This window comes from Sciurus vulgaris (assembly GCF_902686455.1).
Source record: "Sciurus vulgaris genome assembly, chromosome: 4".
Lineage (NCBI taxonomy): Eukaryota > Metazoa > Chordata > Mammalia > Rodentia > Sciuridae > Sciurus > Sciurus vulgaris.
Genome location: NC_136464.1, coordinates 27,356,086 through 27,491,486, shown reverse-complemented (window position 1 = coordinate 27,491,486; position 135,401 = coordinate 27,356,086). Strand labels below are relative to the sequence as shown.

General features: G+C 45.6%; 3 protein-coding genes across 9 annotated transcripts; 1 reads left to right on the top strand and 2 right to left on the bottom strand.

The window, feature by feature from the left end:
- Nucleotides 1-17,179: 17,179 nt before the first annotated feature.
- On the bottom strand, nucleotides 17,180-25,833 carry POLL (DNA polymerase lambda). Of its 3 annotated transcripts, XM_079137966.1 has the most exons (9): nucleotides 25,656-25,833; nucleotides 24,903-25,027; nucleotides 23,767-24,061; nucleotides 23,184-23,346; nucleotides 22,489-22,806; nucleotides 21,583-21,756; nucleotides 20,866-20,994; nucleotides 18,420-18,588; nucleotides 17,180-18,081 (listed from the first exon to the last, which is right to left on the bottom strand). In XM_079137966.1, the coding sequence occupies exons 2-9, from the start codon at nucleotides 25,015-25,017 to the stop codon at nucleotides 17,717-17,719; spliced, it is 1,728 nt and encodes a 575-aa protein (XP_078994092.1). In that variant the 5' UTR covers nucleotides 25,018-25,027; nucleotides 25,656-25,833; the 3' UTR covers nucleotides 17,180-17,716. The 3 variants fall into 3 exon arrangements, with proteins under 3 accessions (XP_078994092.1, XP_078994090.1, XP_078994091.1); XM_079137964.1 differs by having other exon boundaries at nucleotides 24,903-25,793; XM_079137965.1 differs by having other exon boundaries at nucleotides 17,730-17,954; nucleotides 24,903-25,793.
- Nucleotides 25,834-25,914: 81 nt separating this feature from the next.
- On the top strand, nucleotides 25,915-46,028 carry DPCD (deleted in primary ciliary dyskinesia homolog (mouse)). Of its 2 annotated transcripts, XM_079137972.1 has the most exons (6): nucleotides 25,915-26,053; nucleotides 30,709-30,789; nucleotides 38,467-38,591; nucleotides 38,694-38,827; nucleotides 45,257-45,359; nucleotides 45,739-46,028. In XM_079137972.1, the coding sequence occupies exons 1-6, from the start codon at nucleotides 25,990-25,992 to the stop codon at nucleotides 45,841-45,843; spliced, it is 612 nt and encodes a 203-aa protein (XP_078994098.1). In that variant the 5' UTR covers nucleotides 25,915-25,989; the 3' UTR covers nucleotides 45,844-46,028. The 2 variants fall into 2 exon arrangements, with proteins under 2 accessions (XP_078994098.1, XP_078994099.1); XM_079137973.1 differs by lacking the exon at nucleotides 30,709-30,789 and having other exon boundaries at nucleotides 25,947-26,053.
- Nucleotides 46,029-46,844: 816 nt separating this feature from the next.
- Nucleotides 46,845-129,029, bottom strand: FBXW4 (F-box and WD repeat domain containing 4). 4 transcript variants are annotated; one of them, XM_079137952.1, is made up of 9 exons: nucleotides 128,249-129,027; nucleotides 110,894-110,993; nucleotides 107,832-108,013; nucleotides 107,251-107,383; nucleotides 101,917-102,011; nucleotides 60,938-61,003; nucleotides 48,422-48,562; nucleotides 47,776-47,917; nucleotides 46,845-47,561 (listed from the first exon to the last, which is right to left on the bottom strand). In XM_079137952.1, the coding sequence occupies exons 1-9, from the start codon at nucleotides 129,022-129,024 to the stop codon at nucleotides 47,442-47,444; spliced, it is 1,755 nt and encodes a 584-aa protein (XP_078994078.1). In that variant the 5' UTR covers nucleotides 129,025-129,027; the 3' UTR covers nucleotides 46,845-47,441. The 4 variants fall into 4 exon arrangements, with proteins under 4 accessions (XP_078994078.1, XP_078994081.1, XP_078994080.1 ...); XM_079137955.1 differs by having other exon boundaries at nucleotides 128,680-128,771; XM_079137954.1 differs by lacking the exon at nucleotides 128,249-129,027 and adding an exon at nucleotides 115,519-115,609.
- Between the last annotated feature and the right edge of the window lie 6,372 nt (nucleotides 129,030-135,401).

Sequence of the window (135,401 nt, the reverse complement as noted above, 5' to 3'; positions counted from 1 at the left end):
TCCAGAAAGTGCCCTGGTCCCCTCTTCCTCTCTCCCAGTCCCTGACCCAAGGCCAGCTCAGTTCTCTTGTCTCTGCCTCTCTTGTCTTGACTGACTTGTCTTCAGCCTCCTCCTTGCCCTCAGTCACTTCTCTCTCCATCCCTACCTTCCCCAGGGCCTAACCATCTGTAATCTCTCCAGCTGCCCAGAGCAGATTGCAAGCCTCTTGAGGGCAGGGTCTTGTGATCTCTGGATCCTAAATGTGCAGGGCCCAGTGGTGCTTACTAACTGTTTATTATTTCCTGGGACCCTGCCTCCTTTCTCTCTCTCTCTTAGATCCTCTGGGTCTCTAAGCTCCTCCCTCCTCGCCCCTCGCCCCAGCCTTCTTGGCCCTGGCCTGGGGCTGGCTTTGGCCCAGCTTGGTCTGGGTCCCCTTTCCCTGTGGCCCCTCAGTTCTGGCCGGTCTTGGGCTGGGCCCATAATGAGATTGCAGTAAGTGGTATTGGGGGGAGCTGCTCACACTCACTCAGGCAGACTCATAGCTCTGTCAGGCTGATTGGTCCTGAGTGGAGGCACAAACGGCCCCCCACGGACACGCTGAGATTGGTTATAAAATTACAAGCATTTGTTCTGCTGTCAGTGTCCTTCCCTCCCTCCCCTCTGCCTGCCTGCCTGGCTCCCCACCATCCCCCACCCATATGGGTCAGTGCATATACCCTGAAGGACCTGGCTGGGGGCCACCACAGCAGATGGGGCCAAGAGGCTGAGGCCACTGAGCTCCCCATCAGGATAGGCCTTCCTTCCTTGCCCCTGGGATGGTCACAGCTCTGGCTGGCCTCACAGTGACCTGACCCTATGCTCAGGGTTTCCAATTCCTTGAGGGTAAGTGGGGCTGTGGGCCTCAGGAGAGAAAGCAGTGTCCCAAGATCCAGGCCTCTTTGGGACAACCCACATCAGATGGGGGCTGAAGGGAGGCATGGAGAAAAGGCGTGGCTGGGGCCTGGTCTGCTGTAAGAGGCTGGTCAGACACCCTCTCTCCTTCCTTCAGGTGGCCAGTACCTGCCTATACCCTGACTCCAGGTAAGGACAAATCAGCCCTCAGGAGATTCTTTCCCCACCAGCCCTGCCCTGGTCCCTGAAGTCTAGGCCACACCAAAGGCCCATGTGGCCACCAGAGCCTTGCTTTTCTCTTTGTGTATAGTTTGAGTCACCCAGCATGCCCCCCTGCACCCACACCCTAGGACCTTGGCCAGAGGCCCAGTTACCTCCAAGCAGGCGTGCCTGGAAAACCTGCTCCCAGCTCTGTTCTGCTTGCCAGAGAAGCCCACCCTTCCCCACCTGCCTCCTGCCTGAGACATAAGCAGCCCTCTTTCTCCCACGCTGGCCTTGAGGCCTCCTTCCTACCCTTGCTTCTCCACCCCACACCCCACCCAGTCCCTGGCCCTTGACCAGTCCCACCTCTGGTCTCCATCCCTTTCTATCTACCAGGGTGCACTGACACCAGCTTGGGGGAGTGGTGCCGAGGGAAGTGCTCCCCCATCCGGAGCAGGAGCTTCAGCAGAGTGGCGCCTCCTGGACGCTGGCTGCCAAGTGCCTTCCTGCCCTCGGCCATTCGTTTTCAGCCCAGAATGTATTTGCTGTAATTACATCTTTAATTAGGGTGGTGACGGCTCATTGTTCACCAACAATGATGGATCGGATCCTCCTGACTGCCATCCTCCCTCTGTCCAGCACCTTCCATGTCAGCTCTCCCCCAACTTTGGGGGTGGGAAGGGTACTCAAGAGCCAGCTCTCTTCTCACTGAGTTCCAGACACTGAGGCCTAGAGCGGCTGTGAGCTCTACCCTAAGTGTGATAGTGTCCTCTTGGACCCCTGGGGGTTCCCAAGGAACACCCTGACACCTCTCACCCAAAGCTTCCTACAGAAAGACTGCAGGTCTCCTACTGGCCACCAGATGTCTCCTTGGTCCAAGCTGGCCAGGCACTGCCTCTCCCAGATACCCTCCCCCTGCTCCCCAACACACCCTGTCCCTAACACGTGGGCCAGGTCATACACCATCAACCCCCCTTCCCTCCTGCAGAGCCCTATCTCCAAGCTCCTCTGTGAATTAATCAGGGGCTCTGAGCAGGGTGGAGCCTCCAAGGTCACACCCACAACCACCCAGGCCAGGTCCCCAGGCCCAAGGCTGCAGGCAGTGAGTATTCAGGGACAAGTGAGTGAATGGAACAGTAAGAAGAAATCGGCCCTCTTCATTGGAGGCCATGGGCTGGTGGGAGCCCATGCTGAGGAGGGGGACCCAGCCAAGAAAGGCAGCGAAGGCCCAGGAACCTCCAGGGGGCTCATGGGGGTAAGAACCCTGATCTGAGTTAAAACCCCAGCTTGATGCCTATTGGCTGTGAGACACTGAGTGAGTTCCCTGACCTCTGTTTCCTCACTAATAAAATGGGGATGGAAACAGCACCTAGTCACCCATGATGGCTATCTGGGTCAACCCATTGAGAGAAGAGCCCAGGCTGAGATGGTGGCCACTGCAAGGAGAAGTTGGGGGCAACCGCCCCTGGCTGTGGCTGGGCTAACAAGCATCAGGAACTGGGAGGTGGGCTCCTCTTTGGTGTGAGGAAGACCTTGCCAACTCCTGGCCCTGTTGGGCCCTGGACCGTGAGGTGACAGGGCTATGACAAGGGTGGCGTAGGATTTGGTTTGGTGTTGCAGAGAGGATATTGCTGAGAGGACCTGGCTGGTCTCCTTTCAGAAGCTGGCTTATCCCCAGTGGACACAGGATGTGGCCAGGGCGGGCCTGGCCTGATAGAGTGGGAAAGTGGAGGGGAGGGAGCACCCTGCATGCCTGGCAAGGGAGTTAAGCTGTCCCTTATCTCTAGGGGAGCCAGCCTCAAAGACAGCAGGGCTGGCAGCCCAAGGGACCTTCAGGAAGGGGAGGCTGGGAGGGAACAGGTGCCTGAGCCCTCTGCCCTTCTACTTCCAGCTCTGCAATTCTGTGATTCCCCCCTCCATGGGGCCTGTCACTTCCAACAAAGCCTCCTTGCTCCCAGGCGGCTCCTCTGCATTCCCTCTTCCCCAGTGACCCTCTGCAACCGGCAGGGGCCCCCTCTCCAGGGTGACTGGGAGGCCCCCGATGGAAGAGTGAGCCCTACCTAGCGGTAAGTATGCACAACATTACGTATGTATATTGGAGAGTAAATAACCCCAAAAAGCGCCTTGTAAATAGACTCCGAGTTTATCCTTTATTAATGAGGCACCGAGTGCCCCGCTGTTTTAGAGCAGCGAGACTTTCATAATATCAAAACCTAAATTACACTTGCATCTCTCGTCCCAGGGATGAGCATCTTTTGGCTCTGTTTGCAGAGTGAGTAAGCAGGAATCCCTCTCCGCCCACCTGGGACTTGTTGGCACCTTTCTGCTAGCTAAGGTAAGGGCAGGAGGCTGTGTGGGCACCTCCCACACAAACTCGCACGCACTCCCCAGTGCCAAAGAGCTCCGCATCTAAGCCTCGGGTGCACAGGGTGGGGACTGGGGAGATACTGGCCCTTGCAGGGTCAGGGGCCACCCTAGGCCCAGGTTTGAAAGCCCAGGATGGAGCGCTCTTTCAATCTAGGCCTGTTGGGCCCTTACAAACTCAGCGACCAAGTCATTCTCTGGCTCCCAGCTTGTTCCCCAGGGTACAGTACCGTGACCGGCTCCTCACAGGCTGCCACTGGTATGTGCATGGTGACAGAGATGGCGACAACCACAACTAATTCCTCTCTTTGGGACAGAACACCAGTGTCTTCTGTTCAATTCCTGGAAGGAACTGCATACGTGGCCCCTCCAGCCACCCAGGTCCAAACTGGGAGGCACTGCCAGGCCCATCTCACACCCAGCTCGTCCATGACCCCCGGCCCCAGCCCTGAGCACAGCTGGGGCAAGGAGCCTGGGCCCTCTTGCCCACCCCTACGCTCCCCAGGCCCAACACCCCTCTCAGGCCCCTTGGGGACTGTGTCTGCCCTGCCCTAGGCCTGGCCCAGGCCAGCTAGGCAGGCAGGTGGGCAGGAGGGTGCAATGTGAGAAGGATTTACAGCCTGGCCGGTTGGGCTCCTGGTGCTCCGGTGGGCGTCGTGTCGAATCTGTCCCATTATATGGACAGTTGAGTTTAATAGTCATTGTGTGCTTGCTCAGAGCCCAGCAAACATCGCGGGGCGACACCCCCTCCATGCAAGCCGCCCGCTCCCCAGCCACGCGGCCCATCCGTACAGTAAATTAAAAATATGAATCACTTCTCCCCACTGCCTCCCCAAACGCTCATCTTGTCAGCCTCTATGTTGCCTTCATTTGTATTACCTTAATTTAATGTTAATTATGGTCTTCATTTACAAGGAACAAGCGAGCCCTGCTCTGCCAGGGGACCTTCCCCCTCCCCTCCCCTCAGCCCAGGAGGGAGAGGCTGGGGGAGAGGGGGAATTTGGGGGGCTTCAGAAAGAAGGAGGAGGGGAGTCAGTCGGGGAGGGTATGAAACGAGATCTGGGGCATCAGTGGCTGGTGCCCATTCTGGGAGGGACTAAGAAGGGCCTCACCTCCCCCGCATACCTTGTCTTCAATCATTTATTCATTCAGTGGCTACTTAGTGAGCACCTATTATGTGCCAGACAACCAAGGACCAGAGATATGGGGAGGGGGGTCTGCCTAATAAGGACTAATGGGGTCCCCTCTGCCATCCTAAGGTGAATGTGCTATAGAGAACAACAGGAAGACATAGCCATAGCTGGCACCTAATTGGAGGAAATAAACAAGGGAACTTCTTTCCCCTCTTGGCTACCCAGTGACATCCTTGCTGGTTTGCTTTGCACCACTTCCAGGTGGGAGGTTCTTTCTGGAGTCTTTCCTTAGTACCTCTTGCTGCAAATCAGCCTAGGCTCAGAATCTGAGTGGGGCCAGGAATGACATAGGGACTCCCAGACTGCACTGTCTCTAGAGGGCTGGAAGGAAGGCACATTTGGGGACCACCACCCATCATCCTATCATCCACCACTCCACTACCCTGCTCAAAGGACTCTACCAAAGTCCTGTGTCTGAAAGTCTTTAGATGCCTGAATATGACCATTTGGTTGAATCTGTGCTGCCAGAGGGACAGAGTCACATATAGGCCTGTAAAGCCTGTGGGGCTCCATAAATGTTGGTGGTGGATGTCACACGTGTCCACACAGGGAGATGGCAGAGAGAGCCACCTGCACTCAGAGCTGCCATTAACCACTACCTCCCACCCACTGCTTCTCCGCTGGGGAAGGAAGAGAAGCTCCAGCCGGGAATATCTGCTTGACAGATGAGGCTGTTCTAACCAAGTCTGCATGTGTGTCCATCTCCAGCACAGGGACATGTGCCCCCCAGGACCAGTGTGTCCCCGCAGGTTCTGTGTGCACGTGTGTATATGCACGAGCGCGTGTCCAGCAGGCCTATGTGCTTGTGCACACACACACACACACACACACACCCTGCTGTCAGCGGCGCTGATGACATTGGCGCAGAGGAAAGTGATGACAAATGCCCGTTATCAGCGAACGAGGCCGATGACAAATGGGCGGGCGCCCGAGCAGCCCCATTACGCTGTAATAACAGAAGATGGATGGCCTGGCGCCCCCGCCCCCACCCTACCCACCCCGCGCCGGTAACGGGAGCCCGTCGGCTCCGCCCGCCCGGGAGGGAGCCAAGCCGCTGCTGGGCCGCCAATAGCGGCGGGGCCTGAGACGCCCAGGACAGGGAGTCTGGAGACCACGCGGCCCGCCCGCGGCAGAGGAACAAAGCGGCGAGCTCGGCGGGCGCAGGGGGCGCAAGGGGCGACCAGCCTGCCCGCGGCCAGGACACGCAGCTGTGCCCACACATGGCCTGCACACGCGCCAGCCAACTGTGTCCTTGCACGGTGCACCTGCAGCTCTTGTCCAGCCACAACCCCGAACTCACGGGACCTCAGTGCACATCCTTTTGTGCTACAAATAAGCATATATCTGCCACAGAGATCTGGGTACACCCGACATAAATCCATGTGCACACTGTCACGCTCCTCCCATTCAAGCACATATCTCCAGAAACCTACAGGAACAACCTACCCCCATGAGCATGCACAGGTATGGAAGTATGTGCAGACACAAGCAGAGATGCTTGTGCAAGAACACCAGCCCTGCATGTGGTTCTGTGCACACAATTCAGGGAGTCCAATCCACTCACATTCAGGGAGTCCAATCCACCTACGACCACATGCAAAAGATTCCACAGCTGCATCCACAAACATTAAGGGAGCCCTTACCATGCAGGGATCAGATGGGTGCTGGGGGTGTTACAATGATGAATAGGAAGACACTGACCCTATCTTCTAAAACGTTAGGTCCCCCAGAGAGGCCAGACAAATGCATAGGAGTGAAGGCAGAAGGTGATGTTTTGCTTTGACCCAGATACTTAGTTTGTGATATGGAAAATCAGGAGAGTCTTCCTGAAGGAAGCAGCCAAAGTAAGTGGATTTTCTTTTCTTTTCTTTTTTCCTTCTTTCTTTCCTTTCCATCCCCTCCCCCGCTACTGGAGACTGAACCCAGGGCCTTGCTTGCACATGCTAGGCAAGCGCTCCACCAATGAGCTCCCGCCTGGACCTTTTTAAGATAGGGTCTCAGTAAGTTTTAAGATAGGGTCTCAGTAAGTTGCCCACACTGGTCTTCTAGTCACTGGGATCACAGGAGTGCACCACCATGCCTGGCTAGGAAGAATGAATGAATTTTCTAGAGGAATTGAATTCTGAGCAAAATAGGCAAGTATATGGAGTATTTGGAGCCAAGGAGTCTAAGGGACCAGGAGTCCAGGTGAATGGTGTCAAAAGAGCAGAGGGAATGAGACTCACCAGACAGACAGTGACCAGGAGGCTGAAAGCTAGGAAGTGCAGAGGCAGGGCTGGGCTCAGGTGAGAAAGCCACAGAGATGGAGCTTACAGAGCAGGAAGTCACTGGAGGGAAAGAAAGCATGAGGGAGGTGGCAGGTAGGGCTGACTTCATTGGCATGTGACCTGTGCAGTCTCAAGGGGAACTGTATTCCCAAGAGCCCCATGCTTGTTTAATGCTCTGCTGTCTCTGTCTTGAAGCTATAATTTTTAATGAGAAGCCCTGTGTTTTTTCTTCTGCATTGGGCCCAGAAAGTTGTGTAGCCTGTCCTGGAGCCAGGATCTCTCAGGTTTCCAAGTTGAGCTAGTAAGACATAGAAGGAATAGATTTGAGGGTAAAGATGTTGAGTTTTGTTCAAGACAGGTGGAGAGGCTGGAAGTGGAGTGAGGGATTGAGGTGATGTAAAGATTTAGGGTCTCCACCCCCAAATTGCTGCCTTGCATATGCCTCCCATGCTCGTTTCTGCCCTGAAAAAGTTCACACTCTGCCGCACACCAATGGAAGTTTCCTTGTACACAGGAGGCACCTGTTCTACGTACTCCCCTTGCTAGAATACAAGCCCCCCAGTGTTGTCCTTATGTCACCAGTGCCTAGCACGTGGTAGCCACTTGCTGAATGAATCCATGAATGTATGCATGGATATGCACGTACAAGTCCAGAGGGCTTCCCGTGTCCCGTGACCATGCACACAGGTGAATATGTTCCCCTATCCCAGTGCCACTGGCCCATACTTCCCTCCAAGTATGTTCTGTCACCCTGTGTTTAATTTGGGATTGAATGCCCTAGCCTCAGTGGTCCTGTCACTGGTGTCTTTGCAGACAGAGCTGGACAAGAGTTAAGGATGAACCAATAGAACAGGGAGCACAGAACCCTGGGATGGAGGGGCAGGGAAGAGATGATTGGGAGCTGGAAGATCTGAAGGCTCAGCTCCTCCCTCTGCTGTCTTCCTCTCTGAGCTTCAGCTTCCTTACCTACAAAATGGGACCAGAAGATGGAAATGCGTTCTCCCTGGCACCTGGATGGTGACAGGATTACTAGGGGAGGTGTATGAATTCACTGAGGCATTGAGGGAGCTGCTTCACTCCTCCTAACCTGGAGTTCCTTGGGGTATTAAAAATAGACTGGGGGACCCAAGTGACTGCAAACATGTGAAAGAGAGCAGGCAGACCTGAGAATAGGAGGCTTTGGGCCACTGCTAACAGGAACCAGAGGACATAGCAGTTGAGATGCAACCACAGGCAAGACGGTCATGGGGCAAACAGGAGGTATCCCCCACCCAGACCAAAGTAAACACTCTGACCTCAGGTAGCTTGGGGTGAGGGGGCAGAGGACACCAGAGAGATGGGCCAGGAGATGGTGATAGGTGCAGGGGGGCAGAGGGGAGTGGAGGGCACCAGGATTCCTCCCTATTTCTCTCCAAGAGAGACCTGCCTTCTGCAGGCAAGGATTCCACTTATCAACTTTGGCTTCCCAGCAAGGAATTTCTCCCATCTATAGAATGGAAGTGTGGTGTCTTCATAGGACACCCCACATCTTCCTTACTCTCCAGTGACTCATTTGGGATCTGTCCAATATGTTCTGATCCCGGTGGGCACCCCCATCCCCTTCCGGCCTGCCATTTCAGACGTGTTAACCTCTCAGATCTGTCAAGAGGCCCTTGGGGAGCCCCCAGCAAGGGGAGAGCTGTGAAAGGCGCCAAGATAGAGGGAGATGCCTGGCCGAAAGGGATGGGCCGGCTAATGGGCCTCGTCCCTCCTCCCTCTACCAGTTCACTTTTTCTGTAGCGTTATTGACCCGTCATTAGTTATCCGTCCAAGGTCGCTGGGCCTGGCCCAGTCATAAATCACGGCGGCTGGAAGGCGGCCACAGGCTGAGCGATGGATCCCGGAATACGGCGAGAGCTCAGCCCTCAGCACAGCGCGGGAGGAGGCCCCGGAGGCTTTTCCCCAAGGCCGCACCCCTCTCGGTGGTGCCCACCCTCCTAGCCGCCCGGCCGGCCCTGGGTCTCCACTCCCGCTGACTTCCCCCGCTCTGCCTCTGCCTCCATCATTCACCCGTTTCTCTCTCCTATATCTGTCTTCTCCCTGGAGCTCTGCGGACCAGGTGGGCGACAGAAGGGGGCCGCAGGGGGAGGTTGTCGTTCCCCTCCTTTGGTCATCTCACCCACCCGCTCTCCTAGGTTAGAGCTTCCCAGGGGAAGTGGGACACAGAGTCCTAACCGGAGGTGAGTGTGGGCAAGGGGTCCCACTCGATTCAGCATCAAGATCACCAGTCTTGGATCCGCAGTCCCTGCTCCCCAGCCTGGTGATGGGGGAGGGTCTACCTGCCCTCCGAATGACGGGCCGGGAAAGTCCCCTTCCGGCGGCTTCCTCCAGAGAAGCCGGGGCCGCGCGGCGGCGGCGAGGTCCCGGCCCTTCCACCCCAGCCTCCAACTCCTAAGAGCGCGGCCCGCGGGCCTCCTCCCGGCGCTCAGCGCACCCTTGGCCGCACCCCACCTGGCCTTCCCGCGCGGCCGGGCCTCTTCGCCGTTCCTCGGGCGCCCTCTGCTGGCGTCTCCCGGGAAGCGCGCCCGTCGGCCTCACTGCCCGCCCCGCCCCCAGTCCGACACACCTGGTGGCTGCCGCCCAGCCGAACCAGGAAGCCCGGGTCCCCGGATGCCCCAGGGGACCCTGCCGCGTCCTACTATCCCCCTACTTCCATCCAGATCCGAGGCCTGTTCGTTCCTCGAGGATGGAGGAAGTGAGGTCCAGAAAGACGAAGTTGAAGCATGGAGCGAAGGGCTCAACCCCTTACAAGCAGAGCCAGGTTCTGGTGGCTGCCTACTGTCCAAATTTACTCTCTGCACCACAGCAGGGGCAGCTCCCTGGGCTCCTCTTCCTCAGTTAGCGGGTCGGCAGTTCCGTGGGCACTTGGGTGGGAAAAGCAAGGAGGCCCTCAAGTGGCTGGACCATCCTCAGAGGCTCTGGGGTAGGAGCTGCGGTCCTTGGCCCCGGAGGTGGGAAGTCAGGTCTGCCCAGCGCACCAGGACTGTTTCCAGGCACGGCCCTGATTGGCCCTAATTCTCTTCCCAGGGCTGAGTCTCCTTTAAGGCAGCTTGAGAAGAAGGGGAACAAGTTAGGAAACAGATAATGTTCCTTTTCCGATGTTATGTCTGGCCGGCTGGTGAGGCTGGCCGGTAGGGGGAGGCCCGCTACTTGAGCAAAGGTTCTGGTCAAATTGACCCTGAAGTATTCCCATACAGTGCTGAAGCCAAGGTTAAGAGGGTGAGAGAGGGTCCCTCAGAAGAAACCTAGAGATGGGTTAGGAAATGTCTTAGGCCGGGCCAGGCCCTCATCAGGTCCTGTTGGTAGAGTCCATGTGGGGATAGGGCAGGTGGGTGGCTCCTGTTAGGGAGGGGCCAGGTGTGCAGGGACACATATGAGGGGATGAGGGGAAAGGGACAGATTTGTGCAGACACATATGTGGGTCTAGGGGGCAGATAAGGTATATGTATGAATATGTGTGAGTTACAAAGCCAGGGTCCACCCCTACTGTGGGTTAGAATTTCCTAGGAATTGGTGCCACTCACACACTAACTCCCTAATGGAGGTGAAGAGATCAGAGGATCCCACCTCAGGGCAAGGGGGCCATTGCTGATTTAAAATCCCAGGTTTCAAGACCAGGGACAGTGATCTCCCACATTAGCATTGAGAAACCTCTACAAACTCAGAAGCTTAAAGCTCCTTGCTTTGGATCTGTGGAGGGAAAGGGAGAGGGGTTAGGACAGACAGCTTATTTAGATCTGGGCCCAAGTCTCTCCCAGAGTGGAGCAGGGGAATCAGCTGGACTACCTATCAGCTGGTCTACCTAACTCACAGAGATCTAAGTGAATTCCAGATCTGATTCTGACATGCTGTGTAACTTATAAGAAATCAGTGTACCTTTCTGGGTCTCAATTTCCTCATCTGCAAAATGGGGATATTTCAATTACCTGAGGTTACAGATTATAATCCACGTACAGGGCTGGGTTAAGCAAGGACTGGCCAGACTCAAAGGTCAATCAAGGAATGCCATTGAAGCTTTGCTGAAATAAACCAGACATATGGTGCAGCTAACTTGAATCTCCTCACTGGAGGTTTGTTCCAGAAATTGCAAAATGTTAACTGGTCGTCCCCAATTTTCAAAGAAGTTGGCGCCCTCCAGTGGAATCAAAAATATCCCTTACCTGCACTCTTCCCAAACCCCCTGGCTATTTTTGAAAACTCTGGTTTGGGAGGGGGAGGCAAACTCTGGTTTGAAAGGACACTGAGTTATCAGTCTGCTCTGCTTGGAAGGCTCAAATGCTGGAAGACTGTGCCTGAGCCAGTCCCACAGGAATTGCTCCTGGCTAGGACCCATTCCTGGGAAAGAAAAGCTCACTGCTCCTCATAATCCAAGATCTAGACTCCCACTGAAATGGTTACAAGCTTTGATCTTAGGTAAAATAATAGAGAGTAGTACAGACTTTGGAAAACAGGGAAGCAACTCCAGCCAATTGTTGCCTTGTGAGAACATAGGGTGAAGAGGAGTGGGATTAGGTTAGAGCCAGACCTCTCCCAACTCCATTCTTCCCCTTGATAGAAACTCCTAAGATGTCCTTCCCCTAGGCCTTGCATATCTGTTTTCTACAGCTGCATAACACATTTCCACAAATGCAGCCCCTTCAATCAACACCGGTTCATGTAGGGCAGGAGTCCAGGTAGGTTCAGTTGATCTCTTTGCTTAGGGTCCCACAGGCTGAAATCAAATCATTGGCTACTTTGGGCTCTTCTTTGGGACTCTGGGGAAGAATTGCTTCCATGCACATTCTTGTTGCTGGCAGAATTCAGTTCCTTTTGGTTGCAGGACTGAAGTTCCTACTTCCTTGCTGGCTGTCAGTCAGGGACTGCTTCCCAGGGACCCTTCCTGATCCTTATGCTTAGAATCTCTCTGACTCCTCTTTCTACCACCAACCAGAAGGGTTTAAAGGGTTTTCATGGTTAGACTAAATCCACTCAGATAATGTTCCTTTTGCCACATAATGTGCCATAACCAAAGGAGTCACACTTCATTTTAGTCAAATGTTCTATCCATACTCAAAAGGAAGAAGATAAGATAAGGATAAGGGTCACTGGGGTCATCTCTAGAATCCTACCCACCATGCTCAGCCTCCCAGGTCGGGTGGAAGCATCCCTTGCTCCTAGTTCCAGCCCTCCTGACCTCTATGAGACCTTCCCATCCCTGGCCCTCAGTTTCTTTATTTGTAAATGGGACAAGGTGCTATGTGAAATAGAAAAATCCCTTCCAGGTCTCTCACACAATTATGACGCAAGAGATGAGGTGTTCTGTGCGATGGGGGTCCCACCATCCAAGGTAAAGGATAGTAACTAACACTCCTGCCCAACCTCTAAAAAGGCCTTACTAATGACAGGCAGTAGCTGTGACAGTCATACAGCACAGCAAAGATGCTCAGCATAAGGGCTACAGCTGTCCAGCTGGCTGGGCTACCAGAAAGTAGAGAGCCACTTCAGTCAAAAGCCATGGGCACCTTGAGGTCTCAGCAACTGAGATGTCTTCGGAGGGCAAGGTGGCCTGCATGTAGCTGGGGATGGAATGGGACAAAGAGGAGGTCAACCAAGCCTTCATGTCACTTCTCAATTCCAGCTGCCCTTAGTCCTCCTTCTAAACCCACCCAAGTGCCCCAGTCTTGGCCTTTGCATCTCCAAAGGCTTTCTTAGGCACTTCTTGCCCCTCGCACTCAATACTGGCTGGGCAGGGGCAGTCATCTCAGCTTTCTGAATGCTCTAAGAGTCACAGTCCACCTCTGGGGCCCACTCCTCACAAAGGAACAGAGGCCCCCTCTCTCTCCCAGGCTTCCCTCCTGTCGTCCCCAGGGGCCACTTTCAGTTCTGCACACAAGCTCCACTTTGGGGGTCCCCACTCACCAGGCTCCCCGCCAAGGCCTAGCAGAGGGACTGGAAGGGGACCCTCCCCAACTCCATCCAAGTGCGGGAGCTGGGTAAGAGGCGGGGAAATGAATATTAATTTATCATGATTAGGCAAATCCGGCAGGGAGAGCCGATTCAGGCGGAGGAGGCTAAAAAGATGAATTTCAGCAATAAAATTAAATAAGGACGGACGGGCGGCCCCTCCTCCCTCCCGCTTTGCTGATCTCTCTCTTTCTTACAATTTATGAGGCCAATTATGAAGATGAGGTTGGAAGTTCCTGGAACTTCACTAAATGCAAACGGCGGTCCCTGCTGTTCCCATCAAATTAATTAACCGCGCGCTATTGATGGCCGCTCAAGGCTGACGCAGGCGGCCCGCCCTGCGGCCTCCTCCATGGACATGAGAACCCAGAGCCTGGGGCCCAGCCAGGCTCTGCCACCTTCCACAGTCCCTGCCCAGGACCACCAGGGACCCCTTTCCAGCCCACAGGCCTGCCTGAACCCTTCACCACACAGGGGGTCAAACCCCTGGGCACGTGAACTCAGAAACAAAACCATGAACATCCAGCACATAAGCACAGGGTCCGGGAACACACATTAGGCACACAGACAAGTGACCACGCGGTCAAACAAGGGCATGTACACAGAGGCGTCTACACACATACAGTGAAAGACTAGAAGCCTGTAGGTGAGGACAGTGGGGCTGGGGAGCAGGTGGATCCATGTCTGGTGCTATGGGCCTGTCAGTGAGGGCCAAGCCTGAGTCCCCAGGCAAAGGTGCACCATTACTGACCAAAAAGAGATTTCACAGTCACTTGAGCAGCAAGCAGAAGGCTTCCAGTTTTTGTGTGTCCTTCAGTGTCTTCTTCAAAGCACTCCCTGCAGCCTCTTAATCCCTGGAGCTTCATCTCTGGGCCCAGGGTCATCTTTAGAGATGGTCCCTTTAGGACTGTTGCTAGGCTCAGCTTCAGCATTGACCTTCATTTTGGGGATCTGGGCTTGCCCAGCCCACAGGTAGGAGGATGTGGATGAGACCTGTCCAGGTCAGTTTGGGGCTTCAGTCACAAGGATTCCCCAGTCCCAGAGCTAAGAAGCAGGATGCCCAGTGGCTCAGGGTTCTGGAAAACTAGCTGGTTGGTGCTTAGACTGAAAGACAGAGTAGACACAGGGCCAAAGGTCTTGGGAGCCCATCCTGGGCAGGAGCAATTCCAGTATGTATCTGCATTCTGGGTAGCACAGGTTGCCACACATGGTTTATTGATGCTTCATTGTTGTAATAAAAACTTCCCATAAACTTAGTGGCTTAAAACAACATGAAATTGTTATCTCACTGTTCTACTAGTTTGAAAACCAACAGAGGTGTCACTGGATTAAGAGCCAGGAACTGGCAGGACTGCTCCCTCCTGGAGGCTCTAGAGTAGAATCTGGTTCCCTGCCGTCTCCAAGTGGGCTGTATTCTGTATTGGTGAACCCCTCTCTCCACTGTGGCAGCTGGAAATGACACATCTCTAACCTTTCTTCTGCCAGTTCATCTCTCTTGGGCTGCAACAAGGGAAGTTTCTCAATTTTTTTTTTTTTTTTTTTTTTGGTACTAGGGATTGAACCCAGGGGCACTTAACCACTGAGCCACATCCCCAGCCATTTTAATATTTTATAAGAGACAGGTTCTTGCTGAGTTGCTTAAGGTCTCGCTAAGTTGCTGAGGCTGGCTTTGAACTCATGATCCTTCTGTTTCAGCCTCCCAAGTTGTTGGAATTATAGGCATGCACTACAGTGCCTGACAAAGCTCCCTACTTTTAAGCTCTCTTCTTTACACTGGGCCCATGGGATAATCCAAGAAAATCATTTCACCTCAAAATGCTTTAACCTTAATCATGTCTGTAGTCTTTTTAGTCAAGTAAAGTCATATACTCAGGTTCCAGGGACTAGGACCTAGGCCTCTTTGGGGGACCATTATTCTGCCCACCACATGTGTGGCTTAGGGACAGAGTGAGGGGGGACTGGGCTGGGGCAGGAGGCAGGCTTATGGGACCCTTCTCCTTGCTGGCACCAGGTGGTGACTGGGAAGTAAGTTAGTGGAGAGCTTCATTGCTGAACAGGACCCTAATTCCCACCTGGGCTCTGAAATTTGTTTTCCTGTTCTGGCAGGACAAGGACTGAGCTGACAGGAGCCACTCAGCTCTGCGGTGGCTGGAGAACCACCAACACTCACATTCCTTGCTTAATTTGGACTCTTAAGAGCAACCCCTTTCTCCAAAACTGGGCAGACTTTCTTGAGAAACAGTCCCTTTACCTCAATGGCTTTCCTGGGCTCCTGTGTCAGACAAAGCAACCAGAAGGATAGCACTCCAGGATGGTCCTTGGAGGCTGTGGGACTCTACCTCCCTAGCCCATGATTTCCTGTTGCCCTTGCTGAAAGATGGAAGCAGGAGTCTGTACTTTGAAGGCATAGCTCAAATTCTGAGTGTCCTAAGGCAAGGAGTTAAGGCAGATGGGAGAGATGCCAGATTAAGAAACCAACTCTATCCCTCTCTGTGGCCATGAGGACTTCCTGTGTGTAGGATGGGGTTAACCTAGCCAGGTTACCTGTGACCCACTGGCCCTCCCAGCTCAGGTCCCAAGGACCTTGTTTTTTGGTACTAGAGTTGCCTGGGGCACTAAAGTGGGAAGCAAAAGGGGACAAGCAACTCCCACATTTGGACTTAGATATCCCAGTCTTTGGGCTTTTGCTGATCCCAACTGTCAATGAAGACAGTGGCAGACTAGAATAGAAATAGCAGAGCTCATAAGGAGGGACCAAGGGCAGCCCTACCAGCTATGGTCTCAGAGAGTCCCCAGTTCTTCCTGTCTTCCTCAGGCTGCTGAGGATTCCCTATAAGTCTGCAGGGAGAGGTTCACTCTTCATGAGGACGTTGGTCCACCTCGTAAGTTGGCATTACTGTGGAATGGCCCTCTACGCCCCAGGGCTTCTAGCTTCTTCCTCAGCAGGACTCAGTTAGACAAGGTCCCACAGGTTAGGCATTAAAGATCTGGTGTGAGTTGGAGATTCACTCTTGGGCTTCTGAGGTCTCAGGATTGCTGATTTTTTTCCCTCCAAGACAGGGTTTGTTAAGCTGCCCAGGCTGGACTTGAACTTGTGATCCTCCCAAGTAGCTGGGATGATAGGTATATGCAACTACACCCATCTGGGTCTCAGGATTGCGACCAAGGAGGCAAAGGTTAGCTCTGGGACTCTGCAAGTTACAAAGAGGCAGGACTTCACCCAAGTACACACCCTGCATGCTGGAGGTTGGAGCCCACTGCCTCACCCGCCCCCATGCTCCGCCTCAGAACCTCCCAGGCTTCTCACTGCTCCTCCAAGACAACCTTCTCCTGCCTCTGGGCCCGCTACTCTTCACACCTCCTTCCAGGCCACCCCCTCCATCAGTTTTTCTTATTCTGCACCACCCAGCCTCAGAACCCCTGCTGAGTCCACCCACTGGACTTGCTCCCATCTGCTCTACCAAACTAAATCCTGTAGCTCCACTTTTCAGTCCTCTAACAGCCTGGCCTTCTCCTGACTCTTAGCATCCTCTCAAGTTGGTCCTTAATTGTCCCCAGAGCCTGCTGACCCCTCTCAAAAAGGCCACTTTCCTTGCCACTCTGCCCCCACCTCTTCCAAGGCAGCCTTCCCTGTATTTCAGAGATTGCATGTTGTCACTAATTGTTTCCCAAAAGCCTTGTCACCTTTGTTCATGTCCCATAATAGCCTGGTCTTGGGCATAGCCCACAAGGAGATGCTGACAGGTGGCTAGAGAGGAGATCCTAGTACCCGGTTTTTTCCCTTTGTGTCTTTTCTAGGGATGGAATCTAGGGCCTCTTGCATGTTAGGCAAGCATTCTACCACTGAGCCACATCCTTAGGTCTTTTGTTTTTTTTTTAAAGTTTAATATATATATATTTTTTAGTTGTAGGTGGACACAATACCTTTATTTTCATATGGTGCTGAGGATCGAACCCAGGGCCTCATGTGTGCTAAGCAAGCACTTCTATGACTGAGCCACAACCCTGGCCCTAAAAAAATTTTGAAGCAGGGTCTTGTAAGTTGCCGAGGCTGGCCTTGAACTTGTTATCTTCCTGCCACAGCCTTTCAGTAACTAGGATTACAGGTTTGTGCCAACACACTTGGCTGATTCCCCCTTTTCACATCCACCCCAGTCCCCATTCTAGATTCAAGAGCTGATTCAGTTAGGCCTAAGGCAGTTAATGAAGCTTTTCTGGGTTCTGCCACTCAGCTCCCATCTCTGTCCTGCCTGGTTAGAAGAAGACAGGGGCTACAGCAATTCACAGACACTAGAGAGGCTAAATGTCAAATGCATTTTACTGGGCCCCTGGGCCTTCAGATGCTGTCCTCATGGAGCCCAGGACAGCCCCTTTCCAGAAGTTCCAGCTGTACAGGAAGTGGGGTAGGTGGAGGGAATGCATGTGGATGGCTCACTCAGGGTCCGGGGAGATGCTGAGACCACAGCTGCTTCCCTCCCCCTCTGTAGCTTCCATCCTGCCCCCAGCAGCCAGATCTTTCTCGGGGTTAAAAGGGGGATGCCTGGGCCTTCAGCACAGGAAGCTGACTTCAAACCAGCTACCTGGTCCTGCTTAAAATGGGGCAAGAGGCTGTTGTAAAACTACCCTGGGTTGGTGGTAGGGTACAAGAGAGAGCAGCCTGATCCGGGATGGGAAAGCCTTGGGAGCCAGGCTCTTTCCCTCAGGCCCAGAGCCCCAGGTTTGGGCTCACAGAGGATAGCAGATGGCTAAGTGTAAAGTTCAGCCAGATGAAGCTGGAGGAGGTACTGGATGATCACGGGAGAAGCTGGTTCAGCTGGGCTGGTGTGCTGTGACCCTAAGTCACCAGTCTCGCTCTGCTGGTTGTCGGTAGGGTAGGCCCAAGAGTGTGAAGACGTCCTTCTCAGTGGGTGTGGGCAGCACTCGGCCAGGTGCCATCTTGACTCCTTGAGTGTTCCGGACCACAGCTGTGCTGAGGGCATGTTCTGACAGGCTCATGCCTTTGGTCTTGGCCAGAGCCCGCATGGACCGGTTGAAGTGGGCAGAGCCAGTGAAATAGAGCAGGGCACAGGCAAACTCACTGTAGGGAACGACAATAATGTCTAGTCGTCGGTGCCGCCGCCCTGGCCCTGGGAGCTGGCACACACCCAAGTACTTCTGTTGCTGGCCATTCTCCTCCTTGCTCACCAAGTCATCTGTGAGGAACCCTGGCACAACACAGGGTACGGCTGAGAGGGCCAGAAGCCAGGCCCCAGTCTTCCCACCTTCCCAGGTCTCTCCTAGTCCTCTGTGTTCTCTATTCCTACCTCACCTGATTCTGTGCAGAGGGACCCTTCCCACTCTGGGCCCATCTCTTGATTTGTGAAATGGGGTAGCAATTCTGCTCATCTCTCCAACAGTGTCACAGAGGGAACAGGTGAGACCTGAGCCTGCGGGTGCTGCTGGTTCCTGTTTTATCAAGGACTTGGCTACAGGTGAGGTGGGGTTCTTTCAAGACTCCTTCCCAGCCGCCCTGCCCTCTGCTCATCAGAGATGGAACTTATACCTTGCTGCCGAAGGCTGTCAAGGAGACGACTGAAGATGCCCTGGTGGGACCGGCCATCTGGGTGAGTGATGAGCACATCCACATCACCACAGGTCATCTTCCCCCGGCGGTAAGAGCCACATGCCACACACAGGAGCCCAGGGTTGAAGGCCTGGGCTGTCACCCGGACCTGGGCAAGAGCAGGGAGGGAGGAGGGTTGTCCTCAAGGCCTCTAGAATTCCTCCCCCAGGGCAGCAGAGGGTCTTCTGTGATTCTGTGGTCCATGCTATGCCCCAAGCTTGCTGCCAGGCTGAGGGAATTCCCCTGGAGCAATGCTGTTCTTCAGCTGGCACTGGGCTAGAGGAGAACCATCCCACGTGCAGGGTAAGTCCAAGGAGAACAGAAGACACTGGCTACACCTCTGTGGGAAGGCACCCATCATCCTCTGCAGCTCTTTAATAGCAGAGGAACACTCTCTCTCAACCCTAACCCAATCCACACCCACATGCCCTGGTCTATGAAACTCTACTTAGGACAGGGGGCCAGGTGCCTGGAAGCCAGGTGCCAGGTCTCGGCAGCCCCAATTGTCTGTGGATTTGGAGCTAAAGGCAGATTGTGTGAGTTGGGGTTTGAGGCCTGAGCAGGTGGCAGTAAGCCCCAGGCCCAGGACTGAAAGAAAATGGAACACAGAAATATAACTGCACCTGTGGGAAAGGAAAGCAAAGAAGGGGCCAATATGAGCCCATGACTACAGCCCCTCCTGGAGTAGGGAGTTGAGACAGAGGGGACTGTCAGTTGAAGGATCATCCCTCTAAGGAGAAACAAACCCATTAGCCTCTACCCAGAGACACTGAAGCCTTTCATATGCAGATGCCTTCCCACCTCCATTCCAGGACACAGATTTCTGGGGCCCTGGATACCTACAGTCAGGACACCTCAATTCCCCTGACAGGCTGGGCTCCACTAATCTCCTCAGGCCCTTTTTGACTTCCCAGGAGAATGGGAGGAGGAGACCCAGAGAGTAATCCCATCAAACCCCCTAAGCCTGGAGCCCTCAAGGGGGGAAAGGAGGTCAGGGGGGAAGTCTCTTCTGTTCCAACAGCTGAAGGACAGTGGCTGACTGGGGCATTCTCTGTGCCCAGACACCGTGGCTGAGTGACGGTGTCATTACTAGCACTAAGGCCTGGTGACAGGAGTACAAAGGGGCCTTTCCATACACTCCATAGCCTGGAGTGGAGCTGGAGGGTGATTTCAACCCAGCTAGGCCAGTTTCCCCAGAGTGCTACCCATCAGGATTCTTGACCAAAGTGAGAAAATCTTGCCCATAACCCCTAATCCTGATGCTGCCTGAAGAAATGACAGATCTATTCCTGTCTCTCTCTATTCTTGATTTTATATAAACCTAATATAAAACATAGTCTCTAATGCAGCTGTAAATCAAACCCTTATCTTAGTCAAACTTTATTTCTTGGACAATTAAAAATCTTAACCCTCCTCTTAATCAAGGCCTTTAACTCAATTGTTTTTTCTTTTTGTTGGTACTAGGGATTGAACCCAGGGGTGCTCTACCACTAATTTACATCCCCAGCCCTTTTCATTTTTTACTTTTAGACAGGCTTTCCTTAAATTGTTGAGGCTGTCCTCCAACTTGTGATCCACCTGCCTCAGTCTCCCAAATAGCTGGGATTATAGGAATGTGCCTGTTTAATTCAATCTTGTTGGATTTTCTCCTGATCCCACCCCTACTCTGACTAGCACTGTGCTCCTACACCAACCTCAACCCAAGGCTGACAAGGTTTGTGTGGACTTCAGAGGGTCCACACATAGAGAAAGATCTTTACACACTTAGGTATTTGGGAGGACACAGTCCAGTTTTCATCAGGTTCTCAAAAGAAGTCAGTGAATCAAAAAGCATTAAGAAGCTGGGCGCAGTGGTACACACCTGTAATCCCAGTGGCTTGGGAGGCTGAAACAGCAGGATCACAGGTTCAAAGCCAGCCTCAGCAACTTGGCGAGGCTATAAGCAACCTAACAAAACTCTGTCTCAAAATTTAAAAAAAAAGAAAAAGGGCTGGGGTGTGGCTCACTGGTTAAGCACCCTGGGTTCAATCCCTGGTACCAAAAAAAAAGCATTAAGAACCTCTGCCCTGACCCACTCTACCCTCGCTTTGTTCAAACTCCAACATCCTTGGGGACCCACAACAAGCCTCTACTCTAGCTCTAATGTTACCCAGTGCTCACACTGACACTGGGAGTCTCATTCAGAGGGTCAGTGCTGTCGCTCTCTCCCAAGCCCACCTCTGGACCTGCAGCTTTAGTCCCAACCTGCTCTTCCCCCAACCTCTGGTGATCCACAGCTTCCTTTGCTTGTTGGGCTCCCCAGCTGAGAGATCAAAGGTTCTTGACTTTGAGTCAGAACCTCATAGCAGAGCCTGGTTCTCTTCACTGCTCTGGGACACCTGCTTACTGTATGCTCAATCTCTGCAGCCTCCTCTCTGGGCATGCGTTCCAGGAAGTCATCATAATGTTTCAGGCCGATCATCTGCTGGGCAGTCAGGGAGGCCAGGCTGCGTATGTCTTCCAGGTTTCGGAAACCCTGGAAAAAAGCAACCAAAAGGAGAGCTATGAGGATCCAGGACCAATGAAGTGGTAGGAACAAGCAGACATAGGAGGTTTTCATTGCCCCAGACTCCATACAAGGCCTGAGGCAGAATCAACCCCAGGTGTGGGTGGGTCTCTACTCATGGGACCTGGGAAAGTCAGGGGCATGGAGGACATGCCATAATCCTGGCACCACTGGTCTGGGGATGGTCCTGGGCCTCTTCATTATAACTAACCTCCCCATGGCTAGATTTGGAACCTACTCCTCTGAACATTCCTCTGAATGTCCTGAGGATTCTTAGAAAGGCACTTGCTATCTGGGGGACAGAGAAATATACTTCTTGTTTCTGCCTACATCACAAGGATGCCAAGCCACAGGGCTGTTCTAGAAGCCAGGAGAGGGGCCTATATGAGCCCTGATGCCTTTGAGAAATTATCTCCCTATAGTCTAGGTTCATTCCCATCAGAATACAGGGTAGCAGAATGGTACCCTGCTCACCCCTGGTAACATTGCAAAGGGAGTTATAAGGTCAGAATTCTGAGACATGGCAATACTGAAATGGCAGGTGAGCCAGGGTGTGACCTGATGGTACCACATCTGGGCAGTCTTGGTCCCAGCTCCCCAGATGTTGGAGAAGAGCTCCAAGATAGGCACGCTCTCACTGATGTGGTCCAGTTTCCTCAGGTGCCCACTCTCCAGGATCTCCATGATTTTCTCAGCCATCCGCTTCCCAATCCCAGGGATGCTGCAGGCCTCCTAAAGGAGGATGGGGACAGAGGTACGGAAGTAGATTGAGAAAGTGGCTGGGGAGAGCCAGGGGTAGGTTAAAGTAGACTCCTTTAGTGATGTCTGCTGAAAAGTCAGCCTGGCAACTCTGTGGCTGTGGAAAACCTGGGCACAGTTGAAGATGAGAAGTTTGAATGGAATATGGGCTGGGTAACTTGTCTTGTAGTTTCCAGAGGAACAGAGACCAGTGATAAGAAGTGGGGATTAATGATGGTACTAGTCACCACCACCGCCATCGTCATTGTGGCAATGGCTGAGAGCCAACATTTACTGAGGGCTTACTGTACATCAGTTCTGTGCACCATGGACCATCTCACTTCTTCCTCATAAGAGCACTGTGAACAGGATGCTACTATTAATCCCTTTTTCTTGATGAGAACACAGGTGCTCCAGAGTTTAAGTAACTTGCCTATCATCACACAGTTAGTAATCCTGCTCTATTGGGTTCCAGAGTCTAAAATTTTGTTTTCAACTTTTTATTACATAGAAAACTTAAAAGCAGAGAGGACACTGTATTGAACCTACAATTATCAAGATTTTGCTAATCGGCTTTCACTTCCCATTTTGTTTCTTTTGTGAATGTCTCTCCAACATAAAATCTTAACCACTAAGCCTGATGCCCACTGGTAACTGGTTCTTCCACTAACCCCTCACTAGTAAAGAAAAGATGCCCCTGTTACCACCACCCTACCTCCAAGGTACCTGGTAGGAGCTAACAGGCTTGTGGAAGCTCTTGAGAGCATTGATGGCTTTCGCATAACCCAGGGCCCTCCACTTATCTCCCTGGACACTGTAGGCTTTGGCCAGCACTTCCAACTTCTCTGTGATGTGCAGGTTGTGGTTGGTCATCTTCTGGCTTGAGGGCTGTGCGCACACCCACTTATCCAGGGCCTCTGGGGCTGGGCCAGGCTCACCATCTTCCTCAGGTGGGGCGGGGTAATTGCCACTGATCAGAGCTTCCAGATCAGCTGTGCTAACCTGAGGCCCTTCTCCATCACTGGTTTCATCATCGGAGCTGGGCTTGAGGTAGGGAAGAAGAGTTAATAAATTCCTGCCTTCTATGAGGACACTTCAAAAGTGGGAGTTGTCTTTGCATATGTGGGTGTCTCCTACTCAGACCCAATATTGAGGCTGGGGCCTGCATCAAGCTTGGGTCTCCTTAGGTGTGAGGCCACGTTCTATGTAGCTACCCTTCCCCAGTGTCCAGTCCTGGGCTCCCCAGTGGTATCTGGTAGACATGGCCTAGGTGAATGCTGAAGTGATGAGAATCAGGAAAAGCTAAATGGCTTCATAATCAAGAGAGAATTCCTGTTTCAGGGGCCTGAGACTTTCTGAATTACCACCTGGTGATCCCCACTTTTGTGATCAGGTCCCCAGAGGGCTGGGAGGCTCCTGACCTGGACTTGGGAGCTTGATGCTTCTTCTGCCTTCGGGGGAGGAGATACAGCTCTGGTAGGAGGAGGCAGAGGAGAAAGGGCTGTCCTAGGCCCAACCCCATAAGGGCCAGGAGGAGCAGAAGAGTCTTGGTTCACTTTGCTTGGCTGTGGTTGATCCAAGTACCTGGGGGATGATGACAGGAGGTTAAGACACCAAAGGTCTCATTCTATTTTCATCCCTAATCCTTCTCTATTCTAAAACCTTAGTTTCCTAATGTGTCTAATTTTAAAAGTAGGGTTGGGGGTGTAACTCAGTGGTAGAGGGCTTGCATAGCATGTACAAGGCCCTGAGTTCCATCCCCAAAATCACAAAAACAAAAAATAATAGTCATTTGCAATAGCTAAAGAAGTGACTCAAGATGCTGCCAGAGGGCTGTGGTTGTCGCTCAGTGGTAGAGCATTTGTCTGGCATGTGTGACGCACTGGGTTCAATTCTCAGCACCAAATACAAATAAATAAAGGTTCATCGACACTTAAAAAAAAAAAAAAAAAAAAAAAAAGAGGCTGTCAGAAAACATTTGAGAAAAGACTGGAACCAGCCTACCTGTTGGGGATAAAGACGCTGAATCTAGCTGTGTCCACCAGACTTCTCTCCTGTAAGCAGGAGCTCAGCCAGGCTGACTTCACCAGTTGAGCCCCTGGGGGCAGCCGGGGCAGTCTGAGGAGGCGGAGGGCCCGCTCACAGTCTATGCCTTCATCCACCACAATGTGAGTGACCCCTGGGGCCTGGGCAGAGCATATCTGGCCACCATGCTGAACAATCTGCTTCTCAAAGAGTTCTGCCCGGGCTCGTCCAATGCCAGTGGGCACAACGTGAACCCGCAGGGAGCTCAGCCACTCTGGAAGGATATTCAGATGCCTATTACCTATTATCAAAACTTTTAGATATGACCAGAATGCCATGTTTGTAGTCCTCTTCCCCTACAGCAATCATTTTCCTTCCATCCACACAGTCTGCCTTCTGGGGATTTGACCTTATAAGCATACAGCAAATTTCCGGATGGCAATCACTGGAATGTACGGCGTGAGGATTTTTATTCATCCTGTTTTCTGGTGTAACCTAGAACAATGTCCGGCACACTGTATGAAGCCTATAAATATTTGTTGAATAAAAGAGTAAATAAATGCCTTATTCCTCCCTACTTTGAAGTTCAGAATCACTTTATCATTTATTCTTTCAACAAAACACATGTTTCTTCTATTGTTTCTTGCCCTCATTGTCTAGCAGATCTGATTCCCACTCCCACTCCCCACAAAGCCTTTGCCATCTTTCTCAAAACAACTTACAAGCCTGGGGCTAAGTTCCTCAGGGCCCTACTAAATTGCTGAGGATGGCCTCAAACTTGGGATCTTTATGCCTTAGCACTCAGGCATCAAGGGGGATTTCTGTGCCTTTGGGGCAGCCTCCTGGAGAGCAAAGAATTCTACTAGTCATTTCCTGAGGGATCAGGGAGAATTTTCTGATTAATGAAGTCCTGGGGCGGGGAATAAGGTAACACCTAAAGCTACCTGTTAAAGATGTGGGACTAAGGCTAATCCAAGGCATATACAGAGACCTGAAGGTCCTGGGCAGGTAGCATCAGTTCTGATATCTGATTTTGGACAGGAACAAAGTAGGACTGAACAATAGGAAGGCCAAGGGTTCAAGTGTATGAGAGTTCTGAGAGTGTGCCAGCTCACCTCCTGCTTCTTCTCCCTCTTCCCTCTTGGGAATCTTTGTTAATGCTTTTGATGATGAATTGGCATGACTTTTCTTTCTCTTGGGAAATGCCTTCAAGATGCCCCTTGGGTCCATTGAAGTATGGCTGGATCCTTTCTGTTTAAGGGTTGGTTAGGGCAGATGTCATGCAGAAATCCAAAACTGAGTTCTCCCAACCCTTTGCCTATGGAAATGGAGTCTCTATCGACCAGACCTTGGGGGCAGCAGCCCAGTTTCCTGAGATCTCAGAAAACCCAATGAAGCTTCAGTGGTTTAGCTAGCTCTACAGTCACCGGTTGTTCAGTTCGATATTGGGGAAAGTGAGGGGAACGCAGGGACCATTGAGGTTATTTTGAGAGGTAGGAAATTATAACATTCCTTAAAGGAGTTGCTCTGAAGATTCAGCAGTCTGCCCCTGCTGCATCCCACTTCCAAAGTGCTTTACCAAAAAGACACCAGGCTAGGAAATGAAACTACATATTTAGGAAGGTCTTCCTCTCCTCAAAGAAATGGAGACTGGCAGACACCTGCCCATAAACCCCACATGATCTTTCTCTACCCCTCAGCGGTACAATTGCAGAGGAAAACCTGGAAGGGCGGTTTCGGGGGGCGCTGGGAACCGCCTGCACCTGCCCTGGGCGCGGGACTCTCAGCATGGGGCGGGCGGGGGGAGAGTCCCGCAGCTGCGGGGAAATGGGGCACTGCCGCAGCAGGTGTGGGGCGCCCTCCGGGACTCGGTCTCACAGCTGGGGACGGAGAAGACCCACGCAGGTGTGGTGCCCCCGCCGCGTGCGCAGCTGGCGCGGGCCAGGGACGCCCAGCTGGGAGCCAGGGGAGAGCTCTCGACCGGGCCGGGCTTCAGAGTCCTTCCCAAGGTGAGATCAACTCTAGTCCTTGGAGAGCCACCGGGCGATGAGGAATAAACTACTTACCAGAGGAGCCAATGAGAGCGGACGACCGGGGCGAGAGGGAAGGGCAAATGCCCAGAACACCATCCGGGTCAGCAGGAAGTGACCCTCGGCGGAACAGTTACCATGGCAGCGTCCAGGCGCGAGGCTGCGTTGGAAGATGGCGGTGACTGGCTGGTTAGAGAGCCTGCGGGCGGCAGAGAAGACCGCGCTGCTGCAGGATGGTAACTCGAGGCCTCGCGCGAGCTCCGTCGTCCTTACCTCTAGGGTCCTACCCTCCGCGCTGGCGCCCCAGGGAAGGCCCTCTGCCTGGGTCGGCAGAGCTGGAAGGGCAGCGGTCGATCGCCTGACCCCGGTATTGGCAGCTGAGGAAATTGAGACCCAGAGAGATGACGGGACTGGAACCCACGTCTCTGGTCTCTCATAGGCTTCCCTACACCATCTCACCCCGCTCCTAGATTTGTTGCTAATACATATTAATACCTTTCACCTTCGTTATCTCATTTGCTGCTCACTGCTGTCCCAAGATTCTGATAATTTTCTACTCCGATTTACAGACAAGGAAACAGAAATCCAGGAAAGTTTTAGATCAGCCTGTTTCCCCAGCGTGTCAGATGTACTACTGATTTTTTTTTTTTTTTAATTCATCGTACACAAATGGGGATACTACTGATCTTGATCTGGCCTCCCATGAACCTCAGTCTGGGGGTTCAGTTGCTGGTGGCAACCTGGTGTCATGAAGAGGGAGACCTGGGCTCTAGCTAGATGCTGCCATTAATTCTTGGCCTCTGCGGAGGGCCACTTTTCTTGTTTGGACCTCCCTTTTCTCATCTGTAAAATGAAGTGGGTGGGCCACCATTTATCTCTGAGGTCCTTTCCAGCTGTATTGTTATGTTTGTAAAGTGAATTCCTAAATGTTCCCTGGTCTTTAGGGGTGCTAGAACAAGGACTAAGGGCCATGCCTATAAGAGTGGGCACCAGATATTATAATTCTGGCTTTTTCTTATCATAGAACTAGCCAGTGTAGGGCCTCTTGTACTTCAGGGTTCTTTCCTGGACTCACTTGGCAGCCAAGGCAAATTAGGTTTAAATTCCTGAGGCTTTAAAACTAACAGCTGGGGACTCAGCCCCAAGTAGATGCCAATCAAGGAAGCCTGGAGTTTGTGGGAATTAAAATCAGCTGCTCATTTGTGCACTATTTAGGGAGGATTTTTACCGTGCCAAGTTCTGTACTAGAACAGATTTAAAAAAGAAAAAAAGACATGATCTCCTATGAATGTACAGAATGGTCAGGAAAAGACATGTAAATAAATAATAATGTATGTTAAGTAGAAGGTGGACTCTTGTATAAAATGCTGTGAGAGCATGAAGGTGAAAATGATCATCTCTTTGAAGGAAGACCCAACAGAAGCGGTGATAGCTCTGGGTCCTATGGAATTAATAGGTGTTTGCACAGTGGAGAATGGAGGGCTATTTAAGGAACAGTGACTCAACTTATAAAGGCTTGGAGGTGTGGAAGTATATGACTGGTTATTCTGGTTACTCAAGGAATAACAAAATGTTTAGTGGTGAGAAATCGTTTGCTCAGTCAGTTGTAACAGACGACTTATTCTATGTCAGCTGTGCTACTAGGCGCTAGAATACAAATGGTGAATGAAAAGGTCCTGCAACTCAAGGAGCAATGAAGGGAAAAGGTGGAAATGGATTGCAGAAAAATTGGGGCATATGCCTTGCAGAAGATTTTGGACATTATTTCACAGGACAGTGCTTTTGTTTGTTGTTGGTTAGTTGGGTTGTGTGTGTGTGTGTGTGAGAGAGAGAGAGAGACAGAGAGTGAGAGTGAGAGAGAGAGAGAGGGAGTGCTCCTAGATGGACCCAGGAATGCTCTACCACTGAGCTACATCACCAGCCCTTTTTATTTTGATACAGGGTCTTGCTAAGTTGCCTAGGGTGACTTTAAACTCAGGATTCTCCTGACTAACTGATACTGTAGGCATGTGCCGCCATGCCTGGATGTTTTTGGTTTTTATTATGGTAAAAAAAATGCATAGCATATAATTTACCATTTTAACCATTTTTAAGCATACAGTTCATTTTAATTAAATACCTTCACACTTTCATACAATCATCACCACCACCCATTTCCAGAACTTTTTCATCTTCCTCAGTTGAAACTCCATGCCTGTAAACTCTGTGCCCTCCTCCTCCCCCGCCCCTGGCAACCACATTTCTATTTTCTATTTCTGTGAATTTGACTACTCTAGGAATCCGTATGAATGAATGAAATACAATATTTGTCTTTTTATGGTTGGCTTAGTTCTTACAGTATAATATCTTCAAAGGTCATGTCATAGCATGTGTCAGAATTTCCTTCCTTTAAAAATGTGAATCATATCCCATTTGCATTTATGCACAAACACCCCCCCACACACATACATTTTGTTTATTCATGTGTTGAGGAGCTCTTGGGTTGCTTCTATCTTTGACTACTGTGAATAATGCTGCTCTGAACATGAATGTACAAATACCTGTTCAAGCCCCTGATTTTGGTCACAGGACAACATTTAAACAAATATTTATCAACCCGGATTGTGTTAAGTTCGTTTATTAATAGCATCACAAAAGAATATTGTTAGTTTTTTTTTTTTTTCCAAACCAAAAAATAAAACAATAGTGAATATATGGGTATGCCTTGTTAAATTATAGATTTGCCAGCATGGCAGGTATGGGGATATAAACAGGAACTCACTGGAAAAATGTTCAGTAAACCCCTGGAACTGTTTTCAACCTTACAAATATTTAAAGCTGTACAAATTATTCTGATATAGTTATTAGAACCCGAACTTTGGCCTCAAAAAAGTCTGAATCTGTCATTTCCTAGTTTTATGATCTTAGACAAGTTTCATGATCTTTAAGCCTCAATTTTCCTCATCTGTGAAATACAGATGATGGGTACACATAGGATTGTGAAACTTAAATTCAATAAAACATGTAAAGTGCCTGGTTGATAGTAAGTACCACATTCTGCTGGACTCGAGGCTGGAGGCAAAGGGGAGAAGATGGTCAGGCCAGGTACCCTCAGCTATGCACAGGCAATATCTTGTGTACTTCTGATAGGAAAATACCTCTGGCTCCTATGAACCATCCAAATGGTTAAGAGTGGTAGAACCTAGAGGCCTGCTGAGAGGCCCTGCAAATTTGGGTGTGAGTTTCCCTGAAATACAAATTAAAATGACTCAAGGGAACTGTGTCCCAGAAGAGTAAATTAGGAAAAAGCCACCTGAGGGCTCTTTTGTAATTTTTTGGTATCAGGGATTGAATCCAGGGGTGCTTGACCACTGAGCCACATCCCCAGCCCTTTTTAAAATATTTTATTTAGAGACAGGGTCTCACTAAGTTACTGAGGCTGGTTTTGAACTTGTGATCCTCCTGCCTCAGCCTTGCAAGCTGCTGGGATTACAGATGTGTACCACTGTGTCTGGCTAAGACTCTTAAAAAAAAAATGCTTTTTAAAAAAAAAAATTCTATGTACAGGTATTTGTACATAGACGGACAGCATGCCTTAATTTAATTTTTTAGTTTTATGTGGTGTTAAGGATTGAACCCAGTGCCTCACACATCCTAGGCAAGCACTCTGCCACTGAGCAACAGCCCCAGCCCCCGCTAGGACTCTTTTTTTGGTTTAGCGGGTAGTGGGGATTGAACTCGGGGTCACTCAGCCACTGAACCACATCCCCAGCCCTTTTTTGTATTTTATTTAGAGACAGGGTCTCACTGAGTTGCTTAGCGGCTTACTTTTGAACTCACAGTCCTCCTGCCTCAGCCTCCTGAGCTACTGAGATTACAGGTGTGCACCACCGCACTGGTCTGACCAGGACTCTTATTCTTGAATCTTATATAATGTACATGCCTACTGGGCATTAGTGCCCTTTTATTAATCTTTCTGAGGGCGTACCTATATCTGTTTCCTATATGTAAAAAGAAAGAGGAAGTTACATAGTCACCCTTAAGCAAATGCTTATGGTTATACTATGTGGTAGAGAAGTTGGGTTGGGAGACTCCTGGGGTTGTCTGTTCGTTCAGTGGAGGACGTGTCAATATTTATCATTCTTTCAGTCAGTATTTGGTTGAGCCAGGTACTCTGCTCACTCTCAGGGAAACCATAGGTACAGGGATAAAACTGCTCCTATCCGGTAGAAGAGAAAAGCAGTAATCAAAAGAATCACACAAGTAGATGTAAAATCATAACTGAAGTACCTTGTCAGGGAGCAAATATATGGCAATTACCATCCTGTATCTCTGTGACAGGAACGATCTAGAGATGTGTGGAAGAAGGCAGAGCAGTGGCATGACTGAAGGGAAGTGCTGGGTTGAGAACCCCAGCTCAACATCCTGAGTAAACTTGGTTTTAGAACCTGGGGAGAGAAGGGCATGTGATGTCATTCATGTCTGATGCTTTTAAGAGTGTCAGAGTATGTGATAAATGCTCCACTGTGCATGTGAATACACCACTAGGGAGGCCCAGATGAGGAAGTGATTACTTCTGCCAAGTGAGCTGGAGGTGATAGTTATGGGAGACTTCCCAGTGGAAGTGACATTTGAGCTGGCTTTTGAAGGGTGAGGAAGAGTTTCCTGGATGGGAAGAATTATGGCGTTATTGCTGGTAGAGAAATAGCAAAGGCATGTTTAGAGGAAGCTTCAGAAAGGAAGTGAGCCCCAGGAAGTGTCATAAAGTAATGGTGGGTGATGGTTGGCAAGGAGTTCATGGGAGGCTCGAGTGGGGTTTCTCATTGCTCCTAGGGCTGTTGCTGTTCCTTGATCACCAGGAGGCAAGGCAAAGGGAGCCTGTGAGGTAAGGCCCTGTCTGCTTTGTGTGTAGGGAGAAGAAAGGTGCACTATTTGTTCCCAGACGGAAAGGAAATGGCTGAAGAATATGATGAGAAGACAAGTGAACTGCTTGGTAAGTGACAGGCTTCCAGTGGACCCTTTGGAAGGTTTGGGGTTGCTCTGAGCACAAGCCGATGCTCCTAGCCTTAGGCTTAAGGGAGGAACCCAGCATGAATTGTGGAAACTGAGGGGGTGGCGTACGCAGGCTTTTGGGGCAAGGTTGTTACTGAAAATAGTCTGGACACTGGAAGTGGAATGGGAGTCCTTTGGACCAGGAAAGCCCAGCCCCAGCCAAATGAGAAAGGTAGTCCTTCTAAGCTGAGGGGGCATGTAGAGAAACAGTTGGAGGAAAACTTAACAGAGGAGGTGGTATTGAAGTGGGCCTTGTCGCCAGTAGTGATAAGGACGCCTTTCACTGCAAGCTTCTGATTGTGTTTTCTGAAACCACATCAGGAGCAAGCATCAGAGGCAGTAGCTTCTGACCTTGCCTCCAAGGCAACGCCATTAAATGCGACCCTTATCTTGAAGAATGAACCAAAGGGGTCCACATGGTGATTTTTGCAGCATTGTCATTTTCATTCCTACAGGTTTTTTTCCCTTAAGAATAGGCTCATGAATAGGGGTCCAGCTCGGATTTCTGGGAATTTTTTGATTTGTCCATTTTCTGTTCCCAGGTATGCACATCAGCCTTAACTGACTTCCCAGAGCTAGGAGGCTGGCTCTGTGACCCAGGGCCTAAGGCTGTCAGCAGTGGGAGTTGGTCTCTTTATTAAGTTCCACCTGAAATGCTAAGACCAATGATGGAATCATGGACTGCATTATTTTCTTGTCATTATTCTTGACTTTAATTTCTTCCTGGGCCTGATCGACAGGTAGTATTGGTGAGGGAATTTCTTTTTCCCTTTTTCTGACAGCTCATAAATGTCTAGAACCGACAACATGGATTACACTGGTTTGCATTCTCTTGGTCTCCGGTCTTAAAATGTGTGCCCTGCGCATGTTCAATTGCAGAGTGAAGTGTTGATCCCTCCTTATTATGAACTGCGTGGGCTTGGTCCCAATTGGCTTAGTCTGGTGCTATTAAAAATCTTGATGTGTTTAGCATATGACACTGATTCAGAGGAAACCAATACAGTAGTAATATCCTCACAATGTATTGTAATTTATAGTGCTCCCTGGGGGTGACAGCCTTGGAATGCCTAACAGGGGAGAACTTATGAAAGCAGAGGTCACGTGGGCTAACCATCACCATATCCAGGCCAGAGACTGACCACAGCACCTCACCCCAGCTCCACCCCAGCCCCCAGCTCCACCTTTCTTCTCCACAAAGAACAAGTAAAGTAGATTGTTGCCATAGCTGTGAAAACAAACAAACAATGCCTGGGCTTTTTTGTTGAATTTAGAGATGAAATTAAAATTTAAAAACAAGTGTAGATTTCCTCATTTGAAGCCCCAGCATCCCACATTTACCTGTTAGTTTCCCTGGTGGCAACAGAGAAGAGCCCTGGCCTCCAAACTCTTTTTCTTATTTATTGGCAGTACTGGGGGTTGAACCCAGGGGCTCTCTACCACTGAACTACATCCCCAGTCCTTTTATATTTTTTATTTTGAGACAGGCTCTTGCTAAGTTGCCAGTATTGACCTCAAACTTGTGACCCTTCTGCCTTAGCCTTCTGAGTCACTGGTTTATAGGCATGTGCCACTGTGCCTGGCCCAAACTACCTATTTTTTAGAAGCAGAAATAGAGGAAGACTTTGTTCATGAGAGAGAGCACCATTTGACTAAAGTTTACCTACTAATGACATTAATTCTGATTGGACACCATTCCAGGTTTGTTACATGAATGACCTCATGTAATTGTCTTTATTAAAACCCTGTGATGGGGCTGTGGCTCAGTAGTAGAGCACTTGCCTAGCATGTGTGAGTAACTGGGTTCGATTCTCAACACCACATATAAATAAATAAAAGTTCATTAGCATGGCGGCACACACCTGTAATCCCAGTGACTTGAGAAGCTGAGGCAGGAGGATCACCAAGCTTGAGACCAGCCTCAGCAACTGAGCAAGGCCCTAAACAATTGAGCGAGACCTTGTCTCAAAATGAAAAATAAAAAGGGCTGGGAATGTGGCTCAGTGGTTAAGCACCCCTGGGTTCAGTCCCCAGTACCCCCGCAAAAGAAAAAAGAAAACCCCTATGACATAGGTATCCTTGTCTCCATTCTACAGTTGAAAACAGAGGCACCTTGTTCAGAATCACATAGCTGTTAGGTTTCTGAGCCAGGAAACTTAAGGTTAGTTCTGTCCATTCAAGAGTCTGTGCTTTGATGTATAGCAAAGAATATTTAAATCCAACTATTTTCTTCCTTTTTTTTTTTTTTTTGCGGTACTGGGGATCAAACTCAGGGCCTTGTGCTTGCGAGTCTTTTTTTTTTTTTTTTTTTTTTTTGACAGAGGTCTTGCTATGTTGCCCAGGTTAGGCTAGAGCATGAAACTCCTAATCCTCCTGTCTCAGTCTCCCAAATAGCTGGGATTACAGGCATGTGCCACCAGGTCTAGCCTTATTTAATTTTTCTTTCCCAGAATAACCTGAATGGGGACTGATGGACATGAAGAATCATCCCACTCCAGTCACTGGGCCCTAGCCAGAGAACAGTAGATCCATTTCTTATTCTCCCCTAACCCCTACCCAGCTGCCCTCACAAAATACTCTTCTTCATCATTGTTGTTATTGTTTTGAGATGGGGCCTCACTAATTTGCCCAGGCTGACCTTGAATTCCTGGGCTCAAGTGATGATTCTTCTTAGTCTTAGTCTCCCAAGTACTTGGGAACATAGAAGCATGCCATTGCACCCAGCTTTTATTTTTATTTTTTTCTTTCTTTGCAGCACTGGGGATTGAACCCAGTGCCTTACATATGCTAGGCTCTACCACTGAACTACACCCCCAGCCCCAACACTTCTTATTTTATCTTTTGAGACGGGTCCTCACTGGGTTGCTGAGGCTGCCCCTGAACTTGCAATCTTCCTGCCTCAGCCTCTCAAGTTGCTGAGATGACAGGCATATACCACTGCATCCAGTCCCAGCTATTAATTTTTAAGAATAAATAGTCTTAGGATCTGAGCTGGTTTTTGCTTGTGCATACTATGAAGTAAAATAGAGATGTGGGTTTTGGGGCAGTATGGAGAAATACTTTCCATTTTTCCAATTAATTATATAAATTTGATAATTGACCAAACTACTTTTTCTATTCAAAAATCTCATAGTAATTTGCAGAGGAAGAATTGCCAATAGGTGTGCATCTGCCTGGGACAGCGTTCCTCTAGTCAGTGTTAATAAGCATGTTAGTGTCATCTTTTTTCCTGCTCTCTTGGGACTATTCATTCCCACCCCCAGAATGAATGCTGTACGTATTCATAGAGGAGAAACTGAACGGCCCCATAACAATGATCGGAACATCAAACTAGCCCCAGAAAAACACAGCGTGTCCAGGGGCGCAGAGGCTGAAGGGCAGGCCATCCCCCAGCGATTACATTCGGATTACTGCTTAATCTGCTTTGGTATTTGACCGCCAGCCTAACCACCCCAGGCCGCATTTGGAGGATATTGAGCACTTTCATCCCCAGGCACTTCAGTGGCTTTATAAATGACCCACTCGATTCCCTTCAGCCTCCTCAGGGATGGGCCGCGGCAGCTGTTTAATAGCCACAGAGCAATGTTGCAGTGTTTTAGGGCAGAAAAGAAGAATCCTGCATCTAGTTTAAGCTGCAGGGAGTATTTAGGAAAGGGGAATGTAATTATCCACATTGGAAGTGGGCCAGGCTTTGGAGCTTTGGGGAAAGAGGCCTTTAGGACCTCCACTTTCCAGTCCACCTGAAAGATGAGGCCTCTTTCAGCAGTCTGGGACATCAGCCTGCTTCCTGCTGACTTAGGAAAAAGTCCCCAGGCACTGCCTCCTTCATATATTCCCTGTCAGACCCTTTACAGGGTCATTGAAAGTCTCCTTTCCAAGGACTGACCCTGGCTCAGCTGGGAAGAGATGACAGCACCCAGGGAGCTGCCTCACACACACCAGTTTGGGTTTAACATATAATCAAATCAGAGTGACAGCAGGTAGAAACAGTCTTCTGTTGCCGCAGGAGCTGTCCTTGAGTTCAGGAACAAAGACGGAGACAAGAAAGATAAGAGTGTGTATTTGCACATGTGCACTCATGCCCTTCTGTGTGGGAAAAATAAGGTCTTTGCCAAAATAATTTATTGGATCTTACCTCTTAAAGGGTTGAAAAGGAAAACTTTGTTCTGCATTACTTTCATAGATGTTAAGAAACAAACAAGGGACTGGGGATATGACTCAGTTGATGGAGAAGGCCCTGGGTTTGATCCCCAGCAAAACTGAAAAACAAACAAACAAACAAAAACAGGTGAGGCAGCCAAGGGCACCTCTTGTGGCCCCAGTGGCTTTTAAGGTTGAAAGGAGGGAACCAACAGTGAACTTCTCTGTAAGTACTTCTTAAGAAGCTTTCTGTGCAAATCCCAGCATTCCTTGGTATACAGGAGTGCACGGCAATTCCTAGGGTGGTCATTGCCTCTCCCAGGCTACACTGGTAGTGTACCTTAGGACATCTAAGTTGACATGGCCCATGATTACAGGGTCATCTCACGTCTCCAGCCCCAGGAAGCCAGATAGTCTTCATATTTACTTTTTCAGATAACTGAAGTTTAGCCTTTAAAGGCCATAGTATGTATATGTATGTATAGATACATGTGTATGTGCATATAATAAAGACTAGGGATGTAACTTGGTCATAAAGCATGTTTGGGTTCAATCCCTAGAATAAATAAGCAAACAAACATATAGGCATTGACTAGATACTTTCTAAAATAACTTTCACCTGTAAGATCTGTGGTGATCATGTTCTATTTTATAGATATACCATCAAGGACTAAGGTTGCTTGTTTGCCCTGACATTATGTGGTCCCAAGTGCTTGTTTAGTTCTGCGCTTCCATATAGGATGTCCTTTGATACTGTCATCAGTATGCCTAGTAACAAAAGCAATTTCCTACTTATTCTGTACATAGTTCCTTTTTTTTCTTTTCTTTTCTTTCTTTCTTTTTTCTTTTTTGGTGTGTGCGTGGGTGTATGTGTGTATATGTGTATATGTGTTACTAAGATCAAACCCTGGGCTGGACATGGTGACTCATGCCTGTAATCCCAGTGGCTCAGGAGGCTGAGGCAGGAGGATCACAAGTTCAAAGCCAACCTCAGCAAAAGCGAGGAGCTAAGCAACTCAGTGAGACCCTATCTCTGAATAAAATACAAAATAGGGCTGGGGATGTGGCTCAGTGGTTGAGTGCTGCTGAGTTCAATCCCCAGTAACCCCTGCCCAAAAATAAAAAATTTAAAAGGACTGGGAATTGGAAATGTGGCTCAGTGGTTAAACACCCTGGGTTCAATGCCTGGTATCAAAAAAAAAAAAAAAAAAAAATTCAAATGCTGGGCCTCATATGCTAGGCACCAGCTACATCCCCATCCCTTTTTAATTTTATTTTGTATTTCTAAATTTTTTATTTTATTTTGAGACAGGGTCTTTCTTCTTGCCAATTTGCCCAGGCTGGCCTCAAACTTGGAATCTTCCTGTTTCAGCCTTCCAACTAGCTGGAATTACAGGTGTGAGCCATGGTGCCCAGCACACAGCATTTTATATGTAGCTTGAGTGAGGATCTAGGATCTTTCTGATAGTATGGAGCAGGATACAAAGGTCTTGTCACAGTAAGCTATTTCTTGGAAATACTTGTCACTTCTGAGTTTTCAACTGTGACAGAGGCCCCCAGAAGGCTGGCTTACAGTTAAGTGAAGTAGTATAGTGAATATATTTGGATATACTCCTGGTCACAGTCCATTCACTTAAGAAAGTATTTGTGGGGGAAAAAGTTGTCTATTGAGCACATTTCCAAGTTTTATTCTTCCTTATTAATTTTCATTATAAACTTGGAAATGTGTTTCTAGGGAGAACTTTTGTCCCTAAGATATAATAAAATCATACTACAGAATGCAGCAGACCTTATAAAAGCACGTTTTCAAGGGAAAATCTTAATTTTACAGCATACTTTTGTGTTCAGCTCACATGCCCTCCTGACAGCAGTGAGGGTGGGTGGGCTGGCACAGCTGCTCAGTTCTAAGGGCAGACTGTCCACTTGCCTGATTCTGAGGCTCAGACTGGAGCTGTGACCTCCCCTGCAGGGAAAGGAGCAGACACATGGGAACAACTGCAGCAGCACTCCAGGCGCTTTGAGTTGTTCCATCCTGCAGTGGCTGCAGAAGGCTGCTGCTCTGCAGCAGTGACTGCGTTGTTCAGGCTGGAGGACACCCTGAGGTGGCAGCCCCAGGGAGCCCAAATACAGTAGGAAGGAAATGGGATTATACCTTGGAAAATGTAGCCCCACAATGATAGACTGTACCACCGAAGTCCCTAGGGGCTAAGAGGGGTTCCCGAAAATCCTAGCAGGGGTTTCCAGATAATGTCTGTTGAACTAGTTTCTGGATTTATAATTTCCATAATATGCAACGTCCTAACTTAAAAAAGGGTGGGGTGCTGGGGTTGTGGCTCAGTGGTAGAGCCCTTGCCTAGCAAGGCCTCACACGTACTAGGCAAGGCCTCACACGTGCTAGGCAAGGGCTCTACCACTGAGCCACAACCCCAGCACGTGTGAGGCCGTGGGTTCCCTCCTTAGCACCGCATGAAAATAAATAAATGAAATAAAGGTATTATGTCCATCTACAACTAAAAATTCTTTTTAAGAAAACTGGTACAAACAGCTGGGTTGTACAGCAAGGAAAAATAGAGATGGTTATTTGTACTATAAACTTGCAAATATAAAATTCTATATTGCAAAAACACATTAGGTCTTCTCTAATAGTGCATTTAAAATACAGTGTATGCCTAAGATTTTGTTTGTTTTGCATTGTTGGGGATCAAACATGGGACTTTGTGCTTATGAGATAAGAGTTCTACACTGAGCTGCCTACCCGATATTTGTTTAAATATAGTTTTTTATAAGCTGGGTATGCCTGAAATGAGTGAATTTCCATATTTGAACTTTCTGAATCATGAGACAAAACTACCAAACAGCTTTTACTCTCTTCATTCATTTTTCCTTTGCAGTTTTTTTGTTTTGTTTTGTTTTGGCGGGGAGGGTACTGGGGATTGAGCCCAAAGGAGCTTTATCACTGAGTCACATCCCCAGACCTTTTTATTTTCTATTTTAAGACAAGGTTTTACTGAGTTGCTGAGGATGGCCTCGAACTTTTGATCCTCTTGCCTCAGCCTCCTAAGCCTATAGGATTGTAGGCGTGCACCACCATACTGGTTCCCTTGCATTTTTTAAAGGGGAAAAATGCATCTAAGCTTCCTTTTGGGGATCCAAATGTTCCTATAACCAGAAATCACCATTCTCAACTCAGTCTCCTCCTTGCTCGATGCTGATTCCACTTGGCTTCTCCTAGAGCTTCATGCCAGTTCCTTTTGTCTGGGACCCATGAGATGGGCATTGTAGGTTGTGTAATACTAAAATCCTCTACTGAGGTTTCACAGGTTGTGTGATTCCTACGCAGATGAACAATGCCCGGTTAAAGACTCTAATTCTCCTACTTCTATCCTGTTTCTGTTGACAACTAATGTGATATCAGCAATTCAGCAGGAAAGAGCCGTGACCCTTTCTTCCCTGTGATCCCATTGCTTGCTTCTCTCCCCAGTGAGAAAGTGGCGAGTGAAAAGTGCCCTGGGAGCCTTGAGCCAGTGGCAGCTTGAAGTGGGAGAGCCAGCGCCCCCAGGAGCAGGGAGCCTAGGGCCCGAGCTCATCAAGGAAAGCAATGCCAATGTATGTCTGTCTGTCCCAAGTGTCTTATGGAGGTTGGGCAGCTCTCTGATCCCTGAGGGCAGAGACCATCAATAGTCCTTGAGTTGGATTTGCCTTCTACAGCCTATCTTCATGCGTAAGGACACCAAGACAAGTTTCCAGTGGCGGATTCGAAACCTTCCCTACCCTAAGGATGTCTACAGTGTCTGTGTGGCCCAGAAGGAGCGCTGCATTGTTATCAGAACAACCAACAAGAAGTGAGTAGCTACCTGTCTGCTTGTATGAGAGCAGGAATAGGGAGGGGGCAGGTCCCCGAGTGGTGCTTACTCCAAAGGCAGAGCACCCTCCTTCCTCCAGCTCTGAGGGAGGAGAGCAGACCCAACAAACATTCTAGGGATACTGAAAGTGGAAGGGCTTCCCCCAGGCAGGAGCAGCTTGAATGATGTAATCAGCTCCATCAGGGTAGGGGAACCTGAATATGTGCCTAGTATGGTACCTGGCACATGTTGGGGCTCAATAAATATTTGTTGAATGAATGAGGGGATAAGGGAATCACTTGTGATCTCAGTTCTGCTGTAAGGTTAATTATGACCTTGAGCTCCTGGCTGGATCCAGTCCATGGAGAGCTTGACTTGGTGACATTAGTGTTGGAGTTGGCAGGGAGCCATGGTCTGGAACTGTCTGAGCTGGCAGTTAGAGGACTTTAAAATACTGGATTGGGCAGCAGTAACCCTAATCCCTCTTTGGACTAAGAGACAGTGGACAGACGCTTTGGCCTCTTGAAAGTCTCTGGCATTCTGTTTCAAAAGGGGTGCTCAACTTCCCTTTATTGTCCACTGGGGGGCGGGAGGCAAGCTGGGGGGGTGGGGTTGAAAGGACAGAAGGTGACCCAGATGCATTTCCTAAATGATCACATTTGAATTTCTGGAGGTCTTACTGACCACTGGAGAAGAAAAGAGCCCTGAAGTGAACCAGTCTTGATCTGAGCCAAAGGGATTACAGTGTGGGAGTGTCAGTTCCCATAAAATAGATTGGGGTACCACGATGGCAAGACGACAGGTTTCTTGAGTTACTCATCCACAAGTGTGAAGCAACCCAACATGTCTCTTGGCTGCTGAACCTAACCAGAAGTGCTTCTACCCATCTTCTGCTTTACGTGCATTTGGGAGGCCCCAGCTTCTTTCCGTCTCCTCAGCTGGTGTGGTGCCAGTCTCCCCTCCCCTCTTCCTCAGGTCCATAAGGTCCACAGGGAGGCAGGCAACTCCCAGGCTCCCCCAGTGCATCCCTGGATCCTGCCCTCCCCCTATGACCCCCATAGCCCATCACTTTGGCAGGGTTAAGAGGACAGGGGAAGGGGTGGAGATGAATGAATTAATTTCAGGATTATTGCTGTACATGCAGCCAGCAACCCCTGCAGTGGGCCTTATCTATAAATATAAAGTCATAATAATAAGAGTTTGCGTTTATAAAGCACATTGAAGCCCTCAGATAAAAGGCAGTTTATTTCCGTTATTGTTCTCATCATTAACAGGAGTCAGTGCCTAAAGTGGAATTTAGCAATTTCAGACAACAGAGAAATTGCCTGTAGGAAAACAAACTCCGTACTTCAGCAAGCATTCCCTGGCGTAAGAGGCCCTGGGTCCAAACTGGGAACAAAAGTGCTTCTGATAGCACTTGAATCTGCAGCTTAGCACTTTGTAGAGCTGGCTGCTGCCTCCTTTTTGTCCCCCAGAGGTCACTGTCGAATACAGATATCAGGCAGAAATGTGATTACAAGAGAGTGAGAGTAGAGAGGCTAGCTAGCTCACCAAAAATTCATCTGCGGGCAGATCCTCTGGGCCCCATCTCCTGCGCGCATCCAGCCGTAGGTGGCGCTATTGGCCAGGAGCTCCATGGCTAGAGGCACCTTCCAGTGCCCAAGGAGGGGGAAGTCATTTTTGAATACTGGGGGAGGCCAGGTGTGATGAGAGTGGTGCCTGGGAAGATGGGGTTCCCAGAAAGAGAGGAGCATTTTGGTGCCCACTTCAGAACCATCCTGGAGCCTCTGATCCAGAGTCTCATCCTGGCTCAGCCCCACCCCACTACAGATCCTCTGTTAGGAGGCAGCTGGAAAGCCACCAAACCCTTAACTAGATCTTTCCTGAGCTTGGTGGAATTTTCACCTTTTACCTGTGGTAATGTGTTATATACTTGTTCTCCTACTCATTAAATAAAACTTAACACTATGCCTTTGAGCAGAGTTTAACTTCTTCAGGATATTTTAAAAATTTGTGTTCTGATCTTCATGACATCCAGAGGTGGGCAGGATACATATTGTTATCCTAGTGTTATGTATTAGTAATTATGTAAAGACAAGCGTACGGTCAGCCATACACACATACTCCCCTGCCGGAAGAAGAGGTATGCCCTCCTCATTCAGAGCCCAGGATTCTGCAGTCTCTACCACACAGTGGTATTCTTCTGTGATTCAACCTATCTTCACCTGAAGGTCCCATGCCTGCCTTGTTTTCATATTCTAGAATGTGGTTCCTGACCAAAGCCAGACAGAGTTGCTTTGTCTATATATGCCTTGTCTCTGAAGAACTGGGTTGACCACTTTGCTTGAGAGAATTGATTCTAATGTGTCCTTGGCCTCAGGTACTCATGAGGCATGAGTTAGGCAGAGAAGAAAGTGCTTTTTTAGGACCCCTGTGTGTACCATCTGGTCCTGATAAGAATGTTTATGTAGAAAGAAGGTTCCTGGCTTTAGCCTAGAAGCTGGCAGCTGTAAGTGGCATGAGCCAGGATGCTAGAGTGGGAAGATATTGGCTGAAGTCTGATCTCTGCCAGGTATTAGCTCTAGCATTTTGGGCAAGGGTTTCCTTCTCTATCATAGGAACATGCTGATACCTGCCTCACAGATTATTTGGGGAATTTGATGAAATTGGATACATATGAGAACCCAGCACAATGGCTGGCCTGAAGCAAGTTTTGAACAATTCTTTGGTAACTATAATCTGAAGAGAGCTTGGCTGATTGGACATCAATGATATTAGCACCATGACTAGTGTTAATGAGCATTGTGCATTATAGAAAAAAATGATCCTGTGGTCAGGTAAGTTTAGGTCAGTCTGGATTCAAGAGACTTCAATTCATTAGGACTCTGAGGGCTTTGACAGCATATGTGTGCACATGCATTGTGACTCTCCAGCACGAGGTGGAGGGGTGGCTACAGTTTTCCCACAGCCTTGGATTTTAGCAAGATTTGTCTGCTCCTGGGAAGGACTGACTGGAGGCTTTTCTAGATACTTCTGCCAAACCAGCCTGCGGGGTAGAGGTATGGGGGGCCCATGAGACTGTCCACAACACCCCTCCTCTGACCTCAGCCCTCCTGAGGGTCCAGCCTCTTGTGCCCTTTCCTGTTGAATGCAAGGGAGAATGGAGTGAGAAAAGCCTGGAAATTGGGGAGAGAATACAGTGGAGAGAGATGGAGGAAGTAGGCCATTTCTAAAGTAACCAAAATGAAGGAATTGTCCATTTGGCACAAGGAGAAGAGAGGTTCAGAGTTGGTCCATTTTGGGCCCTTTGACAATGACATAAAGTTCATCTAGTACAGCTCCTTGATTTGAGGGAGGAATTTAGAAGGAGAAACTGAGGCCCAGAAGTTAAGTGACCTGCCTGGGGTCATAAGGCAGGGCTAGGAGTTTTACTGCAAGCTTTTACGTTTACCTAAATGTTTTGAAGACATTGGACATTCAGAAAGGATGAGCACTGATGTGTGGGAGAGGGTACCAGGAGACCTGAAGGGTGGTTGAATCCTGGGTTTGTTATTAAACATTCCCACTCTTCCACCCCAGTATCTGCCCCATCCTTGGACAAGTGTAGGGAGTCCAGACCAGGTGATCTATTATTTGGTGAGAATGTATAGATGGAGGGGTTAGGAGATTTGGGGAATGCTCTTCTAATAAGGGCTTTGTGACTTGAGCAACATACTTAACTTTTCTATGCTCAGTTTCCTTTTCTATAAAAGACGATAATAGAAATAACCAACCTAAGACAGTTTTATTTGTTTTTTTGTTTGTTGTACTAGGGATTGAACCCAGAAGTGTTCTACTTCTGAGCTATATCCCTACTCCTTTTTAAAATTTTATTTTAAGATAGGGTCTCACTAAGTTGTCCAGGTTGGCCTAGAACTTGCTTGCCTCAGCCTCCTAAGTTACTGGGATTATGGGCAGTCGCCACTGTGTCTAGCTCTTTAAAGGGCTGTTTTGAGGATTAAATGTGTTTGAAACCAAAGCTATAGATCATTTTAGGACTGAGGTATAGACTGAGGTACAGCGCATGTGCAAGACCCTGGGTTCACCATAGGGAATGGGGTGCAGGTTAGGAGGAAGGAAGGAAAGAAAATAAGTCATCTTTCATTGCCTGGTTGCTACTGAGAACAGTGAGGGAGGTGGGGATGGAGAAAGTGGGACACCCTGGGATGCTAGGGAATTGCCCTGCTATAAATAGCTTTAGCTTTTAGCGTTAACAAAGCAAGGTCTACACAGGTAAGCCTTGTTTCTTCTTCATCCTTACATCCCCAGTTCACAGCTCAAGGCCTGGGACACAGTTGATGTCCAGTAAATGTGTGCTGCTGTCTACAGCTGCCTGAGGCTGAGTATTCTGACTTTTCCAGAAGTACAGTGGGTCCCTCTCTTGTCCAGGTGCTAATGAGGAAGTCAAGTGCAGTCCCTGTCATGGCAAACCCCAAGGCTAGGGGAACAGAGCTGGAGGGTGCCAGCTGGCCCTGAGGAGAGAAAGCAGATATCCCTCACTCCCTCCTGCACTGGCTTTCAGGAGCCTCCTGGGAGAAGTTGTTTAACCTCACCGACAAACTCAATTTACTACGTAAGACTCAAAACAAAGCTGAGCCTCAGCCTTATGGTAGGAGTAGGACAAGGTGGGGACAAACTGGGCACCTCGAGTTCCCTCTGATCCTGATGTTGCTGTTGGGGCCAAGCCCCAGGATCCATTTTCCCTCCCACTGGCCTAGCCTGGGGAATAGTGGTGGTGGGGTGGGGGCACTGGATTGGCTTTTTGTGTATATTTGCAGGGAAGATGTTAACACTTCCTAACAAGCCTTTGTGTTCACCTAATCTCTGCTGTTTAACCTTTGACTCCCCCCTATTATCAGTGTCTGCCACCTTTGCTGGCCAGACCAAGGGCCCCAGGAAGAGCCCTCAGCTGGGAAGAGGATGCGGCAGGCATTCCTCCACCACCACCACCACCGGTTGCAGGCAGATGGATCGCCTTTCCCTGGGGCAGAGCTTTGGAAAAGAAAGCAACTTGTGGTGCCATTAGGATCCCCCAACCCCCACTCCTTTTGAACTGTCAGCCTTTAAGTAAACATTCTTTTCCTGCTATGGGTCCTAGCACCTTGGTGGGGAGTGGGGAACCTGGGAGGAGGGCCCCTGAGCCTTGCTAAACTGAGGGATTTGGGCAGGGAGGATGGGGCAGAAGTGCTGCATTCATGTCAACTCCGAGTCCCCAGGGCGTCAGGGCTTTTGAAGTGGACTCAGGGTAGCTGTCACCACAAGGACCAGGCCCCTTGAAGTATTAAAAACCCATCCTGTGCAGGCCCCTCCCTTGAGTTTGTTTGTACCTGCCTGAGGTGTTTCCCTTCCCCAGCCCACACAAACTCTGCAGCAGAGTGGTGATTTGCCAGCGGGCAGGACTGGCAGCCCCTGGCCAGGGCCTAGGCCACAATTCCACCAAGGAAATGCCAAATAATCTATTAGAGATGAGATGGCTTTTTTTCATGCCCTGGCATCATAATAAGCACTGAAACAGGAACTTTCCTCTGACCCTGACTCCAACTCCGCTGACAACTGGCCGTAAAAGCAGGCAAGCTATTTCATCTCTGAGCTGGGGTTTCCTCTTTAGCAAAGGGGTCAAATTCCCTGAAGTCTAGTCATACACATTACAGGCTTGGTTTTGTATCTTTTTTTTTTTTTAAAACTAAAAGGGATCATTAATCTCTGGTCTGGCACCTGCAGATAACAGGCATCATGTACAGTGTGTGTGGAAATGGAGGGGTGGGATCTCAAGGCTAGCGAGGTGGAAAGTCCAGAACTGGAGATGGTTTGTCATCCCAGTGAGCTTTCTCCTTGTGAACACACATCACTGACTTACAAGTAGTGTCAGGCTAACAAGGCCTTGAAAGATTCCCAAGGGGGAAAAGGTAGCTGGGGTCTTTAGTGGAAATCCCATGTAAATGGCAACTGTGGGCCCCAGTTTTGGGGGATAGCCCTACATGTCCTTATTGTCCCTCATTAAGACGTGTCCCATTTTCTGGTATGCCTTCAAGGCTTGGGGTGCAGAGGAGTCCCAAGCTGCCTGAGCTCTGTGTGTATTCTAGGAGGCTTCTGCGTGTCTTGGGAGTCTCAGTTCTACAACCTGAGTCATGTAGAACCTTTGTCTGATTGTGGAATTATGACTAGTTCTGATCTTCTTCCTTTGGACTGGCCATCATCAGGCAGGGCATACTTTTCCCTCCAGGACCAGTGAGCTCAAAAATCCTGCCATTCTAACTGGCAGGAATCCTTCCTTTTGACTTTGTGGAAAATGGGAAAGAACTATATAGAAGCTTGACGGCAAAGGGCTTGGTGCCCAAGTGTTGGGGTCGCCTTGCTAGGTACCCCAATGGCCTCTTGGTGTCCCTACAGGTACTACAAGAAGTTCTCCATTCCTGACCTAGACAGATACCAGCTACCTCTGGATGATTCCCTGCTGAGTTTTGCTCATGCCAACTGTACCCTGATAATCTCTGTAAGATTTACCCAGATTTCTTGGCCACTATACTGGGGAGAGTTTCCTCTTTCCCTGCCCATTTCCCATCCCCTAGGAGTCCCCAGCTCTGAGCCTACTTGCTAGATATCGGGTGTCTCCAGTTCAGCCCTGGGAGAGGAGGGTCACACAGTTCACAACTGGAAGAGGGCAAAGGATGATGAGGGAAGTGGTCGAAATCTCAGAATTTTGGTTCTGGCTTAAGGTCTGCTCCTACCCAGCCACATGACCTGAGCAAATCATTTGACCCTGTACACCTTAGTTTCTTCATGTGCAGTAAGGGCACAGAGGGCCCCAAGTGTGGGAGGGGAAGGAGGGAGATAGTAACTGAATTATGTCCTCTTCCTGGATCTGTTCACAGTATCAGAAGCCAAAGGAGATCATGGTGGCTGAGTCAGAGCTACAAAAGGAGCTAAAGAAGGTAAAGACAGCCCACGGCAGTGATGGGGACTGTAAGACCCAGTAGCTGGTCCCCGGCCTTGCTCCTCTGGTGTGGAGGATGCTGTGTGACTTCCAAGCTTGGGCCTTTCTGGCACGGGGGCACCCACCTCTTCCTGGAGCTATCCACAGTCCATAGGAACAGTCCACGTGGTATGCCTAACTCCTGTCCATGGTGTTGTTTCCCGAGTAAAGTCATTCTGAGTTACTGCAGATGGACTGTCCTTTTGTCCACCTCTGTAGGCTGCCTGTCCCTGGGCCCCACTGCTTTCCCTACAGAGGGTGCAGGTGTGGAATTCCCTTTCCATCCAGGAACCTAAAGGGAGAAGAGTGTAAAGTCCCACCACCCCAGTAGGGCAGGGTGTCTCCTCAACCTGTCTGCCTAAACTCAGAGGAAGTCTGGACTGGTAGGCCCCTGTGCTAGCTTAGTTTGCAGGAGTGGCCCAGAACAGCAGAGCCCAGTGGCATATGGATGCAATACAGCTGCTTGGGAGACTGAGACAGGAGGATCACAAGTTTGAGGCCAGCCTGGGCAACTTAGACCCTGTCTCAAAAAGTGATGGGGATGTAACGCAGTCGTCGAAGACCTCTGGGTTCAATCCCCAGTACCACCACCACAACAAAAAATGTAATAGCTTAGTAGTTTAGAAGAAAATTCCTAAGGTAGATCCCTAAGGTAGGTTTAGGCAAGGAGAAAGTTTTAAAAATGCAGATGCCTTGAAAACAAAGCATAGAATGTTAAGATATTGTGAGTGAGAAACCGAAATAAGGGTCAAAGTGTTGCTGTGTGTGTGTGTGTGTGCGCGCACGCGCGCACGCACATGCATAGAGTGAAAGAAGGGTCACCACAGGTGACAGCAGCTTAGTGCCCAGCATCCTAGAGCCCTTCCACAGTCCCCATTTGAGGATAGATGAGTAGGTGGTTGATGGGAGGTCTTCCCTGAAAAAGAAACCTTCGTTCTTTGGCATAAAGAATGAAGAGCCACCAAGTTGGTTTTGACCTCTTAGAACAGGCTCGTCAGTAAAGAACCAGGTCTGAACAATCAAGCTTTATTTTTACAAAACTGAAGAGTAGCATGTCTCAACAGCTGGCCTGAGGTAGGGCTAGCTCAGAACTCACTCAAAACTGCTAGGTTCCTTTTGTCCTTTCTTGGCTTCAAAGCAAAACTAGGTCACGTTGTTCCAGGAATGAGCTCACAGCCCTAAGAGGTTGGTCAAAGGTGGATTCTGAGGACTGGCTGGTGCCAGCAGGGGTACTGGCAGCCTCACCTCTCCTTCTAGGGAAGGACAGAAAGAGCCAGCTGCGTAGCTGGAGTGCCCCACCTCACTCTGTGGCTGCCACAGCCCTATGAAGACATGGTGGCAGGATTGGCCTTCCCAGGCTAGGTCCTTGCTCTGGTCAGATGGGTGCAAGGCCTGGGTTCAGCTGCATTCTCCCAGGGCAGCAGGTCCTGTGCCTCCACTGGATCTTTGGGTAAGCCATGGCCTCTAGCTTCAGATGCCTGAACACTGTAGCCACAAGTCTAGGAGCACAGTAGGGGTGGTGGGAGGAGGTATCACTGCGCCCTCCAGGCAAAAGAGGTCCCTGAGTAGCTGACTCCCCTGGCCGGCAGGCAGGGTGGCCTGTCATGGGTTTTGAAAGTCCAGGACGTGGAGGTTGTAAGACAGCGCAGCATAGAGATGCTTGGTGGTGAACCGCAGGCAGTATACCGGGCTGCTGAGAGGGGTAGATGTCAGCGGGAAGGCCTGGAAGGGAGATCACATGAAGGTGTAAGAACTTCCCAAGTGGGAAATGGGGATTTCCCTAATTTAGTATCAGGCCCAATGAAACAGGAACATGTGTCATTGTAGGCTTCCTCCAGCCCTCCCTAGGCATGTCCTTGGCCATATCACCTCCTCCCAGATGTGTCCCATAATGAGTCCTGGCATCCCAGAGGCATGAGGTGGGCAAGATACTTACATGCAGGCAGGCCCTCTGTCGCCGGTCCCATAGCCGCACGACACCATAGTAGGAGGAACCTGTGGCCAGCAGGTGGTTGCCATCTGTCTGCAGGCAGTACAGGGTGCTGTCATGTGGTTCTTCCCACTCCATGACACATTTTCTGTCCAGGAAGAGGAGACACAGGGAGGTTCAGTGCCCACCCAGCTTCCTCAGAGTCCTGGAAGAGCTGCAGAGTAAGGGGTATGGAGCCATTCTGGGCTGGAAGAGAGATTCTTTAGTGACCAAACTTAAGTAGAAGGTGTCCTCTTTAAAGGACACTCTCTAAGCCCTGGCCACAGAGCAGACCCCTTGTATGTGTTTTCACATGGTGCAGCTGCATGTCATAGAACTCATGAGGGGGAGAATAAGGGCCTTAACGAAGGCTGGGGCAGGATACTGAGGGACAGTACCTGGTGGCCAGGGAGACTCTGAGAAATGCCTGTCCTAATCAGGGCTTGTTGGCCACAGGGTATAGTCTAAGTCTGATGTGACCTTACCAGCCCCTTCCTTCCCAGCTCCTGACAGGATTCTCTGTGCCTGTCCCACGGGCTGACCCAGGACTGGAGGGAGGACTGGGATGGGCACTGGGCTCCCACCATGTATCCTCCCCTGCTAGCACACTCACCGGACACTAGTGCGGAGGTCCCAGTAACGAACATAGGTGTCATAGCCACAGGACAGCAGTGTAGAAGGGGTCTCATACATGACGTCTAGCACCCCAGCCCCTGGGGGAAAGTCACTGCCCAGGTGTGTCATCAGCTGCCCACTGGGGAGAGGCAGGGCACAGGGTGAGAGGCTGCCCCACCTTGGCTGCGTGGCTGTGCATTCTCTCACCCTGCAGCTGGCATCAGGCCTTGCAGATGTACAGCCCTCCCTCCTCTGCAAGGAGACTCCCACCGGCACCCGTGCCCACCCCTCCCCCAACATCCCAGCCTCCAGCTGAAGCCTCAATGGGACTGACACAGCAGCCCTGCTGCCACACCTGCACTGCCCGCTCACCACCCAGCCGCTCCTTCTCAGGGCAGTGAATGGCCTTGCTGAAGGGGTCGGCCCCCCTCACGTGTGCACACTTGGTTACTTTATACTCCTTGATCCTGCAGGTCATGCAGTTCTGAGCTGCCTGAGACCAATGCCTTAATTCCTGCCTGTAATCTGGGGCTCAAACCTCATTGGGGATAAAGACCACACAAAGGGAGAAGGGGAGTCCCAGGAGATGTTAAAACAAGTAAACACCTTTGTGTCCGAGGAGAGAAATCGCTGAGAAAGCAGCTTAGCATGCTGGTCCCTGGTGTTCCCGGCCCTCTGGCCCCCAGCCTGGGGCTAGCACGCCTCTGTGATCACAGCCCCCAGCCTGCTGGGCTCCAGCCTGCTCCCCCACCCTCGCCCCACCCGGTGGCCAGGAGCAGATTACTGAGAAGAACAATTTCTTTGTGACTGTGTAATTCCCTCCGTGACCGCGGCAGTGGGCAGACCCTTTGCCCCATGCCAGACCCCTAGCAACCATGTAGGGGGGCCTCCTGGCCCTAGCAACTACCCTTCAACATCAAGTGCACCCGCTAATCCCTGTGGCTAGGGGATGGGTGGAAGTATTGAGTTTCTGCAGAATGTTGGGGGAATGAAGAAGGCACTCTGGGCCAGATGCCTCTACTTCCTTTACCCATGAGATGCTGGACCCTCCTTCCTGGCATGACAGGGAAAACAAGGCCATGAACTCACCACAGGGGCACTCAGGTAAGAGGCCTGGGCATGGGGTAGAGAGGACTTCATGGCCCCAGCAGTGTTCAGCAAAGAGCTTGAGTCAGATAAGGTGGCCAGCCATATGTCCAAAGGCAGACTTTTGCCCCAGGCCTCCCTCCTCACCTATGACACTGACCTTCAACCGTCCTACTCCCCAAGGGAGCCTCCATCTTCTCTAAAGGCTGAAGTCATTGAAGGAGGCCGGGGGTTCCCTTTCGCCATCCAGCCTTTCCCTATGAGCCCCAGCAAGGAGCACTGCTGCTGTCCAGTGTAGGTTAGGCCCCAACTCTCTCCCTGTGACCCCAGCCTCCTTCGGAAAGAAGTTCTTATCTTCCTAGTGGCCCTGTGCGAGGCTGGGGAGAAAACAGGCCTGTCTTGGGCATTCCTGAAAGGGGGCAGGTAGAAAGGCTGCCCAGATCAGCATCCCCTAGAAGTCACTGACCTTGCTCCCAGAGCAGCCCTGTCTTCCCAGTTGGGCCACCAGCCCATGTCACACTAGGCAGGACAGAGTCTATTGTGGGGTGGGGAATGGGGATTTCGCTCTTTCCTTCTCACAGGTACACACATACATTGTGCACACCAGTTGAAGGCTGTTGTACTCCACAATTCTCTCCTTCCAGATTTGGGGGCCCTGCCCCCTCCATTAGTGAGGCCATAAGGAATGACTGAGGTGCTCTCCCCTTTAATCTATAGAAGTAATTTCATGTTTGTCTGTTTGAAATAGAAGATGAAAGGCGGAGAACGAGCAGAGTGGAGCCCAGCTCAGCACTACCTACCCACCCTGGTCCTGGGGTTCAGAGGGGAGGAGAACAAGGCACCCACAGGGCTAGGCAGGGTCAGCAGTGCAAAGGGGAACATCTGAACTGGGATGCCAGCTGGGGCCCTGCCTCGGCATCAGAGCTGCCACTGATAAGTACAGAACAGGCCAGGGACTCCTATCCTTTGGGAGAGTCCCAAGGGCCCAGTAAGTGCCAGCCTGGCCTGGCCTGGCCTGGCCTGGCCTGGCCAGGGGCTGAAGAGTTGCTTTCTGCTGTGTTCTCTTGATTCTCTGAAATGGCCACACACACTTTAAATGGGCCAATAAAAAGATACAATTTCTTTTGCCTCTGGACTCAAGACCCTCAAGGCTCTGTTGTGCAGTGCCTGTGAGGTTAAGTTCAGAGCATAAACTGACACACCAGGCTCTGGGAAATGGCCTGGTCTCTTCAAATAGCAGCCCAGCAGTGCCATTGGAGCCCTGCTGGGGCTTTGATTTGGGAAAACAAACAGAAATGGCACCATGGGTTCTTTGTGGCCCCCACCCCAAGCCCAATTTAACTAGAAAACTCTAGCTCAACTGCTCTGGTGGAGAGACTGGCCCGACAATAGCCCCGAACTTTGAGGGGAGGGGGACAAAACAAGCTGTCTGTCTCCTCACCCCTCCTCCTGGGCTCCTTTTTTTACTGCAAGTGTGTTCTTGTAAAAACGATTAGATTGCAATTTGTATAACGTGGTGACCCCCAAATTCAGACATTTCACCCCTTTTCTCTGTAAAGAATGTTAAGAATGCTTCTCAGCCTCTCACTGTGGGGGGTTGGGGGTGCAGAGCTTTGGCTGTCGCACACTTGTGTGGGAACAGGGCTACCCCTCAGAGCCCTGGGCCAAGACAGGAGCAGGGGCCCAGTCTGTCACTATAGAGGGCCAGACAAAAAGTCCATTCCCTTCCAACTTTGGACAAAGCCTGAACCTCCAGGAGCCACTGAGGGCTGGGGGGCCTCCACACCCCAGCCTCCCCAAGCCTTATTCCAGCAATTCTCTCTCGACCCAGGGAAAGATAAAGACAGATGGGGCCGCCTGCCTGCGTGAGCCTGATGAATGAGGCAGGCTAGGGAGGGGTAGCCTGAAGGAGACCCATTGCCCTAGCCTGGGCTGTGTGCTGCTTCTCCTGGGAGCCCCAGGTACCTGAGCAGGGAAAAGGAGAGTGTGGCCACAACCTTGAGTGGTTTCTTAAAAGAAAATCAGGTCCCCCTGGCCTAACTCACCCTGCCCTAGTGATTCTGCTGCACCTGAAGGTAGAAGGGAGGAACTGCTGCCAGTCAGAGAGGAGGGAAACTTAAAACATCCATCACTCTTTGTGGGGACAGCTAACTGTAAGCAGGTAATGTCCCTGAACATCCTAAGGTCCATCTGGGGGAGATCCTGAGTGCCAAGTTAGAAGGCAGTGCCCTGCTTCAGTCTTATCTCAGCCTGTTCACCCCTACCCTGGCCCTAGCACCTGCCACAGGCCTCCCATGCTAGAGTACTCTCAGCCAGCGCTGGCTCCATCTCCCAGCCCACATCTAATACTGTTTTCCAGCCATGTTTAACATACTGGGTTCCTGAAGGCACTTCCTCTGGTACTCATCCCTGCTTCTGTTTGCATGTAAGGACATCTCTTTGGCATGTGCTACCCTGAAGTACAGCAATGGATTTTGGGGGGAGAGGATGAAGTTTATCTTCTTACATCTCTGCTCTCCAGAGGACAAATGGCTTGAAGGTATAACAGCTGTGCAGGTTACTGAGGAGCAGAGTAGCTACCACACAACGGCTCAGGAAGGTTCCTCTGTGTGCCCTGCGCTGTGGAGTGCCTCACACAGACTAGCCCATGTGATCCTCTAACCAGGTCTAGGAAGTGTCGTAACTCATTTTCTAGATGAGCAAACTAAGGCTCAGAAGTTATACTCCTAGTAAACAGTCACGTCAGGTCTGAGCTCTCTGGAGCACACATTTTAGCTGTGATATTTCTCCTGGGCAATGCGCCTACTCTGTCACAGTGCCCTCAATGTCCTCTGTTCAGCTGCACAGTTGGACCTGCCCCAAAAGACACACACACCCAGGGCTACCTGCAAGCCTCATCTGTGCTTTGCAGGATTCTCCACCTCCCAGGTACCCAGAGGCTGGCCCTCCAGTGGGGTAAGTGACAGAATCAAAGAAACATCCCAAACATGACAATGGAGGAGTGGAAATGAGGAAGAGCCTGTGGAAGCTTCATTGGCCCCAGCCTCTTCAGGTAAGAGGGGAAAGGCTCTTCCAAGCACATGGCTTCTCACATGCATGTATGTGTGTGTGCACACACCCTAGTACCCACCACACACACGTGTTCAGACACAGTGGCTCAAAGGCCAGGCAGCCCACTTTGTACTGCTAACAAGGGGATCATAATTACAGGAAGGGACAGCCGGGCAGATAAAAGGATACAAAATTTCAACATCTGTTGCCATAAAGGGATAAGGAGAAGTGAAATGCAAAGTATCAGTTTGGTGTCAGCAGGCAGAGGGCCAATTTCAAAGAGTTTAGGGAGACAGAGGAGACAAGAAAGAAAAAGGAAAGGGGGGAGAGAGGAAGAAATTACAGGGTTCCTTAAAGAGGTAAAGAAAAAAAGAATGAAAAAAGCCGTCAGTAATACTTTCAAAGGAGAAGGCAGGTACTTAAAAGAAGGGCAATTCCCGTAATCAGCCTGACTGAGGGCCAGGTCCCTGCGCAGGGAGGGGGCAGAGGGCCAGGGGCAAAGACAAAGTCACACCTGGGTAGGATAGGCACAGATGGCACCCTCAGAGCAGGGGCGCTCAGATTGCCCATTGCCTTCTGTAGCTAGGTGCCCCTTGCCATTCCAAATGCCATTAGATGTCCCATGTTAATATCCTGTGCTCATGCAAGAAGACCAAGATGTGTTCCCAGCTCAGAGGGGCAGATAGGTCAGGTCATACCTGTGGACAACCAACCTTTATGAATGTGCCCACAAGTTGCACAGTGGAAGAGGCCATTAATTCCAGCCACAGGGTCAGATCAAGGAGGGCTTCAATGGGGCACTGTTCATATTGACACATGAGCAGGCTTCCTTATGTGGAGTGTTCATGGAGTCAGCCTGAGCAAAGGCTATGTGGGAATACAGAGCATATGTTAGGATGGGTGCCCTGCCCTATTGAGAAGAGATTTAGGGGCTTTGAGATGAAAATGAAGAGAACAGGATGACCCCAGCTCAAAGGAGAGCAAGATACAGGGGATGTGCAAGAGCATAGTATATACAGGGCAGCAGTACCCAGATGAGGACTCGGCCCCGGAGTAGCCAAGTCACCAAAACCCCCCTGCCCCTTCCCTACTCTACAGTTCTCGGAATGACTTAGGGATCTAGCTGGCCCCACTGTGATGCCCTTCAGGTCTGGGATCACAAGCCTTTTCATCTTGAAGCTCACCTGCAGACAGCCATGGGCGGGGGGAAGGTATGCCCTGCTGTCAGCACCAATGCTAGATATAGTTCAGATGCTCCTTGACAAAAAAGGCAAACCCCCAGCAAAAGCACACCCATGGGGGACAAGTGATGCCTGGCTATCAGACCCACACAGACCTTCCAGCCACTGAGAGGTGTACCTACACAATCAGGGCCCAGTCAAGGGCCCTGGTGAAATGCGGGAAGAGATGACATGGCAGATCTTGATTCCTCTAGGCCTCAAGGAACTTTGGCACAGTTCCTTTAGGCCTCACAGGGCCAACCTAGGGCTACTTCAGTGATTGCTTATCACCCAAGTCCACCAAGATGGAGGTGTGGGAGTTACTGGCACTTGAGGGTTGAAAACTAGTCCTGAAGACCATTGACCATCAGAAACGGGAACCTTCAGCAGCATCTAAAGCTTGGGTAAAAGGGTTTCATCTTTCTCATTTAGACAGGTTAGAAATCCCCTGTCCTCAGGCCCGGGCTCCATGGTGCCCAGCCTAGAAGAGGGGGAGAGGGAAAAGGGTACAGCCAAGCTCCTTGCCATCTAGACAATGGCTGTGTGCTGTTCTTCCACCCCACCCTGCTTTAGTCCATATGGAAAATAGTCCCTAGAAGGTTTGTTGTTGTTGTTGTTTGTGTACCAGGGATTGAACTCAGGGGCACTTGATCACTGAGCTACATCCCCATCGTATTTTATATTTTATTTAGAGACAGTCTCACTGAGCTGCTTAATGCCTTGCTTTTGCTGAGGCTGGCTTTGAACTCACCATCCTCCCGCCTCATCCTGGGATTACAGGCGTGCACCACCACGCCTGGTCCTAGAGGTTTTGATGGAATGAGGGATTGAGGGAGCCAGGAGGACACTGAAAGGGGTCTCCAGAGTCACTCAGTGTGTAGGCTGCCTGAGGACGGGTATCTGAGATGCACAGGTGTGGGCTATGGCTCCATAGGTGAGAAAGCTGGTGCCCTGCAGGGTGCCTGCCCCTTGAAGGGTGTCCTAGCCCCCACCATCCTGAGGGCAGCCTAGATGCTCAGAATACAACTGTCCCTGCAGGATGCCCCCTCCACTCAAGTCACAGCATACACATGAAAGAAAATCCAGGAGCTGCTCAGGTTTCAGTGGTGACAGCTTAAAAGCAAAGAATCCAGCCAGAGCAGCACACCACCACCGAGTCCTGCCGGCAGTGCTGCTCCACCTCGCAGGTCGCTTGTCAGTCAGGCTTTGGTGTTATTGAAAGATCAAACTGGGTCCTGCCTGGTCATTACCTTAATCCTATTTTCTACATGGCTTTATTATCTGCTTGGGCTTCTCTGGGAAAGACAGCTCTGGAGAGTCATCCCCCATTCATTTCCTCCCATGGAAAGCGGGCTCCTGCAGCAGGGCATCTCCCCTCACTCCCTGAACGGTTTGGTCCTTCAGTCCCCGCTGAGGACAGGAGATGTTTATACAAGTCCCAGTTCCTCCCAGGGTGATCCTGCCACATGCAGAGCCGACAGGCCAGCCAGGGGACGGAGTGGCTGAGTCTTGTCTGACTTCAGTAAGAATCAAGGCTGCAGCTCTCCTGTGCCCATTTTCATTCAGCTTCATTCTGGATGCAGTAATGACCAGTGTTTATGGCTGCTGAGGTCTGGGGAGAATGACATTCAAAGAGTTGATGCTGTCCCCTTCAAGGTAACCAGGCAGCTCAAAGTCAACCCAGCCTTCAAGATGATGCTGGGCCATGGTGGTACACCTAGCTCACATGGTCCAGTTGTGTGCCATCCTCCACCCAGGCAGGGGGATGCTAACTAAGCCTAAGACTCAATGACATGACTAAATGAAACTGGCTTTTGGCAGAAGTACCCATCTGTGATCCACAGCCTTCCTGGCAAGAGCTTTTTTGTGTGTGTGCCATGAGGTTAGCAGTTTTCTTTTCCCTTCCACTGGTCGCAATGTCGCAGGTATTTTGAGGATTTAAAGGCTAGGCCTCCACAAACTCCAAGGTATTATTATGGAAATAGCTGTGGGTGGGGAGGAGGAGGGAAGGAGACACAGCCTGAACTGGTTGAGTGTCCCTGAGGTGGGGCACTTTGTCACAATAACTGTTCATACTAGTTCTGTTAGGTAGAAATAATTAGTTCCCATTTTTTAAGTTCCCACTGAAGCCCAGAGAGGCTCAAGATCACAGACCTAGTAAGTGGTGGAGTAGTTCTGGAAAACAGCTCTGTCTGGCCACACAGCAAAGCTCCCTGCAAAGCTCCTCACAGCTTCCAAGCCCATGGCCCTGGTCCTGACGTGCTTCTTCCCACTAGAGAGGGCTCCTGGCTCAGCTTCGTTTAGAAGGAAGAAGGACCAGTGGCAAGAGCTTAGGGGTAAACTCAGGAACAAGTTTCACAGCCTGCAGGATGCCAACATCTCGAGGGCTTGACCCCCAAGTTTTAGCTAGGCTGGTGACGGTGTAACATGACCATTGGCTACACCAACAAAAGTAGATCTAAGATGAGGGAGGTGATAGCACCTGCCACTCACCAGACAGCACCTGATCTATTCAGTACTCAGAGGGATGAAAGCAGATTACTCAGGGATCCTTTCAGATAACAGTGGTCCAGGAGCAGGCATGATCCCAACACTATCCCAGCTATCCTCAGATTCACGCTTCTTCGCCACACCCTGCCCTTGTCCCTGCTGTTGCCAGTGTGCAATGGAAGCTGGCTCTTCCCCAGGCCAGGAAGGTGAACTGTCATTGGTCCTGCCTTCCCTTTGCCAGGGCTTGGTTTACGGTGAGCACTGGAACACAATTTTGGCTACTAGATTTAAGAAGTCTGCTCAGGGGCCCTAGCAAAGGCTTCTTCATCTTAAAAAGGGGTCCAGGCAGGGATATGTCCGCTTCCTTCCTTCTTTCCTTTGAGTGTTGCCTGATGAATTATCAGAGTTTCTCTAAACCAATCTGAAACTAGGGGCAAAAGCCACTGTGACTAGGGCAGCATAGCAGAAAGCTGAGTGAATATAGATAGACATTTATGGCCTCTGACTACTGAACCCATCAACCCTGGAACCACCCAACTTCCACTCCTTGTCATCTAGGATCATAATAATTCCATTATTGCTTGAGCCATTTTAAATTAGGTCTTTGTTACTTATAGTCAAACTCTATGGCTAATTGATCTACTGTGTCCATGAGGGAAAACTGGAGAACCTAGAATTTTTCTTCTGGAAAATAGGACCCTGGAAGAGCAGAAGCAATTCAGGTATCTACATCCTATCCTACAAGGGAGAGGGTCAGCCTACTTGTTCAGGACCACAGTTCTAGGAAGCAAATGGCCTTGATGAAGGGTAGGCATCCTAACACCCAGAGCTATTCGGAGATGCAGTGTGCTGTTTGGGGATGTACTGTTTTTCATCCCTGTTCATGGATGGCCATCAGAAGATAATGTTAAAAGATAAACCATCTTTAATTAAAATATTTTGTGTTAAAATCTTTTGGAAAGATTGATGACAGGATGGGCTTTTCAGAAAGAAGACTTTGTGAATACTTCTCCAGGGAGGTGGAGAAAAGAAGACAAAGCTAGATGAACCAGAGGAGGAGGCTGGCAAGAAACACACCTTCACTGCTACTATAAATTTTGGCATTTAAAAACTCAGGGCTAAGCTGTGCATGGTGGCACATGCCTGTAATTCCAGTGGCTTGGGAGGCTGAGACAAGAAGATCACAAATTCAAAGACAGCCTCAACAAAAGCAAGGTGCTAAGCAACTCAGTGATACCCTGTCTCTAAATAAAATAAAATAGGGCTGGGGTTGTGGCTCAGTGGTCAAGTGCCCGAGTTCAATCCCCAGTACCTGCACAAAAAAACAAAACAAAAAAACCCTTAGGGCTAAAACTATAGAACCAACCTAGGTGTCCATCAACACATGAATGGATAAAGAAAATGAAATTATGTCATTCACAGGAAAATGGATGGAACTTGAGAATATAAGGTTAAGTAAAATAAGTCAAACTCAGAAGGTCAAGGGTCATGTGTTTCCTCTCATATGTGGAAACTAGAGAGGAAAAAGGAAAAGAAAGGAGAGTTCATGAGATCTCATGAAAACTGAAAGATCAATAGAGTACAGGAAAGAGACCAGGAGGAGGGAAGGGAAAAGGAAAATACTGGGGAATGATATTGGCCAAATTATTGTTATACTGTGTGCACGTAAGAATATATAACAACAAATCCCACCATTATGTACAATTATTATGCATCAATAAAAAATATGGGGAGGGGGACCTCAGGGCTAGCTTAAAAGTCTTCAAACTTAACACCAAAGGTATAATCAAGAAAAAAAGGTTGATATTTGGACTGCATCAAAATTTAAAATCTGTTCTGCAGAAGATGCATTAAACTAAAAAGACAAGCTACAGATTAGGAGAAGATTTTGCAAATGACATGTCTAGAATGTATAAAGAATGCTCAGAACTCGATAGTAAAAAAAAAAAAAAAAAAAAAAGCAAACAATCCAGTGGTCCAAAGACATGGACAAACATTTTGCTAATAAGCAGAACATGCAAATAAACACATGGAAATATGTTCAACATCATAAGCTACTAGCAAAACTACAGTTAAAACCAGGATGAGGTGTCATAACTATTATACAACAGCTAAAATAAAAAATAGCGACGATACCAAATACTGGTAAAAATGTAAAGAATCTCTTGTACATTGCTGGTAGAAATGTAAAATGGTACTGATACTCTGAAAAATAGTTTGACAGATAAAAACTAAACATACACTTATCAAACAACCCAGCATTTGTACTCCCTCACATTTAAGAAAATGTGCACCCACAAAACTAGAAATCCATATGTAGCAAAATGAAATTAAATCCCTATCTCTCACCCTGCACAAAACTCAACTCAAAAATGGAACAAGGACCTAGGAATTAGACCAGAGACCCTGTGCCTGCTAGAAGAAAAAGTATGCTCAGATCTCTATCATGTCAGCTTAGGAAATGAATTCCTCAACAAGACTCCTAAAATGCAAGATGTAAAATTAAGAATCAATAAATGAGATGGTATTAAACTAAAAAGTTTCTTCACAGCAAAGGAAACAAGAACATGAAGAGAGAACCTACAGAACAGGAGAAAATATTTGCCACCTGCGCCTCAGATATGGCAATAATCTCCAGGACATATAAAGAACTCAAAAAACTTAACACCAAAAAAAAAAAAAAAACCAAACAAATAACCCAATCAGTAAATGGGCAAAGGAACTGAACAGAGACTTCACAGAAGAAATATGATTTGTCAACAAATATATGAAAAAATGTTCAACATCTCTAGCAATTAGAGAAAAGTAAATTAAAACTACACTGAGATTTCATCTTCCTCTAGTCAGAATGACAATTATCAAGAATACAAGTAACAATAGATGTTGGCAAGGATGTGGTGGAAAAAGGTACACTCATATACTGTTGGTGGGACTGCAAAATGGTGCATCCACTCTGGAAAGCCGTATAGAGATTCCTCAGAAAACTTAGAATGAAACTAAGATTTGATCCAGTTACCCCACTCCTTGGCATATCCCCAAAGGACTGAAAATCAGCATACTATAATGTGCAGCCACATCAGTGTTTATAGCAGTTCAATTCATAATAGCTAAGCTATGGAACGAACCTAGATGCCCTTCAACAGATGAGTGAATAAAGGAAATGTGGTACACATACACAATGGAATATTACTCAGCTATAAAGCAGAATGAAATTATGGCATTTGCAAGTATATGGATGGAACTGGAGACTATCATCCTAAATGAAATAAGCCAATCCCCAAAAGTCAAAGGCCGAATGTTCTCTGATATGCAGATGCTAACACACAATAAGGGAGGAGGGAATAGAAGTTCATTGGATTAGACAAAGGTGAATGAAGGGAGGGGAAGGGGGATAGGAATAGGAAAGATAGAATGAATCAGACATAACTTTCTTTTGTTCGTATATGAGTACACAACCAGTGTAACTCCACATGGTGTACAACAAGAAGAATGGGAAATTATACTACATCTATGTATAATATGTCAAAATACATTCTTCTGTCACATGTAACTAAAAAGAACAAATTAAAAATTTTAAAAAATGTGCACCCACATAAACACCTATACATAAATGTTAACAGCTTTATCTGCAATAGTCAAAAAATTAAAACAACCCAAATGTACTTCAAAGGGGTGATGTTCTTTAATGGGGAAAGAAACTTGGGTGCATCCGCACCATGGAACACTACTCAGAAAAAAGAGGAAATAAGCTACTGATCCATGTAGTGCTGAATTTTTTAAAGAACCAATCCCAAAAGATGACATACTGTGAGATTCCATTTATGTGACTTCAAAATGATAAAATTAGAAAGATGGAGAACACAATTGGTTCTAGTAGTTATAGACAAGAGGGAATGGATGAGGGGAAGATAAGTGTGACTGTGAAGGGCTGGATGAGGGATGTTTGAGCTAATGGAACAGATAGTTCTGTATGTTGACTGTGGGAGTGAGCATATGGATCTTCACATGTGATGAACTGCATAGAATTATACATATAGTCACAATGAGCACAATCTAAATAAAGGACTGCGGATTGTGCCCATGCCAATTCCCTCGTTTTGACAGTATACTATGTTATGGAAGATGTTAATGAGTATCTAAGTCACCTTTGTAACTCTATGCATATGTAATTATTTCAAAATACAAGGATTTTTTAAAACAACAGAATGTTAGATAATCAGATGGGACAGTATCAAGCCTGCCAAAGCAAGGAAAAACCTGGATGTATTTTAATTGTTCTGTATAATTGTTTTTATAGGTTCTATAGGCCACCTCCAAAATTCCTTTTACAAAAATCATCTGAGGATAAATGGGATTTTATGTAGTCATGTAGCCAGTAACTCCTAAGAGAAGATGATATAATTCCAAATTGTTACCACAAATTCTATATGAAATTATTCCCTTGTTATAAATTACTTCAGTTGTCTCCTGCATCTGACTCCCAATGACTCCACATGAGAAGAGACCACAGTGGAGGTTGTCAGTAGGTTCGGGCCAGAATCTTCCCCAGCCTCCTCCCCAGGACCTCGGCCAACTGAGGCAGGGCTGGCTCTGCAAGCTCTTTCCTTTGTCTCCCCAGCTGTTCTCCCACCTCCCACTGGATGCCATGGTGGGCTCAGGAATCTTACCTGTTGAGGTCCCAGATTCTCAGGGGTGAGAAGTGCCCACAACAAGCTGTCCCTGTCACAAAAGAGCTGCCAAACAAAAAGAGAGCAGAGTTAGATCTGGCTTGTCAGAACTTGTGGCAGAAATGGCTACACAATGGAAAATGCAGGGCTTACTTCCCGGGATGGTGGAGTTAATCCAGAGTGAGAAGCATCTGAGAGTGATCAGAGCAGTCATGGGACGACAGCAAGGAGAGGCAAGGCTGCAGATTCCCAGGGCTGCCTGGCCAGAGGACCCTGGGGTTCAATCATAGTAGAGTCTACTACTCCCACTGGGTTAGGTGGCCTCTGCCCACCATAAAAATAGACCTCTAGATATCCCACTCTGGGCCCAAGGGAGAAGCCTGTCAGGCTGCAGTTGTAAACTGAGAGTACAATGTCACAGTCCCGGAAAGCCTCTTGGGAGCATGCAATTGGGGACTGGTGGATGATGCCCTAGTCAGAGGCAAGGGTGACTGGATCATTCCTGAATAGTTTAAGAACTGAGGGAACCTGGCAATATGGGATAAGCATGGGACAGGTGTAAATGCACCAAAGTGAGAAAAAGACAAAGAGGAAAGGTAAGTAAATCCCACAGATAAGTTTATGCTAGTACACAGGCTGGGCATGTGAGGGAACTGGCAGTCAGGGGAGTGTTATGTGAGTCAGGAAAAGTCCTCCAAAGATAGGGCCCAACACTGCCAAGATGCAGGTGAAAAGAAGTATGCTGGTCATGTTTTTCTGAGCATCTCTTAAACCCCTAAAGACTCAACATGTACAATCTGCATAGTTTCATTTTAAGTGGAGATGTGAACTGTGTGGGAAGGATCAGTGTAATGAGCGAGTTGTCCATAGTGCTAGGACTAGAATTTGAACCTATGAACCAGACCAGTCCTTTCAGAATTTGGCAGTAGCAGCACACAAGGGGTAGGGGGGTTGCCTTCAGGAAACCCAGGCTTGAAAACCTAAGGACAAACTGGAAAATTAAAAGCAATTGTGTCATTCAGGGGCTCAGGGATGGGCCATGTCTCTACATGTTTTATATGGGGGAAGAGAGACTGGACATACTAATGACACATTGGCAGTGTGGGGCAGGACCCCAGCACCTGTGCTCCCTACTCCCAAGCATGTCAGTGAGAGATGGATTTCCACCGGGAGGACTGAAGAAAACAGTGGCCCGGGGTTGGACAGGGGAGCTGGCTGCTGTTGCCGATAAGGGGATGTTAGGACAGGCATTAGTCAAGTTGCTGGTTTACCATCAAAATTGTATGACCAGGGCTGGGACATAACTCAGTTGGTAGAATGCTTGCCTTGCAAGCACAAGTCCTAGGTTCAATCCCCAGCACCATTTAAAAAAAAAAAAAAAATTTGCAGGGCCAGTGTGGCTTGTGTCAAGTTGATAACAAAGCCATATGACACCCAGGGCTCTCTTGCCTCTAGCCAAGACTTCCTCCAGGGTCATGCTCCACCATCCCAGCTTCCTCTTGACCTACAGGATTGCCAGCAGCCACTATACTGTAGAGCAGCAGTGCCAAAACAGCCATTCCTGCCATGCCCCAGGCAACTCCCAGCCTAGGAAGCATCCACTGGACACTGAAGAGTCAAACTACAAAATCAAGAGGCAGGACCCTCACCTCCCTCCTAGCACGTTTTTCTCTTCATGTAATTCAGTAATAACTAGTAAACCAATTACCTTAGGATGGAAACATAGTAGCCACTTGGAAATCATTGGAGCAGGCAATTGGGCTCTCCAGACTTTCAAGGAGTGGGGGCCAGGTAGAGGGCGCCAGCACAGACAGACAGACATCTTAAGGAGGCCTACAGCAGGCCTCTGGTTGGCCACAGGCCTAAATTAGTGTCAAGGTAAGTCAATGGTAGGTAGGGACAGAACTTTAATCCCTGCCACACCCACAGCTTTGACCTCCCTGCAGGCAGGGGTGGGGTGGGGATGCAGATACCTTTCCCAGGAAATCCTGTCCTCTACTCACTCATCCCTACCCTTGACCATCTGCCACCAAAAGGAGGGCCCTGCATCTTCATATCCTATGAAGGGCTTTCTTAATTGCCTGGACATGACACTTATCAATGTTTCTCTCCAAAAGCTATCCTTTCCTCTTGCCTAGCCTCTGTGAAGCAGGAAGGAAAGGAGATAGAGTGTCTTCAAGGGGCTTATGAAGACTTAAGAGTTTAATGAAATATAACATTCAGTTAAAAAAAACCACGTGAGCAATAGTTTAGCATACCCTGAGCCAGGTCCTGCTGAGGGACACCAGGACTCACATCCAAACCAGGGGGACTGCCTGGGGCACCAGGAGTCAGGCTGCCTATAGACACAATCCAGCATACCTGGAACTACTCCCCACTACATGTGGCCATGCTTGCTCTGCACCCCACTTACCAGTTCCCATAGTCATTAGGAAGAATGAGGTAAAAGCCACGGAGCAGCCACATTCAAAATCAGATGATAAAAAAGGGCAAATGCAGTGTTTCAGAGCATGCAACAGATACATGGGGCAGAAGAAGGGAAGGGATCACTACTTGGGCACACCCAAAAGATGCTTCACATCCCAGTGAGCCCATGAGACATAGTCATTGTTCCCACTGTAGAGAGGGAACTGAAACAACAGCCCAACCTCAGGGAACACACCAAGATTCTGTGGCTGAATGTGGGACCTGCTGCACACACACTTGGCACCCTCCATACTGTCCAGAAAGAGTGCTTTGAAGCGAGCTAGTGGGTGGAATTTGTTCCTCACAGGTGGCTTCACTGCCCTCTAAGCTCTTGTGCCCGATGTAACACCGTGGTCTGATCTCCTGCACCCTGGGTGTCAACCTGATGTTAGCACCTATTCTCTCCACATCCCTTACTGTGCTGGGTCCAATGCTAAGCATGTCAACGGTTTTAAGAAATCCAAAAAGCTATGAAATGAAAACACATGCCATTCCTTCCATGGCTTCTCCTGGGGGGCTGTCAGGTGTACTTTGGTGCTTAGCAGTACAAGACCCAGAGGAAGTGCTTCACACAAATCTGTGGCACTGCACGGAAAGGGCCTTCCAGAGCCCAAAACCAACATAGCTCCAGAGTCAGTCATGTGGGCTGAGAAGGTGGTCCCACTGCTGCTTTTTTTTTTTTTTTTCTTTCTTTTTTCTGGTGGTACTAGAGATTGAACTCAGGACCTTGCAAATGCTAGGCAAAGATTCTACCACTGAGCTATATCCTCAGCCCTTTTTATTTTATTTTGACACAGGGTCTCCAAGCTGCCCAAGCTGGCCTCACATTTGTGATCCTCCTGCCTTTATTTGGAGACAGGTTCTCATACGCTAAAGACTGCCTAAGTCTCTAGCGTATCTGGGATCACAGGCATGTGCACTGGGCCCATGCTTGTTGAAGGAATACCCCCAAACTATCAAAGACTGAAACCTGAATGACACATGACTGTCATACATCATTGGGGAGTAAGAAATCCCTCATAAGAATCACAGAAGTATCTAAAACCAGTGTCAACATATGCCCATACATGCTAGACGGTCCAAAAGTCATTCAGACTCCATAAACTATCCTTTTTGGACCAGAAAGTCTTTACCTGAAAGCAGTCTTCTACAATTTCTCATGCTGTCACAGATTTTCCCCAGATTTTCAACCTACTGTACTTGTCCTCTAGCTCAAGCTCAGGTGAGCCTGGCATCACAGAGACCATCATCAGCCCAAGAAGTAGACACAGAAGCCCTCACATCAGAAAAACACCAGGACAATTAGGGGTTCTGTACATAAGTTGAAGAACAGACAGTAACAAGATACTAAAAGAGGAAGAGGAAAGAGAGAGGGAAATTAAAATGAGTTGGGCACAGACAGGTTGAAAGGAAGGTAGATTGCCACTGCTTCTGCATCAGTTTAGATTGTCTTAACAACACTAGTATAATCAGCTCTGCATATCTATGGGTTCTGCCTCCATGAATTCAGCCAACCATTGGTTAAAAACATTCAGGGAAAACGACGACTGCATCTTTACAGAGCATGGCTTTCTTTTCCTCAACAATACTATATAACAGCTATTTACTTAGCACTTACATCATATTAGGAAATAATTTAAAACTGATTTAAAGTATATGGGAGCCAGATGCAGTGGTGTTCACCTGTAATCCCAGAGACTCATGAGCCTGAGGCAAGTTCAAAGCCAGCCGCGGCAATTTAGCAAGGCCCTAAGCAACTTAGTGAGAACCTGTCTCCAAATAAAAAATAAAAAGGGCTGGGGACGTGGCTCAGTGATAAAGTGCCCATGGTTCAATCCCCAGTACCAAAATAAATAAATAAGGTATATGGGAGGATGTGCATGGGTTATATCTGAGTACTACGCCATTTTAAATAAGGGACCTGAATATCCGCAGATTTTGGCATTGATGGGAGGAGGAATCCTAGAACCAAACGCCCAAGAGACTGATGATGACTAATTTATTGAGCACCTACTATGTTCACTAATTTATTGAGCACCTACTATGGAGGTGTTTCAAAAGCACTATTCCACTTAATCCTCCTAACCCTTATTTTATAGATGACCAAACTGAAGCTTAGAGAGGTAATATAACTTACTTTGGCTCACATAAGTAATGAACAGCGGGACTGAAATTGAACCCTGGTCAGTTTGTATTCCAGAGCCCAAGCTATCATATCACTGCTTACCCCTCTTATCTGGGCTACATTTCAAGTTAGTCTTGTTTGTATCCCAACACTACACTGTGCCTAATGCATGACATATTGAAAACTCAAATGCTTATTGAATGAATGAAGCAACAAATGAACAAATGATTTCACCTGAAGAAGAAAGAAGAGCCTGGCTTGGAGGTACAGTGGCAGAAGTGGTGTGATCAGCGACTGTGCCCGTGGCTGGCCTGGAGCCTCCCAGCTGGCCCAGGCCCCAGCAGCCTCTGAACCTGGGCTGACACACTTTGGCAAGGGAGGCCACCAGAGCTGTCACATCATTCACCAACATGCCCATCAAGTGTATTCAGTTCTCTTCAACCCGCATTGGCATTTTAATTACTGTTGGGTAAACTAATTTGTACAAATGAAGGCCAGGCTGCCTAATAGAATATGCAAGCTCTCTGACCTCTGACAGGCACTGACACGAGATACAAAGGCAGCCGAGGAAGGCTTTTTATCTGAGCCTTATTACTCTCTATTACTCCAATTAGTCAGGCTCCACTGCTCCTAATTGGAGGAAAAATTGCAATTAAATCAATTTTTGATGGGCTGCAAGTGGGCTCCTGAACCGCCCTGCTTGTGAAACACTGATATTATAGCAGCAAAGGTCACAGTCCTCATCGGCACCTGGGGGCCCCCCGATTTCCCTTGGTCCCCTCCTTAAATACCTCAAGAAAACCCCTGCCCCTCTATTGGCTTGGCCAGCAAGGGTGGGAAGGAGGGAGTCATTAGAACATGTCAGGTCTCATTGCTGCTGCTGCCATCTGCTAACCTCTGCCACTGACATCATTACAGCGGTAAGTCCCGAAGCATGAATACAGTGCGAAGGTCACACAAACTGGCTAGGGAAAGCCAGGGCAGTGGCTGCAGTGACAGCACAGTGAGGGAGGGACCAGTGGAGGGAGAGCAGGAGGTCAACAGAAGTCAGGAAAGGGAAAGAGAGGCGGGGGCAGGTGAAACTATGAAGCAGCTAGTGCCTGAAATTCAGCCCCACAGGGCACCCTGGGCACCCAGGAGGTGAGGAAACAAATGTGCATGAGAAGGGCAAAAAAGAGACAAAGAAATCTTGTTTTTCTCACGGAAATACCCCCACCTTGCAGCAGAGGACCATCCACCCTGAATGCTTCCACAGACCTGGAAGGTTGCGGGCTATGTTGGTGATGGGGGCCCAGAGCATGCAAATGGGGCCCACTGTCTACAGTGGCATGTCTAGGAAGAGGGGGATTCCAAGAGCTAAATACAACTGTGTTCATCAAACTAAAGGGCACTTCGAGGCCTGTCTGAAACCTGAATGAGTGAAGTTTAAGACAAACAGAACTCCTACTTCACACACAACCAGCATACAATTACCTCAAAGACAGGATGCAGGCAGAAAATATACATTCAGTTTATCCAAGTTCATGGATGACTGGGCCACAATCAGGTAACTGGGGAAGGAGGAAATGCCTTGCCTTCGAGGGGTCAAGACCAAAAACATGGGAGATAAACGATGGTCCATCTACTCAATGGAATAGTACATGGTCATTTACAATGATGTTCTCAATGCCTACAGGCAAGTTACTTATGATGTAGTGCTATAAGAGAAAAAAGTAGGGTCCACACTGCATTGTTACAACTACTTTTCTTTTTTGTTTCTTTTCTTTTTTTCTTTTTCTTTTTTTTTTTTTTTGGCGGTGCTAGGGATTGAACCCAGGGCCTTGTGCTTGCAAGGCAAGCACTCTACCTACCAACTGAACTATATCCCCAGCCCTATTACAACTATTTAAAAAAAAAAAAAAAAAAAAAGTTTGTGCGGCTGGGTGTGGTGGTGCACACCAGTAATCCCAGTGATTCGGGAGGCTGAGGCAGGAAGACTGCAAGTTCAAGACCAGTCTCAGTAACTTAGCAAGGTCCTTAGCAACTTAGTGAGACCCTGTCTCAAAATAAAAAAAATAGAAGGGGTTGGGGATGTGGCTCAGTGGTGAAGCACCCTGGGTTCAATCCCCAATACCAAAAAACAAAAAACAAAAAACAACAACAACAAAAAAAAACAGCCTATGCATAGAAAAAGAAAGAGTGAGAGAAAACACTAAAATGTTTAAAGTAATCGTGATAGGGCAATAGAGTAATAAGTAATTCTTTCCTCTTTTTTCTTTTCCAAATCTTGTTTAATGAGTATTCTGTACTAATTTTAAAAGAGAAAAACACATTATTTACATTTTGTAAGAGAAAACACAATGTACTAGATACTCCTGTCCATAACTCAGGGCCCTCAAGAGCAGGCAGACTAGATAATGAACTGCCTGCTAGAGCCAGTGTCAGCAATGGCCACCCTGACACATCTTGTTCTGAAGTACTGGGACTGACTAGTACCCAAGGTCAGGATAGGAAGCCCCAGATCAGAGGCCAGGTACTCCACCGGCCTCTTCTCCCAGTGGCCCTGGCTAGTAGGGAGCAAGACTGTGAAGACCTGGACCACCTCCCTCTTCAGTTACACACACCTGCCTCATCCTCTCACAGGCCAAGACCATCAAGGACAGAATGGTACAAGGGGATGCCTAGAAGATTAGGGCTGGATAGAGTGGCTGGAGCTCCTGCTGCTTCACCCCTCACCCCACTGCAATTCTAACAAGGCAGGCCCAACAAAGGGCCCCACAGAGGAGTGCAGTCCCACAGCTGGGAAGTGTCTACGGGGAGTCACAAAATGATTCCTCTTCATTTTAACCAATGGTAAATATAAAAGACCCTCGCCCAGGATAGAGAAGAAGTGGTTGGGGCAGAGGCTGTTCTTCCCAGATGTACTCATTTCACTCAAGAATCAGAACGTTGAGCAATGGAGGGACAGAATTAATAGAGAGTGAAAAACATTAAGAAAATAAACAAACAAAAAAAATCCATTACAGTGGAATGACTTATGCTCCTTTTGATCTTTGAATTTAACAAGATGGGCTGGGGACTGCAGGAAGAAGAGTTTCTAAACTGTATTTTCCATTATATGGCCCTGGAACACATGCAATTGCTTGCCCTGTGTGCTTCTGAAAGAAAGAAATGGTGATGTGTCCCAGGGCTAAAGGAAACACTGACCAGGGCAGACTTCCTAAGAAATGACAACATGACATTCACAAAACCAGATACCCAAAAAGAAGCATGGAAAAAGACTATACATGGTCATTATTTGCAGACAATATAACTTTATCTAGAAAATGCAATAGATTCAATGAAAAAAAGTAATTTAAACTAATCCCAGGGTTGGATGAGATGGCAGACATGTGGCATGAATAGCAGAAAGGAGTACAAGTATGGGTTCTTGGCTTTGCCACCTAATTACTAGGTGATTTTAGGCAAGTTATTTTACCTCTCTGAAGTCCAGTGCTATGGGTTCAATGTGTTCTGAGTGTCCCCTAAGGGTTCATGTGTTGAAATTTAATCCCCATTGTGAGGTATTCAGAAGGTGGAGACTTAACCCAAGTCCAGTGTTTAGAGAGGAGGCCTTTGGGAGGTGGTGAGAATTAGATAAGGTTATCAGGGTGCAGTGCCCATGACTGAGTCCTGGAGGCTTTATAAGAAGAGAGAACTACAGACAGACGTACCAGAGCAGACACAATGGCACAGCTGCATGCTCCCTATCTCTTGGAAGGCGATGCCTTGTACCAGCTCAGGACTCTGCCAGCAAGAAGGCCATTATTAGATGTGGCTCATCAACCTTGGATCTCTAGAACCTTGAGCCAAAATGAATCTCTTTTCTCCATAAAGTTACTCAGCCTCACATATTTTGTTATTACAAGAGAAAAATAGACAAATGCATCTAGGAATAACAATAGTATCTAGACATACACTTGTAAAAATTCTTGGGGATAAATGCTTAGAACAGTGTATGGCATATTACAAACACCCACAGACACACCAGCAAAAAATAATTAAAAATGTAAACATATATTCACAGAAAGAATTTAAAAAAAATTTTTTTGTAGTTATAAATAAGACAGCATGCCTCTATTTTATTTGCTTATTTTTGTATGTGGTGCTAAGGATCGAACTCAGTGCCTCACACTTGCTAGGCAAGCACTCTGCCGCTGAGCCCCAGCCGCAGCCCCTCACAAAAAGAATTTTAAAGCTATAAAATAGTCAAGAAAAAAATTTTAAAAAAGACCATGAGGCACAGTAGCATAAGCCTGTAATCCAAGTGACTTGGAGGGTCACGAGTTTGAGGCCAGCCACAGCAAGGTAGTGAGACTCTCTCTCAAAAACTAATAAAAAAGAAAATATCCACATATAAAACACATAAGACTTTACTAAAGGACATAAATAATTGAATAATTGAAGAAATGTATCATGTTTCTAGATGGGAAGTTTCAAGATTATAGGACTGTCAGTTTTCCTCTAATCAATCTACAAACTCAATATAGTCCTATCTAACCAAGATTTTTTATTTAATTGATTGATTCTAAAATTCATCTGGAAGAAGAAAAGTGTAAGAATAACCCAGACATATTTGAAAAAGAACAATGAGAAAGTTACTCTACCAGATCAAAACATAGTGTAAAGCTATAGTATGACTTTCATGCTAGAGTAGATAGATCAGTGGATCAGAATAAAGAATCCAGAACCACACCCATGTATTTGTGGAGAATCAGATCTTAAATGTGACCTTTAGAGAGTGGATAAAAAATGAAACTAGTCAATAAATGATACAGATCACTGAATATACATGTGAAAAAAAAAAAGGAAATTAGAGCCTTACCTCCCAGAAAATATTAATTCCAGATGGACTCAGGAAATAAACATTTTTTTTAAATTCCATGAAAAATCATGAAAGTTATAGTAAAATAATTTTATAATCTCAAGAAGATATTAATCAAATATAAAACTCTGAGCTATAAAGGTAATGATGATAGAATTAACCTTCAAGTAACAGAAACTTCTGCACAACAGAAGTCATCATAACCAACCAGCTGAAAGGCATTACCATATATGAGATAGTCAAAAGATTAATATAATACAGATTGTATAAAGAGATCTTATAAATCATGGGGGGAAAGTAGCTAAAGGGACAAAAAAGTGAATCTGCAATTTACAGAAAAAAATATACATGGTCCGCTGGGCATGGTTACACATGCCTGTAATTCCAGCAGGCCTGGGAGGCTGAGGCAGGAGGATCATAAGTTCAAAGCAGCCTCAGCAACTTAGTGAGGCCCTGTCTCAAAAGAGAAAAATAAAAAGGGTTAGGGGTGTGTCTCAGTGGTTATGCTCGCCTGGGTTCAATCCCCCATAGCCCTCTCCCAAATTATTTATATATAAACATGTGAATAGTATTAAATCTATAGTAACCAAAGGATTACAAATCAGAAAAACAACAAAAATCATTACGATCCTTACAGACATGCTTGGTACTGTTCTAAACACTTTCCATAGAGTAGTTCATTTAACTCTCAAAACATTCCTACATATCTGATAATATTTTTCTAGCTATGATAATGGTATTAAGATTACATTTAAAAGTATCGCTGTCTTTCAGAGGATACACTAAAATATATCTGATTTGTTTTAAGATAATATAGGAGGGCCTGCTGATACTGTTACATTTTTAATTGCTTAAAGAAAAATTAAGTCCTACAAGGGTTAAGATTTATTTAAGTCTTCATTTGTTCAAAAGTCTCTTTTTGGTTTGTAACTCTAATTAAACAAACTAAAAAAGAGAGATAATATGGGAGGAGACAGATGGAAGTATTAGTGAAGCAAGAATAGCCAAGGGTTGGAAATTATTCTGTTTTTCTATATTTTGAAATTTTCTATAATAAGCAAGTTTTTTAAGGTCACTATGATGTATATAACCAATGTTATCCCCTTTTATGGATGAGGACATTGAGGAACAGAGAGGTTCAATAAACTCATCAAGGTCACACAACTAGGAAGAGGACTCACCTCTTAATCACTATTCTATACCTACTCCCTAAATCAGATATCACTTTTTTAACCTTTCAGGATGGCAAAATTTTTCAAAAACTTGATATTACTCATTACTGATAAATGAGAGGAAATAGGTAATTGTACACACAATTTGTAATTAAACAATCTAACATAGCAAAACTAGAAAGCAATTTGGCAGCATCTAAGAATTTGTAAGTAGCCAGGCATGGCAGTGCAGGCCTGTAATTCCAGCTACTTGGGAGGCTGAGGCAGGAGGATAATAAGTTTGAGGTCAGCCTGGACAACTTAGTGAGACCCTGTCTCAAAATGAAAAATAAAAAGTATTGGGAATATAGCTTAGAGTTAGAGCTCTCTTGGGTCCAATCCCTAGTGCCCCAAGAAAAGAAAGAAAAGAAAAAGAAAAACATGTAAGTACATTTTCCCCTCAATCCATGTCCCTCTCAGTATCTTTCCTAGAAAAATACCTGACCATAGGCATCACTAGGTAAGTACACAGATGTTTCACAAAGGGTTGTTTATTATAGTAGAACACTGGAAACCACCCGAGTGCCCATCAATAAAAGGCTGGTCACACACATGCTTCATCCATACTAAAAGGATGCAGTAGACAAGGTGTTAGACATGGAAGGACTTTTGAGCCCCACAGGGAGATGAGGAATTTAATTCACAGGCACATGCATAATGTGAACATAAAACCATGTATTTGTTTGGGTACATATTTATGAGATTACATAATGTCCACTGCTTGCTTAAAATAGAAAGATCTGAACAGAAATATACCAGAGCTCCTACAAAAAAAGGTGTGTCGAGGAGGGGTTATAGGTAACTGATGAGATTTTTACTTTATAGTCCAAATGTTTTAAATTGTTCAGATTTTTTACTCTTAGAACATATTCATTTATTACTTCTGTAAAAATAGAATAGAAATAGGAAATTATAAGGAGGATGATAGAGCTGGGGTTGGTAGCTCAGTGGTAAGAGTGCTTGCCTAGCATGTGTGAGACACTGGGTTTCACTCTCAGCACTGCATATAAATAAATAAATAAAATAAAGGTCCATGGAAAACTAAAAAAATATATATTTTTAAAAAAGGAGATGATAATAAAAATGTTCATTCTGAAGTAGCTGGAGATGGGTCACAAATGGTGGAACACTGAATTAAATGTGATTCTGAGTATCACACAAACCACTTGGCCTTTGGCTGCATGCTGATCCTGACAGACCCTTCCTGTGCATAGTTAGCTTCATGAGTGGCAGAGACCTGGGAGCAGTTGCTTAGAGAACTCCAGGGTCCCTAACAGGGCTTTCCCCCAAGCTGCTTCACAACCAGGCTCAGCATGAAGAGGTAAAGAAGTTTCTTCAAATAGGTGGCCTTCTGAACTCCCTGGTGAGCCCTAAAGGTTGAGACCTGCCCTACCTTGCAATAGTGCCCAGGTGCCCCACACTGGTACTCAAATTATTGCTGCTACTGTGGCCAGCTAAGCCTGAAGCTCAGAACACATTGCTAATTTCAGAATAAAATTCTTTTCCCTTTTGGCATCATGGTAGTAGTCAGCCCAAGATTGGGCCACCAGCCTCCTAACATCTCCTAGGCATGGGTAGCCTACACAGTCTGCCGATTACTCAGAAGAACAAGATCAGACAAGTTCTAGTGTCTTCTCATGTTTGAGGATGAACATAAGTGGTGGGCATTTGAACAGGGATGAGACAGGAGGATGACAAGAACCATTAGGGTCAGTTGTGACTCCACAAACAGAGGATAGCAGAGCTTAACTAGAAAGCTGTATAGATAAGCTAGACACAGACTCGGCAAGTTTGTTTTAAAATTTGATTCTTTCTAAACATATTCGCATTTAACAGGTCACTGAGGAACCTTGAGACTCAGGTTTGATTCAGATTTGGTTAAGAGCATTAAGTGCTTATATGATCAAATAGAGAAGAGACATGAGGACATGTCAAAGAGAAATCTGTGTGACCTAGGATCCTGAGGCCCTACATCCCTGACCCTCTATAATATTTAGGCCCTGAGCCAGTGGAGTCCCCAGAGATTAGCTGGCTCTTATTTGCATTCCCAGCAACCGGTGGCACCTTCATATGAAAAGCATTAAATCACAATTAAGACCATCTAGAAAAGCGTTCTCTTGGAGGAAACAAAGGGCAGGAGATTCCATCTACACTGACCACTACATGACAGCATGGTCTTCCCCATTCAGTGGCCTCATAACTATGGCAGGGCTTAAAGAGGCCCTGATGACCAATCAATGAAAAAAAGAGTCCCACAGCGACAACCAGCAAGCTGAAAAAAGGGAGGCAGAGGGTGTGTCAACCTATGACTACTTTCCTTCCATCAAGATGAAGGGAATATGAAGAGAGTTGAAGCTCTACACTCTGACCTAGTCTGATTGCTGCAGCATTTCCCCGCATTATCCTGAAGGCTATGGGAGCTAGGGGACAAGAGAAGGGAAGGAATATCATAGTGCTTGATAGAACAGCAGGGCCTGATAAGCATCATAAATTATATATAGCAGGGCTATAAAAGTAGATCCTTGACAATAAGATCTACTGTCTCTATGTACTCAGTAGATAAAGCCTATTCCTTAAGGGAAAGTTCTGTTGGTAAAGGAGAGCTCCACTGGAGAAAAGAGCTGCATTGGGAAAGGAGAGTTCCACTAAAAAGTAGAGCTCATTTTTATAGGAAAGCTCCATTTGTAGAATGCACCAGCAAACCAATATGCAAATCCAACAATATGCATGTGTCAACTCCTTTCGGGCACAGGGAGATAACAGGGTTGCCAGAGTCCTTGCATTGGTCACACATTGACTGAGGCTAATTTTGCACTGTGAAGTTAAAAAAAAAAAAAAAAAATCAGGCTGGGGACAGCAGAAGAGGACCTTCTGCAAGATTTCCATTACATGACTTTTCAGGAAGACCATGTAATCAGAGAAATTCCTTGGAACTTCCCTGTTTCCAAATTAGTTAGTAGCACCAGGAATCTTGACCTTGAACTTTGTTCCTCCCCAAGATTTCTGTTCTTGACTGAGGAGGGGAGAGGCAGGAGTCCCTGTCTTCCACCCGATTCTGGAAGATAAGCTACATTTCTGGAATCTAATTCCAAATCATGCAGCCTGCTAGCCATTTTCCTTTGGAGGAGACCTGGTCAGGTCAGGTCTATGCCATCCTAGGACTTTGTTCCAGTCTCTCTGTCCCCAGTCCTGGGCTGGTGCGAGGCCACTGCTCACTCATCCAACCTTATGCATCTGTGGCCAGGCTCTTTCCTCTGTGCATGTCACATTAGGAAGATGGCAGGTTTTCTAAGGGTACCATCAACAGCGTACAGAGGAGAAATCCCTAAACAGTTGACTAGTAATCAAAAGAGAAGGAGTTAAACTCTGTAGTGTGACTGTTCTTTTCAGACTTCCTGAGAGTTAGTAGCCAACAGCTCTGAGCTCAACCACTATTCACATAGACACTTTAGAACTGAATGTCATGGAGTCATTTTGGCCTTAATGAAAAGTACATAGCTACTGTTGTTTGTCTTACACTCTCCCTCCATATATGTGATTCAAGAGTGATGTCATGCTCTTACATGACTCTCTCACTAGCCACAGTTAATCAATCAAGGAAAGGCCTGGGATTTTTGGAAGCCAATCATGGTCTGTGACTTAAATGTTGGATTGCCAAACTCAGGAGTTCTTGGAAGGCTTGCAGAATAAGCTGATCAGTTGGGGAAAAGGAAGGAGCCAAGATTCAAAAAGAAACAGAGAAGGACACAAGGACAAAGTCCCGGCAGCACTGTAGCCTTTGATTCCAGCTATTTCTGAGGCCCACTGCCTTTGAGTTCCTCCTTCAGCTTTGTTGTCCAGCTTTTCCCTGAGATTTCATCAATATAACCTAGTTTTACTTATGCTAATTTGAACTTGTCACTCAAAACCAATTTGTCCTAACTCATACAGAGTCTCTGTTTAGTAGCTGCTAAATGAATGTGCCACCAAGAGGTGCTTTGCCAGGCATCTACTGGTGACCTGGAGACCTGACCAAGAACAGCTACCTTAACCATAAAATCAACAGCTGCTGAGTTGTTAGGAGAGCAGATGAAACTGAGCCGCACAGGCTGGTTGACCTGGGGCTTCAGAAAGGATAATGGGGGGTTTCTCTCACACCAAGGCCCAAGAGGAGCACCAGGAAAAATCTACCTTCTCACTCCAGGAGGGCTGGAGAGGTAGTGTAGACAGAAGCAGGTATCAAGGATGTCACCAGAGAGATGGAAATAGAGTTTTCACAGCCCTGATCAGAGATTTGGTCCCTTCCTTGGACTCCTTTTCATGACTGATAAAAATAAAAATTTACTAGAAACCATGAGGCACCAAGTTTGGTCCACCCTTAGACCTGTCCATTCTCACCAACTATAGTGTCGGGCATCTAAGAAGTAGATGCTTTAAAGACACTTCCCAGGTGGTCATCAAAGTCAATTGAAAGCCATGCACAAAATAATTAAGATGTTGATGGAAAACGTGGATGTTGATTTTACTAATTTTCTCTTTGAGTGTTAGAAATTTTTCAGATTTTAAAAGTTTAAAAATACACATACACAATTAAAGTCAACTGACTGCAACCTTCTTTGTAACCCCAAGCAACTCTCTTGCTGCAGGGGTGTGGGTATGTGTGTGTGTGTGGTATTGGGATTGAATTCAAGGGTGCTCTACCACTGAATTACATCCCTAGCCATTTTTTGTATTTTGAGACAGGGTCTTGCTAAGTTGCCCAGGTGAGGCTGGAACTTGGATTCCTCCTGCCTCAGCCTCCCAAGTTGCTGGAATTATTGGCATGCAGCACTATGCCTGGCTCTGTTTTTTTTTTTTTTTTTTTTCAATTAATTTGGCCTCAGATCATAAAGACATTTGAAGTCCTAAGTCAGAAATTAGGTATGAGGAAACCAAAAACCATTCATGGAAAATCACATTTTGGCATATAAAAATAATAAATGATATCATGTCATACAAATTCTATAAATATATTTTTATATAGTACATAAACAGACATGTGTGTTTAGATGTATGTATCTATATACATATTTATATATATTAAAAAGTCAGAGTTAACCATGACATGTATTTGAAATTCAGGTTGCTCTAAAGACCCTTCTCCTCAGAGTAGCCACTGTATCCCATGTGTCACAGTGAGCAGTTCCTTTCTGCTCCTATCCATTTTGGCCACCCATTCAAGACCTTCAAATTCCAGCCAGCCCTTGCTTTCCATAAAGCCTCACCTCCCTACTCCTGCTTAGGACTCTGTCAACAGCCCTCCCCTCCCAATGCCAGCCTGTAAGCACCAAATTCTACCTCCAAAGGCCCCTTGGTAGGCAAATAACTTGGCATATTTGATTTCTGGGAAAGGTCTACCCCTCGATGTTTAATTCCACCTCTTTGGAACACTGGAATGAAGGCCAAACACATCATGAGCCCCAGGGAAGCACTGGGGCCAGGGCAGGCCTTGACTTAATGCCATGCCCACCATCAGTGCCACCAGCTCTCCCAGAAAGTGCCAAGACATAGGGCAGGGTAGGTGTAGGGCCTCCATCATCTGTGCTCTTGGTACACACATACATATGCACTGGGAAATTATAGTTATGAACCATTGCACAAGTCTACTTCCCTTCCTGCCATCCTCCCCAGAAAAGATAAAGAGCCCTGATCTCCCCCAATCTGTGCTTCTCCCCAGAAACTGGGGAGGATAAGGTTTTGTAAACCAGGGTTTCCCGTAAGCCATATCAGCCACACAAGATACCAAGAAAGCATGTGCCAATCCAGGCCTCTGATTTCTTTCCTGCTGAGTCTCTACACCTCACCCTAACCCAAGCAACATGGGAAACAACACTGTGGAGATTAAACCATTCTTAAGTCTGGGGCCAGTAGGTGGCTGCTGGCATTTTACCCTCTGTTGCCGACTGTCTGAGGCAGAAAGCTATGCTGTGGCTCAACTCCCAGGTGCTGGTATTTGGCTTCTGGGAGGTGTGAGAACATGCGCCCAGTCACAGCCTTGGGAAGAGGTGCATGCCCAGTTGGGTTGTTCTGGTTTTGCCACCTTTTGTGAGAAGGTGCATTTGCATACACACGCAGCCTTGTGTTTGCTCCCTTTGGTAAGGAGCATTCAAGAGGCTGCACACACATGTGTGAGCTGCTAGTGTCCACTCTTAGTAGTCTGAGGGCACATGGTAGTCCCACCAGAGCACACTCCACATGTACCCTGGGGACATATTGTGCCCACAGGAGTCTCTTTACCCAACCTCACTGGGCAGTTGTGATTTTGCACCAGCCCAGGTGTTAAGCCCCTGCTATTTCTCCCCCTTTGGCCTGTCTCTGTCCCTCCCTCAGCCCTCCCACAGTAAGTGCTTTCAGGCCACACAATGAGTAGAAGGAGGGGAAACACTTCTATTGAGGAAGGCGTTTTGTTGTTTCAACCCCAAGGGGGCCTGGCGTAGGGGAGGAGGGGGCCCCACAAAATTTCTAATAAGCAGTTTCTGTCCTCAAAGTTAAAATGATTTTCTTTAATTGCTTGGTGGGAACAGTTTATTGTGGGGGTCTCTGCCCTCCCCTCCAAGCCTAATTGACTTACTGAAGTTTAACAGGGGCTTTCACCTGGAGAGATCGCAATTATTCCCCCCATCCCACATTCGTACCTGGGCTGTCCCCACAGGGGGTCTTTGTTCCCCCTAAATACAGCAGTGACACAAATGTCCTCAGCAGCAGGGGAACACAGGGAAGTGGTAATTTTCAGCCCAACGCAATTAGCTGAGGGGCTTTTCAGCCTTCACAGTGAATGGTGGGGAGACTGTGGCATGTGGGAACGGTGGGCTAGGGCTGCTCTGTGCAGGGCCAAACAAAAGAGGGCTCTGAATCGCCAGGGTGAGCCAGACCAGGCCTGGATGACATGGCCAGGGTGGGGCCTGGATGAGGGAGGGAAGGTGCTGCCATTCACTACCTCCAGGGTCATCCACTTAGAATGTCTTCGGGCAGTGTCAGTGCCCCAAAGGCTTTCTGGAGGGTGGAGGCTCTCAAGCCAGTTGACTTGTACTTGGCACCACAGCCCTCCATTACGAAGCAAAGAACAGGGAACGGATGATGACGGAGCTGGAGCGGGCTGGGAAGAGGGAGGTGGCTATGTGGCAGAGTGACCATAGTGCTCTTTCTGCTTAGCTTGCCCTGGAGCCAGAGCTCACACCTTATTTGGGCATAAGCAGCCCAGAGTCAGGAAACTTCTTCAGAAAGAGAATCTCCTGGGAGTGAAAAGCAAGGGAGACTCAGAAAATCCCTATGAAACTGAAACTTATCCTGCCACCCAACACTAAGCAAGGGCAAACTGAGCCCTCTACTGAGTGGTAACAGCAAGGCTAGGGAGGTACAGGGTGGGAGAAGCATGGCGTTATCTGGGGTCAGAGCCACAGCGTGTAAAGGGTAGAATGCATGTTCCAGAGAGGGAGGCTACCACAGGGCCAGCAGCAAGCAAGCTACTGGCCCTACACCATTAGCCCTAGCGAGCCTGGGCCCCAGACACAGGAGAGAGAAGCAGTTCTCCTTGAGAAAATTTAACAATGAAAAACACAAATAGAAGGGGTGGTTAACAGATAAGTTGTGCCTAGGCAAGAGAGAGCATAAGGACTTGAGCTAAAGGCCAGGTGAAGAGGCCCAGAGCACTGGGCAGAGTAGGCCCATTGCCAGCAGCCCTGGGCCCTGGCAAGAGTCAGAGCTGGGCACAGCAGCTGGCCTTTAGTGCCAGCTTGGTGGCTCCTAGGCTACCTAACCTTAGGCAAGTCCATAACCTCCTGGGGCCTCATAATTCTTGTTTATAAAAAAGAAACCAGTTATACTAGGATAATATTTTTCAACTTTTTTAAAAACAACACTTGTGAACTAGCATCTATAGTAAATTTTATAAGATTAAGCAGAGGTTGGGGACAAATGAACTGAGTCTCAGCCTAGTCACCTCCAACCCCTCCCTCTTGTGACAAGCCCTACACTTAGAAACCCCAGAACCAGATACTCTCTAAGACTACTACTGACTCTGACATAGCAGCATCCAGACAAATGCATGGCACAGGTCATTGCTGCACCGCCTTGCCTCCAGACTGCCTTCTGTCACACCAACAGAAATAAGATCAGGCCCCATTTGCCATCAAAGCTTGGCGCACACCATGGAGTCTCTGAGAGTCCAGATGAACTCTACTCAAGGCAGCTATGGCTGTGGGCAGTTGGAGCAGTTTGGTACATGGTTTGGAGGTAGTAAGCATGTCACTTTTCATCTATGTATCCAACATAGATGTATCTGACCTAGCCATGAAAACTACTGTAGTATGAGGGGGCACACCTACCCTGTTCCTTCCCTGGCCTGGGCTGGGCTGGCTGCTAGGAACTACAGTTTGACCCTAGCCCCACCACAAGCCCTGAAAAGTGTGTCTCTATAGCAGAATCTACGGAAGAAAGGGTGGCTAATCCCAACACCCATAGTTCAGACAGGTGACATGAGACCTTGCCCTCATACTCTGGCCATTCATGGAGCAGCCTCCTCCTTTCCAACAGTCTAGTCCAACAACCTGGAGGAGACAAGCAGGTCAGCAGGCCCATAGAGGTCCATGAAGCAGGCTGCTGGGAACAACTGGCTGGGCACCCCCATCACATACAGCCTGGATTCTGCCTTCTGCTCATCTTGCCACCCCTGCAACAACATATGTCCTGCCCATATAGGACATCCTCTTCTCCTTAGCCATACTCAGGCTGCCTGCAGGACAGACAGAAGATCCTGTTCTGGCACTGCTCGCTCCTTTCACAGAACAAGGCCTTGCAATTCCTGATCTCAAGGTGGGCAAAGACAGGGCTTCATTCCTTCAGTAAGTACCTGCGTGCTCTCCAAGCCAGTCCTGTGCTAGATGCTCAGGTATTCAGAAAAAGAAAATCCATAAGTTTGCCCATAAGTAGCTTCAGATCCAGCTAGAAAATCAAGTCTTAAATTCATTTTTTTAAAACTAGAAACAATTCAAGATGGTCAACAAGTTCTGATTCCCAAATAAGAGCGTTTAGCACATGAAGGGGAAGTAGACGCATAGCACAGCAGCTAAAAAGCACGAACTGGAGTCAGATGCCAAGGCTCAAACTCTGAGAACATCAGAGATGTGACTGGGACAATTTAACTAACTTCTCTCAGGCCTCAGTTTTCTTCCTTGTAAATTGAAAATGATGACAGTACATATCTGGGGCATAAAGTATTCGGCATAGTTCTTGGAATTTAGTTGGCACTCCATAATTGCTGGTTGATCTCCTCGTTATCATCATCACTGGCTAGGCAACAAATCCTTGATCAAGGAAGTGGTCTAATAAAGGGAATTTATATTGTTCCTTTATTGAAGAACCAAGAACTGGAGTTAAGAAGTGAGACCACTTCAGAAAGACACCATCAATGCTGATGACAGACAGGACCAATTTTACCTGGCCAGGGCTTCAAGAAATCCTGAGCCAAGCAGGGGCCTTAAGGGGCAAACTGGAATTTGAGTTCCTTCAGCCATTTCCCCACCACACTCCATACTACCAGCCTGCTGGCAGCAATGCAGGGCCCAATGCCAGCAGGCCCAACTGGGCAGGAGGCTAGGAGGCACAGGTGGTTCTCAGAGGAGATCCCTGGGCTCCAGAAAGCATTTCCCCAACAGGCACAACAAAGCTGGGGCTTGTTGCTAGTCAAGGCGCCTTTGCTTGCTTGGGCTGTGGCCCAGATGTGAGACAGCTGTGCTGGGGCAGGCCAGGGGATGCAGAAGCAGGAGGGGCAGTGGCCAGCCCTTTTGGCCCCCAAACTCCTCCTTACCTGGGTTTCTCACTTTGTTCAACATGCAACCTAAAGGAGGCTAGGAAAAGCACTTTTCATTCTCCAGCAAATAAAGCCTCAGGGAGAGGGAGACAGATAAAAGGTTTGGGGTTTTAATATTTGATTTGGGGGTATTTTGTTGGTTTTAAAAAGGAATAAAAGGAAATTGTTTTGCAATCCAATTCATTTCAAACCTAGGACACAAAAAGCCAACAGTGATCCCATAGCACCTAGTATCTATTATCCCTTTTGGGAGATTTAAAGTCCCAAGAGAGCCAGAGTTGATTCCAAGAATCTCAGAAGTTCTCTATCACCTGCCAGGGGTAGGGGTGACTCAAGCATGGCTTCACTCTGCCCCACCACAAAACTCTAGGCCCTCAAGCTCCCCAAGGCCAAATACACCCACATAGCATTGCTGGGCTCAGACATGCAGGGCTTCCCAAGTAGAGGCTCCACACCCAGGGCTGCTAGACCTGCATTCCACTGGTTCCATTTACTAGGCCACTTCCTTTAACTTATCTAGTCCCCTCTTGTTCTTGCCTCTGTCAGCTCCTCTCCACTGGGCCCCAGCGTGCTGATGCCATGCCCTCTTTGGGTGACTTAAAGAAGATGAGAGAGACTATCCTCACTGGATCTCTAAAGGAGAGACTCTTACATAGCAGCATCAGAAGCTGCTGGGCCTCGGATTCAGGCAGGTCTAATTTAGCTCAACCTACACACCACACCAACACTGGCCTTAGAGTAGATTTTTTTCTGGTGGCATATTTTTCCTTTATTTCTGAAATCACAAAACCATAAAACTATGAGGTTTTTCTCTTGGGAAAAATAGCAGGATACCAAAAAGATCATTTGATTAGAGACTTCCTCTTTTCTACTAAGCCACCTGGGAGGGATACCCGCTTTTCAGAAGAATGAAAAGAAATGACAAATTTGCAAACATGCTGATGGTATGGGTTCCTGACATATTGGCCCCATGATACACCTCACTTTAAGATTGGTGGGAGGCACCAGAGATGAAGGACTGCCAGCTATCCTGACACATTTATGGATGCATGGGCTAAGAGACAGGTGACAGATGCACATACACAGAGCTGAGAGAAGGTACAGGCCTTGAGCCTGCAAATTCAACAGCAGTGCTGGTGCCCATCATTTAGCTGACGTTCATGGCTGCTAACTACTTCCTCTGATCACCTCTTCTCTGCTTTGGGAAAGCAGAAAAAGCACAGGGGACACCTTTTCCTCTCTGTGGGAAAGAGAAGAGGAAGACAGTAGTGAGCTGCCTCCTGCTGGTGCTTACTGAGCTCTTAAACTCCAGGTTCATCCAGTCACCAGGAAGCTCCTGTTTGCTGAAGGAAGGGACAAGCCCTCCATGAGGAGTGAGGTCTACCATCCACAGGTAGATGCTCTGTGTGCTTAAAGTCCTGATGCCTCAGGGATACTGAACCAAGTATAAGCTTGTAGTAAAAGCAAAGAATTGTTGGGTGGAGAAAAGCAAAAACTTGGGGCCTCTGATGTAGTCACAATAAGTACTGATATGAAATGACTTGAGATTTTTGTACCCTGCTCATGGGTACACACTCATGACAATACCTCTTCTTGGCTTTCCTAAGAACACTGGATACCTGATAATCTGATTGATTAGACAGAACTTGAACTAAGCAAGCACACTGAATCAAAGTTTTCTGGGGGACTGATTATACTTTGGACATGAGTCTTGCAGTGATGATGGCAGCAGGAAACTAAGTCAGCACCGTAAAGCCAAGCTCATTATCTAAGTCAGACAATCCACCATGGACAGCCCAGGCTGCCCCTGCCTGGATCAAAGTTAATGTGCACCCAAAGGCTACTCCACCCCATTCCTCCTGACCCACAAGCAAAAGGTCCTGTGGATGCTGGAAAATGACAGCTTTGTCAGACTTTAGTGCTTCATTTGTTCTCTACCATTCTGTCATGTTAATTCAGAAATTAGAAGTGTCAAATATATGCTGGAGATTCAGCTCAGTGGTAGAGTATTTGCCTAGTATATTAAAGGCCCTAGATGCTGCTGCTGCTACTGCTGCTGATGATGATGGAGGAGGAGGAGGAGGAAGAGGAGAAGAAGAAATAGTAGTAGTCATCATCACCATCAAAGCTGGGTATGTCTATAATCCCACAACTCAGAAGGCTGAGGCAGGAGGATAGTAACCAGTAAGAACCTGCCAAGCAGCAAGAACCTCAGCAACCTAGTAAGACCCTGTCTCAAAATAAAAAATTAAAAGGGTTAGGAATCTAGCTCAGTGGCAGAGTGCCCCTGAGTTCAATCTCAAGTCAAATACCAGGTCTCCCAGAAAGTCAGGTGTTTGATGAACCCGGGTTCCCATCATTCCAGATTCCTTGATCTTGGTTTCAGAAGTGAGGTTCCCACCACACCAGCGCTTTTCCCACCCCCTTTTTGTTGTAAAAGAATAAGGACTCAGCTAGGTGTGGTGGCTCACACCTGTAATTCCAGTGGCTCGGGAGGCTGAGACAGGAGGATTGTGAGTTCAAAGCCAGCCTCAGCAACGGTGAAGCCCTAAGCAACTCATTGAGAACTTGTCTCTAAATAAAATATAAAATAGGACTGGGGTCAGTGGTTGAGTGCCCCCAAATTTAATCCCCAGTATTGAAAAATAAAAATTAAAAATTAAAGAATAAGGACTCAATTTCTTCCCACAGGTCCATCTGTCCCTCTCTTCTACCTTGCTTCAAACTCTGCTTTAAACCACTGGTTACTCTGCAATTTCTTCTTCTTCCCCCACCCTAAATACAATTATACTTTTAAAAAGAAAAGGGAAAAGAAAAAAAAAGCCCAGCCTAGGGAATCCCCAAAAGAGGCCCACTGCACTCTTCCTCTTATAATGAAGCTTAATAATGAAATGCCCTGCACACCAATTAGTAAGAAATGCTCGTTTTCTCCAGCTGAACACCCCCCATAGATATATCTAATTTGTTTCCATGCTTGTATCTCTTCTCCATAAGTTAGCATTTAGAAGTTGTGATGTGGCAGTGCCTTCCCAGTCGGGCACTGGCAGGACAACCTGGGGGGAGTTTAACAGTATTTTGTCCAAACTTTGAGTTCCAGGCTGACCGTCCCTGACATGCCATATCCATTATCATAGCCACACACACAAGCTGTCTCTCTCAGGCTTTCTGCAAAATGGAAAAGAAAAGAAGGGAGAAACAGTACCTAGAAAAATTAAAGTAAGAGAACAGTGAAAAGTGAAAAAAGAGGGGGTGGGTATTGCTGGGAATGCCTATTTCTCAATGAAAGAAACTGGAATAGTAACCTAATTCTGAAGACCCTTCTTCTTGGTAGGCCCCTTTAGGACTCAGACCCCTCAAAGGCCTTCACACTCCAGCTTCGTTTTCCTTGATGGACCCAGAAGCATAACTGGCACTAATGATTGAGATAGTCTGAAGGGTGCCAACAGCAGCACAGAGGAGTTGCTGTGCTCGGTGAACCCTAGCAGATGCCTCCCCAGGGTCATCTCTGCCTCATCTCTGCCTCTGATCCACATGGAAAGTGAAGACAGCCCTGTTCTGAAAACCTGCTCCTCAGAGGAAGGTTTCCACACCCAGGACCATGACAGATATTAGAAATATGGCCTGGCCATGGCTCAGGGAGCAGGCTTCATCACTGACAGCCAGTGCCTAGGAGGGTTTGCTCTACCCAAAAGCAGAGCAGGCCACATCTGGGCTGAAGACCCCCAGGGTCCTCCCATCAAGTCACTCATCTTTATCTTCTCTCCCCAGCAAGCCTTGGGGCTCACACAGGGTACAAATCCTGGCACCCAGTTCTCCTCATGAAAGAAAATGCCTCCTGCTCAGCCTGTAGTTACCAGGGACACTGCCCTCAGTGCCGGAGATGAGCATGTGTGATTTCCCAAAGCTCCTCTGCCACCCTGCCTCGCCTATTGGCTCCTGCCCTTACAACTGCTGCAGTCTCTGCAGCTGACTCCAATACTCTCCCAGTACCCCTGCTGCCTGCCCCGCCTACCTGAAACCCCTGCAAACAAGGCCGTGCCCTGCTCCCGGAGGCTCACAATCTGTGCTCCTGCCAGATTCAGATGCAAGGGGGGATTTTCCTCACTTCAAGCTGGCAGCCTACAGGGTAGAACTAACCACCCCCCTCAAGGGGTGGTGGGGTGCCAAGCAAGCGTGTGCTGGAGCATCCCAAGGTGCTCTTGTTTTCTAGGCACCCCGCAGTGGTCTGTGACAGACGCATGGATGGGGGAATCCTTTGCCAACCAGAGTTGGCATCTCACCCTACCTCTCAAATCTGCCACTAGCCTCCAGGGCTGAAGACCCTCCAAGAAGAAAAAGCCCTGCAAGACAAAGACCTGAGGCCCCCCAGCCTGGCCTCCCAGACCAACACAGGCCCGCATTAAAATCAACACTCCGTGAACACACAAAACTGACAGGGCAGAGGGGGAGCACACATCAGATACAAAGATTGAGCTCTCGGGAGACGCGGCCTGTTGGTCTCCCATGTTAGCTCCAAGTGACTAAGCGCAGGGTGGGAAATAACGCCACTGTGGCAGCGACAGCTCCCGCCTGGGCTCCGGGTTCGGCAGCTTTTCATGGAAGATGCCTCTGCGCGGAAGAAAAAAAAAAAAACACAAGCATTGTATGGAGACCATTAATGCATGCGCCTCTGCACATTCCTTCGAGAAGCAGGAGCACACCAATCCCTGAGCCCCCGCTCTGGCCCCCAGTGATTGCACAGGCCTGGAACACACTGCACATGCCACCTGGTCCTTCCCCCCAGGCCCCCAGCTCTGTGAGCGGTGGGAAGGGGCCCACCAAACACCCTGGCTTCATTGTGCCCCAGAAAGAGGGGACTAATTACTTGCCTACACTCTGGAGCGCCCAGGGAGAAAACAGAGGCCAGTGGGGTAGAGAGGGTGGGAAATTGGGGGGGTGAAAGAAGGGAGAGAGAAAGCCACAGGATACATTTCAAAGTTTCTCTAGCAATTTGGAGGTGGGGCAAGAAAGCCCGGTCTTGATGTGAAATCATACAGAGGTCAGGGCTGGGTCTCCCACCCTTGTGAGAAAGTGGTGAATCGGGACGGTTTATCAAACGATCATTTTTTTTCTTTTGAAACCAGGAGGCAGCAGCTTGGACAATTCTGCAGATGTGCTTGATGAGTTAGGGACAAAAATGGCCCTTCTCTGCCCCCCGCCTCCCCTCCCTCTATAAGGGCTCCCATCGGGGGTTGCTTCTCCCTCCACTGCCTCCAGGGCCCTCCCCTCCCTTCTTCAGTGGTCAGCTGAGACCCCCACCCACTGCTTGCTTTTGTACTCTTGGCCTTTGGACATACTGACAGGGGCCTTTATGAGACCCCAATCAAGACCCCCATGTCACAGGTACCTAGTAGAGACACCAGACCTTTTCAAACAAGGGACAACAAGGAAAATCGGCTGGCCCATTGTCTCTCCTCTGTGCTAAGTGAGATGAAAGGGGCCCGCAGCCCCCTCCCCATAGCCCGCCTGCCAATCACCTCTAGTTATTAAGGTCACAATGTGTAAATTCTTTTGACCTGCACCTAATCAAAGATTCACCGGCCCTTTCAAATCCGAATGGGGAGGAGGGGAGAGATTCCCTCCCATAAACCCAGCAAACTCTCCCTCAATAAAATTTCTCTCTCTGATTCCTTCTTTGCTTCCCATCTCCACCCCCTCGCTTCTCCTCACTCCGCCCTCCTCACCACTAGCTTCAAACACAAATGACAAGCCCTGTGGAATTACTACCCAAAAGAGTCCAAGGAGGACTGGAAAGTTTTTATTCTAGTCTCTTTAAAGAAAAGGTTTTCATACAGGAATAGTGGCTCAAGCAAGCCCAGAACCTGGCCAGCCCATGGCTCCAATGCCAAATACCTTCAGTGGCAACATGGTTGGTGCGTCTTTCCTTGCTCCTAAACCAGCCTCTCTCGCTTGCCCTAGACACCACAGTCCCTGGGGAAAACAACCGGAATTCAAGAACTCCCTCACTGTGTCACTGAGCATCTCCAGTTCGGTTACTGACCCTCGAAACCACCTCTGGGACTAACTGAGTGGCTTTGTGGGAAGAGGAGAAAAATTTGCAAACCTGAAATAGACAACCCTGGAGAAAAAATAAATAAATATCCATAAGGAAGAATAACAAAGAGCAAAAGAGCCAGAGGGGAGAACCTGAAAAAGAGCAAACTTATTACTGTTTGAAAACAAAATGTTGAAATCATGCAAGGAAAACTAAATACTTGCAAATCTCTGTGCATCAATATGAGAGTCTGCATTTTACCTATCTATGATACCTATTAATTAGGATAGGGAGGAGGCATAGCAAGTAAGGTAGTGGTCAACTGATTGATGTAAGTTTCCCAGAAAATCCTCATTTGCTCACCATCTTCTCTGGCCAGGTGCTGTACTCTTCCCTGGCTCCTAGTTCTCCTTGTGCTCTTCGATTGTTCCTCTTGTCTCTTTGAATCTTCTTGTCCTGCTATCTTTCTTTCTCTCTGCATTTTCCTTTGGTGCTAATCTCCATGTTATTTCTATTATTGTCTCCATGCGAAGGAGGCCTTCTGCATCTTGGCCCACTATCTGAGCCCCAGGACACCATTCCTGGCTATCTCTGGTCACAGGCTACTTGACTGTTCCATAAAAGAGTAATGGGTCTGTTCAAACCAGCACCTTGTCTGTCACCAGGCTCACAAAGGTCTCCTCCTAGTCTCTCCCCTCCCCTCCTACATGCATTCAGGACAGCCTTATAGTTCCCACTGTCCCGAGGATCCAGTGCACCACTGGAAAAATGTCCAGCCTCAGTCTTTTCCCTCCAGAGAATCCTGCACACTATGCCACATTAATCATTAAACTACTCCAATCTGGTCAGCGGTCATCCATGGTTACCTATATTCCTCAAGATATATTCAAACTTGGCTCTTCAAAACCTTCCAAACCTGGCCCCCAAACTTTCCCTTCAGCCAGCCAAATGTGTCCACCCTGAGCCCCAAACCTATCTTCAGCTTCTTCATCCCTTTTTATGTTTTTTTCTCATACCAGTTCCCTTGTCTGAAGTTACCTTCTGCAGTGTAAATGGGACTTTGTACTAGACCCACTTCAAACTCCAAAGCAACCGGATTAAACAAAGCTATTGCTTTCCTCTGATTTCCTGCAGACAAATAGCCCCAACAGCAATGCACTCATACTACATATACGCCAGAACACCTTGCTGTTGAATGCATGTACCCAACTATGCTACAACCTCCTGGACAGTGCAAACTACTTCATGGGCTTCCTGCTCCCCATCTGACTGCACGACGGCATTTAATACATCTACAACTCATCTGAGACAGATGAGTTACAGATAAAAATAGTTCTGAATTTATACATCTAATTTTTTTTAAAATTCCAGTTATTTTTGCTTATTTCTTTTCCCAAAAAGGGTCCCAAGCAAAAAACTTGTGTGTAAGTAAAAGTAAGGAAGGGTCTTTTGGAATGATGAGAATATTCTAAAACTGAATTATGGTGCATAACTCTATAAATTTGCTAAAAATCAGAAAACTGCACACTTAATTGTACATTTAAATGGCTCAACTTTATGTTTTATAAATTATACTTCAATAAAGCTGTTTACAATAAAAAGTAAAGGTAGGTCCATGTATCCCTAATTTAAATAATTATGTAAGGAAAAATTCCTTCCATAATTGCCTGATATTGAAATAAATGTTTATATGTAATTTATGTTCTCTCTTATTATGAAACAGGCTAATTATAAAAAAATTAAATACAAAAAGTAAAAAGAAACTAAATATCAATAGAAATCTAACACTTGATAAATATTCCTGAGGTGATATTTAAATTATCATACTATTTTGTGACCTTCTTTCATTCCACAATCTGTTATGATATCTTTTAGGGTCAATAAATATATATCTATATCATTCTTTTAAAGGCTACATAGTATTGTATTGAGTGAATGCAGGGTAAACATTTAAGCAAACTCATGGATATTGGTGTGTACCTGATGTAAGTCTTTAGACCTATATCTTGCAACTTGTCTGGTTATTGCCTTAGGTTAAATTCCTAGAAGTGGAATTTATCTGTTGAAAGTTTTTCACATTCCTATTTTGATACACTCAGCCAACCTAATATAATTTTAAAACTCTGACTTTTTCTCTCCTTATTCTTGGACATGCCATTACCAGTCTGTAAAGAAGGATTTTCCTGGCCACATATTTCTAACAAGTAGAAGAATCTTTTGAATAATCTAGGATTTTTTCCTATTAATTTTTAAAAAATTCTCAACCCCAACTCACCCTGGGCACTAGTGTCAAACCAGCAGAAAAAGGAGAATACTTCAGACACATTAACCTATGTGTTCCCCTCTCTTTGCCAAATGTAACAAGTCTCACTCTTCTTTCCTCCTTTAGATACAGGAGGAAGAGACATAGACTGGGCCAGGATGGCTAATGCTATAGCTGCAACAAGACAGAAAATAGCAGGGAAAGAGAAATACCCTGCAAGAATAGAATCCTCAGAAGGAGGGATGGGGCCACGTGCTTTGTGCTGGCAACTCTCTCTGTGGCCCCAGAGATCATGGTACAGTAAGCCTGAAGTAAGAAGTTATGCCAGTGATGGCAATTAAATCTAGACAGAAACCTATTGGGGGACTGTGCTTCTGATATGCCAGAGTTTTGGCCAGGCATCATGAGCCTGACCTGGGACAAGTTTCAAGCTAATTTCCCTTTCAAAATTCCTTAATGGGGCTGGGTCTGTAGCTCAGGGGTAGGCGCTTGCCTCCCATGCATGAGGCTCTGCGTTCAATATCCAGCACAGCAGGGAAAAAGGGAAAAAAAAAAATCCTTGATTCATGAAGAAGGGAGAGAGGGTCACTCTGGTGGCCACTGGCAAAAAAGAGGTACATGTCACCTTACCCCTCACATCTAAGCCTGTCCTTCAGCCAATGTATGCTGTGTATACAATGAAGCCCCAAATGAAGGAGGCAAATAGGACCCCGTAGTTAAGCAGTGGTCTCTACTAATGGGGCACATTTATACTTGGGAATGTTCGCCCTCCACAAAGCCTTCAGTTCCCTTTTCATGTCTCCCTGTCAAGCTCAACAGTTAGAAAGAAACCAGTATGGAGCTTCTCACCTGATCTCTTGCTATGCCAGCGCAAGGCCAGTGGAGGCCACCCCTGACATCCTCACCTCCAGCATAAACCAAAGCATCCAAAGGCAACAAAGACATAAGCGTATCCAGTCTGAAAGCAGAAAGTCATGGATGGAGAAGCATGGGGAATGAAGAGAGGAAAAGAACCTAGTAACTTCACGGTCTGCTTATCAAGCATACCCACTGGTGTTACAAGGACTAGAGAAGATCCCTGGCTTTAACACCTTCTCAAAGCAGGCAAGCTCCTGCCTTTGAGATGCACACTCTTCAGCTTGCATGTGGGAGCTCCAATACCCAGCATCAATGTATACATTTTCTAAAGCACACTGACTCTAGATGGGGCTGCTGTAAAGATTGAAATACCACACTATGGCCACCACAGCCATTGTTCTAAAAGCTGGATTATGACTTTGCTGCAGGCAGGAGCAGAGGAGAAGACAGCAAGGCAAGCTGAGCAGGTCCGGAGACAGGTCTGAACATGAGTACAAGGAAAGCATAAGGGAAAAATCACAGTAAATTGTGATTTTAAATTATTTTACTCTGCTCAAAGACTCTCTCTCTTTACTTCAAAATTTCTCCTGCAAATTAAGACACTGCTCATAATCTTCAATTTTAGCACATCACAACTGGCATTCCACCTGTCCCCTCTACACTTTTTGGTGCCCATTCATGTTTTTAATTTGCATTGCAAACTATGAAAAAGGAAAGCTTCTGCAAAAAGCAATTTCCTGGGCCAGCGGCTCCTGAACTAATATTCCCTTTGCAATTACCATGGCTTCTACTTTCAGGTACTCACTTCCCTCCTCCCTCTGCTCCTCCCACCCTTGTCAGCACCTCACATAGGCTTGAGTCAAACCTCTCTGATGGAGTGCCACAGTCCAGATCACTCACTGCCTCCTATGAAAATGTCCTACTCAGAAAGTGGAGCAAGAAAAAGCTTAGAAAAGTGCAAGGATCTTGGGTAATCAGCCTACTAGGGCACACCAGAGACACAGGCATTGTATCTTCAACAACAGGTACCTCCCACAAGACAGGAGAGAAAACCCCTACTCCCCAAAGTTCATAATCTGAAACTTCTAGAGAATACTGTTCAAGAAACTGCTATACCTGCCTGCTACAGTGGAACAATACTGTAATCCCAGTGAATTAGGAGGCTGAGGTAGGAGGATCAAAAGTTCAAAGTCAGCCTCAGCAATTTAGCAAGGCTCTAAGAAACTTAGAGAGACCCTGTCTCAAAATAAAAAATAAGGGCTTGGGAGATAGCTTAGTTGGTAAAGTGCTTGCCTCGCAAGCACAAGGCCCTGGGTTCAATCCCCAGTACCGCATAAATAAATAAATAAACAAACAAATAATTTTTTAAAAAAGCTATGGGGAATAGCTTGGTAGTAAAGTACCTTTGAATTAAATCCAAAAAAAGGAAGAAAGGACAGAGGAAAGAGAAATTGCTAGAAAAGCACAGGGATTAGCAGACATTCAGCCCATACAGAGAGAGATCTTGTAGTATGGGTCTGAAGGAAGAGCCCAATACATTCATTGGTTTGCTTATGCATAAACAAATTGTCATCTTGCATAGAAATTCTAGTGGCACAGCAAAATTCAGAATCAAGACAAAATTCTGTGATTCACAGCATCTTTATAGCCAGTTTCCCGTATCAATAGTGCCAGCATATTCCACTGCTGATGGCACACACAGGAGCCCTTCTTCTTCTTGATGGTGTAAGGAAAATGTTCCAACCCTTGTGTCCTACGCCCCAACTACCAAATGGAACTACATAATAATGAAACTCACTGAGGCTCACTGACTTGGGAAAACTGTCACAGGTAGCCTTGTAAAGCCATGCGTCCCTGTCCTGAACTCGGAATAGGAAGAAATACAACTGGCACCATGGACTGTCACCTGGAAATCCCAGGGACCAGGACACTGAAAGATGAAAAGGGGTGTGTGGGGGGCTGATTTCAAAAAGAAATTTTATTTGAAATGAAAAGGAAAACAAGGAAGCTAAGACTTGACTCCAAGCTGAAATATTGAAATTTGCTGAAAATAGCCTGAGAGCCACCCCCTAACTGCAGGAGGATGGGGTGATCCTTCCACTTCCAACATGATCCACTCCCCTCAAACATACAATCGCTACTCATCTAGCCATAGTCTCTATATTGCCCTTTTCCATTATTCCCACTACAAACCCCACCCCAGTCCCCAGTCTACGTACAAGAGTAAGCTCCATTGGCTCAAAAAACTAAAAGCACAGATTTTCATGAAGATTCCTCTTTTGACTGATCTGAGTGTTACCACTAACAGGTGGGGAAATCTTCTCAAATGTACAAGTATTATCATGACAAGGCCACTGGAACGGATCAGTGCCATAAGTCAGACAGGGCTAGAAGCTTCCGCTTCACCATCGGGTTCCTCTTTAGCCTTGACAGATCAAACTCTAAGCCGAAGCAGGCTACAGAGATCAGTTCAGTCTCCGAGCCAAAGGTCTTCACAGTGAGGGACCAAAGCTGCCCTGGCAGGGCCTCTGCCGGCTGTGTCCCAGATTAATCACCAACAGGCAGGGCCTGCACACTAGCCTGCAATCTGAGCCCAAGTGGCACCTGCAGAGGGGTTGCCCCAGCACTTCCCTCACTCCCCTTGGGCAGGACTCCAAGGCGTGAGGGTATCCACCTGTTGACAAGGTTACCTGGGACAAGAGGGCAAGATATTCAGCCACCTTCAACCCAGTAGATAAGTCATGGATGGTTTGAATGGCTTAGTGAAACAAAGAGGAAATATATGGTGACTAGGCAGTGAAGTCAAGGCCCCAGGAGAAAAAGTTCTCAGCCTCTGAAAGGAAAGAGAAAAGTTCCATTGCACTGTAAAGAAGAAATGTAGCCACCAACCACATTGGGTAAATAAAGCCTCAAGAGGGTGTGAACTCAGGAGCTGCCTCCTATGAATGGTCCACATTCTTGTCATCAACAGATCAACAGAATGTTGATGGGAAGGAGAGAGAACAGAGCAGATGTGATTCTTCAATACACCCTCAAATATGCCACTTATTCCACGTGAAAAAAGTTTGGAAACAAATTCACTCCTTGAGGGTATGGGGGAGATTACTCTGAATGCCAAGATCTGGAAGGTTTCCTTGAATGATCTCCTATATCAGTAAGCTGTTTCCAGCACAAGTACTGGTGGGAGCTAGTGATTAAGTGAAGTGTGTATACACACATTTTTCTAAGAATGCATTTTTTAGGACCAAAGAACCCTACTGTATTATAAATTCTTTGCAGACAGTGATCCCTTTTGCTACTACCCTAAGAGTAAGTATAGTAAGGCGAAATATTTATGAGGTTAAAAAATAATAATCAAAAGTAAAAAGATTAACATGGAGAGTCCTGTATCTTTGAACAATCAGTCCCAGACCCTAACTTGCTATGAAGAGAAACTACTGGGATGGATGGACTACACCCTTCCCACCTGGCCATGGCCCAAGGGAAGGAAGGGTGGGAGGGTCAGAGTTGGATCAAAGTGTGTCCCTTGAAGGGCAAAGAAAAGCATAGGTCAGAGAAGAGGAGAAGGAGCCCTACAAGCACCTTCATTTAAGGAATAACACCCCCATCCTGACTGTCACAGCTTGTACCTCCAGAGCTTCATCCCCAGAACTTCCTTTGAACCTCCGGCTACAACCCAGAGTTAGGACAGAGTAGTGGCTACAATTACACACTTGCTTGGGGAGTGGGGGTGCTGCATGTGACAGGCCATGAAAGGTCCCTGCCTATAAAACAGCCTGGAAAACAAACCCTTAATTTAAATGTTAATGAAAGTGCTGTGGCGACATCAGAGGCTTCCCGGCTGCTTAGAGGGCTGCTCAGAGAACAGCTACACCAGCCACAGAATTTATGGCTCCCCTTCACCCTCCCGCCTCCCTCTCTGCCTCATCACACACTGAAGTTTAAAGAGTTTAAAAAAAAAAAGAAAGAAAGAAAGAGAGAAAAAGGGGGAAAAAAATCCTAATTTTAAAATTAACTCCATGTTTCCACCTTGTGATGTGATTGCTAAATTATCTGTCAGCAGAACAATGATCAAAGGTGGAAACATAGGCACACAGCACATACAACCAAGGACAGCCAGCAGCCAAGACAGGAAAATCTACTTCTCTTCTCAATGAGAGTAGAGAAACAGGGCTGTAGGCAGCAGGAGGAAGAGACTGATCCCTCCATACTATTTTTTAATTGACACATATTTGCACATATTTATGGGGTCCAATACAATAGTTTCATACCTGCATAGATATGTAGTAATCAAACCTGAGTAATTAGCATTTCTGTCTCCCCAAACATTTATCATTTCCATGTGTTCAAGATCTTTGAAATATTCTTCTCTAGTTCTTTTGAAATGTATCATAAATCACTGAAGACGACAGTTACCCTGCTGTGTTACTGGAAAGGATTCCTCCTATCTGTGTCCCTTCAGCTCTCTTGAGCTCCCATCTGAGAACTTTCCACATTGTACTACCTACTTTACCTGCCTGTCTCTCCCCTCAGTACCATCTAATTCACAGTGGTTTCTCTGTGACAGTAGGGCTAACAGCAATGCCTAAGTAGTGTCCAGAAAGAAAAAGAGGGGCTGGGGATATAGCTCAGTTGGTAGAATGCTTGCCTCACATGAACAAGACCCTGGGTTCAATCCACAGCACCACAAAAAAAAAAAAAAAAAAAAAAAAAAAAGAGAGAGAGAGAGGAGGAGAGAGGGAGGGAGGAGGAAGTAGAAAAGGCAAGTAGAGAGAAAAAGGGAGAGAATCAGAAGTCCAACACTGAGGCCAAAGGATGGAAATGGCTCCCTGCTATCAGGGTCAGAGTCTCAATGCATCAATTCTGTACTCATATCTGGCCCTCTCCTTCTGTTTCTATTTGTAAGTGTTTATTTAAGTTAGTGTGTGTGTGTGTGTGTGTGTGTGTGTGTGTGTGTGTGTGTGTGTGTGTGTGTGTGTGATGAGTATTTATTATTATACATTTTTAAATTTGTGCATTTCCCTTTTCTTTCTTTCGTTCTTTCTTTTTTTTTTTTTTTTTTAATTTGTTCTTTTTTAAGTTAGCCCTTGAAAAGTGAGCCATGCTGGCCAGGGTAGAAGCTACTCCCACAAATGGATTCTGGACCAACCAGGACTGGGAGGGTGCTGGTCTCAGGCCAGCAGCCCTGCACATGAGTCTCTCTGTTCCCATTCTGCCCTGTATAATGGCTGAAATCCAGGATCTCAAAGAACTGAAACCCATCCCTGTGATGTTTGGAACTTGCTTCTGATGAATATGATGCCTGAGAGGTTTGGGTTTCATAGGCAATGAATGCTAGGGTGAAGGGCACTGCACTGAGACTTAGCAGGACCTGACTCCAATTCAATGGCACCCCATACTATGCCTTTCCAAGATTAGCTCATTTCAGTCTGGACCAGTGGGCCATCTACCACTACCAGAGCTTCTATCTTCCTTCAGGTGTCATTATGTCCCTTCCAGCCATGCCAGCCCCTGGTCCCTCCATGGTTTCTTTGTGCCTTTGACGTCGCTCATCCAGGGACACCACATGCAGAATGCTCCCTACTATGCTCTGCTGTGGTGAAGGGAGACACCAAGTCACTCCTTGCCTAGCTCTTTAGGTCTCCTTTCCACTGAAGGCCCCAGAAGGAGAACACAGGGATCCCTGAGATAGTTATGGTCTACACATGCCACCAGGAGGACCAGCTACACGGTGAAGCACTAGAAAGTCACTCATTGATCTTTCTCCAGGTTATCAAGGCTAAGGAGTTCCTTCACACCAACTGTCCACTGCCACCCAGAAAAAGAAAAACTAAAGACACAATCTTTATTTTTTATTCTTTACCCTCTCAAAGCACAGAGTGAGTAACGAAGGCTGGGGCCAGAGGATTGCTGCACCACTGGAAACAACAGAATTCACACTGAAGGCTGGCTGCTTCTTTTTCCAGTCCTTTACACCTCCCTGTGAGAGCACACTCCACATGCAAGTTCCTTTTAGTAAAGAAAGATGCATTTCAGCAAACTAGTGGGGAGCGTCTACCACACACAGAACACAGTAAACCCTGTTGCAGCTGGAACAAACAGCCTGCTTGCTCTCCCAGAATCCCCACCCCCTACTGAACAGTGCACAGTGACTGCTTTCCTTCCAGACTTGCCCTCACCTCTGGAAGAAATGAAGCAAGAAGGGGCAGCTCCTTCATTGAAACCCCCCAGAGGCTGCAACTCACTTTACAAATTTGAATCGGTACATTTCATGGAGACTTGGACTAATCCCCCCAAAAACAAACAGGCCACCACAGTGAGCAAAGTTACACAAGATTATATTGTATATTTAATAACACAGTTAAGTCAAGTTTCTACACCTATACCACAGTTAAGTCAAGTTTCTACACCTATACCACACATATATTTCCCTGATGACAGAGCAGGAGAGGAGGGATTAAAACCCAAGAGTCCTGGGAAGTCTTCCTGACCACACTCACCAACATGACAGCAGCACTGTTCACAGATGGGAAGAGGGCTCTGTAGAATACCTTTTTTTCTTGCAGGGCAATAGACATGTTATCTGCAGAGGAAGGCAGAGGTGCGCACGCCTCTCTCTTCCCCTCCCAGACAATCAGGGCAGGGGGGTCTTCAGATTCATTTCACCAGAGGTTCCACATTGCTGGTTGGAGAAGTTTGAAAACTGAGGGTTTATGTACATAGGCATCTCCAGAACGGTGCATCATTCACAGCCACCTGAGTGGGTCCAGCCTCTCCTGCACACCACCTTCCCCCACCATTCTCTAGCTCAGCTCCTGCCTTCAGGAAGAAAGGATGTTCCCACAGAGACTTTCAAGGGCCACAGCTACCACCCAAGAGGCTGGAGAGTAAGGCACAGCAATGATACAGAGGCCTGCCTGTGGCTCCCCTCAGCACATAGTATAGGCAACAGGCTAGAGACAGCACAGACTGCAGCCTCTTCTGCCCCACCCTGCATATTTCCCTGAAGTGATATTCCCTGAGCCTCAATTTACCCCTCTGTCCAAAAGATAATAACACCTCCCTCCCCCAGTCAGAAATGGTCTAGGCTTAAGGCAGTTAGTCTAGTCTAGCAAGTGTTACAATGATGTATCTACCCTATTCCCACCACTGAGTAAGATCCTGGGATGGCTGCCACATAGCAAGTATTCAGAAAACACAGGGAGTGAGGTGAAAGGGGGATAAGAAAGGAAGAGATGGGAAGTAGAAAGGAACGAAGTTAAGTCCTCAACAGTTCTGCATGTCCTTGCTCTTGAGTATTAATTTACTAACTTTACTCTGCCGGAAATAATTTTTAAATGACAATCAAATATATTACACATTTTAAAAAAAACTGCTTTTCTGTTTTACTCACAGGAAAGTCCTCAGAATTCAAAGTGACTGCAGGTTGTACAGCTGCAGTCAATTGAGCTGGGTGTATTCCTGCCCTATAACTACATTCAGACAGACCCTTCCACCCCAGGCACACCCTGCCACCTCAACCATTCTTCTTTCACTCATCTAACAGCTTGGGGTGGAATTTCCTCTATAGGAAGAGGGCCTCATTCATAAGGCATGAATCTTGAAAGCAGGATTTTTAAAAAAAATTTTTTTAGTTGGTAATGGACATTTATTTATTTGCAGTGCTGAGAATCGAACCCAGCGCCTTGCATGTGCGAGGCAAGCATTCTGATACTGAGCCACAACCCCAGCCTCGAAAACAGGATTATTAGTGTCAGAACAATAAGAGGGGTAGTAGGCGGGCACAAGGGAGACAGAGGAAAAGGTCCTTGTCTGACATATTCTTCAGAACCTACTGTTTTCTTTCTGCATTTTCTGAGTATCTAAACACAGCTCTTAACACATAAGAGGTATTAAATATCCCCACTTTTACAAATCAAGAATTCAAGGTCACCAAAGAAAACAACACTTGGACAGAGGACAGAACACCTGCTTTCTCATGGTCAATAGCACCTCTTAAGCTGGAAGCTTGAGGTTCCATGTTTCTTACTACAAGTGACTAAGTACAAACATAAGAAGCAGAACCCTTGCATCAAAGGCAGGTAAAGTGAATAGGTCTGATGAATCGTTTTAAATAAAGAAAGAAATTAATCAAGGAAAGAGCTGAGCTAAATGTCTCTTAAATATCAAGGTTCCATGTAACTATACAAGGAAACAATGAGGGGCTGAGAAATTGGCAGGTAAAGGGGGAGGACCTGGAGAACAGCTGCTGCCCACATCCCCTCATGTTCTTCATGAGGGGTCCAGGGTCATATCACATTAGTGATATGACAATCAACAGGAATGGTGGCAGGGACAGGAACAGAAGGCAGTGGCTGAGGCATGGACAATCCAGGGAAAAAAGAAGAGAGAAGAAAGGTTCCTGCTGAGTCTCTTCTTGAGTAGTGTAACTCCCTGTGGGTCTGAAGAAGCCCAGAGAAGCCTACAGAATACACTTGAGAGCAGCTGAAGTCACTAAGCAAATATTATACCAGATAAGAGCGCATTCTTTTCAGAGTCTTTTCACATACATTATTTCAGGTCATTTTCACAGTAATCTAGCAAGGTTTGTAAAGAAAAGAGTATTCACACTTAATAGATGGGGAAGTGAAGGCTAAAGGGAATGACTTACCTAGGCCACCCTGCAAGCAGTGGGCAAAGCAGAGCCCCCAGACTGCTCTAGACAACAGACCCTGAGGCTTAGAGTCAGAGCCTCCCAATGTTGGATGAGTTTATTAAAAGGATCAAAGTCATGAACACAATAAAAAGAAATGAATCTAATAATAAAGTATAAAAATCTTAGCCCAGTCTATTCTCTGGATAAGAGAAAAGAGAGCAGAGATAACACCAGCACATACCCTGGTCATCTGGTATAAAGACAGAATCCCAAATACAAACTATTTTAAGAGTTCAAGTCATCATCTGTGAAGCTGGGGGGAAAGCCATCTCAGAACTGTGGGTCAGAGCCGGGCACAGAGGTGCATGCCTGTAATCCCACAGACTCGGGAGGCTGAGGCAGGAGGATCATGACTTCAAACCCAACCTCAGCAACTTAGGCCCTGAGGAACTCAGCAAGACTCTGCCTCTAATAAAATATTTAAAAAGGTCTGGGGATGTGGCTCAGTGATTAAGAGCCCCTGGGTTCAATCCCTGGTACCTCCCAAAAATACCAAAAACTAAAACAAACTGTGGGTCAGCAGCCGAACAGCTAACTATGAACAAAAGAACCATCCAGGACCAAGAAAATACATCAAGAAAACTCTAAAGAAGACTGAGAAGAAAACATAGGCCCCAGATCTTCACTAAAAATGAAGTGAAATGAGGACTTAGCAGAGGGTCTGCACAGAGCAGATAACTAGGAACTAGCAGATGATTGTCAGCTGCAAGGAATGGCAGCAGTCATACAGTAGTTAGGAACATCAGAGAGCTAGGTCCTTCCTTCCCCAAAGCCAGTCTCCAAGTTGTGCCCCAAAACTCAACTCAGTTTATTGTGATCTCAAATGCTTCTTGAGATCTCTTTTATTGGCACCATCTGCAATGGGTGTTGTGCTCTCTTCTGTTGAGAGGTAGCCTAACACATGCCAGAGGAGGTAGCTGGAGTAGAGGACGCTGGTGTTGGGGGGGATAGGGGAGAACCTATCTGTGCTCTCTGGCCTCAATTCACATGTAGGAGACACATGGACCTGAAGCACTTCCTCCACCACCAATGCATCCTGGTTTTCTGAAGCCAGCATAAGTCCATAGACAACTACTAGGCAAAGTCTCTAGCATACCTGTCACCTCCCATACACTGTCCTGCCTTCTTTTAATCCTTATGCATACCTAGCCCATAAGGCCTACACCTGGCTAATGGACTTTACAAAGGGCACTATGAGGGAGAAACTGAGGAGACAAAGCTGGATGGCTCCATTTTCCACCTCTGCTCCCACACACTTAGCCTCTCCACTCCCCACTAGTCTTCCTTCCCTCTTTCTAGGGTTGCTGGAATGATTTGTTCTGAACAGCGACAGGTTTATAGGTTAGCCGACACCTCTGCTCTGTGGAATTTTAATTAACTTCTCCCATCGTCAATATGCTAAGGAATGGGGTCTCCATTTTCTAGGGTCAGCAATGTGTTTCAGGTCCTGCTATATCAGCCGTCAAATTGAAGAATTAATGACGTGGCTAATCGGCTCTAATTCTTAAGAAGAAAAAAGTTTGAAAGGGAGTTGTAGAAGGGAGCAGGAGGAGGGGTGCAGGCTCTATGGGGTGAGGAGAAAGAGGTTGAAAGAGGCTGAGGAAAGGGGGGACTAACTCGCTCATAAAACAAGTGACTAATGAAACCCAGTGCTGGAGTGTAGCAGTTCTCCAGCTTTCCCAATTCCATTCAGGTGTGGAGTGAGGGACGAAGATGGGGAAGACCCTAGGAATTACTGTGACTTAAAGGGTACAGGAGAGAGGCAGTGTATCCTGCTAGGGAGGACAGAGACCCTGACTTGGTTCAGGAGAGCTGAGAAGGCAGAAGTCGAGCTGGGCATGATGGTGCACACCTATAATCCCGGCAACTTGGGAGGCTGAGGCAAGAGTATTGCAAGTTTGAGGCCAGTTTTAGTAACTTAGTAAGGCCCTAAGCAACTTGGTAAGACCCTATCTCAAAATAAAAAATGAAAAAGAGTTGGGGATTTAACTCAGTGGTAAAGTGCTCCTGGGTTCAATCTCCAGTACTGACAGTGTGGTGGGCACATAAGGGGGGACCAGAAGTCGAGACACAAAGTTCACTTGTTTAAAGGGTAGGGTAAAACCATCATTAAAAATGTTGCACTTCTGCTACATTGTCAGTTTCTGTTTCTCCACATCTATGCCTTTGGATGAGGGCCTACTAGGATACAGGACCTGAGCCTCTCCTGACAACTCGAGCCTAAAAGGGATAAGTCAGGGACAACTTCCAGAAGAAACAAAGCAGAAATGTGAGTCATGACAGCAGACTAGCTGCTGCTTTCACCTCCCAGGGATGCTGAGAGGCATCTGCTTTGGAGCAATCCCAGAGGGCATCTACTCTGGAAAGAACACCCCTGGTCACAGCTGGACTCTTAATTACATTCCAATATGGTATTTTTTTCCTTAATATTTCTGAGGTTAGGTGCTTAGGAAATTAGCTCCTGGAAAGTTATCTCAACTCCATGAAAATATGAAAGGGCTTAAAAACCTGAAGTCTCTGGAGAATTAAAAAAATCTCCAAGAGAGTGGCTCAAAGCAACCTAGAATACACAGTTGGAAGATTTTCTAGCTCATCTAAACTAGTAAAACAAAAACATTATAATATAAGACAAAATTACATCCAAAAATGACCCCTTACCTGAGCAATGGGCTGACAGCAATGGACCAGACTCTGTCTTCAGTCTGGATGGTGTGTAAGCACTGCCCCAGTCGGCCTGAGGCCAAAGGCCACACCTGGAAACAGGAGAGGAGATGCTCTCATTGGCATTGCCTGGGATTAAAGGAGAGACAAAGTATAGCAGGTAGGGATGACTGTACATAAGGTGGTGGGGAAATGGAGAATCCTTTCTGTCCTGTACACACAGAGTTCAGGGTATCAGCAGAGAGGCCTCTCCAGCCTGTGGCTTACCTACCAGTCAGACAGACTGTAACTCCCCATTCTAACTACCTTCTTTTATTTCTGCCCAAGAACCTTCACATACCAGTCGATTTTATACCAGGGAATTAGAAGTTCCACATTCCTCAGCTGAGATTTGACTAGGAAAAGGGTAGGCAAATGGGGCCTGCCTCACTCAGCAATAGCCCTCCACCCCCACCCCCCCATGTTTGTGATATTCCTTACTTCTATCTCTCACCAAGAATTTACTTTGAGCAAGTAGGAGAGGAAGGAAGATCAAGATGCGGTAAGGGGAGGCATGAATAGTTAGAAGAGTAAAAAAAGAACTGCCAGAGAAGGAAAGAATGGAAGAGAGAGTCTTCAAAGCAGGAAGGTGGTGTGTTGTTGTTTGTTCATAATGCCCAGAATCCAATGCTATTCATGTCAGCAGGGAATTTAGCACCTAGTGTCACCAAAAGCAGCAGAAAAGCTTAGCTCTCTTAAGCTTCCATATCTCCTACAGGTTAAAAATATTGCTTGGAGCACATTATCTGGTCCCTATCAGTCAGGAATGTACATTAGCAGCCACTCTGGGCTTAACTCTAATCGACACTCACAGAGCCCTCTCAGCAGCCAATGCATTTAGAAATCTCCCCCCTCACCTCCCCTACCCGAGATGACACACACAGGAACATAAGCCTCTAACCAAATAGAAAAGAAACCTCAAATGTACAGGGCTGTCCCAAGACAGCAGCCACAGAGGGGATCCCAAGGCAGATGGATCAATGACCTCTCAAGGTCCCCACAGTGCTATAAGAGGAACACACCCAGTGCAGGCAGGACCTTAGATGGAAGAACTTTAAGGAAACATTCCTTCAGTTTAAGGGGTAGGTGATGGAGTGGGGGTGGTTCTGCTTTAGGGTCACATGGTATCTCTTCCCTATAAAAGGAGAAAGTGTTTCTTAGAGCTTCTGTGTGTGATGGGGGTTGGGGATGGGGTGATAGTATAGCTTTTCCCAACACTGGGGTAAGAAAACAAATTTAACAAGAAGATCCTAAATGAGGAAGGGAGGGGAAAACACCAAAAAACCAAAAACAAACAACAACAAAAAAGGTAATTACTACAATTTTTCCTGGAATGCCAGGATTCCAGTTTACTCTTTGAACTCTATTAGTCCATTTGACAATAACTGGATGTACTTCTGATAAACTGCTCCATCTTGGAAGACAGTTTTGACTTTTCCCTGCAATAAACTCCCTGGGAAGCAGGTTCTTGCTTATGGGGAGGGGGTGGACTCTAAGGATTCTAATTTACAAAATTTCTGGGGATAACCTAAGTACAAATCGACTAGTACCCTCCATAGAGAGGGTTGGTGGATTCCTAGATTCTGCAAACTGCAGAACAAGGTTCCAGGTCTCTGGGAGTGGCTCAGGAAGCACGTTGCCAATTCTGAGCATGACTTTGGGAATGTGACCCTCCCAACCCATCCCAGAAGCACAGCATCCTCCAGCAAACTGAGTATCCTGGTACCTGAAGGACAAGGAGCTGACACAGTATGCTGGTCATATCTTCACCCTCAATGGCCAAATTCAAAACAGACCCAACCTGGAAAAGACTCAGGGGAGAAGAGTACTTATGCAGCAGATTAGGGATAGCAAGAATTCTAATGCTGAGAATTTATCCTAAGAAAATAATTCCAAAACAAAGAAAAGTCTAAATGGTAAAATATTCCTTGCAGACTGTGGTTGCAGAAAAAGCATGTAGACTTTGGGATCTAGCCAATCTGGATTTGAACCCTAGTTGTTCCTTATTATCTTTGATTTTAGGGATGTTTCATAACTTCTTAGCCTCAGTTTCTTCATACATCAAATAAAAAATTATCCTTATCTCTCAGGATGTAGTGTGGAAAAGTAAAGGTAAGCATAAAGCACACCTCACAGTATTTGACATGTATCAGGCATTCAGTTAAGGTGATTCTTATTACAGGATCCTTGGATCCAGGAAAAAAATGGGTGCAAACATTCACCCACTAGAAAAAAATGGTAAGTAAATGATGGAATTTCCATTTTAAAGTCATTAAAGAAAACTCGAATAATTTGTATAATAATGAAAACCCTGGGCTGGGGATATAGCTCAGTTGGCAGAGTGCTTGCCTCACATGCACAAGGCCCTGGGTTCAATCCCAGCACCACAAAACAAAAAACAAAAAAATAATGAAAACCCTTATAAAATAGAGTAGATACAGGAGAGAGAGGATAGTACTGGGGATTGAAATTGAGCTAATTATGTTATATGCATTTATGAATTTATCAAAATAAGTCCAATTATGTATAACTATAACGCACTAAAAAAAAAATAAGGTAAATACAGCAGGGTATGCTGGGTAGCAAAAACATATTACGAATAGAATTATGTTAGGAAAAATTTACCTCAAAGGATAAAGTAAGAAAAATGAACCAATACCTTGTTACAATCTACATCATTACAAAATAAGCAAATCTGTGCTTTGAAAAATGACTAAAATCAGATAAGAAAACCAGCTCAAGTGCTCCCTCCTTCTTAAAGTTCCCCCTTCCCAACCAGTGTGCTCTCTCCATCCTCAGAACTTTCTGACTCTTCCCAAGAGCCTTATACTTCATAGTCCTGGCCACTTCCCATCAGTTTCAGGGACAAGTGCACATGTTTCAGCTCCCCTTGAGTACAGAGGCTGCATCTTCCTCATCTTTGAAGATCTGGGGTGCCTCGTGTACCAAGTCTCACAAACAATAAGAATGAATCAAACAACAGAGAAATGCATTGAACAATAGAGAAATAAAAGAGGAAATGGATTATCACCAGTATCAGCCCAAGCCACCAAAAACATAGGCTACAATTAATTGACATCTCAGGACAAAACTGGCCCTGCTAAATCCCAGAAAAGCAATCCAAAGTTAAAGATGGGCTAGGGTTGTGGTTCGGTGGTGGAGCGCTTGCCAGGCATGCATGAGGCACTAGGTTCAGACCTTAGCACCACATAAACAAATATATAAAGGTATTGTGTCCATCTACAACTTAAAAAAAAAAAGTAAGAAAATTCAAAACTGGGGGCTAAGAAGAAGAGAAGAAAGAAGGCTCTCTGCACAGATTTCCTAGTTCAGAAATCTTGCAAAGAGAATGTTTCTGTAATCACCCCATAAGACAAATTTATCTTTCCTAAAAGACAGTATATATTTGGGGAACTCCCAAAATTCAATGTATAGAGGTTTACAGGCAACCATTAGTTGTAAATTCCTATGTAGGTTTAGGTGTATTAGAAGCCTGAAGAAGTGGTTATAGACTTACTGATGCCTCTGAAAAGATATGGAGAGTTAGTTATAGACAAATTTGGGCCTGAAAAAGGAAGGTGGCTGAATGTAAAGACAACAACAAAAAGGAGGAAAACCCAAGCAGCATCCAGAAAGTCAGAAAAGATGAATTAGCTGGGAGGGCATTTGGGAACCCCCAAAGAGCAACCCACCTTTCAGGAGATGAAAAAGAATCAGAGAAGAGAATTCTGTCAATGACCCAAAAGAAATTCTGAAAAGGAAGAAGGTGAACTGTGTTGTAATTTTAGAAATAGAAAGTACTTATTTTAAATATTTTTAAAAATGTCACTAAAAAGGACTGATTTAATAACTTATATATGAAGTGAACCCACATGAAGTTGATAACATTCTTCAACAGTAAGTAGTCCATACCCTCAGATTGCTTTATGTGATCACAAAGCTCAGTTTTATACTGCTCTGGGTGTCAGACCACAGAGAATAAAAGAAAGAGATGTCATTAAAAAGGAGGAACTGGAAGAAGCCTGCAGGCATGACAGTAAGATTCCAGAATGAGATGGGAATATCTAGGTCACATATGCCACAAAATGTTACTATGCAAATTTACTTTTAAGCAGCATGGCAAGTTAAGGCCAATATCTTTGCAAGAAATGCAAACATAGTGACCAATCAAAAACATGACATAAATATGGGACAGGGGAAGAAGTAAGTGATAGGAAAATCAGTTTCCCTGTTGCTTCAAAACATTTGTGGGATTTTCCCCAAGTTTCCTGTGCTGGTGTGCATTCTGTCTAACTAAATACAAAATGAAAGGCAAAAAACTGCTAAGAGAGGGAACACATTTAGCTCTTCCTTTTCATGAATTAGCAACATGAAGAAGTAAACACTAGAGGGTATACAGAATCAGAAAAGTTACTGAATAAAGACTGCAACTTCCCTCTCCCTGCATGACTTAGTGGCCCATTTGCTGACACCAGCAAGCATTTTGCTCCTGTTAGCACTATGGAGTCTCTGGATGCTATAAAATAGACAAGGAAGATACTCCTGGGCCTCCTACACACCACCAACTTAATTATCAGCAAAGTTCCTACAGCAGCCTCAAAGAACCAGGCCCCTTTCCTGGCTAGGGCTGCTGGACATGGGCATGGAGAACTTTTCTGTCTCATTAGGAGGGGCCAATTTGACCCAGATATGGATAAGCTGATTCCATAAAGCAAGGTTTACACTGTTTATCAGCCTCATTCTTTTATGCATTGGTGGGTGGCTGTGAACCAGGCATTTGGCAATGACACAACAAACAACACTCTCATCGTCTCTACTGCTTACCAACCACATCACTCTCCAGAGAAGCAGTAAAAACACATTTTAATTATCAGCCTGATTGCTTTTAGACAAGGTAGTGAAAAATTAACCTCCCTAAATAGAGAGCAAGCAAAAGTAGGGAGATTTTAAAATAAAATATTGGGGTTAGAACTCAACCCACAAACTTGAGGAAACAGCTCAGAAAGGAAAAGCTGGCCAGGCCCTGTTTTTGAGTTCACGCCACATTTCAAGTGAGTGGCAAGTTTCCCAGCCACTGTCCACTCCTTTCCTAGGCCAGCTGGCAGGGACACAGCCTGGCATGGCAAGCTGTGCACCAGAGGCACATAAGTGAGTTCTTTATTGTATCATTTCTCCCCTGCCCCCAACCAGTGCTCTCAGCCAATCCTGGGACTCAAGGCTCTATCCACCCTCTCCACCCCACTCCCCAAAGACAGGAAGGAATAACAGTACATAAGGGGGAGACCACCTCACCTTGGCCGTCCTGTCCCTGGAACCACTCACAATGATGCCCCCTTTGCAGTCCACACAGTTCACCTCCTGTTCATGAGCCGAGTACTTGACAGTGAAGGTGCTGTGAATCTTATGGACACCAATCTTCCCATCTCTAGGAGAGAAATAAGGAGCCCATCCCCAAGAGTCAATTATTCTCTCCCTAGGAAGAGAATAAATCTATAAAAACAGTCCAAGTCTCCAGTGACTCCAAATTTGCTAAGTGTAAGGCAATTTGGTCCAAAAGGTGCTGAGCTTCTAGGTACCTTTACATCTTGCAGGACACTTGAGGCTGAATAGAACTAAGACTTAAAATAAATTTCACCCTGGCAAGTATCAAAACCAGCTTCGCTCTGCATTAAAAGTTCTTCCTGTTTTCCTTCTCCAGCTAACCCTATTAACTGCTTTTGGTAAATCTCTGCTTTAAATGGAAAAAAACCACCAGCCCTTCTCCTGGTATCCCTCTTTGTCCCTTTGGAGTCGTGGTGGGAAGTCAGAGGCAGGCACAAGTTCCCCAAAGAATATTACAGAAGCGGGTGGAAGGAGAAACCTGTAGCACTTACCCTCCTGCACTGATAATATGTGAGTTGGCCAGCACAAAGTGACAAACATCCTCATCATGCCCAGCGAAGACTCCCAAGGGTCGACGATTCAAGCTGGCACCATCTGGGCGGAACTTGTAGGCCAGGATGAAATTAGCTTGGGATATGTACAGAGAATCATCCTCTAGCTGCATCCAGGGCATCTGACTACAGAAATGGAAAAGAACATGTAGGGCTCATCAAGATACAGCATGAAAACCTGACTTCATTTTTTAAAGAGACCAATCCCCTACCTACCAAGGACAGCTTGCAAGGCTTAGAGTTCACACCTTAATTCCCATTTCAAAATTGCCCAGCCCTTAGCTACACATAGAAAATCAGAGTGAGCTTTGTGGTGACCTAACCTTTGGACCTTTTTTCTTCTTTGTAGCACTGAGGATCAAATCCAGGGCCTATGCATGCTAGGCAAATACTCTACCAGCCCTTTTTGGACTTTCTGAAAGAGTCATAATTGCAAGAAAGACCAACTAAATCTCTCTTTTAATTGGGGAAGGCTAAATATTTGAATTATGGGCTACCTGGATTTCTCATGAGTAGGCAGAACTTATAAGATTAAAAGGTAGATGTAGCTCAGTTGGTAGAGTGCTTGCCTCACAAGCACAAGGCCCTGGGTTCAATCACCAGCACTGCCAGCAAGGGGTGGGGGGTGGGGAAAGATTAAAAGATTGAGTGGTAGGTAGAGTCAAAATATCTTCCAGTCAAGTGAAGTAACTTTCTTTCAGTCCTGCAGTCAGGTAAAGCAACTTTCATCCTGCATCCTCACTGATGTATAAGTGGTAAGTTTCAAGGTTCCGACTCTCACATATGCCTCTTTCCTAATAGGTGAAGTAGGTGTTATGGAGAAAGGAGAAGAGTGAGCCCTAAGAAGCCCCAGTCCTTTGTCCTATGAGAACAAAGGACAAGGTAAAGCAAATTTATAAGTGAAAGTAATAAAGTCATTCAGAAAAGGATGCTGATGTATTGATATACACTAGATCCTCTGAGAGATATCTACATTGCTGAACTGAAGGTAAATATGGTGATGAGAAACAGCTTCAGAGGTCAGCGAGATTTCAGAGGCTCTAAGTCAGTTCTCATAGCGACTGATAAAAGAAATCTACAAATAGCTAGAGTTCCTCTCCAATCTGCGGGAGGAAGAAAGGTTAGAGGCCACAGGCCAGTCCCATGGCACAGAGTGAGCCTTAAGAAGAAAGAAGACTCTGCCAGATACTAAGTTTTCTGGTGGGAACTAAGGCCCTTTCCAAGGTAGCTATCCCATCTGTACTATCCTACCTTGAGGTCTTAGAGCTACCAGGTCCCAAGAAAAGCACAGGGACAGCTGAGTCATCCCCATGTACAGACACTATCTCCCACTGCCAAGCCTGTCTGAGCAAACTGGGCTGTTTCTTCCCCAGGTTCCTTAAAACAAGCGTCATGGGAATGTGGAAAAGTTCTGCAAATTGACTTGATGGGCCATTAAATGTAGCTTGGACCTGGTAGTAACTGAGTTTCTGCTCATGAGGATTTTATAAGCGTGTGCATATATTACATGGAACATGTGTAGACTGTGTATAAATGCTTGCATTCTCATTCATTATGCACATTCCCCTTCAATATTCTTTGCATGAGTGTGTGGCCCACTCGAGTAGGCAGCAAACAGAGGAGGCTGGAATTCATGTGCTTTAGAGCCATCTGGTAAACAGCATTTGCCTAGGACAAGACACCAGGTTCATGCCAGGTGAACAGTGGAGAATCCCAGGGCAGCCTGGTAACCATCCTATGTGTTTATTTGCCAAACTGCTAGAAACTAGCCCAAAAGACAATGTCAGGGACAAAACCTTGATAGAGAAATAAACTCTACTCTCTGGGGTTTCTTTTTGTTGTTGTTTTATTTTGTTTTTCAGTACTGGAAATGGAACCCAGGGACACTCTACCACTGAGCTACATCCCCAGACTTCTTTTTTTTTATTTTTGAGACAGAGTCTCACTAAATTACTAAGGTTGACCTTGAAGTTGAGATCCTCCTAGAGCAGTCTCCAAAATCGCTGGGATTACAGACATGTGCTACCATGCCTGGCATACTCTCATGGTTGAGAAGTAAGAAAGTCAAAAGATACAAGTGGGAAGCAAAGGATAAGTTCTTCATTTCCCATAGCTTCTTGACTATCACCACTACTGTATAAGTCCAGCAGCTGATGCCAGTGAACCAAGCAAGGGAGAGGATCACCAGGTACCAAAATCTGCCTGCATCTATCAGCACAGGGAAAAAGTTAGCTCAAAATGAGGACTCATGACATTTCCTACCCATTGCCATCAATCAACAAGAAGCACTTTTTTTGGCAGGCAATCAAATAATAACTGAAATAATTTAGCACTGACAGAGCATAAAATTTGTGACATTAGCAGTGCCACAGCCACCATCTAAATTTTCTGGCACCTTTTCTAAGTTCTATTTTCCATAATATATACACCCAATCATTTAGATCCCATTTTGCCTTTTAATAATACAGAGGAGATGGGTCTAGAGATGTAGCTCTGTGGCAGAGCACTTGCTTAGGATGCACAAAGCCCAAGGTTTAATTCCTAGAACTTAACAAAAAAAAAAAAAAAAAGGTGCAAGAGAATGCTAAAGGAAGCCAAGAGTGAAGAAGTAACTCCCTAAAATGAAAAATTTAAAGAAAATAATTGTAAAACAAGATAGATTTGTACACTGGCTTCATTTACGCCTTTTGATGAAGTAAATTGAACAGAGGTTCCTTCTGAGAATCAGAGGTAATTTTTATTTTCTTTTTTGTACTTTTCCAATTACTTTTCAAACTTCTACAATAAACATTTTTTGTAATCATAAAATATGGAATTTGTTAACAAAGTACATTTATTATGTGAAATGTGAAAACAAGTTGTCCCTCTGCTGCACCCTTTGTGCTATTCAAAGGATCACCACTACCATCCCACCCAAGATAGCCCCCATGATGTTATATTCAGTTTTTCAGTTTTAATTATGTCCTTCGGTCCCAGGAAGATTTAAAAGAGTGAAAGGCTACTTGCCTGCACCTCCACTTCAGCAGAATCCCCTCTCGGCAGCGCCCCAGCCTCCAGTTCTGGGACACCTTCACCCGTTCCTTCACTGGGACATTGCTCATCCTATGTCCAAACAAAACAGAGAATCCAGTCACTGCAACTCATTGCCAAGAAGAGAAGATTCTATGGGCTTATTAGCAGACTCAAGACTTGGGAACATTCAGAAAATAATAAAATGTAAGTAAAGGGAGTAGAAGACCAGGAAGGCCTAATTCTCTCTCCATACTTAAGATAACCAAGAAAGTCAAGAAAAGCCTACCCTTTAAACTACTGAAAACATCTATAGTGATGCCAAAGCAATCTAAGAGAGAACAGATGACAAATAATGTTGGAATTCCTCAGTATCCGTATGGGGGAGAAAAAAAAAAAAGAATCATGACTCCTATCTCACACCAAACAGGAAAAAAAAAAAAAAAAAAAAAACATAGATCATAAACCTAAACATAAAATCTAAAACTATAAAGCTATCAGGTGAGCAAGTTTTTTTATGACACAGAAAGCAATAACAAAAGAAAAATATAATACATTAGATTTTATCAAAATTAAAAACTTGTGCTCACCAAAACAAATACCCAAAACTATAGTCTGGGAGAAAAGATTCACAAAAGGTTTATCTGAAAAAGCACTTGTATCCAGATGAAGAAATCCTCTCTGCATATGTTTATATATATTTTAAAAGACCCACAGGGTGTTTCCTACATTGGTGGTAGATGGTACAATCATTTGGGGAAAATATCTGGCAGTTCATTATAAATCTAAACATACACCTATTCCTGAACTAGTAATTACCCAGGAGAAACAAAAATAAAAAATAAAAATGCACATACATAGATGAAAGGTTAACAATGCAAAAGCAAGCCACTCTCCTAATACCTGGCCAAGATTCTCCTTCCTTTCTAGAAGCAACTACACACAAACTGTAGATGCATATATACTAGAGTGCATATAATCCTGTATCTATCCCATTTTAATTAAAAAAAAAAAGTAGTACACTATCCTTCCATCACTTTCTTCATATAATAATATATCCTGAGAGTCATTCCATAGCAATACATTTAGATCTGTCTCATTTTAACAGTTAAATAGAATTCCTTGTTTGATTTAATCATAATTTATTTCATCGGCCACCTACTTACTGATATTTAAACTATTTCCAGACTTCTGCCATTATAAACAAACATTACAAACAACATTTGTACCTTTGTTTACATATAGAGAAAAATATTAGAAATGGCATTGATGGGTCAGAGGAAACTGTACATTTTCTATTCTGGTAGATGCTGACAAATTGTCATCCAAAACAAGACAAACCAACTTTCACTTTCAATAGCATATTAAGTTTTTTAAAAGTACACAAAGTTCCCTTAGCTCAGCTTCCCCTAATGTTACAGTATTTTTTTTTTAGTTGTAGATGGACATAATACCTTTATTTCATTTATTTATTTTTATGTAGTGCTGAGGATCAAACCTAACGCATCACATGTGCTAGGCAAGCACTCTCCACTGAGCTACATACAACTCCAATGTTAACATGTTATATAACTATTTGCACATTTATCAAATTAATACTAGTACATTATTGAAGCATTTAACAAAGTTTGGATTTTATTCAGAGTTCACCAATTTCTTCACTAATGTCTTTTTCTGTTCCAGGATCCAATCTAGGATTCCACATTGTAATTAGTCACCATATGTCCTTAGTCTCTTCTGGCCTAAATCAGTGTTCTAGTCTTTCCTTATTATTCACAATACTAAAAAATATCTTTGTACTTCTAATAAGTAAAAAAATACTTACTTCCTCTCTGCTTAAACATGTATTTTATAATTGTGAAAAAGACTGAATATCTGGTCATGTGTTTAAACACCATTAGTACCCGGCTGGCAATCTGGGTCAGTGGTAGAGCACTGGCCTAGCATGTGTGAGCCCTGGGTTCAATCCCCAGTACTACAAACAAAAACAAAACAAAATTTTAAAAGCCATTAGTATTTCTTCTGAGAAATACTTGTACATTGTAAACTTTTTTCTCATTTATCATTTTTTTCACTTATAGTATTATATCTATTCAGGACATTAATTTTTGTTGTCATTTTGTTGTTGTTGTTGTTCCAGGATTGACCCAGGGACACTAGCCACTGCGTCACATCCCCAACCGTTTTACTTTTCTTTTTCTTGTTTTTTTAATTGGTTGTCAATAGACGTAATACCTGTATCTTTATTTATTTGTTATGTGGAGCTGAGGATCGAACCCAGTGTTGGGCAAGTGCTCACCACTGAGCCACAACCCCAGACCCAAGACCTTTTTACTTTTTGAGACAGGGTCTCCCCTAAGTTCCTTAGGCCCTCACTAGGTTGCTGAGGCTGTCCTTGAACTTGTGATTCCTCTCTGCCTTAGCCTCCCGAGTCACTGGATTACAGGAACACGTCACCCACACCAGGCTCAGTTATTGATAGAGGGATTATGCTTCCTTTATTCCTAGCTCTGCTCAATTATAAGACATTAGAAATAGGCAATGAGCAAATGGTCTCTGATTTTTAAAAAAGAAAGCCAGAAATGGCCTAAACTGATATGAAATTAACATATAAAAAAGCAAAATTTCAAATGAAAAAAAGAAATCACTACTTAATTAGTTGCTGTTGAGTCTGTGTAGCATATTGCTGACTTTATTAGAAGAAAGGGAGAAAGGGAAAAAGAATATACGTGTCAAAAAAGAACACTGGAATGATATATTCTAAAATAATAATAGTTAACTGTGGATAGCCAACTTCAGGTGTCTTTATTTTCTTCTTTATGCTTTTCTGTATTTCCCAATTTTTCTATAATATAACATTTAAGAGGAAATTATTCCTTAAAATAATAGGGGTGGGGCTAGAGTTGTAGCTTAATGGTAGAACGCTTGCCTAGCACATGTGACGCACTAGGTTCACACCTCAGCACCACATAAAAATAAATAAAATAAAGGTATTGTGTCCATCTACAACTAAAAATATAAAATAATAATAATAGGGGTGTAGCTCAGTAGTAGAACATGCTTAGCATGTGAGACATCCTTGGTTAATTCCCGGCAACAAAAAATAATAATAGATACTATTGATAAATCTGGACATTCATTGCCAAGTGTGGAGGCACACACCTATAACCCCAGCCACTCAGGAGGCTGAGATGGAAGAATTTCAAGTTTGAGGCTAGCCTGAGCAACTCAGCAAGACCCTACCTATCTCAAAACAGAATAAAAAGGACTAGGGATGTAGTCCAGTAGTAGAGCACTCTTAGGCTCAATGGTTCAATCCTAGTACCACAAATCATACTATAATGTAATAAATTTGAAACAATGAAAGTCAATTTAAAAGTTTAGACAAAAATGAAATACATATTCTCCAAAAACACAGAGACCATTTCCTGTTTATACAACCAATAGAAATGTATCGATTATAAAGCTCAACTTTGATTCTATCAAATTTTAAATACTGCATAGAGGCGGGGGCAGGGGGTGGAAACAATGAAAAAAAAACCTACAGAGTAAGGGAAAATAACAACATTACAGATACAAGTTTAATCTCTAAAACTTCAGGGAGCTGATAAAAATGTATCAAGAAAACACCCTGTCTCCAGTACCCAGTCATCCATGTCCAGCAGAGGCTTTAGAATAGTCACTTGGTGTTCACATAACAAAATGCTGGGGAAAATATCCCATAATACTAGTTTACAGACATACACCTTAAAACAAGTATTAAAGTACAGTCTCAGGTTGGGGCTACAGCTCAGTGGTTGAGTGCTTGCCTAGCACATATGAGGTCCTGGGTTCAATCCTCAGGACCACATAAAAACAAATAACTAGGGCTGGGGAGATAGCTCAGTTGGTAGAGTGATTGCTTGCCTTGCAAGCACAAGGCCCTGAGTTCGATCCCCAGTACTGCAAAAAAATAATTAATAAATAATAAATAAAGGTATTGTGTCCATCTACAACTAAAAAATATATTTAAAAAAAAAGTACAGTCTCACATCAAATAGGTGGAAAGACTCACCTAGCTCTTGGTGTTATAAAAGGTTTAGGTTTAATTCCATATCAGTGGTGGCACATTTAACTGGTCCCATCTTTGAGAAAGGAATGCTAAGATAAAAGTCATTAAACGATTGCTTCTGATCTAGCATTCTGACTTTGAGCACAACTTCACAAAAAAATAATTCAAAAGAAAAAATACATTTTTGTAAAGATATTTATAGCTGCAGTAATATATTATACCTTAAATCTGGAAACTGCCCAAAAGCCTGTTTGTGGAGAATGGCATTCTAATTCAATGGAATATACTGCCACCAGAAACGACAAATGTGAGAAATGCAAAACATTTTGAAAACAACTACTGTGTAGCAACTAATGGTAATTTTAAAACTAATTCAAATTTATAAAGGTAGAAGTAAGGAGACATTATATAAATTATGTTTCCATAAATAACAAGATCAGAAGATGTAAACAAATGGTGCTTTAGGACAATAATTGCTGACAGTTATATCAATTAAGTAAAGTTATGGATAAAGCACAGAAGGCAGGCTCAAGAAACTGGAATCTATCCCACTTGTTTGTTACACACCTCCAAGTAACTAACTTCTCTAATTGTCCATTTCTTCGCCTATGAAATGAAGATAATATTTCACACAATTGTAGTGTTTTAAAGATGACACCTAAAACAAAGTAAAGGTATGAATTACTTCAAAAGAGGTTAATTATTTTTACATAAATACAAATAAATGTAGTAGTTAATATCCACTAATGGTATCATCACTAAAGTGATGCTAATAATCATTTTTTTCTTCAATTAACTTAGTTGTAACTTTCAGAAATTTTTCCTCTTGTAGCAAACATTTCATCTTTTAGGTTGGATGGTTAGAACTGGGCATATATATGTTAAGGCAAATCTTTCAATGAATTCTCCCAATGGATGAATATGGTCCCTGGTTTCACTTGACTAAGAGCAGCTACACTGCCAGATGGAGCGAGAACCTGGGACAGAAAGAGAATTGACAGGATGGACCAAAAGAACTTTCTTACTGAAAAAGAATAGATTGCCCTGCCAATTCATATCTGCAAATCCCTCCTGGATGTAAAAAGAAAGGTTCTTTATAGTTACACGTCTTCTCTTGAGTTTGGTCTAAACGAATGGGTAAAGATGAAACTAAAAATGGAATATTCTGGATTGTAGCAGGAAGACAGCAGGGGAGAAAGAATTCACATATTTCCTGAATTAGGATAAGGACAACATTTTTCTCATCTCCCTGGTCACTTAACTGCCATTTGGTGACACTTTACTAAGGCTCAAAGTACTCCCCTGAGGGTTTGATCACAGCAGCAAGAAACTTTCAAAGTTGAACTTTAGAAGCTGCTACCAAACAGCAGGTGCAGGCATCCTCTCCCAAGGAGAATGCGATAATCAAATACTTGGCTTTAGTTCCTCAAATCAAATTTTGACTTAGGAAAAAATCAATCCATTTGGTTTTGACTTGAGAAAGAATTATTCCATTTGACTTTTGACTTGGTTAAAAGCACTTAACAATTCAGTTTTCTCATTCTTTTTGCCAGTTGTCCTTGATGGTTAGTTCCCTGAGCCATAAGCAAATTGCATTATATTCTTATTGGCTTAAGCACCCAAAAATCAGGAGGAATTTAAAAAAAAAAAAAAAAAAAGTCTTCTTTCTTTGAAAACAGGTATCTCTCTTTCTAACCGGGAACCTGTCTCGTTCAAAGGGAAACTAAAAAAAAAAAATCCCTGAGGATATGCAGGTGCCCTTGGGATTCTGTAAGATCCTGGACCCCACCCTGAAATGGCCCCTGGCTAGCCATTTCCCTCATATAGTTACTGATGTAAAGTGAGGGTGCTCCCCTCAAAAGGATTATTAGTGCCCTGTAAATAAGTTTCCCTAAGGCTGTTAATGCACAGAGGAATCTCTAACCTGGCTATGGGCCTGACTGAAGTGCCATTTTCCTAGCCCTCCCTCTCTTGCCTCAGGCTCCTTTTTTCACTGGGCCCCCTCTCTCTCAGCTTTCCAACCTAGTCACCATTAGAGTTTGACTGCATTCCCGGGTGCCTGGCCTATTTTAAACAACAACAATACAACATGCACCCACAGTAAGTTATCTGGCCCCTTAAAATCTTGGCAAGTGAGTCCAGAGGATCATAAATCAATCTAGGCAGTTATCTAGAATGCCTTTCATTTCCCTTCTCCTCACTCACACTCCAAAACTAAAAGCAAATAAATAAACTTAGCCTGAAGAATAGTGGCTAGGAAAAGCAGGGAGAAATATGGATATATCAGAGAGGTCTTAAGTCTAGTAATCTCTAAGATCAGAAAACTCCTGGAACACAGATCAATTTCCTTCCCTGCCCATCTTTTTTTATTTTATTTATTTATTTTTGGTACCAGGGGTGATTGAACCCAGGGGCACTCAACCACTAAGCCACATCCCCAGCGCGCCCCCTCCCCTTTTTTGAGACAAATTCTTGCTAAGTTGCTTAGGATCTCGTTAAATTACTAAGACTGGCTTTGAACTTGCGATCCTCCTGCCTCAGCCTCCTAAGCCACTGGGATTTCAGGCAAGTGCCACCACACCTGGCTCCCCTGCTTCTTCATGAAGCTTGATTCTCCTTGATACCACCAACACTGCCTAATAGTATGACTGTCACAACTGTCATAAGTCTAACTGCCTGCCAACTTGGGACTCAGGGAAGGAAGGTACAAGTGTAGAATAAGGCCATGTCAAGGGGCACTGGTCTGAGCAAAATCATGCTTGGGGGATTGCGATTTTAACAGCTTTTTTTTTTTCTTTTTAACTTCCTCTCTCTTCAGAAAGCAGATTTCTCCCCATATTGCCTGTACCCACTACTTCTACCAATACTGAGAATCTGACTTTAGTGTACAAGTATTTAAGCAGCCCAAGATGAGAAACTTTTAACTCTTCTTTTATGCTTGTATTAGACTAAATCTATTGACTTTGAAGTCTATTGTAACTAAGTCTGATTGAATTTAAAAAAAAAAATCAATGAAAATAAATTAATGGTGTTAAAATGCTAGCCATTCTGCTAAGGAATAGGAAATAGCCCCAACACCCAGGGTAAACTGAGAATGTAGGGAACATGTAGGGGAAAGGGCCATGCATAGGAGGACACAAAGCTGATTGGTTGACCCACACCTCCCTTGAAAGGCTCTCAAATGTCAACCCCCTTTATCCATCAATCTTATGTTCCATGTTCCACACTATGCAACTGGACTCCAGCCAAGCCACTTCTCTATATTCTCCTGTATCCACACCTTCACTTATATGGCTAGCACCAGTCTACTTACATTTCTAACAGGGCTTGCTGTCCTCCTCTGGGAACTAGTCAAATTCATTCATTCTTCAAGATCAAGCTAAAGCTTCTACTTCCCTGACTCCTCCAAACATTCCTTTCCATGTCACTAAATTTTGAGATGGACACTACCAGAAAACTAGGCATTGCTAGCTTTTCACAGCCATACATCTTTTTTGTCCAATTTAGTCATAACTCCATAGAATCAAATCTTACACAACTTAGTACTTCTAAAAGTGGCTTTCAATTAGCATTCTGAGGATGAGTGGTAAACTGGGAACCCTTACTGTGTGCCATCAGATTTCAAACAATTTATAGAATTGATTTTTTTTCATTCAATGATACACACTATTATGGGAATTTCTGACAGACACAAAGACAAAATGTGACCCATGAAACAATTTACTGCAAATAAGAGGAAGAGTGCGTGTTCAGAGGAACAGGTATGAACTTTGCCCCAAAGGATATAAGAGAATAAGGTCAGAACAGTAAACAGTTCTATTCAATAGTAACACACTAGAGGGAGAACAAGTAAACTATGTAAATAATCATGTACAAAATTTAAAATTTTCTGAAACTTGCTTTTTTAAAAAAGAACTTTCACCTTTAATCTTTTAATGTACTATCAAAAATTCTACCATCATTAGAAGGGAGACCATGAGTAGAGAGGACCAAGAGGGAGAGAATGGGGAAGTACTGAAGAATGAAATCTACAAAACTATGTATGTCCATGTGTGAATATAACACAATGAATCCCACTTATGTATATAATTATAGTGCACTAATTAAAAAGGTAATAATAATCCAGGCACAGTGGTGCATGCCTGCAATCCCAGTGGCAACTCAGGAGGCTGAGGCAGGAGGATCACAAGTTCAAGACCAGCCTAAGCAACTTAGCGAGGTACTCAGGAATTTAGCAAGACACTGTCTTAAAATAAAAAATAAATAAAAATAAAAAGGACTGGTGGGCTGGGGTTGTGGCTCAGTGGTAGAGTGCTTGCCCATTGTGTGTGAGGCACTAGGTTCAGTTCTCAGCACCACATATAAATAAATAAAATAAAAGTCAGGGCTGTGATTGTAGCTCAGTGGTAGACTGTTTGCCTAGCATGCATGAGGCACTGGGTTCAATCCTGAGCACATATAAAAATAAATAAAATAAAGGTACTATGTCCATCTACAACCAAAAAAAATTAAAAAGAGTCCATTGACTATATATATATATATATATATATATATTTTTTTTTTTTTTTTTTTTTTTTTTTTTTTTTAAGGACTGGGGATATAGCTCAGTGGTAACTTGCCCTTGGGTTTAATCTCTAGTACTACTACTACTACTGCTGCTACTAATAAAAATAATAAAGGAGATCAGTAAATCAGTAGAGTAAAATAAGTAAATCAAGGGAAGGGAAAAGGGGAGAGAAAGGGAAGGTACTAGGAAATGAAATTGATCAAATTATGTACATGTACAAATATAGCATAATGAATCCCATAATAAATCACAGTACTATGTATAATTATAAAAATAAAATAAAAATAAAATTCCAACATCATACAAGTTTGTCTTAGACATAAAAAGTGAGAACCATGGTCCTAGCAGAATAGGTATTTTAATAAACACTGCTTAGGAACTGCTTAAGCAAGAGTTCTCAAAATAATGAATATCCCTTTGGCAAGTCACACTTCTAACAATACCGGTAGCTCTAAAGGCTCTCTCTTAAAAGGTATACTGTAATACACCACATCTCCAAGAATTAAACCAAGGAGCCAGGTATGGTGGTACTCGCCTGTAATCCCAACACTGGGGGACTGAGTCAGAAAGATTGCAAGCTCAAGGTCAGCCTGGGCAACTTTGAAATCCTGTTTCAAAATTAAATTAATTGATTGATTAATTTAAAAGGATGAGCATTTAGCTCAGTGGTAGAGAGACCCTGGGTTTAATCACAAGTACTGTCTCAAAAAATTTTTTTTTCAACCAAAACCTCCAAATTCTTATGCTAGAGAGGCTCAGGGAAGGAATCTAAGCATATAAAAAAAAAAAAAAAATCTAAGAACATAAAGTCTCTTAGTAAGGGATCCACATGTCAAAGCTGTCAAAGCAGTTTCAGAGGCACTGGGCATAACCTTGGTCCTTTATATGTATGAGTCTAAGATTTAGAGTTGGGCCATGTTCACATTCTTTTCCTCCTGCTATTGGCCAGGGACTAATTTGCAAGCACTTGACCAGTGTGTATGTGACAGATGTTAAGTGATAATAAACAAGGGAAAATTTATGATCAAAACATTGTGGACAATGCTGGCTAAAACAAAATGGAGCAAGTCCCTCTACCATGGGACTTCTCAGTGCCTTTAATTTACCAGTGGGTACTGTGATCCCCAGATGAGGGGATGTGGTATAGTATTTCCACATTCATTTGGTTACAGAATTACTTTTTTAAGAATCCCACAATATAACTCTCAGAAAGTCTGATCTAGCACCTTCTGAGAATAAACAATAGCAAGAAAGATGCCACTTTTTGTGAATAGGCTCCCCTCTGAGTCATGAATTAGGCACCCAGAATTAGACTTTGTTCTCTTACGTTCAAAGTGACTTTTCCCTGGACTCCCCTCTGAAATGTGAGGAATAATTACACTGCTCTGCTTCCCAGAGTTTTTTAAAATTGTTTTTAATCTTAAAACTGAGTTCCATATTAATCACCAAAACAGGTTCTGACCCCAAGTGGCCAAACTTCAAAATCCCTAGTGTCTACCCAACCTGGATGAAGGGATGGAGAGAACATGAACCAGACGCCACCCAGCCAGTTTTCACATCTCTAGTTTCTAGGCTACTGTGATAAAGTCAAACTACAGCCAAGATGAGGGATGAAGAAGAGCTTCTCCCAGCAATGCACTTCTGGAGGGAACCCCCTCTGAACACACACCACCCATGTCTGAATCTTGATTCATCTTTTCAATAGGAACTTTCTAAAGAAAAATTCAAAGAAATGGGAGGTCAAGATTGGAACTACAGGTAAGAAGAAAAAGTACTCAGACTACTTTTCCTTTCTCTAAAGACAGGAACTCATTACAGTTAGTGAGCAAGGGAAATATCATTCCTTTCAGTGAAAACAGCTTTCCAGGAAAAGTATCTCAACATATATACTATAAAACAATTTAATTTCCCTGTCCCATCACCTGCCACCCCGTCCCCATCCCCCCAAAAAACCTCACAGATTGTGGATTTCCTCTCATTCTTGGCAGAGTTACCAGAAGAAATATAATACCCCCTTCGGACTGCTCCCAACAGCTGCTGGAACAAGAGGGGGGAGATGGGGGTATCCCTCCAAAGCTGCCTCTAAAAATGACCATTCCCTCTTCCAAACCATGCAGCCAGTGAGCATAAGACTTCTCTTTCTGTGCTTTCTTAAAGTAAGGGGAAACCACAACGATAATAATGTCCACAGTTCAAAATATTTATCTCCGGCCCATTTGTTCTCAGTTTGACTCAAACTGCAGCTTATGTACATTCCATTTCTTCCTTTCCTTTATTTCTTTGCAAACAGGTATTTTTTATTTATCTGTTTAATACACCAATTTCCAAGTTAGGCTTCTTATCAAATTCCTGTTCAATATAAGTTCCTTCTCTGACCACCTACCCCAATATCACACATCTGTGCACACACAAGTTCCCTTCAGGGCAAGAGACTTGAAAGACAAAAGTCTAGGAATAAATTCAGGAGGGCTCTCTGTACCCCTTTATCCCTTACCCAGTGTCATCATACACATGCTCTTCAACTCTGTCTAGAAAAGCCCATTGCCAGGCAAGAGGGAGACATCCAGTGAAGCTTCAGCCTCTCAGTTGAGACCACCAACAAAGTTCATGAATGTCAACTGGGGGCAGAGGCAATATCTCTCTCTGCCAAGGAGAAACTCTGTAGAACCTACAGCACCATTCCCCAAAGGTGACGGCTGGGGTTGAGTGAAGACCGTGAAAACTGTACAAGAGCCAGGGGGAGAAAATATAATGTAAGGAATTATTTGGAATCAGGGGTGGGAGAAGGCGGAGGGATGAACTGGCTGACCCCAAATGTCTTTTCCATCTCTAACTCCTATGATTCTTTGACCTCCAATTTTGTGCTGTGGACAAGGAATGGAAAGTCAACAGACGTGGTGATGTTTTGAAAGAGCCTGGCAGTCTGCTCTTGTCATTTAGTAGCCTTTGCATGTATTTTTTAAGGTGTCTCCAAGCCCTGTCTTCATTTCACAGTTGTCACCTTTCTCAGCAATTTGAGCTCATGTCAAATACCAAAAAAGAAGGTGAAAAAGAAAGAATGTGCTGGCAATTAATTGTGTGCTAAAGAGGAGCAGGCACAAGGGCCTATTGGGTGGCCCAGACTTCCAGGGAGGGCAGTGTGGACAGTTTGGAGAAAATGAAGAACTGATGTAAGTTAAGACAAGGAAGCCAACCCTCTAGTAAGAGGTCAAATCTTCCTCATGAGTGTCACATTCAATTTTAAATACAACTTGAGTATTCACATGATTTGGCATTCATACACATATTAATTAGCATATCATCTTGCTTCTGTTGGTTACAACTGGCATTCCATCTGAATCCCATTCAAACCTGAGCAGGATCACGGAACAGAAAGGACTTTCCTCAAAAGTAAACCAAATCTTTGTATTCTCAACCTTTTCTGATGGTTAACATACCTGAGAAAAAGTCTGAAAAATCTGTCCCTGTAAATGGGGTGGTGGTGTCAGTTTTCACTAAGAGTTAAAAACCCAATTTTCTCCTCCCATTTTTTTTCCTCATCTTAACTGTAAAAATATACCAGAACCTGGCCTCAAGAAGTCTACCTGAATTTCTCCCTGTTCCATGGTTAGAAATTAGGACCAGAAACTAACTGAAGGCTAGGTCAAACCACAGTTAAGGTTAATTTATTACACAAAGGTAATTCTTCTCTAATCAAACACTTAAAAAATTATGTTGAAAAAAAAAACCTGTATGCCTACACAGCAACCTGTCAGCTGAATTTCAGCAGCTCAAACACAATCTTTACCTAAGATGAAGGTTCTAGACACAGAAAATTAAGCTATGGAGTACTGAAATACTTTCAAATATTCCTTTCCAATATGAATTCATATTGCTGATTGTGAAGATTGTGGGTTTTTCCATGCTTCTGCCTTGAAAGCTAGGAATACCCTACCACCACTATGAAATTTTACTACACTGAAAAGGACACAGGCAGCTTCTGCATTCCTGCTGTCTTGGAAAAGGTGCTTCCATTCTTCCAGTTTCCACTTGAAGGTAATGACTGTACTAAACCATTTCCTGCTTCTACAGGTGCATTTTTTATTTTGAGCATGTAAACAGAACCCTACTTTTATTAACTCCCAGAGCCATTAAAAATAAAGTCTTTCCAAAATGGTTGAAGACAATATATCTATATATGAAGTCTTTCAATGAACCAGAGACAAAGTGACTCTCCCTGATTAAGTCAGAAAAGGCAAGGAGAAAGCCTGAGCTACTCTGAGTTGCTAATTGTTCTCTGAAAAATACAGTTTAGGCTTCATGTGTAAACCAGTCATCAATGGCCTCTCCATTCAGAGTTAAGAAAAGAAACATTAAGCTTTCTGGGTGCCCTCCCCCCAAAAATGCTCTTAGGTGCAATCATTTTAAAACAAACAAACACACACTGCTTATCTGTGTCTATCTCAACCACTCTGGATGTTAATCATCACTGAAATAGATACCCCTGGTCCCCAGCCTCAAAGAGCTCCAAGGCTGTAGGATCCCGCAGGAGGAATGAGTGTGCGTGCCAGGGCAAACACCTCAGGAGCCTCACCCTCAAACACCTATTGTTAATTCCAGGCAAATCTATCACAGGCAAATGCAAGAGAACACCCAGGTACTACTCACAGGGTATTTAAAATAGAATTGCTATTTGAAAATGTGTAGCACTTAATTAGGGAGGAAGGAGATCAAGTAAATTTTCTTTAACACAGGAATGGCAAAAGTATTTTTCTTAACATATACATACCCTTACATATGCACAGATATACTCTTATTTTTCAGTATCAGAATTTGCAGAAAGCACCTTTGCTCTTCATTGGTCATACCCTCTACTTTTTGCATTCAACCTGCATTTTATACTGACAGTTGAATTCCACTGTTTTGTCCCTCTACACTGAAGTAGGCTAGTTTTACTTCTACTCTTTGGGGATAACTTAAAAGATTATTGAATGAAACATTGCTTTTTATTTATTATATTCAAGATCTTTCTATTCCCTCAGGCTTCATAAAGCCTTCAAACAAAGCTGATTTTAAATCAGATGACTGACTCACTCATATCTGTGTCCCCTTTAAAAAAAAAATGCTCAGGATACCTATTAGCGTTCACTGTTTGGGCAAGAGGCCTAAAGGGAAGCAAATTATTTGTTTGTGGTTTTAAAGTGGCCCAAATGCCTTCAAGCACAAGTATAAGACCATTAACAAATCACAAGGAACCAAAGCAGTTCATCTTACTCAACAAAGCTATGATCAGTTAGAAGAGTCAAACTGAACAGGGCTTGCCCTGGGCCGGAAGGTCAGTAAACCTTAGCAGTTTGTGTTCTGAGAATCAGGAGGCTCTTAAGCAGTGAGCACAGGGCACAGATTGGGCTGTTACATTTGTGAAAACATTTAGGGCAGGTGAGAGAAACTAAGGAGAGTGAGATTTTTAGGCAGCACCTCCAAACCATAACCATCCCCATTTTTGCCATACACAGACTGACTATAGGAGAAGCCAAGCAAATAAAAAAGTTCTGTTTTACAACAATTTATTGAGTGCCTATTATGTGAACATGATGCTAGCCAGCACGTGACACTGAAGCCTCATTTTACTGGGTAATGTTATTCCCATTCCTTATAGATGATAAAACTCAGATCCAGTGAGGTTTTGTGGCTTCTGATAAAAATTAGGTTTTGTGCTATATTTATAAAACCATCTTACGTCTTCATCTTTGGGCAGTAAATTAGTAGCATCCCTGCACTATCCACATAGTTGTACTCTTGCTGTACTTTGGGCCAAGGTTCCATGATGTCCTAAGAGGATTGGGGTGCAAGCCTTCTCTCTCCAGGGATGGCAATCACCTCTCTTAGTGGTTCATTAAGTCTGCAGCTGTCCAGAAGCAGACCACACTGGCAAACACCCTCTCCACCTGCTGTAACACACATAACTTCTCCCCGCAACCCAGAAAAACGAGCAGTGACCCTGCTCTTTATCAAGTGCTGTAGCAAAACAAGCTCCCTGGAAGGCAGGTGATACCTCATGCTAGGACACAGGCAAGAAATCAAAACACACATGTCTAAAAACCAGCAAAGTCATAATGAGATCTGGTAGTCTCAAAGCACCTTACACTATAAACTTGTTTTCATTTTCATTTTGATATTATTCCCATTATCAGAACACAGACTTATTCCTCCTAAGTCTCTTATAGAACATTTGAAAGGAAAATAAACACCAATTCCTTCCTTCATTCAGTCTCTGTAAGGTGCAACAGAAAGCCAAACTTTGCTTTGGTTGGTTAGCTTGGGTTCCAGTCATTTTAACTAACTTCTCTCGTAGGTCAACTGATAATATTCTTTGAAAAAGTCACTCTAGACCAGGTGCAGTGGCGCATGCCTGTAATCCCAGAGACTTGGGAGGCTAAGGCAGGAGGATCGAGAGTTCAAAGCCAGCCTCAGCAATGGTAAGACCCTAAGCAACTCAGTGAGAACCTGTCTCTAAACAAAATAGAAAATAGGGCTCAGTATGTGATCCAGTGGTCAAATGCCCCTGAGTTCATTCCCCAGTACCCGCCCAAAAAAAGGTTACTATGATAAGAAAGGATGGGGGGGAACTATTTTTGACAAGATGCCCCTGCCTAAAAAACCCCCAAGGGATAATTATCATCAACAAGATCATAATAGAACAGAAAGAGTTAAGCAAAATGATCAGGTTCAAAATTTATAGTAATCCTGTATATCAATCATACTCTGCTAGAAACACACTGAAAAAAGAGACGGCATTTGCAACAAAAATCAAATGTATAAGATCTTAGAAACCCAAGAATAACAACAGATATGCAAGAACTTTATAGTGAAAATCTGCAAAAATACTTGAAAAGGCACAGAATTTTTTTGGGGGGGGATGAGGAATTGAGTAGATATGAAGATGTGACACACACATAAATTCAACAAGTATAATATAACAGATATAAGACTCCATCAAAAAAGCAACAATATTTAAAGTGGTATGGAAATGGAAAAATATGAGAAAAAAACAGAGGATTCACATATAAATCAAATATACCTGCATACATATATATGTAGACACACATGCAAACTTAATAAATGCCAAAGTAAATTTTCCAAAACAGAGAGAGAAAAGTTAATATAGGATGCAGTGACAACTAAAGAACTATTTGTGGGGGAAGGGAAAGTAAGCTGAATTCACTTCTTGCACCAAAACAAAAGTGATACTGATGAAATCAAAGTGTTAACTACTTAAAAATCAAGTTATAAGAAAGCCAGTGGGAAATCAAAAGGATTTATCAGGTCTGTGCAGAATTACAAATTTTCAATTTCGGGGGGAAAAAAAAGAAAAAAATCATAAGAATGGCAGATTCTAATAATGTATAAAACTTCTCTAAGACAAAACCAGTAAAGTAAAAAGAATTGTCTGGAAAAAAATTTTTGCACCAAAGATGATAGACTAGAGTTTAATATTTGTGATCCAGACTCAAAATTTATAAGAAAAACATCAAGACCCCAATAATAAATTGTCAAAAAGTTAGATTAGAAGAGACAACCTCACATGTGAAACAAACAAGTGGGAAGATATTTATCCTTGCCAGTGATTAAAAGAGATACAAAATATCAAATTGGACATACCGTCATATAAACACAGAAGTTTTTTTTTTAAATTCTCACATGAAATTGATTTAGTCATTCTTTGTTGGTATACTGTAACTTGGTCCAATGCCTTTGCAAGTCATAACCTTTGATCCAATAATGCCTATCCTGAGATATTTATTCTAAGAAACTAATTCGAAATGACAAATGTATGGTATGGTGTGTGGCACCTCAATAAAGCTGTTACCCAAAAATGCATTAAATTATTCATTAGGCACCTATCCTGTTAGGATCAGTAAGATAGACACTATGGGGGAGGTGCAACTGAAAAAATTTAAATGGAATTGGTTATGTTTTTTAAAAACTTTCTTTAACGTTATTCTACTATAATTGTATAGAGTAAGTACAATCTGAAAGCTTTTACTCCAATTCCATACATTTTTTTCCCCTTCCTATATTTAACAGTTTAACTATTCAGTAAAGTTTTTCATTTTCAAGTCTCAGATGCTACCCAAACAGGCCAAACCACAATACCTAGGCCGTGTCCTAATCCAGCCTCCTGCCTCAAGCAAGCACCCTTTTTTGGGTCCTTCTGCCTGTATCAAGTCATATGTTGACAGTGTAACTAAGTGCTTTCTAATAAATAGTATCTGAGTCCTGAAACCTAACTACCTTTAGAAGAGAGTGGGGAAGATGAACATCCACAAAACCATTTTAATAGACCACTTAGGGGACCTGGGTCCTCGACCTGGACTGGAGAAGTCGTCCAAAGCGTGACGGGCCACCGGTCCTAGGTGCCCTAGGCTGAGGAACCCGGGCAGTCAAGGTCCGCGGAAGCCACAATTAAAAGCTGACGCGAGTGCTTAAGATGGGTAATTGCAAAGAGCGCCCTATGGGGAGGGTGCTAACTGAGGGATACTCTTGGGGGGACTTCCTCGGTGAGGACCTTGGACAGGAGAGACACTGGATCCCCGAAGGTGTTCGGGGAGGGGTCTCGACGGAGGCCGGGTCTGGGCCTCGGAATTCGGGGTGCGACACGGCCCCGGGCCGACCAGGCCGCGGCGCCCCGCCCTTTCCCGGGATGCTGGCCGGCCCGGGGCGGGGAGCGGGCGGCGAGCGGACGCTTACAGGTCGGTGCCGAGCCGCGTGAAGCCGGAGTTGAGCGAGGCCCGCGCTATCCGGCGCCAGAGCAGGTCGCAGCTGGTGAAGCGCCGCAGCCAGCGGCACACCTGCGCCAGGCGGCCGAGGGCCCGCATGTCCAGGTAGGAGCAGATGAGCAGCAGCAGCTCCTCCGGCAGGCGCCAGAGCGCTGGCCCCGCAGCCGGCCGGGCAGCGGGCTCCCGAGCCGCCGCTTCCTCCTCGGCCGCCGCCGCCATGGCCGCCCCTGTCCCTGCGATGCCGCCCCAAGCCTGACCCCCTTGTCCCTGTGCTTTTCCCGGCCTGGCATCCTCCCGCCGTCCAGTCCTGACTCTCCGTTCCTCCTCTTTCCCATCATGTCTTCCTTGTGCCTCCTTCCCGGCCCCTACGCTCCCCTCATCTCCCTTCACGATGCTTCTCGCCTCTTCCTCCACGCTTCCGCCTGCCTCTGAGTCCTGTCCCGGGCCTGCCCCAGCTTCTGCCTCCGTCCCCGACCCCGCTGCCTCCTGCGCCTTCTGCAGCCCGGGCTTCCCTTCCAGCCCGCTTCCTCTTCCGCCTTGCCCTGCTCCCGCTTTTCCCTTCCCCTTCCTTCGCTTCCCCCGCACGACCCTCGCTTCCTGCAGTTCCCTCGTCTCCCCGCCCTCGCCCGGCCCGCTGTTGCCGGGGATCCCCGAGCGGCCCTGGCTGCCCATGAGCGGCCGCGGGGCCGGCCCAACGCAGAGCCGAGGCCGAGCCACCGCCGCCGCCCCGGGAGGAGGCGACACCATGTCGGGCCGGGTCACATGGGGCGGCGCGGGCTGAGGCCTAGACCCGCCCCTCACACCTGCGGCGGTGGAGCTACTTCGGGGTGCTGGCCGGGGCTCTGGTATCCCCATCCCCAGGGCCGCCGGGAGCACTTAGTGGAAGCACATGCATTCAGTCAAGCTCGTTCTGAGGCTCGCTGAAAGGCCCCATCCACGACCATAAGGGAGCCCCCGCCTTCAGGAAGCATCAAGTTGGAGCCCCTGCCCTCAAGCAGCGCATAGTTGGTCCCCTCTCAGAATATTTCTTTTCCCCAGGTGATACTTTCTCTTGGCAGGCCACATACCCGAGCCCCAGGAAACTGCAGCCCTAGAATTTGGCAGGTTCCATTGCAGTTACTGGAGTTCTCACAGAGGATGTGAACCAAGGTCCTAGCAGTGAACTTGTATCATTAGACACATTTTGGGAGGTTGCAATCTACTAGATCCGGAAATGGCAGAGCTAGGGCTTCTTATTAGACCCAACCCAAGTGCAAGTTGATCACCCAAGGTCACTCAGGATCCCATTCCTGTATCACCAATTCCATTCACATGGCATCAGTCTGAAGAGAGATCTACTGAGACCTAGTTCCAGACCTGTCCTGTTCAAAGCAGTCCTCTCTGATCACACATGGCTACTGAGCATTTGAAATGTGACTAGTTCAAATTGAAGTGTGCTCTAAGTGCATGAAATACAAACCAGATTTTGAAGACTTATACAAGAGAAAGAATGCGAAATAGCATTAATAATTTTATATTTATTATATAGTAAAGTGTTAATATTTCAGACATATTGGGCTAAATACAATATAATTTAATGTAAATGCTAGAAATTTTAAAATTATACATATGACTTGCATTTGTGACCCAAGTTATTGGGTTTGTCTGTTTTTTTTTTTTTTTTTTTTTTTTTCCCTGAGTTATTTTTCTATGAGGTAGCACTGGGTTACACAGTAAGACCTGGAAGAGTGGAGGAAGATGACTCTGTACCCCCAATCAATATTTGATAGAAGGACTTAATGGACATCTTAATACCCATTTTCATGGAGCAGGAATGAATGAAAATTCAATTCTGAAAATGATTCATCTAGCATAGCCAAAAAGAGACCAGGGGAATCTGCAGCATTGTGTTACAGAAGAATCATGTAACAAGGTCAGACCGGAATCTGGCTTTGCCCTAGACTTTTTGATCTTAGCAAAACAACAACAAAAAACCCCACCTATCTTGGCCTTTTAGTGTTCTTAGTCTACAGTGGAGATAATACCTCTGCCTTACTTTCGGAGGATAAATGAGATGATCCCTGTAAAATGCTTTGAACTCCTTGAAGAAAATTCTCAGTAACAGTTACAGGTCAAATCCTGTTACACACACACACACACACACACACACACACACACACACACACACACAAATAAAGGCTTTGTAAGAAAATGATTTCCAAACTGTAAGCAGTGGTTTATTAAGAGCAATATTTGCTACATTTCAATATAACCAAAGAATTTAGAGCATCTTTTAAAGATCATTACAAAGAAATTGACTTATTCTTAGGTATCAGACTATTCAAAGGCTACTGGGGTAGGAACAGTGCAAATTGAGAAGTCTTCATCAATTCAACATTTTTTTTTTTTTTATCTTGCTCCATCTGTGTATTGTGAGGCACTCTGGAAGGAAGACAGAAATGAACATACCATATGGTTCTTGTGTTTTGTGTGCATATTTGTGTTGACATGTTTGTAACTTCTTTGTCAACTTTTTCAACCCTTGTTTGCACATAGTAAAGCTGAGTAGTTCATCCACATTGGTTATACCTAGTTTTTAGTGGAGAGTTAAAGCCACAAAAATACAATTATTTAATTAACCCAATATAAATTGTCAGGATTAAAATCCACAAACAAGTATAATTAACCCTTTATTCCACATTGCCTTCATTGGTGGAGAAATTAAACCATCATTTTAAAATGTTAAATCACTGTGCTATACCCAGGCTACAGATCAGATGAACTACTTAGTCTAGAATTTATTTAATGATCTCCAAAATGAGTCATAGTACTGCATGCCGCAATGGTGCACACTTGTAATCCCAGTGATCTGGGAGGCTGAGGCAGGAAGATTACAGGTTCAAGGCCAGCCTCAGCAACTTAGTGAGGACCTGTTTCAAAATGAAAAATACAAAGGCCTGAGGATGTGACTCAGTGGTAAAGCACCCCTGGGTTCAATCCCCAGTACCTAAGTAAATAAATAAATAAATAAGTAAAAGTACTCACTACACAGGAAGAAAGGCAAAGTCAAAATAAAAAATTAACAAATATTCTATTATTTGGAGGGCTTTGTGTCCCAAACATTTTAAAAAAAGGCCCGGCACAGTGCTGCAAGTCTGTAACCCCAGTGTCTCAGTGTCTCAGGAGGCTGAGGCAGGAGGATTGTGAGTTCAAAACCAGCCTCAGCAACTTAGTGAGACCCTAAGGAACTTAGAATTTAATGCTTAATAAAAACTTCTAAATGACTGTGGAAGGCCACCTTAAAGAGGATTTTTAGGTACAGATGTATAAAATCCTTTGTTACTGTGTCCATGTAAGTGACATATGTTGTAGTGATTGTTGACATGCATGGAATGTCAACATCCCAGCCCTTCTTAATTTTTATTTTGATGGGATCTCCCTAAGTTGTCAAGGCTGGCCTTGAACTTGCTACCTACCTCAACCTCCCAAGTAGATGATATTAAGGCCCTGTACCAGCATACCTGGCTTAATTACTTTTTAAGAGTTAATTATAGGGCTGGAGATGTAGTAGGGTACTTACGTAGCATGTATAAGATCTGGGTTTGACCCCCAAGAACAGGGAGGAAAAGGAGTTAATTGTGAAGACCCTCAACCTCCTAATGCTTTTCATCTTTTTTGCAAAACTTGAAAAGTATTTATAGGAATTAATATATCTTAGCAAAGAACATTCAAGTCAAGTTTGGTGATTCCTTCATTTTTTTTCAGCTTCATTTTCTTCTGTTAAATTTAGTAACAAAGGCTAGGCGCAGTAGTGCAGGCCTGTAATCCCAGCAGCTCGGGAGGCTGAGGCAGGAGGATCTTGAATTCAAAGTCAGCCTCAGCAAAAGCAAGTTGCTAAGCAACTCGATGAGACCCTGTCTCTAAATAAAATATAAAATAGGACTGGAGATGTGGCTTAGTGTTTGAGTGCCTGAGTTCAATTCCCCCCACCAAAAAAATTAGTAACAAAGTAGTTAAATTTAGTAACATTTCTGTTAAACACTTACCTAACAGAATTTAACAATTCTATTACATTTAGTAACTATTTAGTAACAGGCATGTATTAAATGAGACTTCTTATAAATTTATATATATATGTGTGTATGCAAAAAGAGCTTTTGTAGACTGAAGTTAATAATGGATCTAGATAACAGAATTTTTGGATTTTACTTTGTACCTTATTGCTTGATTTTGTATCATAAGTGTGTATCACCTTTACAAAATTAATAAATTCTATCATGTTGAGACTGTCGTCCTTTGTCTTACTCAAGAAGCAATTACCTGAATTGGATGTCTGGAATATAACTTATGCAGAAATAGTTCTGTACATACATCTAAATGAACTGTAAAAATATTTAATAAATATAGTATTTTTACTAAAAAAAAAAAAAAAAAAAATTTCTTCAAAAAGAAAAAGTTCCATGAGTCTAAATGCGCCAGTTAAGTTGGAGATTTGATACCTAGATCATTGCCTGAGTTTTTAACAAGTCCCAAGTTTCTTCAAATCTTATTTATACTATTTTAAATAAAGAGTCTAAAAAGCTCATAAATTATCTACTGGTAGATATTTTATATTCTGAATTTTGTTTAGGAATGCCACCAAGATCAGCCATTTTTATATGAATCCACCATTTGCCATATTCAAAGATAAAATTTGTTGATATGAACCTTTTCAAGCAAGTGTTGAATAAAAATAGTTACTTTCCAGCCCAGTGGTGTTCAACTGTAATCCTAGCCACTTAGAAGGATCTCAAGTTCAAGGCCCAACCTCAGCAATTTGGCAAGACCCTGTCTCAAAATAAAAATAAAATGGACTGGGGGTATATGTAACTTAGTGGTAAAGTGCCACCCCCCCCCCCAGTTCAATTCCCCAATACCAAAAACAAACAAAAAAATCTTTGCCAAAAAAATTCTTTTAAAAGCTACTTCAAGTAGTGAAGACTGGAAAAAAAATGATAAATGCTTTATTGATGATTAGAGGTGGAATTATGGGTAAATCTATTTGTTCTTGCTTTGTATGCTTCCTGCATAAGTATTTAAGTATCAATAATCATTTTTTAAGGAAAAAAATTTGAGATGTTCATACCTAAGTACAAGAAATAATTTAGTTGAACTAGCTCTTTTTTGTTTTTGTTTTTTTCTTTTGATGCTGGGGATTAAACTCAGGGTTTTTTGTTTTGTTTTGTTTTGTTTTACTTTTTTTATTGTAAACAAATGGGATACATGTTGTTTCTCTATTTGTATATGGAGTCAAGGCATACCATTTGTGTAATCATAAATTTACATAGGGTAATGTTGTTTGATTCATTCTGTTATTTTTTTCCCTTCCCCCCCACCCCTCCCACCCCTCTTTTCCCTTTATACAGCCCTTCCTTCCTCCATTCTTACCACCCTCCTTATCCCTAACCCTAAACCAAACCCTAACCAAATGCTAACCCCTCCCACCCCCCATTATATGTCCTCATCCGCTTATCAGCGAGATCATTCTTCCTGTAGTTTTTTGAGATTGGCTTATCTCACTTAGCATGATATTCTTCAATTCCATCCATTTACCAGCAAATGCCATAATTTTATCATTCTTCATGGAGGAGTAATATTCCATTGTGTGTGTGTGTATATATATATATATATATATATATATATATATATATATGCCACAGTTTCTTTATCCATTCATCAACTGAAGGGCATCTAGGTTGGTTTCAACTGAAGGGCATCTAGGTTGGTTCCACAATCTGGCTATGGTGAATTGAGCAGCTATGAACATTGATGTGGCTGATCTCTGTAGTATGCTGATTTTAAGTCCTTTGGGTATAGGCCAAGGAGTGGGATAGCTGGGTCAAATGGTGGTTCCATTACAAACTTTCTGAGGAATCTCCATACTGCTTTCCAGAGTGGCTGCACTAATTTGCAACCTCACCAGCAATGTATGAGTGTACCTTTTTCCCCACATCCTCGCCGACACCTATTGTTGCTTGTGTTCTTGATAATCGCCATTCTAATTGGGGTGAGATGGAATCTTAGGGTAGTTTTGATTTGCATTTCTCTTATTACTAGAGATGTTGAACATTTTTTCATATATCTGTTGATTGCTTGTACATCTTCTTCTGTGAAGTGTATGTTCATTTCCTTAGCCCATTTGTTGATTGGATTATTTGTATTCTTGGTGTAGAGTTTTTTGAGTTCTGTATAGATTCTGGAAATTAGTGCTCTATCTGAAGTATGAGTGGCAAAGATATTCTACCACTCTGTAGGCTCTCTCTTCACATTACTGATAGTTTCCTTTGCTGAGAGAAAGCTATTTAGTTTGAATCTATCCCAGTTGTTGATTCTTGCTTTTATTTCTTGTGCTATGGGAGTCCTGTTAAGGAAGTCTGGTCCTAAGCCAACAAGGTGAAGATTTGGACCTACTTTTTCTTCTATAAGATGCAGGGTCTCTGATCTGATTCCGAGGTCCTTGATCCATTTTGAGTTGAGTTTTGTGAAGGGTGAGAGATTAAACTCAGGGTTTTTTGCATGTTAAGCATGTACTCTACTGTACCACTGAGCTACACCCCCAACCCTCTCCCATGCAAAAGAATTACAAATAATTTATATAGCTACTTCATTTTTGAAGAAGTGGGAACTTAACTCCCCACTCCTCTTTAAGAACTGCACATGGTGACTTCCTCCCAAAAATACAATATGGAAGGGGAAGGGGTAACTTTACAGTGGAGAATCCTGACAAGCACTGCTTCAGCCAGAGGGCAAGGTCAACATCAACGGTGATGAGTCATGTTGCTAGTAGTTACTCTTTATCACAATGTGATTAAAAACATCACTTTGCCTCCATAGTCTTCCTCCCTAGAACCCACAATAATAGAGAAAAAATCAAATTATGAGAAATTTTAAAAGTCTAATAATGAGAAAAATTGTATCAATTCCAAATGAGGAATAATTTTATAAAATAACTGACCGGTACTCCTCAAAAATGTCAAGATTACCAAAAACAAGAAAAGTCTGAGGAACCAAAGGAGACATAATAGACTAACTGTGATGTGGTATCCTTGACAGAATCCTGGGGGGGGGGGGGAGGGACATGACGACGACGACATTAGATAAAAACT

Bases quoted from the DNA above. Each gene is read 5' to 3' on its own strand.
- POLL (XM_079137966.1), bottom strand. From the start codon at position 25,017: ATGGACCCAAGGGGCATCTTGAAGGCATTTCCCAAGAGAAAGAAAAGT. The intron at 24,062-24,902 runs GTGAGCTGGCAC...ATATCCTTCCAG, and splicing joins AGAGGGAGAAGAAGCAGGAG to AGTGGCTGAGCTCCCTGCGG. The intron at 18,082-18,419 runs GTATAAGTTCCA...GTGTTGTGCCAG, and splicing joins TGACAGCCTTCGGCAGCAAG to GGTTCCTCACAGATGACTTG.
- DPCD (XM_079137972.1), top strand. From the start codon at position 25,990: ATGGCGGTGACTGGCTGGTTAGAGAGCCTGCGGGCGGCAGAGAAGACC. The intron at 38,592-38,693 runs GTATGTCTGTCT...TGCCTTCTACAG, and splicing joins TCAAGGAAAGCAATGCCAAT to CCTATCTTCATGCGTAAGGA. The intron at 45,360-45,738 runs GTAAGATTTACC...ATCTGTTCACAG, and splicing joins ACTGTACCCTGATAATCTCT to TATCAGAAGCCAAAGGAGAT.
- FBXW4 (XM_079137952.1), bottom strand. From the start codon at position 129,024: ATGGTGTCGCCTCCTCCCGGGGCGGCGGCGGTGGCTCGGCCTCGGCTC. The intron at 107,384-107,831 runs GTAAGTGCTACA...TTTCTCTCCTAG, and splicing joins CATATTATCAGTGCAGGAGG to AGATGGGAAGATTGGTGTCC. The intron at 48,563-60,937 runs GTAAGATTCCTG...GCCTCTCCCCAG, and splicing joins AGAATCTGGGACCTCAACAG to TGGGCAGCTGATGACACACC.